The sequence below is a fragment of the Somniosus microcephalus genome, chromosome 8 (genome assembly GCF_052327205.1).
Source record: "Somniosus microcephalus isolate GS21.2 chromosome 8, FLI_Smic_1.0, whole genome shotgun sequence".
NCBI classification, from domain to species: Eukaryota; Metazoa; Chordata; class Chondrichthyes; order Squaliformes; family Somniosidae; genus Somniosus; species Somniosus microcephalus.
Genome location: NC_140994.1, coordinates 120,676,378 through 120,807,678, shown reverse-complemented (window position 1 = coordinate 120,807,678; position 131,301 = coordinate 120,676,378). Strand labels below are relative to the sequence as shown.

Sequence of the window (131,301 nt, the reverse complement as noted above, 5' to 3'; positions counted from 1 at the left end):
TATGTTCATTAATAAATAGACATTCTTATTATGAACACAGCTAGCTTTTGCTAGACACTTTATTGAGCACATGTGGACTAGGTACAGTATCTGTACAGACATCCATCTTGACTGCTACCTTGTGGGTAGCCTAGTGCCTCATGGGTAATGTAGTCTTAATATACATACAGCTGGGTAGTGTAGTCTTATATACATACAGCTATATGCAGCTCTACACAGCTCTACGGCCCCACCTAGTGTCCACTATAGAATGACATGTTATTGATCATTACAATCGCCACATCTGATGCATCGCACTCAACCACAAAAGGAAGATTTTCATCAATGGAGCGAAGCATGGCTTTTTCCAGTTGTCGCTTGAGGAGGTTGAAAGCTGAAACAGCCGTTGCCTCCAACGGAAATTACTTCGCGTGAAGCAGGGGCTGGATCTTGTCGGAGAAGTGGGGTATCCACTTCGCATAATAGGTGAACATGCCGAGTGCCCGATGAAGAGAGCTGAGATTCATAGGGGGAGGGAGCTCCTGAAGCGGACGAAGTCGCTCTGGGTCCAGTTTGATGACACCGTTGCCCACCCAGTAGCCAAGGATGTTGACTGATGGTACTGATTTCACAGATTTGGACTCATTTAAGGTTAAGTTGCGACGACGGAGAACGTCAAAAAATTTCTGGAGGTTGCCATTATGCTCCTTTTGGTCGTGACCAGCAATGGTGATATTATCTAGATATGGAAAAGTGTCCGTTAAGTTCTCCTGTTTGACTAGGCTATCCATTGCCCATTGAAAGATGGCCACCCCATTGGTGACCCCAAATGGAAGGCGACAAAACTGGTAAAGCCGACCATTGGCCTCAAAGGCCGTATACTTTTTGTCAGAGTCCTTTAACGGTACTTGATGGTATGCGCTCTTTAAATCAAAAGTTGAAAATACCTTGTACAGTTGGCATGGTTATTGACCATGTCATCGATGCATGGTAGTGGGTAGGTATCCAGATTGGTATACTGGTTAATAGTTTGCGAGTAATCGATGCAAAGACATTTCTTGTGTTGCTTCAGAGGATTTTTAACGACGACTTGAGCCCGCCAGGGAGATGAACATGACTCAATGATACCGTCAGCTAGAAGGCGAGAGATTTCTGCCTCGATAAAGGATCGATCATCTTGGCTGAAACGTCATGATTTAGTGACTATGGGCTTACATCGGGGGGAAAGATTGGCAAACAAGGAGGGCTCATCAAGCGAAGCCGCCGAAAGTGCACAAAACGGTACTTTGGAAATAGTAAGCTCTGGCTTTGACCCTCCAAACTCGAAAGTGAGTCTTTTGTGTTGTTTCTGGAAATCCTGTCCCAGGAGCACATCACTGCATAGGTTTTTGAGCACCCCGAGCCGGGTGGAGAAATAAGTGCGGCCATTGAGAATAAGGTCGACAAGACAAAAGCCAGAAGAATTGGTGGTCAGTGTCGTCAGAGCCATTGCAATCTCCCTGTCCAAGGGGTAAATACGCAGTTTTAACTTACTGACAGCCCGCTCACTAATGAAGAAGTCACACAACACCAGGTTATAGTCCAACAGCTTTATTTGAAATCACAAGCTTTCGGAGCGCTGCTCCTTCAGCAGGTGAAGTGAAGAAATGCATATAGGCACAGCTTATATAGTCAGAGAATACTGCCAGATGATTACAGGTAATCTTTCTAACTGCCCTTTATCACACCTCGGCAGAGAGATAATCACAGCAATCAAAGGTGTGAATGGTGTCCAAACAGGTCAGTCAGGAAAACATTACATCAAAGAACAATGAGGTGGGGTCACAGGGGATCAAATGTTGCAGATGCTGGGGTCTGTATGAAAAACAAAAAACAAACAAAAAACTATTTTTTTGCTGGAAATCACAGCAGGTCCGGCCGCATCTGTGTAGAGAGAACAAGCCAACGACGACTCGAATCTGGATGACTCTACATCAGGTGGGGTTACATGTAGCGTGACATGAACCCAAGATCCTGGTTGAGGCCATCCTCATGAGTGTGGAACTTGGCTATCAGTTTCTGCTTGACGATTTTGCATTGTCGTGTGTCTCGAAGGCCGCCTTGGAGAATGCTTACCCGAAGATCGGAGGTTGAATGTCCTTGACTGCTGAAGTGTTCCCTGACTGGGAGGGAACACTCCTGCCTGGCAATTGTTGTGCGGTGTCCGTTCATCTGTTGTCGCAGTGTCTGCATGGTTTTGCCAATGTACCATGCTCCGGTGCATCCTTTCCTGCAACATATGAGGTAGACGTTGGCCGAGTCACATGAGTATGTACCATGTACCTGGTGGGTGGTGTCCTCACGTGTGATGATGGTATCTGTGTTGATGATCTGGCATGTCTTGCAGAGGTTGCCGTGGCAGGGTTGTGTGGTGTCGTGGTCGCTGTTCTCCCGAAAGCTGGGTAATTTGCTGCGAACGATGGTCTGTTTGAGGTTAGGCGGCTGTTTGAAGGGGAGTAGTGGAGGCGTGGGGATGGCCTTAGCGAGGTGTTCGTCGTCATCGATGACATGTTGAAGGCTGCGAAGAACATGGCGTAGTTTCTCCGCTCCGGGGAAGTACTGGACGACGAAGGGTACTCTGTTGGTTGTGTCCCATGTTTGTCTTCTGAGAAGGTCTATGCAATTTCACTAATGAAGCTGTCAGAGCTGCATGAGTCGATTAGTGCACTAATTAGTACCAAAACCTTCGTGGCTGCATGGGACAGACTTTGGGGAAAAACAGCTGTGATGGGAGGAGGGGCAGTTTTACCCTTGACAGCTGTAACCTTATTAGTGGTTCTTGGGGGAGGAGCAGTTTCATAGATAGCAGCTATAACCTTAGTAGTGGCTCTTGGGGGAGGAGCAGTTTTATAGATAGTAGCTGCAAAACTAACAGGAGCTCTCGACCGGTATACCTTAGAAAAGGGGCCTTTATTACGAACTGAGGCTCTTGACTGGCATACCTTAGAAAAGTGACCTTTCTTGCTGCAATGATTGCAGGTTGCGTTACGAGCAGGACAAAATTTCCTATAATGGAACGCACCTCCACAGAACAAACACTTCCTTCCAGATTGCCAAGATGCCGCTAGGGCAGGGTCGTCATCCGTGAAGGCTTCTAGGGTAGGGTTGTCATCCGCTAGGTTAGAGTCATCATCAGTAAGGGCTTCCGCCCGAGACCTATCGAAGGAGTCATTAAAAGTGATAGCAGCAGCCCGTGCACGAGGTAAAGGATAGGTATCTGCATTCCTCTTTGCTAAGTCCAGGGAACATGCCTGGTCATAGGCAGCCTGTAACTTGAGGGTTTTATTCTCCAACAGACGCTGGCATATGAAGGGAGACATAATTCCATTAATAAAGGAATCACGAATTAGCACCTTCTGGTACTGCTCAGCTGTGACAGCTTTAAGGTTACAATCCTTGCTGAGCCTGCGAAGCTTTTGAAGGAATTCGTCAAGTGATTCCCTGGGTTGTTGTCGAGTTGTGGCCAATAGATGCCGAGCAAAAATTTCATTTGGGGCCTTAACATATAGTCGCTGTAATATTAGGATAGCAGAGTCATAGTCTACACAGTCTTCGATATAGTCAAACACACGAGGAGATACATAATTGGCAAGTATCTCTAATTTATCAGGAACATTCTCACCAAACACCCTGAGGAAGTTGCTGAAGGTACGATACCAGTGTTTCCATACCTTACCAGTTGTAGGTGAATTTGGGTCCAGGTCAAGGCGGGCGGGTCTGAGTAGTTTGTCCATGATGGATTGATTACTACGCCGGAGTTCCCTTCTGCAGCTGAAGTCGTAGCTGGCTGTTCCCGAAATCACTCAGAGCGTGGAGTCGATATCAAGTTGATTAAATTGACGTAATAAAACTCACTACGCACTTGGTTCGAGTATAAAGCAAGGCTTTAATCAACTTGTCTCAAAACATGGAGGTCTAGTTATCTTTCACTAGTTCCTGTTTACAAAATGTCCTGGGAGGGCTGGGCCCACTCGCGAGTATTTATACTCCTTGGACGGCGCCACCAGCTGGCCATCCAGTGTTATTTCATGAGTCTTTCTTCATGGATCATAAGATTCATAACAAAGAGTGAGAGGGTGAGAGTAATAAAGGAAGAATGAGAGGGTGAGGGTAATAAAGGAAGAGTGAGAGGGTCAGGGTAACAAAGGAAGAGTGAGAGGGTGAGAGTAATAAAGAGAGTAAAAAAAAGCTTCAGAGACCCGTTAAGGCGTACCAGTCTCCGAAGTCAGAGGGAAGGAGAGAGGTAAAAAGTAATCCAAGTGTGACGTCACCAGAAAGCGGGTAAGTGATTGGTTGGTAAGTATTTCTCTCTTTTTAAGCTTAAACTCTGTGGTTTATAGTTTCTAAGGTGCGACATTCATCATCTAGAATTGGGGCAGAGGGTATTTAAAAATAATATTAATAAATTTAATTAATTACATAGAATGGGAGAGCAGGTGATGTGTTGCTGCTGCAATATGTGGGAGCTGGTGGACACCATTGATGCTCACGGTGATCACATTTGCAGTAAGTGTTGGCTGCTCGAGGAATTCCAGCTCCGTGTTGAAGAGCTGGAGTCCGAGTTTCAAACACTGAGACACATCAGGGAGGGGGAGAGTTACCTGGACTCTGTGTATCAGGAGGTAGTCACACCAATTAGATTAATTAATTCAGATGTAGTCCATAGCCAGGGTCAGGATGTGTGACTAGAAGTGAGGCAGGTACGGGGATCCAGGAGGTAGTGTTGGAGGAACCGCAGCCCTTGCTCTTGTCCAACAGGTTTGAGGCTCTTACTCCCTGTGAGGATGGGAACAGGACTGCGGGGAGGATGAGCAACCTGGCCACAGCACCGTGGAGCGGGGGGGCCATTCAAGTGGGGGGGAGTTAAAAGAAATGTTGTAGTGGTAGGGGATAGTATTGTTGGGGATAGATAGAGTTCTTTGCAGCCGAGAGCGAGAGTCCCGAAGGCTGTGTTGCCTGCCCGGTGCCAGGGTTAAGGACATCTCCTCTGGGCTGGAGAGAAACTTGAGTGGGAGGGGGAGGATCCAGTTGTCGTGGTCCATGTTGGTACCAACGACATAGATAGGACAAGGAGGTTCTGCTGAGGGAGTTTGAGCAGCTAGGGGCCAAATTAAAAAGCAGAACCACAAGGGTAATAATCTCTGGATTACTACCTGAGCCACTTGCAAATTTGGCTAGGGTAAATAAAATTAGAGAGTTAAATGCGTGGCTCAAAGACTGGTGTGGGAGAAATGGGTTTTGCTTCCTGGGACACTGGCATCAGTACTGGGACAGGAGAGAGCTGTTCCTTTGGGACGGACTTCACTTGGCCAGTGCTGGGACTAGAATCCTGGCGAATCGAATAACTAGGGCTGTAGAGAGGGCTTTAAACTAATTAGTGGGGGTGAGGTTTTAAGAGAGCGAAAAATAAAAATGACAGCGGAGAACGCAATAGAGCAAGGTAGCAGTGGGGGAATTAAAAACCAGAGCGTGTCAGGAAGGGACAGAATGTATAATGATAAAGGTAAAGTAGTAAAAGGGGTAAAAGCAGGAATAAATTGTCAGAAAACATATTTGAAAGTTCTTTATCTGAATGCACGCAGCATTCGTAACAAAATTGACGAGTTGACGGTGCAAATAACTACACATGGGTATGATCTGGTGGCCATTACGGAAACATGGCTGTAAGATAATCATGAATGGGAACTAAACATACAAGGGTATTTGACAATTAGGAAAGACAGACAGGAAGGAAAGGGAGGTGGGGTTGCTATGTTAATCAAGGATGGAATCACTGCAATAGTCAGAAATGATATTGGGTCAAAGGATCAGGATAGTGAAACAGTTTGGGTGGAGATAAGGAATAATAAGGGGAAAAAGTCACTAGTGGGCGTAGTCTATAGGCCTCCTAACAGTTGCAACTCTGTTGGTCGGAGTATAAATCAGGAAATAGTTGGGGCTTGTAATAAGGGAACAGCTATAATCATGGGGGATTTAAACTTTCATATTGACTGGACTAATCAAATTGGGCATGGCAGCATTGAGGAAGAGTTCATAGAGTGTATTAGGGACGGGTTCCTTGAGCAGTATGTAACTGAACCAACCAGGGGGCAGGCAATCTTAGATCTGGTCCTGTGTAATGAGACAGGATTAATAAAAAATGTCCTAGTAAAGGATCCCCTTGGAATGAGTGACCATAATATGGTTGAATTCCAAATTCAGTTTGAGGGTGAGAGAGTTGGATCTCAAACCAACGTACTAAGCTTAAATAAAGGAGACTATGAAGGTATGAGAGTAGAATTGACTAAAGTGGACTGGGAAAACAGATTAAAGTGTAAGACGGTACAAGAGCAGTGGTCTACATTCAAGGAGATATTTCACATCTTTCAAGATAAATATATTCCACTGAGGAAAAAGGGGAGTAAAAGAAAAGACAGCCATCCGTGGCTTAGTAAAGTAATAAAGGATAGTATTCGACTGAAAACAAGGGCATATAAATTAGCCAAATCTAGTGGTAGGATAGAAGATTGCGAAGCATTTAAAAGCCAGCAAACAATAACTAAAAGATTAATTAAGAAAGGGAAGATAGATTATGAAAGTAAACTAGCAAAAAATATAAAAACAGATAGCAAGAGTTTCTACAGCTATATAAAAAGAAAAAGGGTGGCTAAAGTGAACGTTGGTCCCTTAGAGGATGGGACTGGGAAACTAGTGGTGGGGAACATGGAGATGGCAAAGACGCTGAACAAATATTTTGTATCAGTCTTTACAGTAGAGGACACTAAAAATATCCCAACACTGGACAAACAGGGGGCAATGGGGGGGGGGGGGAGCTAAACACGATTAAAATTACTAAGGAGATGGTACTCAGTAAAATAATGGGACTTAAGGCAGATAAATCCCCCGGACCTGATGGCCTACATCCTAGGGTCTTGAGAGAAGTGGCGGTAGGGATTGTGGATGCATTGGTGATCATTTTCCAGAACTCCCTGGACTCAGGAAAGGTCCCGGCAGATTGGAAAACTGCTAATGTAACACCCTTATTTAAGAAGGGAAGTAGACAAAAAGCTGGAAACTATAGACCAGTTAGCCTAACATCTGTGGTTGGCAAAATGTTGGAGTCCATTATTAAGGAAACAGTAACAGAGCATTTGGATAAGCATAATTTAATAGGACAGAGTCAGCATGGTTTTACGAAGGGGAAGTCATGTTTGACAAATTTGCCCGAATTCTTTGAGGATGTAACATACAGGGTGGATAAAGGGGAACCAGTGGATGTAGTGTATTTGGACTTCCAAAAGGCATTTGACAAGGTTCCACACAAAAGATTACTGATCAAGATAAAAAATCACGGGATTGGGTGTAATATACTGGCATGGGTGGAAGATTGGCTATCTAACAGAAAACAAAGAGTTGGGATAAATGGTTCATTCTCAGGCTGGCAATCAGTAACTAGTGGTGTTCCGTAGGGGTCAGTGCTGGGACCCCAACTCTTTACAATCTATATTAACGATTTGGAGGAAGGGACCGAGTGCAACATATCCAAGTTTGCCGGCGATACAAAGATGGGAGGGAAAGCAGTGAGTGAGGAGGACATAAAAACCTGCAAAAGGACATAGACAGGCTAAGTGAGTGGGCAGAGATTTGGCAGATGCAATATAATGTTGGAAAGTGTGAGGTTATGCACTTTGGCAGAAAAAAATCAAAGAGCAAGTTATTATCTAAATGGAGAGAAACTGCAAAATGCTTCAGTACAAAGGGATCTGGGGGTCCTGGTGCATGAAACACAGAAGGTTAGTATGCAGGTACAGCAGGTGATCAGGAAGGCCAATGGAATCTTGGCTTTTATTGCAAGGGGGATGGAGTATAAAAACAGGGAAGTCTTGCTGCAGTTATACGGGGTATTGGTGAGGCCACACCTGGAATACTGCGTGCAGTTTTGGTTTCCATATTTAAGAAAAGATATACTTGCTCTCGAGGCGGTTCAGAGAAGGTTCACTCGGTTGATTCCAGAGATGAGGGGGTTGACATATGAGGAAAGGTTGAGTAGATTGGGACTCTACTCATTGGAGTTCAGAAGAATGAGAGGCGATCTTATCGAAACATATAAGATTGTGAGGGGGCTTGATCGGGTGGATGCGGTGAGGATGTTTCCACTGATGGGTGAGATTAGAACTAGGGGGCATAATCTTAGAATAAGGGGCTGCCCTTTTAAAACTGAGATGAGGAGAAACTTCTTCACTCAGAGGGTAGTAAATCTATGGAATTTGCTACCCCAGAGAGCTGTGGAAGTTGCAACATTAAATAAATTTAAAATGGAGAGAGACATTTTCCTAGCAGATGAGGGAATTAGGGGTTACGGGGAGGGGGCAGGGAAGTGGACGTGAGTCTAGATTCAGATCAGCCATGATCCTATTGAATGGCGGAGCAGGCCCGAGGGGCCGTATGGCCTACTCCTGCTCCTATTTCTTATGTTCTTATGTGAGAGGGTGAGAGTAATAAAGAGTGAGGGGGTGAAAGTAATAAAGAGTGAGAGGGTGAGAGTTATAAAGAGTGAGAGGGTCAGGGTAACAGAGTGAGAGTAATAAAGAGTGACAGCGTGAGAGTAATCAAGAGTGAGAGGGTTAGGGTAACAAAGAAAGAGTGAGAGGGTGAGAGTAATAAAGAGTGAGAGCATGAGAGTAATAAAGGAAGAGAGTGTGAGAGTAATAAAGGAAGAGAGGGTGAGAGCAATAAAGGAAGAGTGAGAGGGTGAGGGTAAAAAAGTGAGAGGGTGAGAGTAATAAAGGAACAGCGGGTGAGAGAGTAATAAAGAGTGAGAGGGTGAGAGTAATAAAGAGAGGGTGAATGTAATAAAGGAAGAGCGAGAGGGTGTGAGTAATAAAGGAAGAGTGAGAGGGTGAGAGTAATAAAGGAAGAATGAGAGGATGAGGGTAATAAAGGAAGAGTGCAAGGGTGAGAGTAATAAAGGAAGAGTGAGAGGGTCAGGCTAACAAAGGAAAGTGAGAGGATGAGAGTAATAAAGAGTGAAAGGGTCAGAGTAACAAAGCAAGAGAGGGTGAGAGTAATAAAGAGTGAGAGGGTGAAAGTAACAGAGTGACAGGGTGAGGGTAATAAAGGAACAGTAAGAGGGAGAGAGTAATAAAGGAAGAGTGACAGGGTGAGGGTAATAAAAGAGTGAGGGTGAGAGTAATAAAGAGGTGAGAGTAATAAAGGAAGAGTAACAAAGGAAGAGTGAGGGTGAGAGTAATACAAAGTGTAACAAAGTGAGAGTAAGAGTAATAGTAACAAAATGAGAGCAATGAAGAGTGACAAAGTAAGAGTAAGAGAGTAACAAAGAGTGACAGGGTGAGGGTAATAAAGAGTGAGAGGGTGAAAGTAATAAAGAGTGAGAGGGTAAGTGTAATAAAGGAAGAGTGATAGGGTTAGATTAATAAAGAGTGCGAGGGTTAGAGTAACAAAGAGTGACGGGTGCAGGTAACAAAGAGTGAGAGGGTGAGAGTAACAAAGAAATAGTGAACAGCTGATTAATAAATTAATAAAAAGGGTAACAAAGTGAAGGTAAGAGTAACAGTAACAAAATGAGAGTAATGAAGGAAGAGTGACAAGGTAAGAGAGTAACAAAGCAAGAGTAACAGAATCAGAACAGGCAGAAAAAGTGACAGACTAACATTAGCAAAGTGCAAGTAATAATGAGTAACAGTAACAAGGTGAGAGAGTAACTAGAGTGACAAAGTGCGAGTAACAAGGTGAAAATAACAGTATCCAGGAGTATGACTGTACACTTGGCTCCTTGACAGTTCACCGGGTATGGTACACTTCCACTCATCAAGAGCATGAGGGAAGATCTATAAAAACCAAAAGTTGCCTTGGCATTTGCAATCCCTAGGCCATGTTCAGATATTTCCTTGGCTGCTTTGACAAATCAGTGGTCAAAGGGCAAGAGAATGTTCATCACCAATTGTTTCCATATCTCATTTAATCGGTCACCCAGTTAAAGAGATTGTGCCTGTTATTTTTAGAGCTTTCGAACTTAAGTTAATATTGATAGACCCAAGTTTTCCAATTATACTGGGTAAATGCAGGAGTGAATTGCGCTAGGTTACATTGATCCCATCTACAACAGTGCTGTAAATGGGTCGGCCATTTCGGATTGAAATGAGGAGAAATTTCTATCACTCAGAGGCTTGTAAATCTTTGGAATTCTCTGCCCCAGAGGGCTGTGGATGCCCAGTTGATGAGTATATTCAAGACTGAGATCGGTAAGATTTTTGGGCACCAAGGGAACCCAGTGATCTGGGGATAAGACAGGAAAGTGGAGTTGAGGTAGAAGTTCAGCTATGATCTTATTGAATGGTGGAGCAGGCTCGAGCAGTCATATGGCCGACTCCTGCTCCTATTTCTTATGTTCTTAAGTTTTACTTTTTAGTTTACAGTTGTTATGTTGACAATTATATTGCGCAGATGTGAGGAGTTTGTGAGCGGAAAGTGCATCAAATCCTCGCCATCTCAGTTGCAAGTTAATTGCTAAATCTTACCGCTAGCTGTCGCTAGATTCCTGGAATCCGTTATTTTTTAAATTGCGGTGATTTTTAAGGCTGACCTAGATCTCTCGCAGTACAATAGCTTGACATAGTTCATATGCAATTTCTGGTCAAAGCCAGATGGAGCATAGAGCATATTCTTGAGAGAGGCAGGCTGAATGAAATAACTTCCTGGGTACAATCTCACACATTGACAGAACTGATCCATTTTTTAAAAATATTAATTCCCAAGTTCGACTCCAGACACTTGAACAGAAAATACAGGCTGATACTTCAGTGCAGTACTGAGGGAGTGCAGCACTGTCGGAGGTGCCGTCTTTCGGACGAGACGTTAAACCGAGGCTCCATCTGCTCTCTCAGGTGGACGTAAAAGATCCCATTGCACAATTTCGAAGAAGAGCAGGGGACTTCCACCTGGCCAATATTTATCCCTCAACCAACATCATTAAAACAGATAATCTGGTCATTCTCGTATTGATATTTGTGGGACCTTGCTGTGCAGTAATTGGTTGCCGCATTTCCTACATTACAGCAGAGACTCCACTCCAAGAATACTTCATTGGGACGTTCTGAGGACGTGAAAGGCACTGGCCCTGGGCCCAGTAGACCCGTGTGTTAGTCCATCTCTGGCCCTGGGCACAGGCCCTGTAGGCCCGTGTGTTAGTCCATCTCTGGCCCTGGACACAGGCCCTGTAGTGTAGGCCCATGTGTTAGTCCACCTCTGACCCTGGGCCCAAGCCCTGTAGGCCCGTGTGTTAATCCACCTCTGGCCCTGGGCCCAGGCCCTGTAGGCCCGCATGTTAGTCCACCTCTGGCCCTGGGCACAGGCCCGAAAGGCCCGTGTGTTAGTCCACCTCTGACCCTGGGCCCAGGCCCTGTAGTGTAGGCCCATGTGTTAGTCCACCTCTGACCCTGGGTCCAGGCCCTGTAGTGTAGGCCCATGTGTTAGTCCACCTCTAACCCTGGGCCCAGGCCCTGTAGGCCCGTGTGTTAATCCACCTCTGACCCTGGGCACAGGCCCTATAGGCCCGTGTGTTAGTCCACCTCTGACCCTGGGCCCAGGCCCTATAGTGTAGGCCCATGTGTTAGTCCACCTCTGACCCTGGGCCCAGGCCCTGTAGGCCCGTGTGTTAGTCCACCTCTGACCCTGGGCACAGGCCCTATAGGCCCATGGGTTAGTCCACCTCTGACCCTGGGCCCAGGCCCTATAGTGTAGGCCCATGTGTTAGTCCACCTCTGACCCTGGGCACAGGCCCTATAGGCCCGTGTGTTAGTTCACCTCTGACCCTGGGCCCAGGCCCAATAGGCCCGTGTGTTAGTCCACCACTGACCCTGGGCCCAAGCCCTGTAGGCTCGTGTGTTAATCCACCTCTGACCCTGGGCACAGGCCCTGCAGGCCCATGTGTTAGTCCACCTCTGACCCTGGGCCCAGGCCCTATAGGCCCATGTGTTAGTCCACCTCTGACCCTGGGCCCAGGCCCTATAGGCCCGTGTGTTAGTCCACCTCTGACCCTAGGTCCAGGCCCTGTAGCCACGCGTGTTAATCCACCTCTGGCCCTGGGCACAGCCCCTGTCGCCATGCGTGTTAGTCCACCTCTGACCCTGGGCTGTTTTGATTTTTTTTAAACGCAGACTCTAGTAATGAAATATAAAGCTTTATTGTCAAGAGGCCGTAAAGAATATAAACGCCCAAAACTGCAATTACACAGTTGAATTTTCTATACTGCGGTGTGCGACACACCCAGAGCAAAATTCCCCCAAAAGGTTTCTCTTTAAATGACGCTCATTTCTAACAGGAAACATTTCAAAGTTTCACATTCCGCAGACCTCAGCTCTAAACTGAACTCTCGAGCACTGACTCCCCAAGACCTGAGGTAAGATCAAATGGAGCAGGAGACACGCTCCCTTTAGCAGGTGACACGCTCCCTTTAGCAGGTGAGTTCAAAAGCACATTTTTAGCAACAGTTTGCCGTTATTAAAACCATGACAGGAAGGCAGCCCAATTAATTGGAACCGTGACAGGATTCATTCCCCGCCGACTCATCCTTAGCCCCCTCTTTATTCTCTGGAACCCAAATGTGACTCTTGCTGCGCCCGAGATACGGTGAACGCTCCCTTAGCTCAGGCGCATCCGTTCCAACTTTTGGGGCCTCTTACTGGGCTGCCTGCGCGACGCAGTTACTCCCGTCCTCGCTCATGGAGGACCTCGCTTCACTGGGGGAAAGAGAGAGAACGGAATTTATAAAAACAGCAATGCAACACGGAGTGAAGAAAATAAACAACCTCACAGAAAATAATAAGCTGCAACAACAACCACCTGCATTTATATAGCGCCTTTAACGTAGTAGAAATGTCCCAAGGTGCTGCACAGGAGCGTAATGAAACAAAATTTAACACCAAGCCCCATTAGGAGATAGCACCCCCCGCCACCCCCCCCTCAACGGTTCCATTAAAAGTAACGTGGGCACTTTCCCATTAATAATAGTTTAAATCAATAGACACGTTATAGATTAAAATTTAAAAAAAGTTACACTCACTGCGGCAACAGGGGCGAGTGTCAGTTTGCATAGAATTTTACAGCACAGAAACAAGCCATTTGGCCCAACTGGTCTGTGCCGGTGTTAATGCTCCACACCAGCCTCCTCCCACCTTGCTCCATCTCACCCTATCAGTATATTCTTCTATTCCTTTCCCCATCATGCACTCACTTACCTTTCCCTGAAATGCATCTATGCTATTTGCCTCAAACACTCCCGCATGTTCCACATTCTAACCGCTCTCTGGGTAAAGAAGTTTCTCCAGAATTCCCCGTTGGATATGTTAGTGACTATCTTATATTCATGACCCCAGTTTTAAACTCCTCCCTCAACCCTATCGAATCTCATCATAATTTGAAAGACCTCAATTAGGTCACCATTCAGCCTTCTCTTTTTTTTAAAGAGCCCCAGCCTGTTCAGTTTTTCCTGATAGTTATAACCTCTCAGTTCTTGTATCTTCCTTAGAAATCTTTTTTTGCACTCTCTCCAGTTGAATGACAGCTCCTTGGTGTGAGGTACCTGAAGGGTTCCTGCGGAATCCCGCACCACCGCGAAGCAGCACCTCCATGAGTGGTGGCAAACAAATAGGCAAGAAAAAAAATCTCTCGTAGCTTCTGTTGCTCCGCAACTTTGAACGAAGCACAGTTAAATACTTGCCGTGCAATGTCTGGCTGCTGAAACCCTGATCCATGCCTCTGTCAACTCCAGACTCGACTATTCCAAGGCGCTCCTGGTTGGCCTCCCATCGTCCACCCTCCGTAAACTTCAGTTCGACCAAAACTCTGCTGCCCGTCGCCTAACTCACTCCAAGTTCCGTTCACCCATCACCCCTGTGCTCGCTGACCTACATTAGCTCCTGGTCCGGCAACGCCTCCATTTTAAAGTTCTCATCCTTGTGTTCAAATCTCTCCATGCCCTCGCCCCTCCCTATCGCTGTCACCTCTTCCAGCCCTACAACCCTCTGCGATCTCCGCATTCCTTGAATTCTGGCCTCTTTTCCCCCCCCCACCACCCCGCGATTTCCTTCACCCCACCATTTCCTTCACCCCACCATTGTCGCCCGGCCTTCAGGTGCCTAGGCCTTCAATTCTGGAATTCCCTCCCTAAACCTCTCCACCTCTGTACGTTCCTTAAAACCTCCCCTTTTCAGGAAGCTGATAGTCACCTGTCCTGATCTGTCTGAAATGGCTGGGTGTCAATTCTTTGTCTGATGACGCTCCTGTAAAGCACCTTTGGATGTTTTACTACTTTAAAGGCACTATATAAATGCAAGTTAACGGCCCAGAACTTGGTGTCGGGGGCTTGCCGCGCGTGCAAGCCCCCGATCTGCACTCACCCTGCGCGCCGACATCTGAAGCCCGGGCCCGCTTGCATTTCCTGTCACAGGCCCGGTTCAGCTGTCGGCGCACTGTGCTTACCTGATCCAGCGGCGTAGTTAGTGCGATGTGCCGGCTGGGATCAGGTGAGCACTGTACAACCAATCAGGGGAGGGGAAGGTTCATTCATGAGTTTGAGAGTAAGAACTGTCAAACTCATGAAAACTACAGGGGCCCAAAACACTATTTAAACTTTAAATAAAAATTTTAAAAACATCCCAATCATTAAATTAAGTATAAATAAGTTTAAAAAAATAATTTAAACAAATTTTTTTTTTTTGAAAAAAATAAATTTTTAATAAAAAGGGTCTAAAACTAAACTTACCTTATTGTAGATTCTTTAAAATAATAAACCTGTGGGAAAAAAAATTCTAAATTGCACTAAAACACCACTTACCTGTAAAAATAAATACTTACGTGTGCTTTTTACAAGCGTAAAGACCGGAGGCCTTTACACATGCGCAAATCCCCCAAAACAGAGGAAATCCAAGACGCACGCGCTGCCCCCTACAGCGCACGCGCTAGCCTCTTCACCTCTTGGGTTAGAGGAGAGGAAATGCCGGTTTTCAGCACATGCGCTGTGCATGCTGAAAACCGGCATTTCCTCCGGCCAGACGCGCAAGTACCCCTTCCGTACTCACGTGTTTGGGGAGGAATTACTGCCCCATTGTTAACGCAGCTGTTAAAATAAAGGACAATGGAATTTCAATGAGGATTTTAAACTTTCATGCACTAATATCACGCAGGGGAGGATCCTGCAAAGATTCGGTTTGGGGCCCACTACATGTCACTCAACAGTGTCTCCTTCCTGAGGCGCGGTGCCCAGAACTGTTACTCCAGATGGGGTCTAACCAGAGCTCTGCACAGCTGTAACGTAACTTCCACCCCTTTGTGTTCCAGCCCTCGAGATAAAGGCCAACATTCCATTCGCCTTTTTGATTGCTTTTTGTACCAGTCCACGAGCTTTTAGGGTTGTGTACTTGGGCCCTTAAATCTCTTTGTTCCTCTACAGTTCCTAGTGATACCAAATACAGTACCTACTAAAATGTGCTACAATCGCTAAAAGTGAAAATAAATGAACAAATTAAATTGGCTCAGTTCTGGTATCCGTATTACAAAAAGGATATAGAAACACTGGAGAAAGTGCAAAAAAGGTTTATTAGGATGATACCAGATGGGAATCTCAGTTGATTGTTCTCCACTCTAGCCAATACTCAAACCAATAGTGCTTAAGTGCTACCCAGGCTATCAACCAACTCAGGAGACTGAAGACTGAAGTTGGGACCTTCCTGAGCTACATGGCTCAGACATACACTGAAAGATCTACTTAATGGCATAGAATTCCTCAAGTCCCAGCTCCCTTCTTAACAATTACGCATTTTCATATCCTACCGTTTAGGGCACTGATCTTGGAGTGCTTTGGTGATGACCCCTTGCTGCTGACAATGGTCCACAAACCCCTTGAGAGTGCTGTAAGAGTTTGGCATGTCTAGACTGATGTCCAGCATGGCATCAAACACCCGTATGAATCCCTGCAGAAAAAGGGAGGAGGGGGGAAAAGGAAAGGAAGATAGCGTCTTTAGTAAGTCAAGGTTGACAGAAAGACAGAAAGACATTCTTGCAATTCTCCAGCTCCTTTCTTGACCTTAGGATGACCCAAAGCCAATTTGTGCACAGCAAGGTCCCACAAACAATCATGACCAAATCATCTGTTTTAGCGATGTTGGTTGAGGGATAAATATTGGTCAGGACACCAAGGATAACTCCCCTGCTCTTCTTTGAAATAGCGTCATGGAATCTTTTACATCCACCTGCGAGGGCAGATGGGGGCTTGGTCTCATCCGAAAGATGGCACCACCGACAATACAGCACTGCCTCAGTACTGCACTAGTGTCAGCCTGAATTTTGTGTCTCTGGAGTGGAACTCTCTCCCTCACCATTACTGGACTTCTCAGCTATTTTTTCCCCAACAGGTCTGGTCAGATCATGAGAATAATCTTGGCTTCAGTGGAAAGTCAGCCTGCTTGTCCACCAGGGCTTGCAATTTGAAGAGAATTGTGCAACTGAGGGTATCATCAAGGACTCCAGGCATGAGCAAAAAGGAGATCACAAGGTTATGTGGAGAGCTGGGGTTGTTCTCCTTAGAGAAGAGAAGGTTAAGGGGAGATCTGATAGAGGCGTTCAAAATCATGAAGGGTTTTGATAGAGCAAATAAGGAGAAACTGTTTCCACTGGCAGAGGGTGAGTAACCAGAGGACTCCGATGTAAGGTATTTGGCAAAAGAACCAGAGTGGAGATGAGAATTTCTTTTACACAGCGAGTTATGATGATCTGGAATGCAAAGGGTGGTGGAATAATAACCTTCAAAAGGGAATTGTATAAATACTTGGAAAGGAAACATTTGCAGGGCTATGGGAAAAGAGCAGTGGAGTGGGATTAACTGAACAGCTCTTTCAAACAGCCAGCACAGGCACGATGGGCCGAATGGCCTCCTTCTGTGTTGTATGATTCTATGCGAAGGTGATCAAACCAATGAAAATTCAGAAGATGTTTGAACAGCCCTTCGATTTTCAATATATTTTGCTTCCAATGTTTTTCCCTCGCGAGCAGGATTGTAAGGTGCTGAGGTGGATTCAGCAAACTCACCCGGTTCATCTGGTCGAGAGTTAAAAACCCAGACTCCCAGAAACTCTTCAGGAGTTTTACAATCAGGTTAGAGGCGTCGCCACTGGTGGATTCAAGAACCATCACCACGGCCTGCAGGACAGAGTATTAAAGGATATGGTCAATGAGCTGCTGGGAGCGACACGCAGACGCCGGGAGCGACACGCAGACGCCGGGAGCGACACGGAGGGAAAAGCAGCAATGCAGATGGACGGGCAGCAATGCGGAGGGACGGGCAGCCAGTTAGTGACAGAATCGCAGTAGCATCAGCAGTTAGCTCCCACTCATGTATAATGTCACAAAGTGAACCTCATGGTCCAGAGACAGACAATTAACTAAAATATTGAGATTCAACCAATGGCTCCTCTTCCCGAACAAACCCAGGTGACTGGCAGCTTTTAGCTCCTATTATCCCCAGGCTGAGCTGTTCCAAGGTCACACAGACACACACACCAACACTGAAAGACGCTGTAACCCAGTAACAACACACTGGACTACCCGCACCCCTAATGTGGCCGGGGAGGGAGGGGTATGGGTGTTGAACCTTTGATTTATCTGCGTCAGCGGATCAAGAAATGGAGGGGGGGGGGGCGGTGAAGGGAAGACCATCTGGCGAGACAAAGAGTAACGTACCTCATAGACCAGCTCGTGGTGGAAGTGAGGAACCTCAAGGTTCTGCAGGCAGAGCCCGGCTTCAGCTGTATCTGTAGACAGCAGGTATTCCTTCAGCAACAGATTCATCTGGTGAAGAGGTCAAAAGGTTACTGTTGGCCAACTGCTGCTCCACCTCCTTCTGTTAGTCAGTGTGCGTAGCAGAGCTTCCATTAAACAGATTAGTACACGCGCCAGTGAAAGAAATGCTTGCATTTATATAGCGCCTTTCACGATCTGAGGACGTCCCAAAGCGCATCACAGTCAATGAAGTACTTTTTGAAGTGTAGTCACTGCTGTAATGTAGGAAACGCGGCAGCCAATTTGCACATAGCAAGGTCCCACAAACAGCAATGTGACAATGACCAGATCATTTGTTTTAGTGATGTTGTTTGAGGGATAAATATTGCCCAGGACACTGGCGAGAACTCCTCTGCTCTTCTTCGAATAGTGACGTGGGATTTTTTATGTTCCTCTGAGAGGGCAGGCGGGGCCTTGGTTTAACATCTCATCCGAAAGACAGCACCTCCAACAGTGCAGCACTCCCTCAGTACTGCACTGGGAGTGTCAGCCTGGATTTTGTGCTCAAGTCCCTCGAGTGGGTGCTTGAACCCACAACCTTCTCACTCAGAAGGGGGAGTGTTACCAACTGAGCCGTGGCCGACTGCCGTTTACTGTGCACAAAATGGCTGCCATGTTTGCCTATGTTACAACAGTGATGTCCTTCAAGAGTAACTCATTGGCAGTGAAGCGCATTAGGACGTCCTGAGGATGTGAAAGGCCCTATATAAAGGCGAGCCCTTTCTTTCCCACGACATCACATAGGCTGGCTTCAAGGAGTTACTGGATGCAATAGGTCATCGGGTAAACACTACAAATGATTTATTTATCCCTTAAGTTAGCCAATCCTGCCCTAGAAGTGGTCCCATATTGGAGTTACCAGATCAGTGAAGTGACAGGCAATTGCTGCAGTGAGAAAGTCTGAAAGGGGAATAATCTTACTCCCACTCCAAGCATGAAAAATAAAACACCTAGGGGTCGATTTTGAGTGGCCTCAACTGGTGTTAATGAGGCAGTAAAGATCTCGACCTGGAGTTGGTTGCCATACCGCCCCGTTACCACCAGCGATGCGGCCGGCTCCATTTTGAAAAGGGCCTACCGACGAGTATCCAAAGCGCCCGCCTGTTTCAAGTGATACGCCCCTTTTAATATGGAAATCGGGGTCGTGTGATGTAAATTGGACCCCGAGTGCCATTTTAGGTCAGAGCCTGCGCAGTGCACACTCCGACCAGTTCCATGGGCGATGGAAGAGAAGAGGCCCAGCTTAGGTAAGTGTCGAATTATTTTTGTGGGGGCCGGAGGAGCAGGAGTGTATTATATCTGAGCTGCTGCCGACCCAGGGCACACCACCCTCCGCGGTCGCGCCCCTTTCCCCATAACCTACCTTTCTGGCGGCTGCCCCAGCCCACTCATGAGGCCTCAATCAAGTGAGCCGCGTCGGTAACGCCTGTTTGGCACCCCGCAGCTCGCCTGTCGAATTTAAATGAAGTTCAGGGCCTCAAAATTGCAGGGCTCCATGCCCGGCAACCAACCTCCCCAATTTTCCCACTTCCACCGGCAGGACTAGTTTGAACCCCGCACCCACCGCCCCGCCACACCCCACCCCGGCAGATCGCTGGCTTACCTCTTTGACAAGCTGCTTCACGGGTCTCAGGCCGCCTCCGACCCCCCAGACGTTGTCCAGACGCACTCCTCGCTTCATGCTCAGCAGCACTGTGGCCTTGTCCAGTGCCACACTGAGGGGAAACAGGCACAGAGGTCAGAGGTCGGTGAGGGGCACAGTCAATGCTACTAGCTTGCCCGTTGCCAAAATGTTAGTCGTGCAGAGCAGGGGGAATGGGAAACTGCAGCAAGACACTTAGGGGGGAATTTTAACCCCCCAAAACGGGTGGGTTTTGGTTCGGGTGGGAGGTTAAAAAGGTAAAAAATCTGAAACAGGAACCCATCCTGCCTCGAACCTGCCCACTTCCGGTTGTAACGAAGGCGGGACAAGGGGCAGGCGACCAATCCGCTTGCAGAAGGTGGGTTGGTCATTTAAATATGTTAAAGGCTCTGCCTGCCTTCATTTTATCAGTGATTCTGTTTTTAATCACAGGCAGCCGATTTCCCTGGCCTCGGGAAACACGGCAGTTGAAAGCAGACGAGAAGGGCTGAACCCATGAGGTAAGTGCCTTTACAGCAATGCTTGTGGGCCAGGAGGAGCTGGAGTGTTTCCAAAAAGCTTACCAGTAAACCCGCACCACCCCCCACCCCGCAATTTGTCTGCTCAACATCCACCCACCCCCCGACCACCACCTGCTCCTCCCTACCACCACTGGACCCTCCCTCCCGCGATCAGACCCCTCGGATCAACTCCCCCACCACGATCTCTCCCACTCCCCCACTAGACCTACCTGCTCTCAGCCCAGCTGTCAATCAGGCTGGCTGTGGGTGAGAAACCAACAGAAAAATTTCTTTAAGATGTCACGTGCGGGAAACCCATACTTCCGGGTTTCCCGACTTCAAAACAGCACCCCCCCCCCCCACCACACGGAACGCGCCTTCGAGCCAATATCCAGCCCTTAGAATCATAGAATGATACAATTCTCCTCATCTCCCCTTTGGTTCTTTTGCCAATTATCTTAAATCTCTGCCCTCTGGTTACCGACCCTCCTGCCAGTGGAAACAGTTTCTCCCTATCCACTTTATCAAAACCTTTCATAATTTTGAATACCTCTGTTAAATCTCCCCTTAACATTCTCTGCTAGGAGAACAATCCCAGCTTCTCTAGTCTCTCCAGATACTAGTATCCCCAGGATTTTCGGAGCATAGTGAGAGATCAACCGGTCAACCGGGGACTCTCCTGGTGAAGCCTTTTGAGGGGTTCAAGTCCAGACTTCAGGCAGCGCTGATGGCGAGGCCTAGCTTGGGCTGGCTGTCGCTATGGTGATCAGCACCCTGGTCAATCCAAGCTCCTGAGCACAATGTCTACACAGTATTCTCATTGTCGGATCTTGCAAATTCTCCACTTCCCTCCTTACTGGTGCGCCCGAGGGGCCTGCAGAATGAGTGGCGACGGAGCACTTCACAGCTGAGCGTGATCCTTTTTATTCCTGGAGAGGTGTGGTGGGGAGGGAGGAGGCTACTAGAGAGGGGTAATTTTGTGAATTCTTCCCCAGGGGGAGGCGATGTGGCAACTTGTCTCACCCCAACTGCAACAGCGACTGTGATTGGCTAATGCAGCTCGGACCTATGACCTTCTGATGAGCATGGGGGGGGGGGGTGGATTCTGTGTGTTTTTACCGATGATTGCAGGAGAGCACGGGCCTTTTTTAATAGCGAGGTCACACCTTAGCGCTCCACTATGAAGAGAGAAATGGTTTTCTTTTAGTTTCACATGTGCGGCCTCAGTCTACACTCACCAGTTAGACACCTAGTGCCCAAACCCCACGAGCTATGCGGGCTGCAACATTAAAGCTACGACCTGCTACCACATGGGGAGGGAGTTCTGCTGTCTGCCATTTCACTGAAGGCATAAAAGGCCGTTAAATGTTTGTTTCCTTCGCCCCACCATTGGCGGCCGTGCCTTCACTGCCTAGATCCTAAATTCTGGAATTCACACCCTTAACCTCTCTACCTCTCTCTCCTCCTTTAAGACCGTCCTTAAAACCTACCTCTTTGACCAAGCCTGTCCTAATATCCCCTTATGTGGCTTGTTGTCAAATTTTGTCTGATAACGATCCTGTGAAGTGCCTTGGGACATTTTACTACATTAAAGGCGCTCTATAAATACAAGTTGTTGTTAACAGAAAGGGCCATGGAATTTCAAACAAGGACCTTAAATTTTCAGACCCTAATATCACACTGGGGAAGCAGGCATGCAAAGATTCGGTTTGGGGCCCACTACATTTTACTCGACAATATATCCTTCCTGAGGTGCGGTGCCCAGAACTGAACGCAGGAGTCCAGATGGGGTCTGACCGGCTCTGTACAACTGAAGCACAACCTCCACCCCCTTTGTGTTCCAGCCCTCTTCAGATGAAGGCCAACATTTCATTCCCCTTTTTGATTGCTTTTTGTACCCGTCACTAGTTTTTAGTGGTTTGTGTACATGGACTCCTAAATCTTTGTTCCTCCACCGTTTCTAGTCTCTCACCATTAAGAAAATATTCCCATTTGTCTTTCTCAGATCCAAGTGGATGAGCTCACACTTCCCCACATTGAACTCCACCTGCCATAGATTTGCCCACTCAGTTAGTCTGCTACGTCTAGTTGTAACTTCCTGCTCCCAGCTACACAACTTACTGTGCCTCCTAACTTGGTGTCATCTGAAAACTTGATCAATTAGATCACCCCTCAATCTCTCATACTCGAGGGAATACAAGTCATGTTTATGAAGCTGTCCTGATAATTTAACCCTTTAAGCCCAGGTATCATTCTGGTGAATCTGTGCTGCAAGGCCAACATCTCCTTCCGGAGGTGCGGTGCCCAGAACTGAACCCAGTTACTCTAAATGGGGTCTGACCAGAGATTTAAACAACTGTAACATAACTTCCACCCCTTTGAGATAAAGGCCAACATTCTATTAGTCTTTTTGATTGCTTGTTGTGCCTGTCTACTGGCTTTTAATGATTTGTGTAAATGGACCCCTCAATCTCTTTGCTCCTCTACAGTCCTTAGTGATATGAACGTTAACAAATACCCTACTAAAATAAACGAAAGAAACTGGCTCGGTACTGGTCCCCATACTAGAAAAAGGGATATAGAAGCACTGGAGAAAGTGCAAAAAAAGATTTACAAGGATGATGCCAGAACTGAGAAAGTACAACTATCATGAAAGACTGAACAGGCTGAGGCTCCTTCCTCTAGAAAAGAGAGACAGTGGGGTGACAGATAGAGATCTTTAAAATTATGAAAGGGTTTGATAAGGTAGACGTAGAGAAGATGTTTCCACTTGTGGGGAGTCCAAAACTAGAAGTCATAAATATGAGATAGTCACTAATAAATCCAATAGAGAATTCAGGAGAAACTTCTTCACCCAGAGAGTGATGAGAATGTGGAACTCGCCACCACAAGGAGTGGTTGAGGCAAATAGCATAGCTGCATTTAAGGGGAAGTTAGATCAGTACATGAGGGAGAAAGGAATAGAAGGATATGCTGATAGGGTGAGATGAAGTAGGATGGGAGGCTTGTGTGAAGCATAAATACCGGCCTGGACCAGTTGGGCCGAATGGCCTGTTTCTGTGCTGTAAATTCTATGCAATTGTATGGAAATCTATGTAGTTCTTGGTAAATCTCGGTAAATATATGTAATTCAGCGATCCCGGCGTTCTCCCAATGTGCCGGGAAGTAGCGGCCACTGGGGATCCAGCGTGGAATTTGGGGTGAAACCTAGTTCAATCGGGATGTCACTCAGTTTCCTGTGATCCTTTAAATTATGGTGGTGGGGGGCTACGAGTGGATTTTCTGCCAAACACCCCCCGCCCCCATGCGTCCCGCTGAGGCCTATGGGAAGGCCCCAAACCATTTCTGGGGACCGGCAGTCGTACACAAAGCGGTTTGCTGGCTCTACTGGGACCAGAGGATGAGATCAGGCCTTCGGGGAGTCGCACTGTCCCTCCTTCTGCCGTTGGGAGTGGGGGCGAGCCGCCATTCTTACACTCCGGCTAATGGCTAGGAGCAGGCACCGCTGACAAATAACCCAGGCCCTGGGATTTGAAGTGTGGTCTCAGGCTGGAGGCCAGGGCAGGTGCGTGGGGGACTTGCATTGGCAGAACTTTGAGACGCTTGTCCCCACTGACACCGTCACTCTGTCCTCAGAGTGGGAGATACGGAAAGGGCTGCTTGAGGGAGTACTCAAATACACTTTTTCCAACATTACACCAATCCAGCCTTCAGGAATGGCAAGAATGGGCAGGGATCCAACCATCGCTACAAGATTCCGCAACGAGATATTCCACCAGTCTGTCTGTGCTTACCGGACCTGCTCACAATCAACCTTCCCTTTGTAGCTATCCAGAAAATTTTCAGGTAGGACATGGTCAGCCATGGCACGGGCTACAAACTGGCCCAGCATCTGCACACAAACACCGAACATTACATGTCAACCAGCGGTAAGGAAAATGAAGGCAAAACTCACAACCTTGCTTTGCGAAACAGATACCCGGTACCGAGACAGGCCCCACTGCATTGCCACGGCTACATCCCCCACTGAATTCTGGGTAACGTCATGGGCAACTGGGCCACCCCCCCCACCCCCACCCCCACCCCCCCCCCCAACCACCACCCCCCCCCCACCACCCCCCCAACCACCACCCCCCCCCAACCACCCCCCCCCCAACCCACCCCCCCCCCACACACCCCCCCCACCACCACCCCACCCCCCCACCCCACCACCCCACACCCCCCCACCCCACCCCCCCCCCCCACCCCCCACACCCCCCCCCACACCACACCCCCCCCACACCAACCCCCCACCCCACCCCCACCCCCCCCACCCCACCACCCCCCACCCCCCACCCCCCACCCCCACCCCACACCCCCCACCCCACACCCACCCCCACACCCCTCCCCACCCCCCACACCCACCACCCCACCCCCCCCACACCACACCCACACCACCCCCCACCCCACCCCCCCCCCCACACACACCCCACCCCACACCCCCCCCCCACCACCCCCCCCCCCACCACCCCCCACTTCTTTATGGTCAGCTCTTGGCATTTCAGGGCGTCGTAGTGATAGCATTGGGGGTTGCTCATTTGTAGGTGATTCCAAAATTTGGTGGCTCTTTTTTGGATAGTGATTATTAATGGGTATTGGCCTAGTTCCGCCCTGCATGCGTTGTTTACTGTTTTCCTTTGAGTCCGGAGGATACTTTTACAGAATTCCGCATGTAGGATCTCAATTGGGTGTTTGTCCCATTTTGCAAAATCTTGTTGTGTTAGTGGTCCCCAGACCTCACTGCCATAGAATGCAATTGGTTCAATTACTGATTTGAAAATTTTGAGCCAAATGCTAATTGGGATTTCTATTTGGATTGATTTTTTGATGGCATAGAAAGCCCTTCTTGCTTTCTCTTTCAGTTCATTCACAGCCAGTTTGAAGTTTCCCGTAGAACTGATTTTTAAGCCCAAGTATGTGTAGTGAGTGGTTTGTTCAATTTTGGTTGTTCCTACTGTGAAATTTATTGTGGGTCCATGTTGTTTGGATCTTTGCTGGAACACAAGGACTTTGGTTTTTTGGGGATTTATTGTCAGGGCCCAAGTCTGGCAGTATGACTCCAGCAGGTCCAGGTTCTGCTGTAGACCCTCCTTAGTTGGTGACAGCAGAACCAGGTCGTCGGCATAGAGGAGGAATTTAACCTTGGATTCATATAGGGTGAGGCCGGGTGCTGTAGATTGTTCAAGTAGTTTTGCCAATCCATTAATGTAAATATTAAAGAGTGTCGGTGAGATTGGCGAGCCCTGCGTCACCCCCCCGCCCCTGTGGGAAGTATTTTGTTTGTTTGTCTCCAATTTTAACTGCACATTTATTGTTTGTATACATTGATTTAATTACATCATATGTTTTCCCTCCTACCCCGCTTTCGATAAGTTTCAGGAATAAACCGTCATGCCAGATGGAGTCGAAAGCCTTCTGGAAATCTACAAAGCATGTGTAGATTTTGCTTTTGTTATGGTGAACGCGTTTGTCAATTAGGGTCTGTAGGATGAAGATATGATCGGATGTTCTATAGTTTGGCAGGAATCCAATTTGGCTTTTACTCAAGACATTGTGCTCTTCAAGGAAGTTTATAAGTCTTTTGTTTATGATGCTACAGAATACCTTCCCCAGGTTACTGTTTACACAGATGCCTCGATAGTTGTTTGGGTCGATTTTGTCCCCACTTTTGTATATGGGTGTTATGAGTCCTTTGTTCCAGATGTCAGGGAAATAACCGACACTCCGAACCAAGTTGAAGAGTTTTAGGATAGCCAGTTTCAGTTTGTCGTCTGCGTGTTTAATCATCTCGTTTAGTATGCCGTCTGTCCCGCAAGCTTTTCCTGGTCGCAGGTCCTTGAGTTTTTCAAGAAGTTCTTTTTCTGTTATTATGGCGTCTAGCGGGTTTTGGTTATCTTTTATGGCCATTTCAAGCTTTTCCAGTTTTTTGCGTATTTGGTGTTGCTCTGGTCTTAGTGTGTTTTTCTGGTATAATTTTTCAAAGTGGTTTACCCATGTGTCCCCATTTTGAATGGACAAATCGTCGTGTTGTTTTTTGTGTAGTGTTTTCAAGTTGTCCCAGAAACAATTCGACTCAATGGATTCCTCCACCACCCCCCCCCCACCCCCACCGGGATCGCCAAGCTGCCCCGGGGGCTGCGACCGGCGCCAGCAATAAGCAAACAAACCCATTTGCCAAGGTCCCTACCATTGGCCTCATTAGGCGCGTGAAGTGTGCGCTGCACCAAGTGCTGGCTGGACTGAAAGCAGCATGGACCAGGCCTGGTTAAGGCTGGTAGAATTTCAGGCCCACTGAATGGGTCACCTCCATTTTGATTGCAAAGGCTTCTGGAATTTTTAACCAGGGTTTTCAGGAATCAGATTCCGCAATTCCGTGAAAATGGAAGCCTGTTAGCTCTGCTTACAGGAAGGAACTGCCATTCCGTAAAACCAAGGCCAACGTTCCACAGCGACTGAACAAGCTAAATTCAGTTTTAGTCCACGGGATTTCAGGAACTTTTTTTGCCAGCGTTTGTTGGGGATTGAACTGGACTTGCTGATTAAAATTAAACCACTAAAACGACTAATTTCTTCACCGCAATCCAAGTCATGGCTGAGCCAAGTGTCATGACTCCAGTTCAAAATTGACCCATGGGCAGCGAAGCAGCTTGGGACGTCCTGAAGACGCTAATGCCGTTTATATAAATGCAAGTTCTTTGTTTCTGATAAGTACCAGGTCCTTCTGAGGCCAAATGTAGTTGCCAGTATTGAAAGGGCCTAATAGGAACATTAGGAACAGGAGGCGGCCATTCAGCCCTCGGGCCTGTTAAGAACATAAGAAGAGCGAGCCATTTGGCCCCTCCAGCCTGCTCCGCCATTCAATAAGACCATGGCTGATCATCGACATCAACTCCACTTTCCCGCCCGATCTCCATATCCCTCGATTCCCCTAGAGTCCAAAAATCTATCAATCTCAGGCTTGAATATACTCAACGACTCAGCATTCACAGCCCTCTGGGGCAGAGAATTCCAAAGATGGCCAATCTGTATCTTAATTCCATTTACTCGCCTTTGATCGACATCCCTTAATACCCTTACCTAGCAAAAATCTATCAATCTCAGTTTTGACATTTTCTATTGACCCTGAGCCTCAGCAGCTTTTGGAGGAGAGAGTTCCAGATTTCCACCACCCTTTGTGTGAAGTGCTTCCTGACATCACCCCGGAACAGCCTGGCTCTAATTATAAGGTTCTGCCCCCTTGTTCTGGACTCTCCCACCAGAGGAAATAGTTTCTCTCTCTCTACCCCATCAATTCCTTCAATCATCTTAAACACTTTGATTAGATCACCCCTTAATCTTCTATGCTGAAGGGACTACAAACCTAGTTTTTGCAACCTGTCCTTATAATTTAACCCTTTTAGCCCCGGTATCATTCTGGTGAATCTACGCTGCAACCCCTCCAAGGCCAACATCTCCTTCCCGAGGCGCGGTGCCCAGAACCGAACACAGTTACTCCAGATGGGGTCTAACCAGAGCTCTGTACAGCTGTAACATAACTGCCACCCCTTTGTATTCCAGCACTCGCGATAAAAGCCAACATTCCATTCGCCTTTTTAATAAATTTTTTGTACCATTGTACCTCGGCCTAAGTATAGGCCGATCCCACAAGGAAGTAACAGAGGTGTCCAGGCCGCACTATAAGCCAGACCAAAACCAAGAAACAGGTTCAGGAGTGGGTCAAGGAGAAAAGATTAACAGGACTTTCAGTACCACAGTCCACACGGCACCTCTAACAGTGCAGCACTCCCTCAGTACTGCACTAGAGTGTCAGCCTAGATTTAGTGCTCAAGTCTCTGGAGTGGGACTTGAACACACGACCTCCTGACTCAGGCGAGAATGCTACCCACTGAGCCATGGCTGGCACACTTCTTCATTCTTGTTCAATAGTAGAGTACTGTAATAGCGCTACCCCTTTAAACTGTACAATGTGTATCCTGGGCGTTAGCACAAACACGTCCGCCATGTGCAGCGGGGACCACGTCACGCTTCCTCTAACGGCGGATTTGCAGAGGATTGATTCCCGCGTACCTGAGGAGCCTCGGGCGTGTCGAGGATGAGGTCCGGCAGATCGCGCAGCAGCTGGTCAAAGGCTGAGGCCACATCTTCAACCGACAGCCGTTTCCCCGTCAGGTCGGCCAGGAGACGAGACATCAGCTCCCGGTGGCTCGCCTTGCCCTCCAAGGACATGGTCACAGACAGGAACGGGAGCTTGCTCTTCTTGTTGCCGAGGTTCATCTGCTTCAGGAGGGTCTGCGAAGCGGTGAAACAGTGTCAAACAATGTCTCTCATAGGCTCGCCACTGGCCTCGACCAACTGCGGCATCCGTACCCACAGAATGTCAACACGTGACCCACTATCTCCTACACCCTTCACCGCCCCTCCCCACCCACCTCCATTATCTCCCAGAGACGCTGACACCTGCCAGGAGCACCACTCCACGGGAATCAGCACCCGCCTCCCCACCCACTCTGTAATCTGAACTGATTTACTGCAATTTGCCTTAAATTGTGCCTGGCTGAAGCTGTTGAAGAATCGGGGGAAACAAAATGGAAGCATTCCGTATAACAACAACTTATATTTATATAGTGCCTTTAGTGCAGTAAAACAGTGCAAGGCGCTTCACAGGAGCGTTAGCGACAAAATTTGACACCGAGCGCATAAGGAGATATTAGGACAGGTGACCATAAGAAATAGGAGCAGGTGTAGGCCATTCGGCCCTTCGAGCCTGCTCCAACATTCAATGAGATCATGGCTGATCTTCTGCCTCAACTCCATTCACCGGCCCTATCGCCATATCCCTTGATGCCCTTACTAGTCAGAAATCTATCGACTTCTGTTTTGAATATACCCAATGACTGAGCCTCCACAGCCCTCTGGGGTAGAGAATTCCAAAGATTCGCCACCCTCTGTGTAAAGAAATTTCTTCTCATCTCAGTCCTGAATGGCCTACCCTTTATCCTGAGGCTGTGGCCCCTGGTTCTAGACTCCCCAGCCAAGGGAAACAGTCTCCCAGCATCCATCCTATCAAGCCCTGTAATAATTTTGTATGTTTCAATGAGATCCCCTCTCAATCTTCTAAGTTTCTTCTCAAAAGCTGTGTTTTTAAGGAGCGACTTAAAGGAGGAAGAGAGGTTTAGGGAGGGCACGGCCGCCAATGGTGGAGCGACGGAAATGGGGAAAGCGTAAGAGACCAGATTTGGAGGAGCACAGAGATCTCGGAGGGTTGTAGGGCAGGAAGAAGTTACAGAGATAGGGAGGGACAAGGCCATGGAGGGATTTGAACACAAGGATGAAAATTTTAAAAATCGAGGTGTTGTCAGACCAGGAGTCAATCTAGGTCAGCGAGCACAGGGGTGATGGGTGAACGGGACTTGGTGCGAGTTAGGACACAGGCAGCAGTTTTGGATATGGGTAAAATTGACTAAGGGTAGATTATGTCATGGTCATGTGGATACTGCATATAGCTGGGTGTCTATAAAGAACTGCCTTAAAGGGGAAGGCAGAGCAGGAGTCAGAACAAAGGATCAGACAGCTTGAACACATGGTCACCTTCTCTCCAAAGAATTGGGGTAATATCCATCCTTTGTACTCATTGCCTTGTTACTGTGTGTAACTAGTTGTACTTGATCATTAAAACTGCTGATTGCTAGGGTATCAGTTGTCTTGTCGAATTGATTTACACCTCCACTGTCCTGTTCTCCATTGCCATTGAAGAAAGTGAGTGGGCAAGCGGCAGCACAGCCAAGCCTGACCCTGTCCCCGCGCAATGTTTGGACACACATCCCAGCACAAAAAGAATGACATAGTATTTACAGCCCAGAAACAGGCCATTGGGCCCAGCTGGTCTACGCTGCTGTTTGCTCCACACGAGCCTCCTCCCACCCTACTTCATCACACCCTCTCAATATATCCAGCTATTCTTTTCTCCCTCATGTACTTATCTAACTTCCCCTTAAATGCAGCTATGCTATTCACCTCAACCATTCTATGTGGTGGCGAGTTCCATATTTTCACCACTCTCTGGGTAAAGAAGTTTCTCCTGAATTCCCTATTGAATTTATTAGTGACTACCTTATATTTATGGCCCCTAGTTTTGGTCTTCCCCACAAGTGGAAACATCTTTTCTATGTCTACCCTATCATAGGAACATAGGAACAGGAGTAGGCCATTTAGCCCCTCAAGCGTGTTCCGCCATTCAGTGAGATCATGGCTGATCTGCGACCTAACTCCATATACCCGCCTTTGGTCCATATCCCTTAATACCTTTGGTTAACAGAAAGCTATCAATCTCAGATTTAAAATTAATTGATCTAGCATCAATTGTCATTTGCGGAAGAAGAATTCCAAACTTCTACCACCCTTTGTGTGTAGAAGTGTTTCCTAATTTCACTCCTGAAAGGTCTGGCTCTAATTTTTAGACTATACTCCCTCATCTTAGAATCCCCAACCAGCGGAAATAGTTTCTATCTACCCTATCTGTTCCCCTTACTATATTAAACTTCGATCAGATCATCCCTTAACCTTCTAAATCCTAGGGAATACATCCCTAATTTGTGTAATCTCTCCTCGTAACTTAAACCTTGAAGTCCGGGTATCATTCTGGTAAACCTACGTTGCACTCCCTCCAATATATCCTTCCTAAGGTGTGGTGCCCAGAGCTGCTCACAGTACTCCAGGTGTGATCTAACCAGGGTTTTGTATAGCTGCAGCATAACTTCTACCCCCTTGTACTCTAGTCCTCCAGATATAAAGGCCAGCATTCCATTAGCCTTTTTGATTATTTTCTGTTCCTGTTCCTGACTATCGAACCACTTCACAATTGTAAAGATCTCTATAAGATCACCTCTCAGCCTTCTCTTTTCTAGATAAAGATGCCAAGTTTGTTCAGTCTTCCTGGCTGATTCCACCAACCCGCTCTCCTTTAACTTGGAGACACAAAGGAAAGTTGTCGCATTACCACACTATCATTGCTAGAGCAAGGATCAGAAAATGAAGCACAGCTTCAAAGTTCAGATGGAACACTGAACCTGGGAACTTTTAACCTTCAGAGTGATCCATAAATGCTTTCCGAGTCCAGAGGCACTAAAGTGCTCCTCTTCCTCCCACCATCCCACCATCGTAAAACCCAGAACCTGTGGTGAGGGAACTAGCGAGTGGCACAAGAGGTCCCACACAACTCCCAGTCTTACCATTGGCTTGAAGGTTCGAGCAAAGTGCAGAAACAAATACATTGCAGACCGTCAGCTTCAGCTCCTTACACAGAACCCCTCACCCCCACGAAGTGCTTGAAGCTTAGAAGACTAGGACTCCCCTGCTGGTCCGCTCAATGGGGAAATGAGGTGAAAGTTTCTCGCCTTCTCCCCTGAAGACGATGACTCACACTGGAGGCCATTTCTCCAGCCAATGGCAGCTCTCCAGTAGCTTGTCCGTTAGGCTTCATGTATAAGCCCAGACAGTGAATGTCAGCAGGCTACTTGACTGCAAAACTAGCAATATACTGCGGATGCTGGAAATCTGAAATAACAACAGAAAACGCTGGAAAAACTCAGCAGGCCAGGCAGCATCTGTGGAGAAAGAAACAGAGTTGACGTTTCAGGTCTGGGACCCTTCATCAGTTCTGATGAAGGGTCCCAGACCTGAAACGTTAATTCTGTTTCTCTCTCCACAGATGCTGCCTGGCCTGCTGAGTTTTTCCAGTGTTTTCTGTTATTACAGTCAAACTCAACCCTGCTCTCACATGAGGGTCCCACAAACTTCTACTGCCCGGTCGACAGAAGCGGGACCCCTGACTGATGTCACCAGACTGGGAGGGAGGAGGGGAAGCGGAGTCTAATTGCAACACTTCAACAACTCCCTGGCTGAGATTAGCGAATGGGGTTAAGGAATCTTCTTCTTAGGCAGTCCCTCGGAACTGAAGATGACTTGCTTCCACATTAAAAATTAGTTCTCAGGTGACCGATGAGTCCAGGTCCCGAATTTCATTTTAAAAGTGTGGAAGATGCCTGTGCGTGATTTCTTTTAACGTGGGGTGGCCGTTCACACCAGCTACCACACGGCTTGACAGAGCAAGGTCTTGGTCCAATGGCAAGGGGATCCAAGACGATTGGAGACCAGGCTCTGCTACAACAGCCTAATGGTTAAGGAATATGGCAGTGTAGTGAACTAGTTACTGAACTAGTAATCCAGAGGCCTGGACTAGTGATCCAGAGAAGGTGAATTCAAATCCCATCACGGCAGTTTGAGAATTTCAGTTTGAGAATTGGAACTAAAAAGTATTGATACCAGTAAAAGTGACCATGAAGCTGTCAGGTTGTCGTAAAAACCCGACTGATCACTAACGTGCTTCAGGGAAGGAAACTTGCCATCCTTACCTAGTCTGGCCTATGTGCGACTCCAGACCCACACCAATGTGGTTGGCTCTTAAACTGCCCTCTGATCCTAGCAAGCCGCTCAGTTGCCTTCTCAGGGTAGCCGGCATTGCCGGCGACGCCCACATCCCGAGAATCAATAAATTAAATGCATGGACTGTGAATTAAACCTGGGACTGTCTGGCTCAGGAATACACCAGGAGGTGCTAGGTCAGCAAGGGGGCTAGACTTTAAATTTTAACTCTAGCCAAATGTTAAATGAGAATATAAATGTGTGTATATGTTTCTATATTTATAGGTTTCTGTACTATTAAAAATCTTGCATATAGTGTGCATTCCTGTTTGAAAATCCTGTTGTCACGATTTGTGGTCACACTTTTAGGTCAACATTTACCATTCAGTTTGATATGTTGACTGTCACGGTATAGTTGCAGGCTTTGGCCACGAGGTGGCTCTGTGGAGTGAGTTTCTGGATTCTTGCTCAAATCAATATCGAACCCACCAACTGTTCAGGACAGGATTCCATCAGCCCTGACTTGAGACTCCTGATGGAGAGATACGGGACAGCAATGGGGATCTCACTTACAGCAACCTCCTTGGTATCTCCATGCTGAAAGTACTCCTGGATGATTGGCGTCACCGCTTTTTCAAACTCGCAGTCATTCAGTTCAGGAACAACCGTTTGGTAAACAGTCTCACCCTGCAACAAACCAAACATCAGGCAATAGGGATAGGTGACAATATCCTAGGGTACCTCTACATAAGAGCAATAGGGATATACTGTAATGCAATAGCCCTCTACTATCCCCCCAAGGGCAATCGAGATATATGACAATATCCGATATAAACCCAACATTCTGCACTCCTCCACCAGAGGAAATAGTTTCTCCGCATCAACCCTATCATTTTAACATTTTAAAGACCTCGATCAGGTCACCCTTGACCGTCTAAATTTGGGACCGAACCAAGAATACCTGTTTGTCATCGTCATAGTTGGGATCATGGATGTCTGGCTGCTCCACATCGTATATTTGGGCTGCAGCACCCCAGACGCCTTTGCCACCAGCGCCTCCTGCAATATACGGAACACCTTCATCAGATCGAGCCTCGCACTTACTGTGTGAATTACATAGGGTACACGGCACAGAAACAGGCCATTCGGCCCAACCAGTCCATGCCGACGTTCATGCTCCACTCGAGCCTCCTCCCGCCCTTCCCAATCTAACTCTATCAGCATAACCCTCCATTCCCTTCTCCCTCATATGCTTGTCTAGCCTCCCCTTAAATGCATCTATACAGTACTATTCGCTTCAACCACTCCCTGTGGCAGCGAGTTCCACATTCTCACCATCAGTATTGAAGATGCTACAAATCCCACAGGAACAACCCCCTGGCCTGATTCAACAACTGTTTAACCAAATTTCCATTTGCACTGCTCCTCCCTGGCCATTGGACCTTCACAACACAGGCAGCTGTCACACGGCACACAGGAGCGAACCTTTTAAAGGGACCCCTTAAAACACGTCTGTCCCCACCATCTGAATCCACCTCCACGGCTGGGCAGAGTACTTGCTAAAACACGTCAAAGTGTAATAATCAGCCTATATAAAACTTTAATAAGCCTTTAGTTGGAGTACTGTGTGGAGTATTGGGCTCCACATTAGAGGGAGGATATTGAGGGTAGAGAGGGCACAACTAGGATGCTGCCTGATACAGGGTATCAGGAATCAGGAAATAGAAACACGAGGGGAGACTTGAAATTTGCCCTCGAGCTTCCACCCCCCCCCCCCCAAACCCCGCACTATCCCCCCCAACCCCTCATATCCCCCCACCCCCAGTCCCCAATTACCTTTCTTAGGAAGCCCCCGGCCTTTTCCAGATCGGGATTTTTTGTCTCCCATTTTGCCTTTAGTGCCGACACCATCTGCATTTTCGGAGAAGGACTCGCGGCCAGACCCGGAGTCGCGCGACGAATTCTTCCTCAGCTTCCTCTTGGCCTTGGCACTAAGACGCGCTTCGTGCAACTCCTCCTCCCGGGAGGTCAGAGTTCCATCTTGTGCAGCTCCGCTTCCAGCTTTGGTCAGAGCGCAGTCATCGGCCGCTGCAAAACACAACAACAACAACTTGCATTTATAAAGAAAAGACTTGCATTTATATAGCGCCTTTCACGACCACCGGACGTTTCAAAGCGCTTTACAGCCAATGAAGTACTTTTTTGGAGTGGAGTCACTGTTGTATTGTGGGAAACGCAGCAGCCAACTTGCGCACAGCAAGCTCCCACAAACAACAATGTGATAATGACCAGATGATCTGTTTTTGTTATGTTGGTTGAGGGATAAATATTGGCCAGGACACCGGGGAGAACTCCCCTGCTCTTCTTCAAAATAGTCTCTTTAAGTGGGGTAACCTCAAGTCAGTCAGTGTGCCGGGCAGAATGCCACATGTCCACAGTACACAGCCAAAATATCAGCTACTAAGTGTCACAAGGCACTTCACGCAAATGTTAGCAAACAAAACGTGACACCGAGCCAAAGGAAACATTAGGACAGGTGAACAAATGCTTGGTCAAAGAGGTAGGTTTTAAGTAGCATTTTAAGAAGAACTGCCGTTTATATAGCACCTTTCACACTCTCAAGATATCCCAACGTGCTTTATAGCCAATGACGTACTTTTAAAGCGTAATCACTGCTGTAATGTGGGAAATGCGGCAGCAAAAATGTGCACAGCAAGCTCCCACAACCAGTAATGTGATAATGACCAGATAATCTGTTTTAGTGATGTGACTGGAGGGATAAATATTGGCCAGGACACTGGGGAGAACGCTCCTACTCTTCTGCGAACAGTGCCATGGGATCGTTTATGTCAATCTGAGAGGGGAGATTCGGTTTAACGTCTCATCTGAAAGACGGCACCTCTGACAGTACAGCACTCCCTCAGTACTGCACTGGAGTATTAGCCTAGCTTTTTGCGCTCAAGTCTCTGCAGTGGGATTTGAACCCCAGATACCTGAGGCGAGAGTGCTGCCCACTGAGCCGCAGCTCAAGGAACGCTTACGGTTCTGAGACAACAGATTCATATTCCCGACCGACAGGCAACAGTGGAAGCATGTCCCATTCTCACCTCCTTTGACCCCTCCCCTCCCCCTGCAGTGTGTGCTGTGTTAACTGATCTTCCGACGGTGGGTCTAAAATTGACCTCACTCTCAATTACAAATCAGCTGGCATTCCTACTTCTGATCCTTATCCAGTGACTGTTGCAGGGACCTGTGTGTGTGTTGTGGGAAGAATGAATTGGGCCCAGCTGAGATCAAAAAATTATACAGCACAGTGGAAGGCCATTCGGCCCTTCGTGCCTGTGTCAGCACTTTGAAAGGGCTATCCAATTAGTCCCACTCCACTCAGCATCCACTCTACCCCCAACACCACCACTCCCTCCACACCCTTGCTCCAATCGAATGCCCTGCTTACATTCATTGTCCAAGCTCACACTCAAAGAATAGTCAATAGTAAGATACTGATGCCAGTGTAACTGGTGCCTGTGTTACCACATCGCCAACCAGACTCGGAACCTTCAGGAGACGAATGTGACATTGATATTGAAGTATGTCAGAACTGTCTCTAAGTGGGGTAACTTCAAGTCAGTGTGACGGGCAGAATGCCACATGTCCACAGTACACAGCCAAAATATCAGCTACTAAGTGTCACATTAAGTGTCAGCCTTGGCTCAGTTGGTAGCTCTCCCATCGGAGTCAGAAGGTTGTGCATTAAAGTCCTATTCCAGAGACCCAAGCACCTCAGACAGTGCAGTGCTGAGGGAGCGCTGCACAGTTGGAGCAGGTGCCATCTTTCAGGTAAGAAGTTAAACTGCCCGCTCAGGTGGACGTAAAAGATGTCATCACACTATTCAAAGAAACGCAATGAAGTACAGCCAATGAAGTACTTTTATAAGTGGAGTCACGGTTGTAATGTAGGCAAACACAGCAGCCAATTTGCGCATAGCAAGGTCCCACAAACAGCAGTGAGGTAACGACCAGATATTCTGGTTTTTAGTGATGTTGGTTGAGGGATAAATATTGGCCAGGACACCAGGGATAACTCCCCTGCCCTTCTTCAAATAGTGCGGAGAGATCTTTTACGTCCACCCGAGAGGGAAGATGGGGCCTCGGTGTAACGTCACATCCGACAGTGCAGCCGTCCCTCAGTGCTGCATTGGAATGTCAGCCTGGATTATGTGCTCAAGTTTCTGGAGTGGGATTCATTTAAGTTAAAAAAAAAATGTCCAACGTACATTTTGTTACCGCTCCTCACATAAGGCCAAGTGTTTCCATGTACTTTACAGGCAGGGTAAAGAGGGATTAAAACACGGCTTGAGAAGGAGTTTGAGGAGCCCTTTGAAAGCTGAGAGTGAGAAAGGATTAAGGGAGAGAATTCTGGAGGGCAGGGTGTCGTGACTGATAGAATGGCCACTTGAAGATGTAAAATACACATTGCAGCCCATGTGTGAGAATTAGCATTCTAGATTAAATTCCAGGTTGGGCAGCTGCACATTCCCAGCCCCTCCCCTCCCAGCAGCCAACCCTGTCCTTCCACCTCTGCACTAAAGGGATCGGTGCATTTGTCACATTACTTGACCCTGGCTGATTTGCCAAATCATTAGAACAAAACAGTCACTGCATTTCAAAACAAATGTAATTTGTGTGAAGTGTTTGAGAATGTTTAGATATGGTAACGTGCTATCCAAATACAAGGGTAATGCCACAGCCTTTGGGGGGGGGGGGGGGGGGGTGAGTGGGTTCAATTGGACAGAGGCCAAACCACCACAGGCACTTTAACAAGCAACAGGATTCTACACATCTGAGGAGATCACTTTTAGCTGACTGTTCCTTTCATGGAGCATCTATTATCTGCTGTACCGATAACCTATTGCACGAATGGAGCGAGCCTGCGCCTTAGTAGCAGCATTCCCACCTGTGGGTCAGAAGGTGCAGGGTTCGAACCCTGCTCCAGACAGTGTCCCGGAGATCCAGCTCGGAATTTTGGGTTGACATCCGGTGGGATGCTCTTGTCCGGTAGGTGTGGGTAGCCCCTCATCGTGTGGGCGCCCATAAAACCCTCCTGCCATATAGGTCTAACCAGCCTATCAGCCAATATAAAGATGGGTATGGCCATGGAAGGAGCGTTCACGTTGCGGCCTGTCAGACTGTTAATCAACCTGCTAATCATAGAACAGTTCAGCACAGAAGGAGGCCATTCGGCCCATCGAGTCTGTACCAGCTCTTCCAAAGAGCCCTCCACTACTTCACACCATTCCCCAAGGGAAGAGTGCGAAGATACAAAAACAACAACATTGCAAGAATTGGGAGAAGAGGCATGTGTCTTTGGGGAGGAGGAGAATAATGTCCAGCTTATTCCGTCACTGTGATCTCATCCAACTCTCTCTTTCCACAGAAACCATCAGACTGCTCCATGAGCACAGGACAGCTTTCAGTGTAGAGGCAGGACCTTGATGTTCCAAAAGTCCAAAGACTTGTTAGGGGGGCTTCGTGAATAATTGAGACCGACTCTCTCTCTCTCCCCCCCCCACCCACTCCTGAAAAAGAAAAAAGACATATTTATATCACGCCTTTCACTGTGAAGGAATAAGCCATATCACCTATTCAGAAAAATACACCATTCTATGAAAGAACTCTGGCCTTATTGAAACATGACAAACTGGGTCTGGAAATCTACAAACCTCAACAATCTAAAGCTGTAACAGCATTCAGGCTATTGAGATAAGATGGTTGTTGACACTGAATCAATAACCTTATTGAAACAGAAGAAGGTTAAAGGCTCCAGACAGTCTGAATCTTTGGGAACAAAACAAAGGTTCACCCTGTACAAAGTGTTCTAATTTAGACTTCGTAAAGAGGCAGGAACAGAAGGCCTTAGTAAAAATGACGTCAAATAAAATGCACCTGCTGTTACACCGTTTTTTATGGTAAGCTTAGAATACCTAGAGGAGACACAATTCTGTATTGCTACCAGCTGAGGTGACTGTAAGAATTGCAGAAGTCAGCAGAAAAATGACTAGAGATAATTAGCTTACATCAGCAGAAAACTTTAAAGGGAATACCACTGGAAAAGGGTATAAATATTTAACTCTCAAATAGGATAGTAGACTCGCTGTAAAGGGGCGAAGCGATTCTCGGCATCAGAGGCAGGCTTTGTAAGTCTACAACTCTTTGTACCTTGGGGATCTGTAGGGTTCTCAAAATTCCCACAGTCCCCAAAAGTTATGGATAAAGGGGCCCTGTATGGACAAGTTATTAAAAAGGGTACCCAAAAGAAAATGGCTTCTGAAACCTCGTGACAGAAGCCTGCAGGATTTTAAAAAGCAAGGCCCTGCAAAGGCAGGCCCATTCAAATCCTGAAATGAAACCTAACATGCATGGATCTGTGTGAAAGACTTTGTCATTTCTAAAGCCAGACAACTAGATAAACACAGAATATGCATTCTTCATCTTGAAACAGATCAACTCAGGATAGACCTAATCTTGAGGCCATCAACTTTCTGCATAAATAATCGGTAACAGCTCAAAGTAGCTACCAAGCCAGGAAAACCTGATTAAACTTCATAAATGACAAACAGCCAGGATATTGAAGCCATTAAACAAGGAGACAACCACCGCAAAACCAGTTAAAGTGAATGACTGTAATCACTTTAGACGAGCCCGCCAAAATTAAACAAAGAACTGACCTGATTTGGCGCGCAGATAAGGGGTGAAGAACCGGTATAATCGTAGGCCCACCGGTAGCCAAGGTCTATTGCCCCGCTCTCTCTTCCTCTATTCTCTTCCCACTCTGCTCGACACCGAGGACGCCCATTACAACACCGGGGGCCAAACGCGGGAGGAGAACGGGACCCGACTCAACACACACAGGACCGCAAGCGGGCAGGCGAGACGAGACGAACGGCAAGGCCGATAAGCAGAGAAGGGCAGCGTAAAGAAGCGTCGGGGACAAGCGGGCACACACCCCGGTAAGCAGACGTTCGATGCATGGGTAGACGGAGTAGCTGACGACCACAAGCATCGCGATAACAGACTCAAGCCAACACCATAGACCGCCAACCGAACCCCAACCGCAACAAAACCTTCGACGACCACACCACCACCAGAAGAACAACCATTCTGCAAGGTAAAGTACCCAAAGACTTCACTCCCTATCTCTAATGGAGGAAAAGAGGGTACTTTATTCAGACGACTCCACCGCCGCGCCCTGGGACCACGTCAGACCCCAAAGGACACAAAGAGCGAACCCCAAAACCGCAACCGGCTTAATCGACAGGTTTCGAACCGTCAAAAGGAACCCCATTGGTGAGCATAAATCCCTGGCCCCTCGTAGCTCAATCTAGTTAGGTATTGGGGGTGGGACAAGGGTAGGGGGATTATTAATGTGTTTGTTCCCTCAATGTGCCGTGTGTTCCCCATCCCAAATAAGTGTACTTTTATATGCCTGTAATTATTCTAGTAATTTCCAGTGTTGTAATATTGTTGTGCCTTTAATAAAATTATGGTTTTCTTGCACCAAACCAGTTGTCTACTCTAATTCTGTATCGCCGCCTGTACCTAAGTCCGGTGTCTAGAACCCAGGGGTGTGGGAGCGATTCGAACCGCTCAGAGACAGTCAGGGGCAGAGCTGACTGGCACACGCCACCCCCTACAGAAATGGCAACCGCGGCAGGACACCGGCAACAGGGGTGCAATACAGTAGACAATGGCTCAGAAGAGCAAACCATAATGGAAGAGAGGATTTCTGATTATGTGTTCAGCAAGGTGAATATCACGAAGAAGTGGATCACCAATCTGTTAAAGGCTGGGCGTCCGGTAGATGCCGCAGCTAAGTGGACAGAAGGGAAGGATCACAAGAAATCCCTAGAGAAGGCAGTCTGGCTGATGTGCTTCAAGAAGCAGGTCCAGCTTTTGGACAGGCTCGTTGCAGCACAGGCAGCCGAGATAAGGGAGTCAGCCCTGGAGGTCCAGGACAAGGCTCTAGCAGGGGAGAAGTTACTGGTAGCATTGCAGGCCCTAAACAAGGAAAGGGTACAATTAATGGGAGAACATAAGGCCAGGTTGGAATACCTACAGTGTCAGGTCACCGAGGCCAAGAGCAGCGAGTTGAGGTTGTGGGAAAAGAACGCCCACCTAGCGAGACAAGTAAGAGAGCAGGAGGAGAAAGTGAAGAATATAAAGGCAGCTTATAAGTTAGCGAGCGAAAAGGGGTTTGAAGATGCAAATCATGGCCCCTGCAAGGAACAAAGAGAATCTGAGCCTGGCCCTAAGGAAGGCAAAGGGCATGGTGTGCCTCATAAGCCCAAAGGCAGCCCAGGCGTATTTTACAGGGAACGAGGGGAGAACGGTTCAGACACCACGGGTAGTGCCAAGGAACAACCCGGTTGAGGAACAGGAGGTCCCACGACCACTACCCGTAGCGCCAGGTTTTAGCGAGGTCTGGCAGCAAGTGGGGGTGAATTCAGGGGTAGAAGCGGAGGTGGAACAACCCCCGCAAGAGAGGCTGGAACCAGGGCCGATGTGCCCAGCCCGGCATCGGAGGTTCGGCCCGCCCGTTAATGACGAGGACGAAGGACCTCTCCAAAACCAGTTCGTATTACCCTACGGCACCCAACAGCTTAGGGCTATGGTGAGCCATATCCCAAAGCTCACCGAAAAAGGGGACCCCTCAGTCCACTTCAGGGAAGTGGAACAGGCAGTCAGCATCAACGAATGCAATGATGCGGAGCAGACCAAAATGCTGCTGTTCTCTTTGGAGAGTAAGCTCCTCCAGTCCCTCTCTGGCGAGTGTAAGAGGGGGCAGTGCGGGTATGAGGAGCTCAGGGATGAAGTTCTGGAGGTCATGGGGATGAATGAGGGAAGTCCTTTCTCCCGTGTGGAGAAGACAGTGCAGCTCGCAGGGGAAACCCCGCAGGCTTTCGCGGACAGGTTATGGCCGGTGTATAGGAGTGCCTGTCCTGGGGCACCTAACCGGGCACTCCTGGACCGGGATCAGCTGGCCCACTGGCTCCGTTGCCTGGTGGCAAACAGCTTGCCACAGGTCCGGGCCAAGGCGGAAGTCTGGTTCGACCCCAAGAATCCCCTGACCACCGAACTTACGGTGACCAGACAGTTGACCCTAGCCTATAGGAACAGTAGGGGAACCGATGCATACCCACCTAAGGGGAAGGTGCATGAGGTAAAACCCGGACAGGGTAGGAAGGAGTGGCATCAGGAAGGGAATAACCCTTCTAGCACAAAGCTCAATTGTTACGGGTGTGGGAAGGATGGACACTGCGAGAAGGAGTGCAAAAACCCTTGGAAGGATAACAAGGGAAAGAATTCCTCAGCCCCAGCCCAAAAGACAGAGACAGGAATCCCTCCCGCCGCGGTCGAGTCATTTCTGGACACCATGAGGTCCCTATTGACTGGCCAAGGGAGAGTAGCAGCCGCTACCGGTGCTCTGACCCCATCAGCCACATCCAACCCACAGCCCTGACTAGAACCAATGCAGCCTGTCGACCTGTGTCCCCTAGAAAACGCTGAGGGGAGCAGGCCCTTTGTTAAGATGCGGGTGAAGATGGTGCAGGGGAGATATTCAGTAGACACTGGAGCTTCCAGCACGGTGGTCCATCCGGAAGACCCGACCAACTCACCCAGGTCTAACGAGGTCCCATTTAGCCCAATGGGAGCCACAGGGAACGAGCAGGCTGGAGAAATGGGCAAACCTTTGGCCATAGATTTAGGATCCCTCCATACCACGTGGGAGGGTAACCAAAAGACCGGTGGCTAAGCAGGGGGCCAGGGAAGAAGAGTTCTGGGATCCCTGTAGAGCAGGCCCGGTAGCCGCAATCCGGGACAAGGGAGACACACAAGGGGTAGCTTTGGCCTAGGACCTAAAGCAGGTCCAAGCCCAAGATCCCGTCCTTAAGGCCGTCCCGGTAAGGAGAAAGAATGGGGAGTCCATAGAAGGCCCGTTCAGGGCAGCGGACGAGACTTTAAGGCAGGCTGCTAGTTACATTAATCAGTGTAAATTGTTTAAGCCCGAGAAATGAGAACAGCCCGTTGGGATAAGGTCCGAGGATAGAAATCCTCAGCCTGCAGCGGGAGCAAGTTCACAGACTGCACAGACAGGCGCAGTGGCTTGTTTAAGGGGAGGGGCCATCCCGTCCACCGCTTGGGACACTCCCCCACTCTTCTGGGATTTAGATGAGGTGGGATGTGAGGGTGAAGACCCCGCCCCTGACCCAGGTTTAGAGGAGGTGGGACCCGAGGGCGAAGACCCCGCCCCTGACCCAGGTTTAGATGAGGTGGGACCCGAGAACGAGGACCCTCAGCCTGCAGCACCAGGCTGCAAAGAGCTACCTGCCCCTAGCCCAGGTTCAGGAGAGGTAAAGCTTGAAGATGAAGATCCCCAGCCAGCGGTAGTGGTAAGTGCACAGACCGCACAGGAGGAGGCAGTGGCTCGTGTTAAAGGCCCACCAGCCAGAAAAACCCCACCAGCCAAACTCCCTAGAAGATCCCCACGAACGCCACAACCAAAGAAACCGTGGTCACCGGCTGCCCATTTTAAAGGGACAGCCTCAATCTAAGGACAGAGGTCCCCAGCCAGCAGCCACAGGCTGCGAGGGACTGAAAGTACAGGACAGTGCGGCCACACTGAAAGGAGCGGTGTGCCGCAGCCCGAACAGGGATTAGGCTGGCCGCCCGGAGACGGGCGGCGGATGTACATAGTTATGCAATTTAAGTGTGATATTGTTAAGTTTGGATGTTTCTGGTAAACCACTGTTATTGTTGTTCGCCGTTGTTGTTGTTGTTGCACTGTTGTATCTATGCATGCCTCAGCTGGCTCCGCCCCTGGCTCCACCCACATGCCCAGGTATAAAGGTGACTGCTCTGCAGCCCCCTGCCTTCTTGGAAACCAGTCAACCACGAGAGGCATGCTCTGTTCTTTGTTAATAAAAGCCTTTTAGTTACTCTCCTAACTCTCCGTCTTTTAGGAGTAATTAATAGCGCATCAATTTTATTAACAAAAACAAAATGTCGGCACCAAACGCTGAACAGCAGGCGCTGCAGCAAATGACGGCACCAAACGCTGAGCAGCAGGCGCTGCTGCATGCCCTCAGACCAACATGCCTGGACCTAGACCCTCAAGAGGCGGGTTCGTCTACCAAGTTCGCACAATGGCTGCGTTGCTTCGAAGCTTACCTGGAAGCCTCAGCCGTGACACTAGATGGAAACAAACTAAAAATCCTGGCCTCCAAGGTGGGCCACCAAGTCTACACGCTCATCCAGGACGCGACTACCTACGCGGCGGCTATCGATCTGCTAAAAGGACAATACACACGCCTGGTAAATACGGTTTATGCCAGACACCTCCTGAGATCCCGCAAACAGCAGTCCGGGGAATCGGTGGAGGCGTTCCTACGGGCACTACAGATACTCGGCCGAGCCTGCGATTGTAAAGAGGTGTCGGCCGCGACACACATGGAGGGACTTATCCGAGATGCTTTAGTTGCGGGCCTCAAGTCCGACTACTCCCGGCAGAGACTGCTGGAGAAGGGTGAAATCGACCTGAAGAAGGCAGTGTCCCTCGCGCTCTCGCTAGACGCGGCCCACCGGAATATGGACGCATTCTCCCCTAACCGCTCCGCACCGTGGACGCCGCAACCTTGGGTCATGGGACCGCCACCCCCGGCACCAACTGCTGCAGCGATGTCCAAGGGCCCGAAATTTTACTTTTGTGGCCAGGCAAAACACCCCAGAGCACGCTGCCCGGCGAAAAACGCTACCTGCTCTGGCTGCGGGAAGGACACTACGTCAGCGCCTGCAAAGGTAAAACCGCTAACGCCAGCAGCGCCGTGTGTGAACCGTGGGGGCAGCCATCTTGTCCGCCATCTTGGACACCTCCAGCCGCGTGGGGATCGGGATCATGGGCGCAGCCATTTTGTCCGCCATCTTGGACGCCTCCAACTCCAATCGCGGGTGACCCGGACTCAACCACCGCCTCGTCTGACGACCACAGCGACTCGCTCGACCATACGCTGGCCTCCGTGACGCTGGACCAATCTCTCACTCACCAACTGTCCAGGTCCATGATGGACATTACGGTAAACGGCCGCGCCACTACCTGCCTTTTCGACAGCGGGAGCACGGAGAGCTTTATCCACCCCGACACGGTGCGCAGTTACTCTCTCCCGGTCCTGCCAACGCGCCATCGGATCTCTATGGCTTCCAAATCCCATTCAGCAGACGCCGGTGGCTACTGTGTAGTGACCCTTTCAGTAAGGGGCACAGAATACAAAAATTTTAAACTTCTTGTCCTGCCCCATCTCTGCGCTGCCGTTCTACTGGGGTTGGATTTTCAGTGCCACCTTAAAAAAGTGTCACATTAGCGTACGGCGGACCCCTCCCCCCACTCACAGTCTGCAGCCAGCAGCTTTTAAATCGCCTGCCACGCACCATTTGCAGCCTCTCCACGCTTAAAGTCTCCCCCCGCCCTTGTTCGCTAACCTCACCCGCGACTGTAAGCCCATCGCTACCAAAAGCAGGCGGTACAGTGCCGGGGATAGGAGCTTCATTAAATCCGAAGTAGCAAGACTCCTGAAGGAAGGGATTATTGAGGGTAGCACTAGCCCATGGCGAGCACAAGTGGTGGTAGTGAAGACTGGCGAAAAACAGCGCCTAGTTATTGACTACAGCCAGACGATCAATCGCTACACCCAGTTAGATGCATACCCACTCCCCCGCATATCTGACATGGTCAATCAGATAGCACAATACCGGGTGTTCTCGACGATTGATCTGAAGTCGGCATACCACCAGCTCCCCATCAGGGCTGAGGACCGCCATTACACAGCTTTTGAAGCTGACGGTCGTCTCTACCACTTCCTCCGAGTCCCCTTCGGCGTCACCAACGGGGTTTCGGTCTTCCAAAGGGAGATGGACCGAATGGTTGACCAGAACGCGCTGCAGGCCACCTTCCCCTATCTAGACAACGTCACCATCTGCGGCCACGACCAGTAGGACCATGACGTTAACCTAGAGAAATTCCTCCGTACGGCCCAGCGGCTGAATCTAACATACAAGGGCAAATGTATGTTTCGCACCACGCACCTCGCCATTCTTGGCTGCGTAGTGGAGAACGGAGTCATCGGCCCCGACCCCGACAGAATGCGCCCCCTTATGGAGCTCCCCCTCCCCCACTGCCAAAAAGCACTGAAGAGATGCCTAGGGTTTTTCTCTTACTATGCTCAGTGGGTGCCCAACTATGCGGACAAAGCCAGACCCCTCATCAAGTCCACCTCCTTCCCCCTGACAGCAGAGGCATGTGCAGCCTTCACTCTCATAAAAAGAGATATTGCGAAGGCCACAATGCACGCAGTGGATGCGTCCATCCCTTTCCAAGTGGAGAGCGACGCATCTGACTTCGCCCTAGCTGCAACCCTTAACCAGGCGGGGAGACCCGTGGCCTTTTTCTCAAGGACCCTCCAGGGCCCCGAGATTCGACACTCCTCTGTCGAAAAGGAGGCCCAGGCCATTGTGGAAGCGGTGCGACATTGGAGGCATTACCTGGCCGGAAAACGATTTACCCTGCTCACTGACCAACGTTCAGTAGCTTTCATGTTTAACAATAAGCAGAGGGGCAAAATCAAGAACGACAAGATCTTGAGGTGGAGAATTGAACTCTCCACCTACAATTACGATATCTTGTACCGGCCCGGGAAACTCAATGAGCCCCCAGATGCCCTATCACGTGGTACAGGTTGATAGACTGCAGATCCTCCACAATGACCTCTGCCACCCGGGGGTCACCAGGTTCTTCCATTTCATCAAATCCCGTAACCTGCCCTACGCCATCGAGGAGGTCAGGACCATGAACTGCCAAATCTGTGCCGAGTGCAAACCGCATTTTTATAGGCCAGACAGAGCAAGCCTGATCAAGGCCACTCGCCCCTTCGAGCGCCTGAGCGTCGATTTTAAAGGGCCCCTCCCCTCCTCTGACCGCAACGTGTACTTCCTCAACATAATTGATGAGTACTCCCGTTTCCCGTTTGCCATCCCTTGCCCAGACATGACCAGTACCACGGTCATTAAATGTCTGAATGACCTTTTCGCCTTGTTCGGCTTCCCTAGCTATATCCATAGCAACCGGGGCTCATCCTTTATGAGCGACGATCTCCGTCAGTACCTGCTCACGAGAGGTATTGCTACAAGCAGAACCACCAGCTACAACCCCCGGGGGAACGGCCAGGTGGAAAGAGAGAACGCGACGGTTTGGAAGGCCGTCCTCTTAAACTTAAAATCTAAGGGCCTTCCGACCTCTCGCTGGCAGGAGGTCCTCCCTGCGGCGCTCCACTCCATTCGGTCACTGCTTTGTACGGCCACCAATGCCACCCCCCATGAAAAAATGTTCACTTTCCCCAGGAAGTCCACATCGGGGACCTCGCTACCGACATGGCTGACGTCTCCAGGACCCGTCCTACTGCGGAAGCACGCGAGGTCCCATAAAACGGACCCCCTGGTAGAGAGGGTGAGCCTCCTCCACGCCAACCCCCAGTATGCTTACGTGGCGTACCCGGACGGGCGGGAGGACACAGTCTCCATACGAGACCTCACACCTTCGGGTGCCCCTGAAACACTACCATTGCCATCCACCACTACCCACAACCCAACCCCTGTAGACGGCATGCCGCAGCCCCAGGACCCGTCATTGACCAGCCAACCACTCAATGAGACGCCAGATTCAACGTTGGATGCTGCACCATCACCGCCGCCACCACGACGATCAGGACGGCATACAAGGCCACCTGATAGACTCACTTACACGAACCTTTAGTACACTTCATCCCGCCGGACTCAATTTTAAACAAGGGGTGAATGTGGTAAACCACTGTTATTGTTGTTCACCGTTGTTGTTGTTGTTGCACACAGTTGTATCTATGCATGCCTCAGCTGGCTCCGCCCCTGGCTCCACCCACATGCCCAGGTATAAAGGTGACTGCTCTGCAGCCCCCTGCCTTCTTGGAAACCAGTCAACCACGAGAGGCATGCTCTGTTCTTTGTTAATAAAAGCCTTTTAGTTACTCTCCTAACTCTCCGTCTTTTAGGAGTAATTAATAGCGCATCAATGTTAAGTTTGGATGTTTAGTTTAAGTTTAAACGAGGTGATGGGTAGTTTAAATAGTAGTAGTATTGTTAAGAGCGTTTGTATTGAGTCGAGGTCGCGAGATTCGACTATGCTTTACCCAAGCCAGAGAATCTCCTCGGGACCTGGCTATATGCTCGTGTCTCTTTGCAGGAAAGGATTTCAGGTTGAAGGGGGGCGTACTCCTACTCGCCCTGATAGGAATGAGCACTGGGAAGCGAGGTGACGAAGTGGACTCCCACATCTATGGGTGCTCAGGAGAGGGAGCACCAGTTGTGACTGCTGGGAGCAGCGAACAAGGCGCGGAGGAGCCCGCCATCTATTCACACGAGGGAAGATGGCCCGGGTGGCTGGGATCCAACTCCACCCGGTACTCCAGCCACACCGGGTTCACCTACGGGGAGGCCTCCCTCCCCTGCCCCAGCGTACAGGTTGTGGCCTCACGGGTCAGGGTCACTGAGGGGAAACGCGTGTGCCTGACCTGCAGAGGGCAGATTCCCCTGGGAAGGTGGTGGTGGCTCCGAAAGCTGAGCAAGGACATGGGGGACCGTACAGATGACTGGGAACGAATGGGATCGACTCCCACCGGACGGTCACAGGGACCCAAGGGGGGAACGAGAGTGTACTGGGATAAGTGGTGGGAGTCAGAACAGGGAATTTATGTCTGCATGTGGGGGTCACAAAGGGCCTGCCCCACAGGCATATCCATCATCTTCTCCGCATCATGGCAGGATAAGGGGAAGGGGGTGGAATGGGATTCCCACCTACATACTTGCATAGTCCCACGTTACCCAGCCCCAGTCAAAGCCACTGAACTAGTGGCACGCGCCCGAAAGCCCCTGCCCACGACTCAGGCAGCAAGGACACACAGAGAGGGGTGCCCTGCCACCACCAAGGGACCAGCGAATGGGCTGGTACTAGTACCGATGGAACAGGTGCTATACCAGGGGGTACACTACGTGGTTGCTTCCATGATCCTGAACCTCACCGAGGTACACTTACCGAGTGGTGCCCCAAAGAGGCAGAACAGCTATACCAGGCCCTGTTAAAAGAGATGTTTAGGAAATTCTACAAGTTCGATTTTGCCAACGTAGACAAAACAGAACTGTACACCACACACATTGAGTGTTTTGGAAATGCGGGGAGACAAAGAAGGGGAGCCTGGAATGATGTTTTCACAACGTTTAACACAGGGTCTTCTGTCATCAACAGCCTGGATGACATAATTGCAGACACAGATAAACGGTCTAAAAAACACAATTGAGGAAAATCTTGATGGATGAAAACAAGGTAGTAGGCTCAGAGTTACATGAGGACCAGGCCATGACGGTCCATTTAAAAGAGATAATAGCTGAGCTGGAAAGACACGCCAAAACTGTGAATGCCCTTATAAGAGAGAGGACAGAAATGCTTCAGATCAGGCTGCACAGAACGAGGTGTGCGTACTGTATGGGGCATGGTTGCTGGGCGAGGGCTGCAGTAACCTGGAGGATTTAAAACAGGGGTTAGTCCCCTCCTGGGTCAGCAACAAGCACCTCGCAGCCCTCCATCCATTTCAGAATGCATTAAGCCCATGTCAACTCCGGCTAGCTTCTGAGGCCTACCCAGTCCCAGTAGATTGTGGACGCTCTAACCACACTATCATGGGGATAGTAGAGAGGATGCCGGTCATGGGTGGGACAGCCCGACCCGCGCCGGTATACAGGGTAGAGAACATTGGAGTCATTCAAGGGGATGCACACATTCGTTTCACAGCGGTCCCACCTTATGTCATAAAGTGGGAGCACACTATGACAGATACTGACCTCTCGGGGTGCTGGGGCCGGGGAACATAATACTGTGTCCCCAGCACTTGAACGCCTATTCAAAACCAGTGCAGGTTCAGAGCTGCTGGCGCAAAACCTATAAACTGTACCATGGAGGTAATGGCACAAGACCATGTTCCCCCACAGGTAGCATATATAGGAGGTGGGACATATTGCGTCACCACAGGTGCGCCCCACTACCAGCATGGACAGCATAGCTGGTGTCCGGTAAGTGACAGCAGTTGATGCTTTAAACCCGAGGCAGAAGTTCAACTGGCCCAGGAACGAATTGTTCTCATTCCTGAACCCTCTACTGTTCACCTCACTGTAAAAGTATGTAGCACATTTCGGCTACGAAATCCCCCCTCTCCCAGAACACCTTACCAAAATACTAAAAGCAGTAGTAGTCTCAGAGAAACATTCCTACACTCTGGAGCAGAAGACAGTAGAGATAGGGGCCAAAATATTGGATATTGTGGTTCCACCCTGGTGGGACATTTTTGAAAACATAAGAGGTCCCTTCATGGGTTAGACTGGCTTCCCACATCCTCGTGGTTTGCCAACTGGGAATAGTATTGTACCTAGTGTGCACTCAGTGCAAGGGAAAAGGCCAAATACTAGAATTCTGAAACCAAAGGACCTGGAAGGAGCATTATGTTAAGGTGGAGGGAGATACACCTGTTTGAATCTTTTATTTTGTGTTTCTGAATAAAGATTGTTGTTTTTTTGTGTACTTTTTGTTATTTTTAATAAAGATGTATGGGTACCAAGTGGTGCAGGGGTGTTGGGCTCCCTCCATGCTTGCATGTGTGTAAATAACTGTATTCTGTCTATGTATGCTTATGTACACTACATTTTTACAGAATGGGAAATGCATGTGTCATGGGATCATAGACAGGTAATTACAGGGGAAGATTGACTATGGAAGGTCGGGAATTTTGCTCACCTTGAAAGGATGATACTTAAAGCGACTTTAGTATCAACGGGGGGGGGGGGGGGGGGGAAAGAGTGTAGGGTTCTCAAAATTCCCACATTCCCCAAAAGTTAAGGATAAAGGGGCCCTGTATGGACAAGTTATTAAAAAGGGTACCCAAAAGAAAATGGCTTCTGAAACCTCGTGACAGAAGCCTGCAGGATTTTAAAAAGCAAGGCCCTGCAAAGGCAGGCCCATTCAAATCCTGAAACAAAACCTAACATGCATGGATCTGTGTGAAAGACTTGGTTATTTCTAAAGCCAGACAACTAGATAAACACAGAATATGCATTCTTCATCTTGAAACAGATCAACTCAGGATAGACCTAATCTTGAGGCCATCAACTTTCTGCATAAATAATCGGTAACAGCTCAAAGTAGCTACCAAGCCAGGAAAACCTGATTAAACTTCATAAATGACAAACAGCCAGGATATTGAAGCCATTAAACAAGGAGACAACCACCGCAAAACCAGTTAAAGTGAATGACTGTAATCACTTTAGACGAGCCCGCCAAAATTAAACAAAGAACTGACCTGATTTGGCGCGCAGATAAGGGGTGAAGAACCGGTATAATCGTAGGCCCACCAGTAGCCAAGGTCTATTGCCCCGCTCTCTCTTCCTCTATTCTCTTCCCACTCTGCTCGACACCGAGGACGCCCATTACAACACCGGGGGCCAAACGCGGGAGGAGAACGGGACCCGACTCAACACACACAGGACCGCAAGCGGGCAGGCGAGACGAGACGAACGGCAAGGCCGATAAGCAGAGAAGGGCAGCGTAAAGAAGCGTCGGGGACAAGCGGGCACACACCCCGGTAAGCAGACGTTCGATGCATGGGTAGACGGAGTAGCTGACGACCATGAGCACAGCGGTAACAGACTCAAGCCAACACCATAGACCGCCAACCGAACCCCAACCGCAACAAAACCTTCGACGACCACAGCACCACCAGAAGAACAACCATTCTGCAAGGTAAAGTACCCAACAAAGACTTCACTCCCTGTCTCTAATGGAGGAAAAGAGGGTACTTTACTCAGACAACTCCACCACCGCACCCTGGGACCACATTACGACGGCAGGCCCCAAAGGACACAAAGAGCGAACCCCAAAACCGCAACCGGCTTAATCGACAGGTTTCGAACCGTCAAAAGGAACCCCATTGGTGAGCATAAATCCCTGGCCCCTCGTAGCTCAATCTAGTTAGGTATTGGGGGTGGGACAAGGGTAGGGGGATTATTAATGTGTTTGTTCCCTCAATGTGCCGTGTGTTCCCCATCCCAAATAAGTGTACTTTTATATGCCTGTAATTATTCTAGTAATTTCCAGTGTTGTAATATTGTTGTGCCTTTAATAAAATTACGGTTTTCTTGCACCAAACCAGTTGTCTACTCTAATTCTGTATCGCCGCCTGTACCTAAGTCCGGTATCTAGAACCCAGGGGTATGGGAGCGATTCGAGCCGCTCAGAGACAGTCAGGGGCAGAGCTGACTGGGCACATGCCACCCCCTACAGATCATCGGTACTGCATTTGATTTTGGTGGATATCCTGAATAAACTTTAAGAACTGTAAAACTGTAGCGAAGTTAAGATTTGAGAATAAGGATCTCTGATAATAAGATTGTAAAGCTTTCTCTTTTTGAAACGGTTAATGTTGCGATTGACTCACCAACTGTAAATTACATGTCGGTTCTTTAATAAATCTATATATTTTTAGAATTGTCTCACATAATACTTCTGTATCAAACTCACAAACTCAATCTCTGTATACTCTTTGGTGAGGAGTTGCAGAATTCTGGGGGAGTTTTCTGGACCCTCGTAATATCCGGAATGTTACAGTCTAGCTAAACTTATTAAAAAAGTGCTATCTGGAGGACGGTAACATTTTCAGGTTGTTCCTTTCCTTTAGGGAGAGATGGTCCAGACCTTTAGACCCAATTAAGTGTCTTTAGGATCCGGCTACCTCAAACTTTAGTTGAAAGTGAACGTCTGAGGAATACGCCTGATCTGGGGTAGCCCTAAAGGGGCTAGGACTAGTAATAATCCCTTCATCACAATCTCAGGATGTCCCAAAGGGTTTTACAACCAATTACGTACTTTTGAAGTGATTGTTGTAATGTAGAAGAAATGGCAATATTCGAAGAGCTGGGGAGGTGCTGACCAACATTCATCCCTCAACTAACATCACTAAAGCAGATTATCTGGTCATTATCACATTGCTATTTGAGGGATCTTGCGGTGTGCAAATTGGTTGCCATGTTTCCTACATTACAACAGTGACTACACTTCAAAAGTACTTTATCGGCTATGAAGCGATTTGGTCTGGAAAGCCACTATATAAATGCAGCATCTGGAGAGAGGAAAAAAATGTTGGCCCTTTGATGAGGACTGGAACCAGTTGTTTTGGTTCATTAAAGACTTCAGTCTGTGCAGATCACTCTACCAGGCATTCCAGTCTCCATACACATGGGTTGTTACTGTTGCCTGGTGGATCAGACACCAACTCAGTACAGTCTCCACTGCTTATAACAACAACAACTTGCATTTATATAGCACCTTTACAGTAACAAAACATCCCAAAGCACTTCACAGGAGCGTAATGAGACAAAAATTGGCACTGAGCCAAAGAAGGAGATATTAGGACGTGTGACAGGCTTTAAATAAGGAAGGAGAGCTGGAGAGGTTTGGGAAGGAAATTTCAGAGCTTCCGGCCTAGATGGCTAAAGGCACAGCCGCCAATGGTGGGGTGAAGGAAGTTGCACAAGAGGTCAGAATTGGGAGGAGTGCAGAGATCTCTGAGTGTTGTAGGGCTGGAGGAGGTTGGAGGGGACACAATGATGAGAATTTTAAAATTGAGGCGTTGATGGACCTAGAGCCAATGTAGGTCAGCGAGCACAGGGATGATGGGTAAACGAGACTTGGTGCGATTTAAGGTACGGGCAGAGCTTTGGAGGAGCTCAAATTTATGGAGAGCGCGTTGGTGCTAACACGATTTACCCACTATATGGAGAGCGCGTTGGTGCTAACGCGATTTACCCACTATATCGAGAGCGCGTTGGTGCTAACACGATTTACCCACTATATGGAGAGCGCGTTGGTGCTAACACGATTTACCCACTATATCGAGAGCGCGTTGGTGCTAACACGATTTACCCACTATATCGAGAGCGCGTTGGTGCTAACACGATTTACCCACTATATGGAGAGCGCGTTGGTGCTAACACGATTTACCCACTATATGGAGAGCGCGTTGGTGCTAACACGATTTACCCACTATATGGAGAGCGCGTTGGTGCGAACACGATTTACCCACTATATGGAGAGCGCGTTGGTGCTAACACGATTTACCCACTATATGGAGAGCGCGTTGGTGCGAACACGATTTACCCACTATATGGAGAGCGCGTTGGTGCGAACACGATTTACCCACTATATGGAGAGCGCGTTGGTGCTAACACGATTTACCCACTATATCGAGAGCGCGTTGGTGCGAACACGATTTACCCACTATATGGAGAGCGCGTTGGTGCTAACACGATTTACCCACTATATGGAGAGCGCGTTGGTGCTAACACGATTTACCCACTATATGGAGAGCGCGTTGGTGCTAACGCGATTTACCCACTATATGGAGAGCGCGTTGGTGCTAACACGATTTACCCACTATATGGAGAGCGCGTTGGTGCTAACACGATTTACCCACTATATGGAGAGCGCGTTGGTGCTAACGCGATTTACCCACTATATCGAGAGCGCGTTGGTGCTAACACGATTTACCCACTATATGGAGAGCGCGTTGGTGCTAACACGATTTACCCACTATATCGAGAGCGCGTTGGTGCGAACACGATTTACCCACTATATGGAGAGCGCGTTGGTGCTAACACGATTTACCCACTATATGGAGAGCGCGTTGGTGCTAACACGATTTACCCACTATATGGAGAGCGCGTTGGTGCTAACGCGATTTACCCACTATATGGAGAGCGCGTTGGTGCTAACACGATTTACCCACTATATGGAGAGCGCGTTGGTGCTAACACGATTTACCCACTATATGGAGAGCGCGTTGGTGCGAACACGATTTACCCACTATATGGAGAGCGCGTTGGTGCTAACACGATTTACCCACTATATGGAGAGCGCGTTGGTGCTAACACGATTTACCCACTATATGGAGAGCGCGTTGGTGCGAACACGATTTACCCACTATATCGAGAGCGCGTTGGTGCTAACACGATTTACCCACTATATGGAGAGCGCGTTGGTGCGAACACGATTTACCCACTATATGCAATGGACGGTTTATATCAATCTTATTATGTTGTCTGTGAGTTGAACCGAAGGAGGTTTCACTGCAAACTGCTGCCAATAAATAAACTCCCGACATAGAACTATTTAAATCGTGATGTACCGAAAGTGAGTGAGGCTTTCGAATATCACCTCAGCCTGTGAAATGCTCTATTAGCAACTAATTTAAAAAATCGAATTGAGGCTTGAAAGCTGCCCCTGTTCTCGCATTGGCCAATCACTGGTGTTCATAATTTCTTCAAAAACCTTCATTACATAATATTTATACAGCACAGAAACAGGCCATTCGGCCCAACAGGTCTATGCCATCGTTTATGCTCTGTACGCGTCTCCTCCAAGCTTGCATCATCTCACCCTATAAACACCTCAATGTTCAGCATCAGGTGACACCACTTAGAGGTGAGACAGGTAATTGCACAGTTAACAAGGTACGAACAACTCACTGAACAAGTGTTTCTGCCTGAAATAGGCAGCACTCATCCACAACAGACCCAGATATGACACCAGGAAAACCCCCAGTGGTGGAAAGCGTTGAGAACCAGGGTCCAATATCACCTGTTCCTTGCAAGCATACTCACCATATGTCATGTCTCAAATTACTGAAACGCGGTACCTCAAAATATTATCTTCTCATTTAATTTTTGCTTACAAGCTGTTGAACTAAATATTACTTCTTAAAGTGATCACAGCCCACACATTGGCGGAACTGCTGGACACTACAGACTTTTAAACACCAACTTAACATCTGACAAGAGAAACACGGTCATTTCGGAACGTGGAGAAACACACTGTTCTGCCCGACTGTTGAAAGTCTGCTCCTCCCCCCACCCCACAACTTTCAAAGTCACCACAGATTGAGGCACAAGGAAAGTGTGCTGTTTCTTTAAGATAAACAGAAGCCTTCCTGTTACATTAGCTGCAAATAACTGGGTGGGGGCAGAAAGAGAGGGGGGAAACTACATTTTGAAAACCACTTCAAAGCATATGCCCAATGTGCTCACCCAGTTGGCAAACGTTGATTGGCAGCGCCCCTTCCTCTCTGTAAACATTATACGCCCCCTTCCTTCTAATTCTTTAAATGCAGGCCCCCCTCCTCCTCCTCCCTCACTCCCAAGTTTTAAATTCTGCAGGATTCCTTCTTACCCAAACTCTGCTTCCTCTCAGTCGCCATTGATTCCGCCAGTCTTTTTTTTTATTCCTCTCGCCAGGCTTCGGGTTGCAAAAAAAAATCAGCCGACACGAACCACGATCAATCGGGTGTTTTCTTTATTTCAAATGAACAATTCGGCCCGTCCACTTTCCGTTCTCCTCTTCCCCTTTCGTCCCGATCCAACTTTTCCCTCCCCCTCTCGCCAGCTTTCAAAATCAAAATAAACTTTTTTTTTGCCCAGTTGCAAACTTTCTCTTTTCCACGTTTCGAATCACATGACCATCACAGCACCAATCCCGATTGGCTCACTAGGGGGTGCGAAGAAAACGGAGCTGAATATTTTCAAATCATAAATATTTGCTTACAGATAAAAAGCAAGGACTGCGTTTCGAAACCAGGCGAGCAAACTATCCGCGTTCGCAGGAGTTAACAGCGAAATTAACACGAAACTTACAGACAGCCCGGACAAAACGATGGGAGTGCCTGCTGGGTTGGGCAGTGAGTTTTACCAACAATAATATACTACATGAATAAAAACTAGTGCATCGGTATATCTTAAAACTTTTTGGAGAAAGGAAAGTTACATAGAATTTTACAGGCCATTCAGCCCAACCGGTCTTTGCCGGTGTTTATGCTCCACACGAGCCTCCTCCCACCTTACGTCATCTCACCCCATCAACATAGCCTTCTATTCCTTTCTCCCTCATGTACTTATCCAGCTTCCCCTTAAATCCGCCTATGTGATTCGCCTCAACTACTCCTTGTGGTAGCAAGTTCCACATTCTCACCACTCTCTGGGCAAAAAAAAGTTTCTCCTGAATTCTCTGTTGGATTTATTGGTCACTCTTATATTTATGGCCCCTACTTTTGGTCTCCCCAACATCTTTGCATCTACCCTATTGAACGTTGTCATTTTAAAGACCTGGATCAGGTTAACACTCAGTCTCCTTGTTCCTGGAGAAAAGAGCCCCCAGCCTGTTCAGCCTTTCCCAATGCTTGTAGTCCCTCAGTTCTGGTATTGACCTTGTAAAGCTTTGTTGCACTTTCTACAGAGCTTCTATATCCTTTTTGGATAGCTGTGTCTTTAAAGAAACATTAAAAGTGACCATGATGATTCATCTCGAGGGACCACCCAGTGAATTAGTCCACTACTTCTCATTGAAATGAAGATTGGGACACATGGCAAGGTCACCCTGGTGGAATAGTTGTGTTCCCCCCACCCCCTTACAAAGGTGCCTGTGTAGGAATTGACAAATTCCTATAAATAACTAAGATTGACACCAGGGAACAAGCAAACAGGTCTTTACTGATCAGAGACTCCACAAGGACTGCCTGGGCAGCCCCGTGGTTTGCGACGTGACGTCATCGCGTTTTCCCGCGCTCTTAAAGGGGCCACACCCCGTACATGCAAACTCTATATACAAAACACAGTAATGCCTAACACAATGGTACAGGTTTAGGCTGGTGTTAGAACATCGTTAAAGGGAGTTATATACAGTCAGACAGAGTCATTCAGTGGTTCTGCCACATGCGCACCCCCCCCCCAGAATTCACTTTAACGGACAAAGTCAAACGGTGAGGGGGTCTGACGAGCCTGTCAGAACGACTCCTGTACTCTCGAGGCGGTGGCTGCTGGGCGGCTGGCGCATTTGGTCTGCGGTGACGACGATGGGTGGCCGACCTCGTCTCGGCAGCTGTGCTGTCTCGACGGGGCGGTCGAGGTCCAAATGTGGTCCGGTTTACCGCCAACATCGACCGTGAAGGTTTTGTCCCCTGCCTCCAACATGCGGAAGGGACCGGTATATGGGGCCTTGAGCAGATCCCTGCGTGCGTCATGGCGAATAAAAACATTCAGCCTTGTGAAGCTCCGTGGGAACGTGTGACCTCTGCAGCCCGTGGTGCGACGTGGGTACCGGTGCGAAACATCTGGCCGCCTCTTGGTGACTAGCAAGCTGAGCAGACGCGGACCATGGCTCTGTCGATGTTGGTAGGAAGTCCCCTGGGACTCGCAGCGGTTGACCATAGACCAGCTCCGCTGATGAAGAGTGAAGGTCTTCTTTGGGGGCCGTGCGAAGGCCCAACAGGACCCACGGTAGCTTGTCTGCCCATCCAGCGTCCTGGAGGCTGGCCCTCAGGGCGGCTTTCATTGACCGGTGGAAGCGTTCGCAGAGGCCATTTGCCTGTGTGTGGTAGGCTGTGGTGCGGTGTAATTTGACACCGAGTCCTTGGACCACTGCATTCCAGAGTTCGGAAGAAAACTGCAGTCCCGTCTGATGAAATATCTGCAGGAACTCCGAAACAGGCGATCCAGGAGGAAATGAACGCCCTGGCCACATCCGCCGAAGTAGTGGATGACAGGGGGACCGCCTCCGGCCATCTGGTGGTGCAGTCCACCATGGTCAGGATGTGTGAAAAACCATGGGAGGGTGGAAGTGGTCCTACCAGGTCGACGTTGACATGGTCAAACCGTTGCTCCGGAACTGTGAAGGTGGCCAATGGAGCCTTGACGTGGCGCTGTACCTTGGTCTTTTGGCAGACCACGCAGGTGTTGGGCCAGTCGCGGACATCCTTATGCATGCCATGCCATACAAACTTCGCCGACATCAGTTTCTGAGAAGCCTTCATTCCTGGGTGTGACAACCCATGTGTGGCGTCGAACACTTTGTGGCGCCAGACGACCGGCACGACAGGGCGAGGATCCTGTACGGAGACGTCACACAACAGCGTGGTACCTGCCGCATGGAAAATGACGTCGGCCAACTGGAGGCCAGTGATGGCCATTCTGTAAGCTTGGACTTCCGGGTCTGAGGCTTGGTCCGCTGCCATGAGGGCGTAGTCGATGCCCAAATGAACCGTATTGACGATCGCACGGGAGAGGCAGTCTGCCACCAGGTTGTCCTTACCGGACACGTGCTGTATATCTGTGGTGAATTCGGATATGTAGGTCAGTTGACGCTGCTGTCAGGCTGACCACAGTTCGGCGGCCTTGGCCATTGCAAAGGTTAACGGCTGAAGAATGCCAACGGCTGCCACATCCCGTTCACCCACTGCTGTTGCACGGCACCGACTGCGTAGTCCGATGCGTCGGTGGTGAGGACTATAGTGGCTCCTGGCAGTGGGTGCGCCAGCATAGTCGCGTTGGCTAAGGCGCGTTTGGTGTCGGCGAACGCTTGGGCCATGTCATCCGTCCAGTCTACCGGGTTCTTGCCAGTCTTGCCCTTGAGGGCCTCGTACAGGGGCTGCATGAGCAGTGCCGCCTTAGGCACGAAGCGGTGGTAAAAGTTTACCATGCCTCGGAATTCTTGCAGGGCCTTTATGTTCTGCGGGCGTGGAAAAGATGTCACCGCCTCCACTTTTGAAGGTAAAGGAACCGCTCCCTCTGAGGTGATGCGATGCCCCAGGAAATCGATTTGGTGCAGGCCAAACTGACACTTGGCCGGGTTGATAATCAGGCCGTGTTGGCTGAGGCGTCGAAAAAGGGTGCGTAGGTGACAGGTATGTTCTTCCTTAGTAGGACTGGCAATTAGAATATCGTCCAGGTAGACGAAGAGGAATTTGAGGTCCCACAGCACGGAGTCCATCAGGCGCTGGAAAGCCTGGGCGGCATTCTTTAACCCAAACGGCATTCGTAGAAACTCGAAGAGGCTGAATGGGGTGATGACTGCAGTCTTCTGGACGTCTTGTGGATGCACTGGAACGTGGTGGTAGCCCCGGACGAGGTCGACTTTTGAAAACACGGTGTTCCCTGCGAAATGGGCAGAGAAATCCTGACTGTGGGGGGTCGGGTACCGATCAGGAGTGGCGTCGTTTAGGCGTCGATAGTCGCCGCATGGCCGCCATCCGCCGCCAGGCTTCGGGACAATATGGAGGGGTGAAGACCAGGGACTATTCGACCGGCGAATAATCCCTAACTGTTCCATGGTTGCGAACTCCGCCTTTGCGACCGCCAGCTTGCCAGGTTCCAGGCGCCGGGCCCGCGCGTAGACCGGGGGGCCGTTGGTGGTGATGTGGTGTTCCACACCATGTTTCGTGGCCGAGGAGGAGAACGTGGGTCTTGTCAGGTCAGGGAATTCGCCGAGCAGGCGGGCGAACTCATCAGGAGTTGGGAACGCACAGGAGATGGTGCGCGACGTAGTGTTACTGCGGTAACACGGAAGAGAATTCAAAGTTGCTACGTTGATCAGCCGCCGGTTCCTGACGTCGACCAGGAGGCTGTTGGCGCACAGGAAATCCGCGCCAAGGAGGGGCTGGGAAACTTTGGCCGTAACAAACTCCCAGTGAAAGCGTTGCCCCCCGAAGCACACCTCAACTCGCCATCTGCCGAAGGTCCGAATTGCCCCGCCCTCGGCCGCTTCAAGAGTGGGGCCATGATTCCCCGTCTGCACATCGAGGGCGGACGTGGGTAAAATGCTGCACTGCGCTCCGGTGTCGCACAGAAAACGGCGACCGGAGAGAGTGTCGGTGATGAAGAGCAACTTTCCAGCATTGCCGATCGCCATCGCGGCCGCGTGGTGCCCGTTAGACCCGTTCCTCAGCGGTCGCAGTTGTTGGTTGTTTTTTGTGGGGGGGGGAAACTGCAGGGAGGGCGGCAACGCTTCGCTTTCACGCCGAACTGCGCGTGGTAGAAACACAGCCCAGCAGGCTGACGAGCTGGGGTGGCATCTGCGGGGGATGGGTGCCTCGTGGCGGCGCAGTACTGCCGAGTTACAGCGAAAATTTTGTCAGCCTCCGCAGCGAGTGTTGCACAGTCCACGATTTCAGATCTGGCCAGGGCAGCTTGCACCTGTTCAGGCAGTTGGCTGAGGAAAATTTCTCGGAACAGGAAGCATTCCGGTTCTGAGCCCAGGAGTGTGAGCATTTGGCTCATCAACTCTGAAGGCTTAGAGTCCCCGAGGCCGGGCATCGCGAGTAATCGACGGGCGCGCTCCGATTTTGTGAGCCCGAAAACCTGCAGTAACCACGCTTTGAGGGTTTCATACTTGCGCTCCGTTGGGGGGTTTTCGAGGAGGCTGACGATCCGAGAGGCGGTAGAGCTGTCGAGTGTGGAGACCACGTACAGATATTTGGTCTGATCCGCATCGATGTTCCACAGGGCGAACTGGGCCTCGACCTGAATGAACCACGAGGTCGCTTGCTGCTCCCAGAACTGTGGCAGCTTTAGTGAAACAGCGTTTGCTTCCATGCTCTTCTTTTGTGAAAACGTTCACAAAAACGGGGTCACCAATGTAGGAATTGACGAATTCCTATAAATAACTAAGATTGACACCAGGGAACAAGCAAACAGGTCTTTACTGATCAGAGACTCCACGAGGACTGCCTGGGCAGCCCCGTGGCTTGCGACGTGACATCATCACGTTTGCCCGCGTTTTCCCGCACTCTTAAAGGGGCCACGCCCCGTACATGCAAACTCTATATACAAAACTCAGTAATGCCTAACACAATGGTACAGGTTTAGGCTGGTGTTAGAACCTCGTTAAAGGGAATTATATACAGTCAGACAGAGTCATTCAGTGGTTCTGCCACACCTGCAGATCTCTTTAGTTCTCAAGGGTACATGGTCTTGTTTCATCATTTTTGTAGTTTTTTAAAAATAGTAATTTGAGACACTGAACTAGGCTAATGGTTCTGGCATATACAGGTAGGTTTAGCAATTTCCCATGTGTAAACAGGCTGTTAGGGATTCGCTAAATACGAGGGAGGGGAAGATCTAGATTGCATCATTAAAAATGTACCCTCCCCCCAAAAAAATGTTTAAAGGGGAGTTGTCTTCTAAATGTTTTGCAACTTTATTTTTTTGAATGGGACGAGAAGCTCAGATTTGCATTTATATAGCACCAACAAGAGCTTGCATTCATATAGCGCCTTTAACGTAGTAAAATGTCCCAAGGCGCTTCACAGGAGCATTATCAAACAAGCCACATAAGGCAATTTTATGGCAGGTGACCAAAAGCTTAGTCAAAGAGGTAGAATTTAAAGAGCGTCTTAAACGAGGAGAGGTGGAGAGGTCCAGAAAGGGAATTCCAGAGCTTAGGCCCTCGGTAGCTGAAAGCACGGCCACCAATGGTGGAATGATTAAAATCAGTGATGCTCAAGAGGCCAGAATTAGAGGAGCGCAGATATCTCAAAGGGTTGTAGGACTGGAGGAGATTACAGAGATAGGGAGGGACGAGGCCATGGAGGGGCCTCAGCACATCTCAAACTGCTTCACATATGATGAATTACTTGGAAGTTCAATGACTTATCTGGCAGCCATTTTTGCATCGGAAGACCCAACAGACAGCGATGAGATGAATGACAAGTTGCTCTGTTTGGGTGGTGTCGGTTGAGGGAAGAATGTTGGTCAGGACACTGGGAGAACTCCCCTGTTATTCTTCAAAATAGTGCCATGGGATTGTTTACATCCACCGGAGAGGGCTGACAGGGCCTCGATTTAAAGTGCTTCCTGAAAGACACTGCAGCTGCGACAGTGCAGCTCTCCCTCTGTACTGCACTAGGGTGTTATCCCAGCTTATGTGCTCAGGTCCTAGAAGGTGAAGAGTTAAGACAGATGGCGGATTATTTTTGTCATGACAATGTCACTTTCCAGTGGCAGTTTGTGTGAAGTCCCTGGGGTTGAAATTGAACATGGACGGAGAAGCAAAACAGGTGTAATCACATCGGTTGCCCGTTATTCGCCCGCCCAATATTCAGTTCCGTTGACTTCAGACGTGTCATATAACAGGCAGCAAATGCGTTTCTACCTGTTTTGCGTCCCTGTCCAAGTCCAATTTCACCCCACCCCCAAAACTGTATCTTTGCAAACAAAACGGGAAAAAGTTTTCCCAAACACATTTTCTTTAAGAAATTAAACAGCAAGGAAACAGTCAGTAGATTTGAAATCAGCAGTGATCAGTATAAAGCCCTTCCCACATAAAAGTTTTTTTTTTAGTTGTTCCTTGCCATTCTTCCTCCATTGGAACATAGGCACAGGAGGAGGCCATTCAGCCCAAGCCTGTTCAGCCATTCAGTTAGATCATGGCTGATCTGTACCTCGACTCCATTTACCCACCTTAGCTCCATATCTCTTAATACCCTTCACCTAACAAAAAACAATCTCACTTTTGAATTTTTCTATTGACCCCGAGCCTCAACAGCTTTTTGAGTAAGAGTTCCAGATTTCCACTACCCTTTGTGTGAAGAAGTGCTTCCTGACATCACCCTGAACGGCCCAGCTCTAATGCGTCCTTGTTGTGGGCTCCCCCACCCAGAGGAAAGAGTTTCACTCTACCCTATCAATTATTTTAATCATCTTAAACACCTCAATTAGATCACCCCTTAGTCTTTTATACTCAAGGAAATAAAAGCTTAGTCATTGCCTACACTTCATAATGTAAATGGCCTAGTGTAGGAAGCTGCTCTGTAGACTCGTGAAAATGTGGGTGTATGAACCACTCCCCTGGTCCTCTTGTGTTTCCTTGTACTCGATAGCAAACGGTCTTCCGCCTTACATAGTGGAGCCCAGCAGCATTACAGAGCAGCACCTAAGAGGGCTGGGCACGGTGGAGATGGAGATAAATTTTAATAATGAGTGTAGACGTGCCAAAAGTGATGCCCTTCGTGACCACCGTTTTGAACAAAAAAAAACAGCAAATTCATATGCATCGCACTGTTCTCTTAAACCACTATCTTAACTTCCCACTTTCCACCCTCCATAAACTTCAGCTCATCCAAAACTCTGTCGCCCGTATCCTAACTCACACTGTCCCGTTCACCCATCGCCCCTGTGTTCGCTGACCTACATTGTCTCCTGGTCCAACAATGCCTCGATTTTAAAATTCTCACCCCCCCTCCCGTGTCTACGCCCTTCCCTATCTCTGTAACCTCCTCCAACCCTACAATCCTGCAAGATCTCTGTGCCTGTCCAATTCTAACTCCTTGCCCAACCCCGATTTTCTTCGCTATGCCTTCAGCTTCCGAAGGCCAAATTTTAGGTCACAGCTGACCATTTACTGTCTCTGCACATGCATCTTAAATTTTATTCCCTCTCTCCCTAAACCTCTTCTATACCCCCTCTCCTCCTTTAAGACACTCCTTAAAACCTACTGTGAGGGAATAGCTATGATTCAGAGAAATACACGATACCATGAACAGATTTCTAATTTATTAATAAAAGACATACTGGGTTTAAAAGACACACGTCTCAGCAGTATACAGGCTTCTGAGAAAAGATCAGTTGATAACAAAGCTGTAAACAAGCTTTGAAATGGGAATTAGTTAAATATTCTAAAACAATGAAAGATTGAAGCAAACCATTGGTGGTTCCGAAAGGTCTACGGTTTGCAACGAACACAATGAGAAGGCCCAGTTAAAGTGTTAAGAGCTGACACGATAAAACAGAAATACAAACATTAAAAGAGGCATATCCCTTTGAAAACATGACATCAAGAAAAGAAACATCTGCTGGTCAAATAGATTTATGTTAAACTTGGAAAACAGGAACCATAAGATTAAATATGCAACCAATTGAGATAGCTAGAAATGCATGAAACATTCAGTCAAAGTGTCTTTAATTTAGATATAGTAAAAACCATACCAACAAGAAGGCTTTGAAGATATAACTTCAATAGAATACACCAAGCAATTGCATTGTGTTTGTATTGAACATGGAGAATAAGGAAAGACACAATGTCTGCAGAAAAGCAGTTAAACCAAAATTAAGAATTGAATGAAGAATTTTCGGTAAGAATGACATCAAACAGAAATCATAGCTATCATTGTTTTTATGATGGTTTTTGGAACACCGGAAAGTAGAGAAATAATTATGCATGCAATAGTTGAATTGATAGTAACATAGAAAGCATTCAAACAGAGGTATCAATAAAGACAATTAGCTGACATCAGCAGAGAACATCAAAGAAGAAACCAAAGCCAAAAGGGTACAAAAATAAGACCTTTTTTAACAGAACGTCAGAACACGCTGAACGGGCAGGGCGATTCTCAACTTTCCAGAGGCATCTCTGTAAGTTTTTAACTATGAGTCTCGGGAAGTTAAAGTATTGATTTTTGGTGGATGTTCTGGATTTAGAAATAAGAAATGTAAGGATTTAGAAATAAGAAACAAGAAATGTAACGATGTTCTGGATTTAGAAATAAGAAATAAGAAATATAACGAAGTAAAGATTTGAGAATAAGGATCTCTGAGAAATAAGAAATGTAAGCTAATTGTACTTTGGATTATTAATGTTGCGACTGATTCAACATATGTTAACTGAATGCCGGCTCTTAAATAAAACTATATATTTCTAGAATTGTCTCAAAGAGTGAATCTGTATAGACTCGCGAACCCACAAATTCTGTACACTCTTTTGTAAGGAGTTGCAGAATTCTGGGGGGTATTCCGGATCCTTATAATATCCGGAAGGTTACAGTCTAGTTCAACTTATTAAAAGTACTATCCGGAGGACGGTAACATCTTCAGTCGTTCTGTTCCTTTAGGGAGAGATAGCCTGAACCTTTAGACCTATTTAAGCGTCTTATGGAATTCGGCTATCTCTAACTTAAGTTGAAGGCAAACGTCTGGGGAATACGCCTGATCTGGAATAGCCCAAAAGGGCTAGGACTGTAATTAACCCTTCACCACCACTTTGACCAAGTGTCCTAATATCTCCTTACTTGGCTCGGAGTCAATGTGATAACACTCCTGTGAAGCCCCTTGGGACGTTTTACTATGTTAAAGGCGCTATATAAATGCAAGCTGTTCTTGTACTGCAGACTTGCTTGGCCACTGCGTTTGGTACACTGAATGACCCCATGTTTACCAGCAGAACAAAATTGAACAGATAAAAGGCCTTTCGACTGGCATTCCATTCCGAAACAATCAGCTTTTCAGAAACTGCAGTGGATGCCCATTGAAAAATCAGTTAGCAAAGTGTGAGAATATACTTATTACCCCTCCTGCACCAGTTACACTCAACACCTACTAGAGCAGTCATCTTGATTTAGGGATGTGCTAAAGCATTAGATCATTGATCAGGAAAACATTCTTTGAGTGACTGCTCTACTTTTCTGTTCTGAAACATGGCCATTGGATCAGTTGCCTATTTCCCAGTAAGTACTTTCTGGCCTTGTTCTCAACTCACCTGGTACCAAACTGACCCCAATAGGGCTAATCGAGCCACCCACAGCTCTAAACAGATTTACTGGTCATTCATCTCAAAAGGTGCTTGTTGGCTAACATAAGTCATTACATGTCAAAGTAATTCATTTTTTTTTAATGTCTGGAAGATTTGAGAGATGGGATAAGGCATTTGCTGTAAGGAACCAATCAAATCTACAAGAACACCTTTTAAAGTGTAATTTCTAATCCTATGTTACAAGTTGAACTTTTATTCAGTATATTGGTAAACTCATTTTACAAAGGTTTGAACAAGTTCCTTGCGAGCAGTTTTGGCTCCAGGCTTTAGCATCCCTTGCCGAATGACTTTCCCGCTAAATTGCAAAAGCATTCAATGAATATGCAAAATCTTACAAAAACTACCAAGATAAAAAGGAGCGATGAAGGTTGCTCCAATCGTGCTAGTTCATCCATGTAATGTAAAAACAACCAGATTCAGTCCTCGACTGACCCCATCGCAACATCAAAACCGTTCCTTAAAATTATTCCAGTCTTTGCCTCCACTACTCCACCCAGGAGAACATATGTTGATCATTCTGTGAAGATCATCCTGCTATCAGTCCTAAACTTAGCTTTCATCAATTTCAACTTTCAAAGTAAATAAGCCCAAGTCTCTCGGTTTTTTGCTGTTGACTCAGTTCTCCGACATGGGCGCCACTCTTAAGGCTTCGTCTCCGTACCTCCTACCAGGGCTTGAAAGTCTTCCTTGTAACTCCGTGACCAATCCTGGTCATGGTGCAGTCTGACCAGAGCATTAATCATTTCTGAAAGGCATCCTCCAACTTATAATTGTTGATTTAGTGGCGAGAATGTGGCACACGCGTGGAGTAGCTGAGGCGAATAGCATCGATGCATTTATAGGGAGGCTGGATAAGTACACGAGAGGGAAAGGAATAGAAGGATCTGTTGATGGGGTGGGATGAAGTAAGATGGGAGGACTCTCGTGTGGCACAAACACCAGCATAGATCGGTTGGGAGTTTTAGTGCTGTGCATTATTCGAACTCGGGAGCGTTAGCGCCGTGCGTTATCCGAACTCGGGAGCGCTAGCGCCGTGCGTTATCTGAACTCGGGAGGTTAACGCCGTGCGTTATCCGAACTCGGGAGCACTAGTGCCGTGCGTTCTCGAACTCGGGAGCACTAGTGCCGTGCGTTCTCGAACTCGGGAGTGTTAGCGCCGTGCGATATCCGAACTCGGGAGCATTAGCACCGTGCGTTATCCGAATTCGGGAGCGTTAGTGCTGTGCATTCTCATACTTGGGAGCGTTAGCGCTGTGCGTTATCCGAACTCGGGAGTGTTAGTACTGTGCTCTGTCTGACTTGGGAGTGTTGGCTCAATGGCCTACTCCTGTTCTTATGTACCCTTTTTGCTGTTTCTGAGGCTGGAGTAGCAATACATTTGGGGAGGGTTTAAACTAAAATGGCAGGGGGTTAGGAACCTATGCAGGGAGACAGAGGAAAGGGAAGCAAGGATAGAAACAAAAGACAGGAAGGAGAAAAGCAAAAGTGGAAGGCAGAGAAATCAAGGGTGTAAATCAAACAGGGCCACAGTATATAATGCTAAAAGGACTAAGTGTTAAAAAAAAATCAAGCCTGAAGGCTTTGTGTCTTAATGCGAGGAGCATTCATAATAAGGTGGATGAATTAGCTGCGCAAAAGATGTAAGCGGATATGATATAATTGGGATTACGGAGACATGGCTCCAGGATGACCAAGTCTGAGAATTCAACATCCAGGGGTATTCAATATTCAGGAAGGACAGGAAAAAAGGAAAAGGAGGTGGGGAAGCATTGCTGGTTAAAGAGATTAACACAATAGTAAGGAAGGATATTAGCTCTGATGTGGAATCTGTATGGGTAGAGCTGAGAAATACCAAGGGACAGAAAACGTTAGTGGGAGTTGTATACAGAGCCTCAAACAGTAATGCTGAGGTTGGGGATGGCATTAAACAGGAAATTAGAGACACATGCAATAAGGACACAGCAGTCATCATGGGTGACTTTAATCTACATATAGATTGGGCTAACAAAATTAGTAACCATACTGTGGAGGAATTCCTAGAGTGTATACGGGATGGTTTCCTGGACCAATATGTCGAGGAACCAACTAGAGATCAGGCCCTATTAGACTGGGTATTATGTAATGAGAAAGGATTAATTAGCAATCTAGTTGTGCGAGGCCCCTTGGGGAGGAGCAATCATAATATGATAGAATTCTTCATTAAGATGGAGAGTGAAGTAGTTAACTCAGAGACTAGGGTCCTGAATTGAAATAAAGGAAACTACGATGGTATGAGGCACGAGTTGGCTAGGATGGATTGGGGAACGTTACTTAAAGGGTTGACGGTGGATAGGCAATGGCAAACATTTAAAGATGGCATGGATGAACTACAGAATTTGTTCATTCCTGTTTGGCATAAAAATAAAACAAAAAAGGTGACTCAACCGTGGTTAACAAAGGAAATTAGGGATAGCATAAGATCCAAGGAGAGGACATATAATTTGGCCAGAAAAAGCAGCAAACCTGAGGATTGGGAGCAGTTTAGGATTCAGCAAAGGAGGACAAAGGGATTAATTAAGAGGGGGAAAATAGATTGAGAGAGTAAGCTTGCAGGGAACATAAGAACTGACTGTAAAAGCTTCTATAGATATGTGAAGAGAAAAAGATTGGTGAAGTCAAGCATAGGTCCCTTGCAGTCAGAATCAGGGGAATTTATAATGGGGAACAAAGACATGGCAGACCAATTAAATACATACTTCGGTTCTATCTTCACAAAGGAGGACATAAATAACCTCCCAGAGATGTAGGGTCTAATGAGAGGGAGGAATTGAATGAAATCAGTATTTGTAGGGAAATGGTGTTAGGGAAATTGACGAGATTGAAGGCCGATAAATCCCCAGGGCCTGATAATCTACATCCTAGGCTACTTAAGGAAGTGGCCCTAGAAATAGTAGATGCATTGCTGGTCATCTTCCAAAATTCTATAGACTCTGGAACAGTTCCCATGGATTGGAGGATAGCTAATGTTATCCCACTATTTAAAAAAGGTGGTAGAGAGAAAATGGGGAATTACAGACCGGTAAGCCTGACATCGGTAGTGGGGGAAATGCTAGAGTCCATTATAAAAGATGTAATAGCAGTGCACTTGGAAAACAGTGACAGGATCAGACAAAGTCAACATGGATTTACAAAAGTGAATCATGCTTGACTAATCTACTGGAATTTTTTGAGGATGTAACTGGTAGAATAGATAAGGGAGAACCAGTGGATGTGGTGTATTTGGACTTTCAGAAGGCTTTCGATAAGGTCCCGCATAAGAGATTAGCGTGCAAAGTTAAAGCACACGGGATTGGGGGTAAGGTACTGTCTTGGATAGAGAACTGGTTGGCAGACAGGAAGCAAAGAGTTGGAATAAACGGGTCTTTTTCCGAGTGGCAGGTAGTGACTAGTGGGGTACCGCAGGGATCGGTCCTAGGACCTCAGCTATTCACAATATATATTAATGATCTAGACGAGGGAGCTAGATGTAATAGCTCCAAGTTTGCAGACGACACAAAGCTGGGTGGGCGTGTGTGCTGTGAGGAGGATGCAGAGAAACTCCAGTATGATTTGGACAGGTTGGGTGATTATACTGCATTTGCCATGCATCTGCCCAATGTGGATAAATGCGAGGTTATCCACTTCGGTGGCAAAAACAGGAATACAGATTATTATCTGAACGGCAATAGATTGGGAAAAGGGGAAGTGGAACGAGACCTGGATGTCCTTGTGCACCAGTCGCTGAAGGTAAGCATGCAGGTGCAGCAGGTGGTTAAGGAGGCAAATGGTGTGTTGGCCTTCATAGCGAGAGGATTCGAGTACAGGAGCAAGGATGTCTTGCTGCAGTTGTACAGGGCCTTGGTGAGACCATACCTTGAGTATTGTGTGCAGTTTTGGTCACCTTATCTGAGGAAGGATGTTCTTGCCATGGAGGGAGTGCAGCAAAGATTCATCAGACTGATACCTGGGATGGCAGGAATCATGTATGAGGAGAGATTGGGTCGATTAGGCTTATATTCACAAGAGTTTAGAAGAATGAGAGGGGATCTCATTGAAACTTATAAAATTCTAACAGGCCTAGACAGACTAGATGCAGGGAGGATGTTTCCGATGGCGGGGGAGTCCAGAACCAGGGGCCACAGTCTAAGGATAAAGGGTAAGCCATTTAGGACTGAGATGAAACATAGAAACATAGAAGGAGCAGGAGTAGGCCATTTGGCCCCTCGAGCCTGCTCCGCCATTTAATGAGATCATGGCTGATCATCCAAACTCAGTACCCTGTCCCTGCCTTCTCCCCATATCCCTTGATCCCTTTAGCCTTAAGAAATATATCTAACTCCTTCTTGAAGATATTTAATGAATTGGCCTCAACTGCCTTCTGTGGTAGAGAATTCCACAGGTTCACTACTCTCGGTGAAGAAATTCCTCCTCATCTCTGTCCTAAATAGCTTACCCCTTATCTTTAGACTGTGACCCCTGGTTCTGGACTCCTCCGCCATCGGGAACATCCTTCCTGCATCTAGTCTGTCTAGTCCTGTTAGAATTTTATAAGTTTCAATGAGATCCCCTCTCATTCTTCTAAACTCCAGCGAGTATAAGCCCAATCGACCCAATCTCTCCTCATAAGTCATTCCTGCCATCCCAGGTATCAGCCTGGTGAATCTTCGCTGCACTCCTTCCATGGCAAGAACATCCTTCCTCGGATAAGGCGACCAAAACTGCACACAATACTCAAGGTGTGGTCTCACCAAGGCCCTGTACAACTGCAGCAAGACATCCTTGTTCCTATACTCAAACCCTCTCGCTACGAAGGCCAACATACCATTTGCCTTCTTAACCACCTGCTGCACCTGCATGCTTACCTTCAGCGACTGGTGCACAAGGACACCCAGGTCTCGTTCCACTTCCCCTTCTCCCAATCTATTGCCGTTCAGATAATAATGTCTTCCTGTTTTTGCCACCAAAGTGGATACCCTCGCATTTATCCACATTATACTGCATCTGCCCAATCACCCAACCTGTCCAAATCATACTGGAGTTTCTCGGCATCCGCCTCACAGCACACACGCCCATCCAGCTTTGTGTCATCTGCAAACTTGGAGATATTACATCTAGTTCCCTCGTCTAGATCATTTGTATATATTGTGAATAGCTGGGGTCCTAGGACTGATCCCTGCAGTACCCCACTAGTCACTGCCTGCCACATGGAAAAAGACCCCTTTATTCCAACTCTTTTCTTCCTGTCTGCCAACCAGTTCTCTATCCAAGTCAGTACCTTGCCCCCAATCCCATGTGCCTTAACTTTACACGCTAATCTCTTATGCGGGACCTTATCGAAAGCCTTCTGAAAGTCCAAATACACCACATCCACTGGTTCTCCCTCATCTATTCTACCAGTTACATCCTCAAAAAATTCCAATAGATTAGTCAAGCACGATTTACCTTTTGTAAATCCGTGTTGACTTTGTCCGATCCTGTCACTGTTTTCCAAGTGCTCTGCTATTACATCTTTCATAATGGACTCTAGCATTTTCCCCACTACCGATGTCAGGCTTACCGGTCTGTAATTCCCCGTTTTCACTCTACCACCTTTTTTGAATAGTGGGGTAACATTAGCTACCCTCCAATCCATGGGAACTGTTCCAGAGTCTATAGAATTTTGGAAGATGACAAGCAATGCATCTACTATTTCTAGGGCCACTTCCTTAAGTAGCCTAGGATGTAGATTATCAGGCCCTGGGGATTTATCGGCCTTCAATGAGGAGGAATTTCTTCACCCAGAGAGTGGTGAACCTGTGGAATTCTCTACCACACAAGGCAGTTGAGGCCAATTCATTGAATATATTCAAGGAGTTAGATATATTTCTTAAGGTAAAGGGATCAAGGGATATGGGGAGAAAGCAGGGACAGGGTACTGAATTTGGATGATCAGGCTCGAGGGGCCGAATGGCCTACTCCTGCTCCTATCTTTCTATGTCCATTAAATTCTACACTTAGTCTCTGGGTCCCAGCAACCCACCCTCCATCATCAGCGAAGTATTTTTCTTGCAGGGGGCAAGGTGGTCTCAGATGGTCAGCAAGGCAAGGTAAGGTTTAATTTGATACAAAAAACAATTCTCAAAGATACGGAGGATCAGGTTGTCATGGGGTATTCTTTTAAACTGAACGACTGGAGGGTGGAGTGAACAGGCAGGCAGGTTAAGAGGAGGATAACTGTTAGCAATTGGGTGCCTTGTGCTTGCAGACTGTCAGCAGACTGAAAAGCAGCAGGGCTCAAAATACATTATTGCCGTATGAGCACTCCTATTTCAGTACACCAAGGCTGTAACTATGGTCTCAGCCTCAAAGGGGGCATTTAAAAGGTAATGGGGAGATTTAAGAGAGGCATTCAAAATTATGAGGCGTTTTGATAGAGAGAAACCGTTTCCAGTGGCAGGAGGGTCGGTAACCAGAGGACACTGAGGCACTGTGGGGTTTCTGTGATTCTGTGACACAGATTTAAGATAAAAGAGACAGAGGAGGGGAGAATTTTTTTATGCACCAAATTATGAACCAATTTAATAGTAACATCAAAAAGGGAATTGGATAAATACTTGAAAAGGAAACATTTACAGGACTATAGGGAAAGAGGTGTGGGACTAATTGGGTAGCTTTCAAAAAGCCGATACAGGTATGATGGGCTGAATGGCCTCCTTCTGTGTACTCGATGATAAAAAGGATGCATGGCGTATATCATCAGCACCTTGCCCCTTTGGGACCTCCCTTCTGCAGATGTATAATTTTTCTTTTGGGCTTAGAAGTTAGAAAGTGTTCTGTCATTTGTCGATCGATGGCAAGCTTCAGCGGAGGTGCTTGAATAGAATTTCCAATTCCCAAACAGAACGTCAGCAACCCCACCCGTCCCCAGTTATAAAGTATCAGTTTTAACCCAGCACAATTCAGAATTCCGTATCAATGCTGTACAAATCTTCCATCTGTTCTGCTTCATGATCTTCCAGGCCACTCCCCCACCCCCGCCAGTACTCCTGTCCCTTTTATTACAGATTGCAGGGAGATCTGGAATCCTTCCTGCCTCTCAGCCAGCTGTCTCCCGGGAGGGCGAGCCCCAGCAGACTATTTGACAGTGGAGGAATCGTAGCCTCCACGGACATCAACATGCTCCGACCGACTTTCCCGCAGGAGCCGGTGGACAGCAATCGGGAGCGGTAATCCTGGCTGTGGATCCAACAGCCAACTAAATAACATTTGTGGGGAAGAGAAGGGTTTGAGGGACTCGGAAGAAAAAGGACAAGTGCATTGGGCCTCCTGTCCTTTTCCAGGCTTGATATTCTCAAGGAAACAAGTTTATAAAACTGAAATGTAGTTTTTGGGGCGGTGTGGGGGGGCGCGGGTGAAAAGAGAGGAAAGGCTCCAGACAAAAGGCAGTTATAAATTAACTCTCTTTATTTCTCAGTACCCACCACACAAAGTTGCTCCTTACATTCCAGTTTACATTATTGTAACTATGTCACATGTAAATACAACTTGTGTTCTCCCCCCATGATGGTAAACATCTTCAGATCCCATTAGTTAGAACCTTCTATCCACAGCCCAATTAGAAGCAGCATTGTGAACCACTGAAGGAGCAATCAGGTTAAATGCAGAGTGCCCCACCCCACCCCACACAGAATAGTGCAAATTAAGAAGATACATTAATTCATTAAAAGCTGACCAGTCATCGACGACTGAACTCCTGACAGACAAATACAGCGGCTTGTGTAGATCCATGGAGAGAGAGTCAGGACCATTTTATATGCTTCCGACATGGTTGTGTCCAGTTAGGTTCGGCACTGTTTTTTCTAAACTGAGGTGGCAGGCTGAGGCCCACGGTGCATGACCCCACACTGAGGCTAAAGAGAGGGGAGGTAAATCAGGAGGCGGTGGTTCGGTGATGCCAAGCTTGGGTTTTAAAGGCCTGGCAATCGTTGGAGGGAAGACTGCAGGAGGTGAGGAGTTCCACAGTTTTGAGGTCCTAGGGAAAGAAAGAGTTTAGAGTAGATGATGATGTGATGTCTTGATTTGAAGACAGTGACGATGCAGTGAAAACAAAGGGCGGGTACAAGAGCATACGGAGCTTTAAACAAATAGATGATCGTTTCAAGGACCACTGACTAGAGAGAGAGAAAGAGAAGACATGTTCAGGAGCTACACTACAGCCTGACGCACATCTCTCAACTGTCCCGTTTCAAACCCACCAAAGCCACACACGAAACCCTCAGATCAAAGAATCTGTAGCGGTCCCCAAAACCCCAACCCTGGCTCCACCCTTTTAGCATCCTGCAGACTGGCAGATGTGGTTCACAAGTGACATGATTCCCCTCGCACGAGAGGCAGCCTGCTTTCAATGGGCAAATCACAGCTCAGCTTAGGTCAGACTGAACGGATCTGAGCGATGAAGAGTGGAGTGCAGCTTGTGAGACAGAGACAGAAAGTCAGAGACTAATCTGGTGTCATTGACATATACAGCCACACAGTATCAAAGAATACAGCAACTACTTATAGTACCACTCAATCGTACACTGAAGCCCGCACATTTGAAAACAGGAAGGGTACCGTAGATAGAGGATCCAGTTCAAACAAGCTCAACATCTTTAGTAAAAGAACAATTTCAAAAAACAAAATCATATGCATTTTCAACAAACGTATCAGTAAAAAAAAAAAAGCCAGGCCCCGTCTGATACAGTGACTGGGGCGGGTAGCTGTGTGATATCCGTTAATCTCCCCATCCCACTCATCATCACCAGCCCCACATCATCTCTCATAGAAATATACGAAAATATTTTTGATCTCTATTCCCCGCTCCAGATATAAACACCTCATGTCGTACAAACCACCGTGTAGAAAAAAAACGCTTCACATTTTAAAGGCCCGTTGCGGCGGTTTCCATTCAGTAGAACCGCTTGTTGCGCTCTTGACGTTTCTGGAAGACCACGGCGCCCACCACGGCACACACGACGATCCCGAGCAACGCGCAGAGGAGGAGCAGGAAGACTTTCCAACCGGTCAGCGGCCCGCTCCGGAAATTTCCTGTCGGATCGTCGATGTTATCTGGAAGGCAAAAGGAAAGCAAAAATGTCACAACCCTTAGATTTACGCGGCGTCTTTTAATGCAGGAAGATGCCCCAAGAGGCGTGATCGGACGATAATTGACACCTAGCCGAGGGAGGAGATATCAGGAGGGGGTGCGTGACTCGAATGTTGGGTTCAAAGGGGTGGGTTTTAAGGAAGACAGACAGATGGTGGAGGAGGAGGCAATGGTGAAGGAGAAAGGTGAAAGAAACCATAAATGCATTCAACAGATAAATAATGGTTATCCCTCTGGGTGAGGCCCTTCATCAGAGCTCCTGCTGAAGGACCTCAACCCAAAACACAAATTTATCATAGAACGGTACAGCACAGGAGGCCATTCGGCCCATCAAGTCTGCACTGGTTCTTTCGAAGAGCATCCAGTTAGGCGGTTTGAGTGATGGAGAGGATATTGGGACAGAAACTCATCTCGGGTCAGTTCAGATGCTGAGGTTGCATATAGCTGATTCAGCCTTAGACAGTGACTAGGGAGGGGGATTGAGTCAGTGGCAGGGACCGAAGACAATGATTTTGATCTTCCCAATATCTAATTGGAGGAAATTTCTGCGCATCCAATACTGGATGTCAGACAAGCAGCGTAACAAATCAGACAGTGGAGGGGTTGAGAAAGCTGGTGGTGAGGTAGAGCTGGGTGTTGTCAGTGTACATGTGGAATCTGACATGGTGTTTTCAGATGATGTTGCCAAGGGGCAGCACGTAGATGAGAAATAGGAGGGGGCCAAGGATAGATTCTTGGGGGACTCTAGAGGTAACGGTGCAGGAGCAGAAAGAGAAGCTAATGCAGGAGATTCTCTGGCTATGACTGGACAGATAGGAATGGAACCAGGCGAGGGTAGTCCTACCCAGTGGACAATGGAGGAGAGGTGTTGAAGGAGGATGGTGTGGTCAACTGTGTTCAAGATGAGGAGGGATAGTGCACATGGATGCCATTTGTGACTTTGATAATGGCCATTTCAGTGGTGTGACCGGGACGGATTTACAAACCATCATAAGGTGACTTTTAATATCTTAAAAAAAAAGGGTGAAATTAGCTTCTTTGCATTGCAAGAATTTAAACTTAGTTTGGCTATTAATGAAACAATCACAGCTCAGGTAAGAAGGGGAGATATGGCGTAACACTGACATATGATCACAAATAGTATCGGAGTCAGTGCTCAGACTGGGGAGGGGGAGCTGGGCTGTCGTACGCACTTCAACATCACGGTGAGTCACTTTAGTGCCCGGGAGATTGATAATGGCTGTGGGCATTCTGAGGGAATCACTAAAACTTTACATGACAATGTCTGATGGGGTCGGTTTTAAATTTTACACTTCTGTCAGTTCATAATGCGTCAGGTCAGGTGTTAAACCTGTTACCATAGTGACAGTAGACAATGCTACCCATGAATGGGCAACGCCAAGTGCCGGGCAGCGGTTAAGTGACCTAACCACGTCCCGAAAGAGCCACCGGCATTGCGTGGATGAGCACCTGGGGGAGCAGAGATGTGGAGATAGTGGGAGCCTCAACGGAGGAACCACCACCAAAAGATGGACGAGCTAATACTCAAATTAGCCAACAGCGTCCAAAACCTGCAAACCGTGACTCAGTCAATGAAAGGCGACCGAGGCCAGTCCCAAACACCAGGGTTAAAGCCCCTGCCTCCAAACTAGGACAGTGACAGGAGCTCTGGAGATAGTCAATCAATTTATTCACAATACTTTGTCCATTCATGTACATACAACTCAAATCTTCATCTTTTTGTTTGGTGACCGTACTCATTTTATTCTGTCCTCCATCTGATCTGTTGTTCTCCTTCATCTTTCCTACAGGCCTTGTCCCTTTTTCTCTCCTTTCTGTTTGTTTCTCAATTTTTTCATTCCCTTATTAGTTTAAAACCTAGGGATTGCACAGCTGAAGTTGTGTTCAAGGCATATTGTTAGAAACTTCGAGTCTTCCTCAGGTATTCTCTTGGATTCGGCTGTGCTAATCACTTCTGTAAGTGGACCCTGTATCTCTTGTGATCAGGAGCTCACCCCTTCATCTCAATATCTAATGGTTTGTAAGCATAACCCACAGCTGTAACAATAGGACCTCCGGGCCATCTAAACTAGATATCATTCTTTCACTTGTGCCCTCATGTGCTTCGCCAATCTCTCGCTAAGTGGACTGATTAATACTTTTGCAAGGCAAGGCCAGATACAAGTCATGAAGCTGGTTTATTAGACAGACAAAGAATTACTAGCATAACAGTTCTAACAAAATCTCACTCACTACAAGTAACTACAGTTCCTTCTATATTCACCAGACTGATTCTATATTCACCAGACTGACACCTCGGATGGCAGGAATGACGTATGAGGAGAGATTGGGTCGATTGGGCTTATATTCGCCGGTGTTTTGAAGAATGAGAGGGGATCTCATTGAAACTTATAAAATTCTAACAGGACTAGACAGACCAAATGCAGGAAGGATGTTCCTGATGGCGGGGGAGTCCAGAACCAGGGGTCACAGTCTAAGGATAAGGGTTAAGCCATTTAGGACAGAGATGAGGAGGAATTTCTTCACCCAGAGAGTGGTGAACCTGCGGAATTGTCTACCACAGAAGGCAGTGGAGGCCAATTCAGTAAATATATTCAAGGAGGAGTTAGATATATTTCTTAAAGCTAAAGGGATCAAGGGATATGGGGAGAAAGCAGGGACAGGGTACTGAATTTGGATGATCAGCCATGATCTCATTAAATGGCGGAGCAGGCTCGAGGGGCCGAATGGCCTACTCCTGCTATCTTTTATGTTTCTTCCTCTTGAACAAGAATAATATACCACACAGCCCTGTCCTGGTTAGTGGGCTAAATACATTTGTCATTCTTAACATTGAATCAGACCAGGATATGCTGCTGGGAGCAGCCAGCTCTCTTCTTACGGTAAGATGCCTGGGCCTCCCTCTCAAGACCGCTGCCACAGCCAACATGTGGATCTTGGTTCTCTTGTTTCCTGTCCAACAGGATGTTGAGGGCTTGGCTCCTGATCCCTTCTCCTCTGCAGGTGGTTGGACTGAAGAGCTGTCAATCAAGCCTGCTACTGTACCCTCCCCCTTGGAAACTAGCTTCACACAAAGAGTCAGCAGGAAGGAAATTCCAACCCACTAAGGTGAATGTTTGAGTGCGTATCGGAGATAATATGGGGAATTTTAACCCCCAAACAACAGGTGGGTTTGTGTCGGGTGGGATGTTAAAATGTTAAAAATCCAAACCCGCCCACTTCCAGTTTTATCAGAGGCGGGACGGGGGCAGGCGACCAATCCGCTCCCAGGAGGCAGGTCAGTCATTTAAATATTATAATGAGGCTATGTGCCTCAACAACAACTTGTATTTATGTAGCACCTTTAATGTAGTATGTAGTAAAACATCCCAAGGCGCTTCACAGGAACATTATAAAACAAATTTTGACACCAAGCCATATAAGGAGATATTAGGGTAAATGACTTTTAAAGGTTTTAAAGAGCATCTTAAAGAAGGAAAGAGAGGTAGAGAGGCCTCAGATTTAATCTCCATTTTAAATTTAACCCTGGCTGGCCGGGTTTTCTGGGTCTCGGGGACCCCGGCAGCTATTGGGGGGGGGGGGGGGGGGGGGGGGCGAGGAATGCTGGATCCAGCAAGTGTCTTTCCACTTATTTGCTGGATGCAGCTTACCTGCACCCCCACCAACAACCCCAGTCTTTCCGATCCCTCCCTCCCTCTTCTGCACTCCATGGCTGCAGCCTCCAATCCCCCCCACCCCCCCTCCCATGGCGCTTCAAAGGAGCGTTATCAGGTTAAATTTAACACAACCACATAAGGAGATATTAGGACAGGTGACCAAAAGCTTGGCCAAAGAGGTAAGTTTAAGGAGTGTCTTAAAGGAGGAGAGGTGGAGAGGTTCAGGGAGGGAATTCGGGAGCTTAGGGCCAAGGCAACAGAAGGCACGGCTGCGGATGGTGGGGTGAAGGGAGTGGGGAAAGCACAAGATGCCAGAATTGGAGGAGCGCAGAGATCTGAGGGGGTTGTAGGGCGATATAGATATAAGGAAAGGCGAGGCCATGGAGGGATTTAAACACAGTGATGATCATTTTAAATTGGGGCATTGCCAGACCATGAGCCTGTGAGATAACTGAACTCCCACTGTATGAACCCTTTAACGGGGGAACCGAACTGCCCACCATCTGGTCAGAGTACTACACCAGGCCCGTTTTACCCATTGAAAGTCCAAGGATCAGAGGACACTTTCCTTTTCTCTCCATTATCTTTGGTGCTCGCTACCCAGTCCCCTTGAAATTAATTATCAGGGCAGTTTAACGAACCTTTAGGAGATTTCAGGAGACTGACGCTGGGCTCGATTTTGGTCCAATCTATGTTTTCGTCCTCTAGTGCGTGTTCCACGGTCAGCTGGTAAAGTTTCATGGAAATAACATCATGGTTGTCTGAAAGAGAAAGAGAAAGAACAGTTCAATCTCAAACTGTTTCAAAGCACCTTCCCAACTAGTGTGTGTGTAATTAGGTCTGGAATCATTGTGAAGGAAGGGAACGACGCAAGGAAGGGAACGACGCAAGGAAGGGAACGACGCAAGGAAGGGAACAAAAAAGGAAACAAAGTTAGAAAGAATTAATAATAAATAACAACAGAAAATGCTGGAAAAACTCAGCAGGCCAGGCAACATCCGTGGAGAGAAATTAGAGTCGACGTTTCGGGTGAACCCTTTTTCAAAACTGGAAAAGAAATGAAATAGATCGAAAGGCAGGGCTGGGAGAGAACAAAAGAAGTGAAGAGACATTAAGAGGTATTCAAAACCAGACGAGATGGTGATAGGACTAGTGGAGGCAAAAGACGGCTCAGATTAGGTGTGAAATGTTCTGCAGAATGAGAGACAGCTGCCATGTGGGAGAGAAAAAAAGGGGGGGGGGCGAAAGAGGGAAAAACCAAAACAAAGGTGTGGATAAAAAATATAAGTAAAAATGTAATAGGGGCCGAGGTTATGATCTGAAATTGTTGAACTCTATATTGAGTCCGGAAGGCTGTAAAGTGCCTAATCGGAAGATGAGGTGCTGTTCCTCGAGTTTACGTTGAGCTTCCGTGGAACAATGCAAGAGGCCAAGGACGGTGAGGTCAGAGTGGGAATGGAGCGGTGAATTAAAATGACAGGCGACCGGAAGCTCGGGGTCACCCTTACGGACTGAACGGAGGTGTTCCGCAAAGCGGTCGCCCAATCTGCGTTTGGTCTCCCCAATGTAGAGGAGACCACATCGTGAGCAGCGAATACAGTATACTAGATTGCAAGAAGTACAAGTAAATCGCTGTTTCACCTGGAAGGGGTGTTTGCGGCCCTGGACAGTGGGAAGGTATAGGGGCAGGTGTTACATCTCCTGCGCTTGCACGGAAAGGTGCCAGGCGAAGGGGAAGGGGTGCTGGGGGTGATAGAGGAGTGGACTAGGGTGTCCTGGAGGGAGTGGTCCCTACGGAATGCTGAAAGGGGAGGGGAGGGGAAGATGCGTTTGGTGGTGGGATCACTTTGGAGGTAGCAGAAATGGCGGAGATTGATCCGTTGAATGTGGAGGCTGGTGGGGTGAAAGGTGAGGACAAGGGGAACCCTATCGTGGTTCCGGGAGGGAGGGGCAGGGGTGAGGGCAGAAGTGCGGGAGATAGAACGGACACGGTCGAGGGCCGTGTCAACCACGGTAGGGGGGAATCCTCGGTTGAGGAAAAAGGAAGACATGTCGGAAGCAATGATGTGGAAGGTGGCATCGTCGGAGCAGATGCAGCAGAGACCGAGAAACTGGGAGAATGGAATAGAGTCCTTACAGGAGGCGAGGTGGGAGGAAGTGTAGTCCAGGTAGCTGTGGGAGTCAGTGGGCTTGTAGTGAATATTGGTCAATAACATATCCCCAGAGATGGAGACAGCGAAGTCGAGGAAGGGAAGGGAAGAGTCAGAGATGGACCATGTGATGGTGAGGGAAGGGTGGAAATTGGAGGCAAAGTGAATGAAATTGTCTATTGCAGGGCGAGAGCAGGAAACGGCACCGATACAGTCATCAATGTATTGGAAAAAGAGGTGAGGGAGGGGACCTGAGTAGGACTGGAACAAAGTGTTCCACATATCCCACGAAAAGGCAGGCATAGCTAGGACCCATGCGGGTACCCATAGCAACACCTTTGATTTGGCGGAAATTAGTGGAGTTAAAGGAGAAGTTGTTCAATGTGAGAACAAGTTCAGCCAGGCAGAGGAGGGTAGTGGTGGATGGGGACTGGTCGGGCCTCTGTTCAAGGAAGAAGCGGAGCACCCCCAGGCCATCCTGGTGGGGGATGGAGGTGTAGAGGGATTGTACGTCCATGGTGAAAAGGAAGCGGTTGGGGCCAGGAAACTGGAAACTGTTAGTGGCGGAGGGCGTCCGAAGAGTTGCAGATGTAGGTGGGAAGAGACTGGACAAGGGGAGAAAAAAGAGTCGAGATAGGAAGAGATAAGTTCCGTGGGGCAAGAACAGGCTGAATTGATGGGTCTACCAGGGCAGTCCTGTTTGCGGATCTTGAGAAGGAGGTAGAAGCGGGCTGTGCGGGGTTGGGGAACTATGAGGTTGGTGGCAGCGGGGGGGAAGATCTCCAGAGGAGATGAGGTCAGTGACAGTCTTGGAAACGGTGGTTTGATGTTCGGTAGTGGGGTCATGGTCCAGGTGGAGGTAGGAGGAGGTGTCGGAGAGTTGGCGTTCAGCTTCCGCTAGGTAGAGGTCAGTTCACCAAACAACAACAGCACCACCCTTGTCAGCAGGTTTAATGACAATGTCAGGGTTGGATCTAAGAGAATGGAGTGCTGCAAGTTCAGAGGGAGGTAGGTTGGAGTCAGTGAGGGGAGCAGAGAAATGGAGATGGCCGATGTCACGGTGGCAGTTAGCGATGAAAAGATCTAGAGAGGGTAAGAGGCCAGGGGGAGGGGTCCAGGTAGAATGGGAATTCTGCAAGCGGGAGAAAGGGTCAGTCGTGCGGGGGGAAGACTCCTGGCCAGAGAAGTGGGCACGGAGACGAAGGCGGCGGAAAAAGAGCTCAACATCGTGCCGAGCTCGAAATTCATTGAGGTGGGGGTGTAAGGGGATGAAGCTCAGGCCTTTGCTGAGGACTGATCGTTCGGGGTCAGAGAGGGGAAGGTCAGAGGGGATAGTGAAAACACAGCAGGGGGTGAGATTGGGAGAAGGGGGGTGTGGTAAACCACTGTAGTTCACTGTTGTTGTCATTCACTCTTGTTTCACTGTTGTGCCTGACTATGCCTCAGCTGACTCCGCCCCTGAGCTACCGAGTATAAGAGCGGCCGCATGGCAGCTCCTGGCATTCGGTCGTCCACTAGAGGCATAGTCCTGATCTGTCTGAAGTGCAATTCAGTAGTTAATAAAAGCCTGTCGTTCTGAACTCTGCCCAGCCTTTTATTAGAATTGATAGCGCATCAATTTTATTAACTACTGAAAAAAAAAAAAAACGATGCTGCACATTCTTAAGATCAAGTGCCTGGAACTCGACCCGCAAGAACCGGACTCGACTGCTAAGTTCTCGCACTGGCTGCACTGTTTTGAGTCCTTTCTGACTGCATCCGGCGAGACCGTCGCCGCCGATGCCGACAAGCTCAGGGTGCTGAACTCTAAAGTAAATCACCGAGCTTTTGCCCTTATCCGGGACGCTACGAGCTACCAGGGGGCTATCGACATCTTGAAGGAGCAATACGCACGCCCGGTCAACTATGTTTACGCAAGACATCTCCTGGGGTCTCGCAAACAACAGCCCGGGGAACCCACAGAAGCATACATACGGGCGCTGAAGGAACTCGGCCGAGCCTGCGAATGCAAGCAAGAAACAGCCACAGAACATACGGAGGAGCTCATCCGGGACGCCCTCGTGACGGGCCTCAGGTCCACTCACACACGGCAGCGACTGCTGGAAAGTAGCGAGCTCGACCTGAAGGCGGCGATTTCACTCACCCTCTCGTTGGACGTAGCCCACCGGAACATGGAGGCCTACTCCCCGGACCGCGCGGCCGCCTCATGGATGCCGCAGCTGCCGCCACCTTGGGACGCGGCGCCGTCACGGGCCCTGGCCTCAACTGCTGCAGCGATGTCCCGCCCGAGCCAGAAATGTTATTTCTGTGGCCAAACCAAACACCCCAGGGCGCGCTGCCCGGCGAAAAACGCGGTCTGCTCTGCCTGCAGTAGGAAGGGACACTACGCTGGCGTCTGCAGAAGTCAGAAGACCCCTACCTCCAGCAGCGCCGCGTGCGATTCGTGGGAGCGGCCATCTTGCCTCCCTCCAGCCTCGTGGGGATCGTCATGGGCGCCGCCATTTTGTCCTTCCTCTCCGACGCCGCCATCTTGTCCGCCATTCTGCCAACGGGCCCCCGACTCACCCACCGCCGCCTCACCGGGGTTCTACAGCGACGCTACCGACTCCACAGCGGCCTCCATCACGCTGGATCAATCCAGACCCCATCAGCTAGCCAGGTCCACGATGGACATCCAGGTAAATGGCCGCGCCACAACTTGCCTTTTTGATTCCGGGAGCACGGAGAGCTTCATACACCCTGATACAGTACGGCGCTATTCCCTCTCGGTCCGGCCAACGCGCCATCGGATCTCCATGGCCTCGAAATCCCACTCAGCAGACGTCGGCGGCTACTGCGTAGTGACCCTCTCGGTGAAGGGCTCCGTATATAAAAATGTAAAGCTATTCGTCCTGCCACATCTCTGCGCTGCCGTTCTACTGGGGTTGGACTTTCATTGTCACTTTAAGAGTGTCACCTTGACATACGGTGGACCTCTTCCCCCGCTCACTGTCTGCAACCAGCAGTTTTTAAATTGCCCGCCACGCCCCACCTGTAGTCTCTCCACCCTCAAAATCACACCCCCCCCCCCCCGTTCGCCAACCTCACCCGCGACTGCAAGCCTATCGCCACAAAGAGCAGGCGATACAGCACCGGGGACAGATCCTTCATAAGATCTGAGGTGACGCGGCTCCTGAAAGAGGGGATTATTGAGGATAGTACCAGCCCCTGGCGAGCCCAGGTGGTAGTCGTTAAGACTGGCAACAAGCAGCGCCTAGTCATCGACTACAGCCAGACTATCAACAAGTACACCCAGTTGGACGCATACCCCCTCCCCCGCATAGCCGACATGGTTAATAAGATAGCGCAATACCGCGTTTTCTCGACCATTGACCTCAAGGCAGCACACCACCAAATCCCTATCCGCCCTGAGGACCGCCAGTACACAGCTTTCGAGGCAAACGGCCGCCTTTTTCACTTCCTCAGGGTTCCTTTCGGCGTCACCAACGGTGTCTCCGTCTTCCAGAGGGAGATGGACCGGATGGTCGACGAGAATGCGTTACAGGCCACATTTCCCTACCTGGACAACGTGACCATCTGCGGCCATGACCTGCAGGACCATGACGCCAATCTTGATAAGTTCCTCCGCACGGCCCAACTCCTAAACCTCACGTACAACAAGGAAAAGTGCATATTCCGCACAGCCCGCCTCGCTATCCTTGGTTGCGTGGTGAAACACGGAGTCATCAGTCCTGACCCTGACCGGATGCGCCCGTTGATGGAACTTCCCCTGCCCCACTGTCTCAAGGCCCTCAAAAGGTGCCTGGGCTTCTTTTCTTATTACGCCCAGTGGGTCCCTCATTATGCGGACAAAGCCCGTCCACTTATCAAGTCCACTTCCTTCCCCCTGACGGCGGAGGCCCGCTTAGCCTTTCACCGTATAAAAGATGACATTGCCAAGGCCACCATGCACTCGGTAGACGAGTCCATCCCCTTCCAGGTGGAGAGCGATGCATCCGACTTTGCCCTGGCCGCTACCCTTAACCAGGCGGGAAGACCCGTGGCCTTCTTTTCACGAACCCTCCAGGGCTCCGAACTCAGACACTCCTCTGTGGAAAAAGAGGCCCAGGCCATTGTGGAGGCGGTGCGCCACTGGCGGCACTACCTGACTGGAAAACGATTTACCCTGCTTACTGACCAGCGTTCAGTTGCTTTCATGTTCAACAACAAGCAGAGGGGTAAAATCAAAAATGACAAGATTTTGAGGTGGAGAATCGAACTTTCCACCTACAATTACGACATCTTGTACCGGCCAGGGAAACTCAACGAACCCTCAGACGCTCTATCGCGAGGCACATGCGCCACCGCGCAGATCGATCGACTACGGGGCCTCCACAACGACCTCTGCCACCCGGGGGGTCACCAGGTTCTTCCATTTCATTAAGGGCCGCAACCTGCCTTACTCCATCGAGGAGGTCAGGACCATGACCAGGAGCTGCCCAGTCTGTGCAGAGTGCAAGCCGCGCTTCTATAGGCCTGACAGAGCAAACCTGATCAAGGCCACCCGCCCTTTTGAGCGCCTGAGTATCGACTTTAAAGGGCCCCTCCCCTCCTCTGACCGCAATGTGTACTTCCTCAACATAGTTGATGAGTACTCCCGTTTCCCTTTTGCCATCCCCTGCCCGGACATGACCACCGCTACGGTCATTAAATGCCTGCACAACCTCTTTGCTCTGTTCGGTTTTCCCAGCTATATTCATAGCGACCGGGGCTTGTCCTTCATGAGCGACGAACTCCGTCAGTACCTGCTCATGAGAGGTATTGCCTCAAGCCGGACCACCAGCTACAACCCCCGGGGGAACGGACAGGTTGAAAGAGAGAACGCGACGGTCTGGAAGGCGGCCCTCCTAGCCTTAAAATCTAGGGGCCTTCCGACCTCCCGTTGGCAGGATGTCCTACCCGATGCGCTCCACTCCATCCGGTCACTGCTGTGTACAGCCACCAACGCAACCCCCCATGAGCGAATGTTTGTTTTTCCCCCGGAGGTCCACATCCGGTAACTCACTACCACACTGGCTGACGTCCCCAGGGCCCGTCCTGCTGAGGAAGCATGCAAGGTCCCACAAAACGGCTCCCCTGGTAGAGAAGGTTCACCTCCTCCATGCCAACCCCCAGTACGCCTACGTGGCATACCCGGATGGGCGGGAGGATACAGTCTCCATTAGAGATCTGGCACCCTCGGGGTCCACTGACCCGCCACCATTGCCCCCCCACCACGACCCCCTCCGACACGGCCCAAAATTCAGTAGACCCAATTCTCACCCCTGTCCATTCCACCCCAGTAGACGGCATGCCGCGCCCCCAGGACCAGCCGGAGCCCACTCGCCCACCCAACACCAAAGGGGACGATACGCCGGTGCTGGACCCCGCTCAAGACGCGTCGTGGGAAGCTGTACCATCGCAACCGTCGCCACAAAGATCTCGACGGCAAACGAGGCCGCCCGACAGACTCGCCTACTCGAACTTTTGATACACTTCACCCTGCCGGACTTAATTTTAAACGAGGGGTGAATGTGGTAAACCACTGTAGTTCACTGTGTTCACTGTTGTTGTTGTTGTTGTCGTCGTTCACTCTTGTTTCACTGTTGTGCCTGACTATGCCTCAGCTGACTCCGCCCCTGGGCTACCGAGTATAAGAGCGGCCGCATGGCAGCTCCTGGCATTCGGTCGTCCACTAGAGGCATAGTCCTGATCTGTCTGAAGTGCAATTCAGTAGTTAATAAAAGCCTGTCGTTCTGAACTCTGCCCAGCCTTTTATTAGAATTGATAGCGCATCAGGGGGTCAGAGCAAAGTGAAGGGGAAGAAGGTTCCGGAGGGGCATTGGTATCCAAGAGTTGATGAAGCTTGCGATCCTTGACATCGGAAAGGAAGAAAAAAAGTTTTTTGTTGAAGCGTTGGATGAGTCGAAGGATGAAATGGAACTGTGGACCCGGACAGCTTTGAGATAGAGTGCTGCTGAAGAGAGAGGTCGAGAGTGTTCATGTGGCACCGCATGGCGTTGAACGTGCATCTCAAGATGCGGCGAGAGCAGTAGTTCGAGGAACGATGAATATCTTGGAGATATTTGTAATCCTGGGTGGATCCGAAACACGAAGGGTGGAAGTTTAGTTGGAATCCACGTGGAATAAGTCGGAAACGGAGACAGTTGCTGAGGAAAATGATGTGGCTGTGAAGCCGAGTCTTGGCAGATACCTGATTAAACACGAGAAGGGAAACTGAAAGTAATGAAGATGAACAAGGTTGAAGAGCCAAACGGAGATCCCGTCGAAGAGAAGAGCAGAACTTCTTCAAGGTAGGCATTCCTAGAAGAGGTGTGGCAGTGAACCAAACACTAGTACGATAGCAAAATATTGCAGAAAGAATTAAGTTACATAACACCTTTCACGCCAATGAAGTACTGTTGAAGTGTATTCACTATTGTAAAGTAGGAAATGCGACATCCAATTTGCACACAGCAAGGTCCCACAAACAGCAATGTGATAATGACTGGTTTTATTGATGTCGGTTGACGGATAAATATTGGCCAGGACAGCGGGGAGAACTTCTCTACTCTTTTTCGAATAGTGCCGTAAGATCTTTTATGTCCACCTGAGAGGGCAGATGGGGACTCGGTTTAACGTCTCATCCAAAAAACAGCACCTCCGACAGTTCAGCACTCAGTCAGTACCAGCCTGGATTTTGTGCTTAGGGCTCTGGAGTGGAACTTGAACCCAGAGCCTGCTGACTCAGGTGAGAAGTAAAGCACAGGGCAATGAGGTTATAAAACAGACACGTTCATTCCTACCTGACAGGTCTCCGGTGGCTGCAGACGCACCGAAGAAATACCCAGTGGGCAGCCGGACCCCACTGATATCGATGCACTCTTTCCACTCATTCTTGTCTTCGACATCTGTCATCACCTGAGAGAACAGGCAACAAAATAGAAACTGAGGAAATGGGCAATTTCAACTGAAACCCCCTCCTCCCAAGTCATGCCAGAAGAAAATGTCATTTACTGTTGGTCTTTAACTCGCACGGGGCGAGGAAAAATAATGGGGAGGGACATACGATGATCATCCACAATGCCCCAGGGTTAGGGAGGAAGAGAAAGATTGGTGAGGTTTTACCACCCCGAATGCTAGCCAGCGATCCCTGCTGGAATGTGTGTGCATATCGAAGTTCAGGACCAGGCTTGGTGGCGATGCTCACGCACAGTTTACAGGTACTGTTGGTGTCTGTATAGCCGCTTCCCAGCAGGAGCCAACACCTTCAGGAGAGATGGGGAGAAGAACAAATCAAGACGATTACCCTACCTGCTACAAAACTGATTACCGGCACTGATAAAGGCATCAGAATTAAACCACGGAATAGGGTGAACATATGAGATTACACAGCAGCTGGTCACCAAGAAACTACTCAGCAACGGCAGAGTTTATTCAACCCAACACCAGTGCACAGGTACCACAGCGCAATCCCAGCTGCAATTTCTCACAAGGCAAATTGCCAATCTCAAAACCTTATGAGGGAAGCACCAAAGAGCAGCCCAATCCTCCACAGGGAGGGGAGGAAGAAGAGTCACACCTCCCAGAAAGCCAGCGCACCACTGCCTGCCCACCACTCCCTCTCAACCCCGAGTGAGCACCTTGAAAAATCGAGTTCATTCCCATCGTTTTGAACAGAGTATTTTGATGCTGCAACAGCTGTACCTTTTGAACGTCTGAATCTGCAGGTACGGTGCATGGCTGGGGAGGAGCCACGCTGGGGCAAAGCTTGCCTCCAGTTTCAAAGCAGCACATTCATCAAAAAGAATTCACCCACTCGCTACTTGATGAGAGCTCCTTGTGATCTGGTCAGTTAACCAACTTGGGAATAGGCAGTGGAGGAGGGAAAGAAAGTTCAGGATTCCCTCTCTTCACTATCCAGTGATCCTCGCTTGGAAAAAAAATTGTGGCTGTTGGATGCAGGCGCAGCAGGTGGTTAAGGTGGCAAATGGTATGTTGGCCTTCATAGCGAGAGGATTTGAGTACAGGAGCAAGGATGTCTTGCTGCAGTTGTACAGGGCCTTGGTGAGATCACACCTTGAGTATTGTGTGCAGTTTTGGTCACCTTATCTGAGGGAGGATGTTCTTGCCATGGAGGGAGTGCAGCAAAGATTCACCAGACTGATACCTGGGATGGCAGGAATGACGTATGAGGAGAGATTGGGTCGATTGGGCTTATATTCGCTGGAGTTTAGAAGAATGAGAGGGGATCTCATCGAAACTTATAAAATTCTAACAGGACTAGACAGACTAGATGCAGGACGGATGTTCCCGATGGCAGGGGAGTCCAGAACCAGGGGTCAGTCTAAAGATAAGGGGTAAGCCATTTTTCAATTCAATTCAATTTTATTTGTCATATATGCAGGAGACGTGTGTACTGCACAATGAAATATTGATTTTTACAAGTCCTCCCAACATTGGAATAAATATGGCATTTATTTAGGACAGAGATGGCGGCGCGCACGGACGCAGCGGCTTTGTCTCTCCCGAGACTGAGCGTTTTCACCCTCCTTCTGAGTCTCTTCTGGACTCTGCTGATTCGGGAATTAAAGGCTGACCTACTGTACAGCCGGCAGACGCTCCTAGACATCGGGGCCGACTGTGTGCAGCTTACGCTCGGCGACATCTATCTGCCTCCCGACATCGCCCGACCCCCGGGACCAGCGTGGCGTCCTTCCCCAGCCGGAAGTCAGCGCAGACCGCGCAGAGAACGCAAGCAGAAGCGGGGTAAGAGGGCAGGTATCCAAAACAGGCTGAAGAGGGCCCCACACAAACCCTCCCTCCCAAGTATTTTCCTGGCCAACGTCAGGTCACTGGAGAACAAAATGGATGAGATCAAACTGGATCTCTCCACACAGAAAAGGACAAAGGAATGCTGCGCCATGATCTTCAGAGAGACCTGGCTGAGCAACGGCATCCCTGACACCACCATCCAACTAGAAGGACGCACGGTCTTCCGCGCCGACAGAACTGCAGACTCCGGTGAGAGCAAGGGAGGCGGTTTGTGCATTTACACTAACAATGCCTGGTGCACTAACACTGATATAATTGATAGATCCTGCTCAGCTGATTTGGAATTCCTCATGGTAAGGTGCAGACCCTTCTACCTGCCTCGGGAATTCACGGCTGTTATCATCACTGCGGTCTACATCCCACCACACGCTAATGCCAAACTAGCACTGAAGGACCTCTACAGGGCCATCAGCGAACAACAAACTGCGCACCCAGACGGAGCTTTTATCGTCGCGGGGGACTTCAATCACATAAACCTAAAAACTGTACTACTGAAATTCCACCAGAATGTCTCCTGCCCCACAAGAGGGGAGAACACACTGGATCAAGTCTACACGAGCATTGTAGACGCTTATAAGGCCATTTCCTGCCCCCACCTTGGGAAGTCTGACCACCTCTCCCCGTTTCTAGCCCCGGCATACAAACCGCTCATCAAAAGAGGGAGAACATCAGTGAGAGCAGTGAAAGTATGGCCAGAGGGGGCAGTATCGGAGCTTCAGGACTGCTTCGAACGCACTGATTGGGGCATGTTTGCCCATAATGACATCGAGGAATACGCATCCACAGTGCTATTCTACATCAACAGCTGCGTCGAGGTTGTCACGACCCATAAAAATATCAGGACATACCCCAACCAGAAACCCTGGATGAACGGAGAGGTCCGCTCACTGTTGAAAGCACGCGACGCAGCATTTAAATCTGGCGACGCGGCGGCTTACAGTGCAGCTAGGACCAACCTAAAAAAGGGTATCAGGACTGCCAAAAGGAAACAGACACTGCGGATAGAGGATCACTTCCGCAACAACTCGGACCCCCGGCGCATGTGGCAAGGCATCCAGTCCATCACTGACTACAAGGGCAAAAACACCAGTCCCCCGGTTAGCGATGCCTCCCTTCCGGAGGAGCTTAACAACTTCTACGCCCGCTTCGACAGGGACAACAGGGAGCCGGCTACCAAAGCCTTGCCACCCCCGGAAGACCAGGTGCTCACTCTGTCGACCTCCGACGTAAGGGGTGTTCTACGCGGAGTGAACACACGAAAAGCTGCTGGACCGGATAGCATCCCTGGACGGGTACTCAAGGAATGTGCTGATCAGCTGGCTGATGTCTTCACCACCATCTTCAATCTGTCACTGGCCCAGGCAGTAGTCCCTACATGCTTCAAGACCACTACCATTATTCCTGTGCCAAAACAAACGGCTGTGACGTGCCTGAACGACTATCGACCGGTCGCACTCACACCCATCATAATGAAGTGTTGAGAGAGACTGGTCTTAGCCCACATCAAAGCCAGTGTTCCTGCCTCCCTTGACCAACACCAGTTTGCCTATCGTGCAAACAGATCAACGGAGGATGCAATCACAACTGCTCTACACTCGGCACTGAATCACCTAGATGGTAAGGAGACCTACATCAGAATGCTGTTCATAGACTACAGCTCAGCATTCAACACTATCGTCCCCAACAAGCTGGCCACCAAACTCTTGGCCTGAACACTTCCCTCTGCAACTGGACCCTGGACTGCCTAACAAACAGACCCCAGTCTGTCAAATTAGGTAACCACACCTCCCCCCCCACCCGCCGACCCTGAACACAGGGGCCCCACAAGGATGTGTGCGGAGCCCCCTCCTCTACTCCCCCTTCACCCACGACTGTGTGGCTGTTAATGGTTCCAACACCATCAAGTTTGCGGATGACACCACGGTAGTAGGCCAGGTCACCAACAACGATGAGTCAGCCTACAGGGAGGAGGTCCAGCATCTCGTGAAGTGGTGCGCCGATAACAACCTGGCCCTTAACACCAAGAAAAAAAAGAAATCATTGTGGACTTCAGGAAGTCCAAAGGCGGAAGTCACACCCCCATCCACATCAATGGGGCTGTGGTGGAAAGGGTGGACAGCTTTAAGTTCCTCGGAGTCCACATCACAGAAGACCTCTCCTGGTCCCTCAACACCTCCTCTCTGGTGAAGAAGGCCCAGCAGCACCTATATTTCCTAAGGAGGCTGAAGGGATGTAATCTGTCACCCCTGATCCTCTCTAACTTTTACCGCTGCACTATAGAGAGCATCCTGACAAACTGTATCACAGTATGGTATGGCAGCTGTAGCTACTATGACCGGAAAGCCCTGCAGTGGGTAGTCAAAACTGCCCAACGCATTACCGGCACCCGGCTACCGACCATAGAGCACATATACCAGAAATGCTGTTTACGGAGGTCACGGTCCATCATCAAAGACCCTACCCACCCCAGCCACAGTCTGTTCGCCCTCCTGCCATCTGGGAGACGCTACAGATGCATTCGCACCCGAACGACCAGATTTAGGAACAGCTTCTTTCCCAGGGCTGTCATCCTACTGAACTCCACAAATAAACTCTAAAGCCTGCACATCTGCCAATGCACTTTATTATGGTTATGTTTATGTTAATATACTACAAGCCAAATGTATGTTGAATGTTTAAATGTCTTAATCCAAATGTACACTCTCGGGAGCCGCAAGCCTACATTTCGTTGTACTGCACTTGTGCACTAACAATGACAATAAAAGTTGATTTGATTTGATTTGATTTGAGATGAGGAGAAATTTCTTCACCCAGAGAGTGGTGAACCTGTGGAATTCTCTACCACAGAAGGCAGTTGAGGCAAAGTCATTAAATATATTCAAGAAGGAGTTTGATATATTTCTTAAGGCTAAAGGGATATGGGGAGAAAGCAGGGACAGGGTTCTGAATTTGGATGATCAGCCATGATCTCATTAAATGGTGGAGCAGGCTCGAGGGGCCGAATGGCCTACTCTTGCTCCTATCTTCTATGTTTCTATGTAGACACAATCTAGCTCCGACGACATTTCTTCCTTCACCCTCCTTGCCCCAACTATCAAATACCCTGCGGAGACTGACCTACCAGGCTCACGGGTAATGGTCATTTAGAGGTGCTCCCACAGAACCTCATGTGAAGATGAGCCAGTTCCTTTAGGAACAGAGACTAGGGGTGGTGGGTTAACCCTTGGCATGTATACAGGCCTGGGATGTACGTACACCAAACACTGAAATATCACACTAGAGAGAGAGCGCGCAGAGCAGGCTTACCAGAATGATACCAGGGATGAAGGACTTCAGTTACGTGGAGAGACTAGAGAAACTGGGGTTGTTCTCCTTAGAGCAGTTAAAGGGAAATTTAATAGTGGTGTTAAAAATTATGAAGGGTTTTCTGATGTGAGTGCCAGGTGATACCCTGACCTCTGTCTTATTCTGTGCCCTGCTCTTTATTCCTGCTCTCTTCGACTCATGGAAGTTATGATAAACCTTTACAAATCACTGGTTAGGCCTCAGCTGGAGTATTGTGTCCAATTCTGGGAAACGCATGGGCACCAAAATTTAAGAAGGATGTCTAGGCCTTGGAGAGAGATTTACTAGAATGGTACCAAGGATGAGACACTTCAGTTTTGATAAGAGTACATAGGGAGAAACTGTTTCCATTGACCGGAGGGGGGAAATTGGTTACCAGAGGATACAGATTTAAGGTAATTGGCAAAAGAACCAGGGGGAATTTTTTTTTTTTTTTTTTTTTATATAAACACAGCGAGTTATGATGATCTGGAATGCACTGCCTGAAAGGGTGGCAGAAAGAAAAATTTGCAGGGCTATGGGGAAAGAGCAGGGGAGTGGGACTAATTGGTAGCTCTTTCAGAAAGCGATCACAGGCACGATGGGCCGAATAGCCTCCTTCTATAGCATGGAAGGCAGCCAACTAGTTAGTCAAGCAATACGGAAGTTCCCAGTACCATAATCTCTCACTTACCGTTAATCTGCCCCTGGAGTAACGAATTGCCAAATATGTGTCGTGGTCTACGTTTCGGAGTTCTGCGGGACATCCAGATAGCTCGGAGGTGCGTCCATCTTTGCCGTGGTCGTACGGCAGAGACCCATTGTTGACCATCGCCGAGATGTATGGAAACACCCGCTGCAACAAGAGACAGTTGGGAGATTTAAAACAAACAACTTGCATTTATATAGTGCCTTTAACTTAGTAAAAATGTTCCAAGGCGCTTCACAAGAGCGTTATCAGGGCACCATGCCACATTAGAAGATATTAGGACAGGTGACCAAAAGTTTGGTCAAAGAGGTAAGTTTTAAGGAGCGCGAGTTAGAGGCGCGGAGAGGTTTAGGGAGGGAATGCCAGAGCTTAGGGCCTAGGCAGCTGATAGCACGGCCGCTAATGGTAATGGTGAAGCGATGAAAATCGGGGATGTGCAAGAGGCCAGAATTAAAGGAGCGCTGAGATCTTGGGTGGACTGCAGGGCAAGAAGAGGTTACAGAGATGGGGACAGGCGAAGTCATGGAGGGATTTGAAAATAAGGATAAGAATTTTTAAATTGAGGTGTTGCCGGACCAGGTGCCAATGTAGGTCAGCAAGCAGGGTTGATGGGTGAAAAGGGCTTGGTGCAAGTTAGGATATGGGCAGCAGAGTGTTGGATGAGCTCACATTTATGGAGGGTGTAAGGTGGGAGGCTGGCCAGGAGTGCGTTGGAATGGTCAGTTTGGGTTTGCACCAAAACTCAGTTAGCAAAACAAACAGATCGCCACTTCAATTACCAAAACATTACCAAATCCTTAAAGACTGAACAGGCTGGGGCTCTTTTCTCTAGAAAAGAGAAGACTGAGAGGTGACCTGATAGAGGTCTTTAAAATTGTGAAAGGGTTTGATAGGGTAGACAGAGAAAATATTTTCACTTGTGGGGGAAACCAAAACTAGGGGCCATAAATAGAAGATAGTCACCAATAAATCCAAAAAGGAATTCAGGAGAAACTTCCTTAACCACAGAGTGGTGAGATTGTGGAATTCACTACAACAGGGAGTAGTTAAGGCGAACAACACAGATGCATTTGAGGGGAAGCGAGATAAGTACACGAGGAAGAAAGGAATAGGAGGATATATTGATACAGTGAGTAAGGGGAGAGGAAGCTCGTGTGGAGCATAATCATCGGCAAAGACCGAATGGCCTGTTTCTGTGCTGTATAATTCTATGCATCATATTGGAGAGCAAGCGTAATTGGATGAGGGTGTCTTAAGATTTATCCCCATACTAAACCAGTGAATCATGATTTAAATACAATGACAGTAAAGGAGGCTAAAATTAGAAACAACATGCATTGATATGTTGCCTTATCACATCTCAGAAATGTCCCCAAAAGCACTTCACATAAAACAGTTTGATTTATTGGGTAAGCAGTTTGCGCAATGCAAATCCCACAAACAGCAATGATAAAAATAGCTAGTTAATCTGTCTTTGGTAGTGTTGGTTGAAGCAGTAATGTTGGTCGAAGGAGTAATGTTGGTCAGGACACTGGGAGAACTCCCTACTTCTCTTTGAATAGTGCCAATGGAAACCCTGATGTCCACCCGAGAGGGCCTCGGTTTAACATCTCATCCAAAAGACGGCATCTCCGACAAAGCAGCACTCCCTCAGTACTGCACTGAAACGTCACACTGTGTTCTCCAGAAGGGTTTGAGTCCACATCCGAGAGTGCTACCAACTGAGCCAAGCTGACACGATGGTACTTTCAGATGTCTGTCTGTACAAGACAAGTACTGTAGAAATGTAAAGAGCTTATTAGCCTTCCAGTCAAGCCCTTCCTGGTCACTCTCGCATGCCTTCAAGCACGGAGAGAAAAATGGAACCCTTAATTAAACTGGTGCAGTGCGGAAAATTCTTCACATATTAAAATCTCATGAAATTATGATTATCCACTAACGTAGTGACTCAAAAACCCAGCTGATGCACTGATGTCCTAATATGTGCGACTCCAGTCCCGCACTGTGATTGACACTTAATTCCATCTGAAAGTGGCCTAGGAAACCACCCAGTTGGGAAACAGCCGCTACGAAGTTCAACAATAAGGAGCACCATCACCACAAGGACTGTGGCAGTTTAAGGAGAAGGCCCACCAACACTTTCTCTGGGCAACTAGCGCTAGGCAATAAATGCTGGCCTTGCCAGCGACACCCACATCCAGAGAGTAAATAAAACAAAAATTCAGCAAAATGGCTCAGTGAAATCGTCAGACTGTATCCACCTGAATCCAGCAGTCCAACTCTGGTTTTGACAGACACTTCTGCAGGCCATTTGAAATCTAACACTAGGGTGAGGTACTGGTGAGTGCGGTCACTATGGCTTGTACTGGTGGCAGCAATTGGAGGCGAGAATTGAGGCTGTTGCAAAGAAGCAGGACTTACAGGTGATTATTTTTACATATGGTACCAATACACTGCACAAGACCATTGATGCTACATAAAATTATAGAATCTCACAGCACAGAAGGAGGCTATTCGGCCCATCGCGCCTGTCCCAGCTCTTTGAACGAGCTATCCAATTAGTCCCAATCCCCCTGCTCTTTCCCCATAGCCCTGCAAATTTCTCCTTTTCAATTAAGTATCCAATTCCCTTTTAAAAATTACTATTGAATCTGCTTTTACTGCCTTTTCAGGCAGTGCATTCCAGATCATAACTCACTGAGTAAAAAAATTCTCCTCGTCTCCCCTCTGGTTGTTTTGCCAACTGCCGTAAATGTGTCCCCTCTGGTTACCGACTTTTGCCACTGGAAATAGTTTCTCCTCATTTACTTTTTCAAAACCCTTCACAGTTTTGAACACCTCTATTAAATCTCCCCTTTACTTTCCCTGCTCTAATGAAAACAATCCCAGCTTCTCTAGTCTCTCCACAAAACTGAAGTCCCTCATCCCTGGTACAATTCTAGTAAATCTCTCTCCAAGTCCTTGACATCCTTCCTAAAGTGTGGAGCCCGTGTGTTTCCCAGAATTGGACACAATACTCCAGCGGAGGGCTAACCAGTGATTTGTAACAGTTTAGCATAAACTCTACGAGTCAGAGAGTATAAATAAAGAGCAGGGCATAGAATAAGACGAAAAGGTCAGGGTATCACCTGGCACTCACATCAGCGCTCTCATCATTTGGGTACGTGTCTATGAACAGTCCTAAACCATGGAACTTATCTTTGCTTCCAAACACGGTGCCTGCAAAAGAACAGGAAAAAGGCATGAACAGTTATGGGCTTACATCCTCATCATGGGTGCCATTACGATAGGTGTCAATAAAGACACCAGTCCTGTGAATGGAATCTTGTTCCCAAAAACTGGCCGTGCAAAGAGAAGCAAACATGGAGGGGGGGGGGGGGGGGGGGGGGGAGTAAATTTGTGTACATCACCAAGAATTCAGTGAAGTATTTTCCCCCCACTCGATTTTTGCTCCCCTCCTGCCCTGAATGTGCCAACACACAGTTCCACAGGTGCCAGCCGCCAGAGCTACGTCACAGGAGAGTTTCCAAGTACCGATACTAGCACACTCTTGCGAGCAAGCAATCTATGCGATGATTCTACCCTGCACCGATTAGTTTCCTGCCTTGTTCTTGGTTATCTTTTTATATGGACTGGACTCCCAGCAGGGGATCAGCTCACAGATTAAAAAATTAATGTTTGACAGGCATAAGTTGATACACAGGGCAGCAAACAATAGAACGAGTTCTGGTGCGAAATGCAACACCTGGACCATCAGCTTCATTCTTTCATGTGGGGGTGGCAGGAGGCTTTACACAAGAACGGCTTCACACAACGATGTCATAACAACCCAGGTAGTCAAGTAAAACTGCAGGGCACACTGACCAGATCCAGAAAAAACAAACAAACAGCAGCTGAGGAACCAATAAAAACAGATTAACTGGCTTTCTCCTCGCTTAGTGCAGTCATAGCAACAGCTGGGACCCAGAATTTGCCTCCGGGAAAAAAAATCAGCCAGGGCTCCTGCTCCTGATTGCTATCCAGTGACTGTGCCCCTCCCCCCACCTTTGCTCAAAACTGCTGCGTGGGAATGTCCAAGGATCAGGTTAAGCTGGCAAGGTTCAAAAAAACTAAGATTGGTGGAAAAAAAGGTGAAACAAGTTAACTGCAAGTCCTAAACCACCCAATGTGTACTGTCTATATTATTTATGCATAGAAAATGGTTTTTTTGAGAAGGTGGAAGAGAGAGGGTGAGCAAAGTAATTGAATTAATAAAGATAACTAGCATGAAATTACTTTATCAATTACTTTATTAAATCTAAAAATAATGTGGTGATTCAATGGAGAGTGATTGTAAATAAATAAATGGAAAGCTGACTTATTACCAGTTTTAATAAACCCTGCCAGGTCAGCCATTTCACTCTGGCACCACATTAAACATCAATACTGTAGTGACTGTTGGACTTCCTCCAGCTGACAGACTTGGAAATTATCATCCCATTTTCTCACCTCCATTCATGGGTCAGCTGTAGCCCGGCCAAAGGGCCTCGCCCCCAATAGGCTGACCGGCCAAAGGGCCCCGCCCCCAATAGGCTGACCGGCCAAAGGGCCCCGCCCCCAATAGGCTGACCGGCGGGGTCACTCCCAATAGGCTGACCGGCGGGGTCACTCCCAATAGGCTGACCGGCCAAAGGGCCCCACTCCCAATAGGCTGACCGGCGGGGTTAATTCCCAATAGCCCGACCAAAGCGGTTAATTCCCAGTAGTGCTATACACTATGCACAGCAAGTCAGTGTAAATAAAAACAAACTGAGACTGAAAAGTGTTATTGGCACTGAGAAAAGCACTGCATAAAAATCGAGAAAACATGACAGTACACATCAATTTAATTACTCTAAGATGACAACTACGTAACTGTACAGACGAGCTGCAGAACTGAACGGAGAGCATCACCGAGAAGGACAGCACTCTCCAACCCCACGGTCGGCCTGCTATTCAAAGAGAGGCTGCACGGATTTAATACTCTTATCACCAAAGGACAGCCTTAATACCAGAGGTCTCACAATGATATACTGAATATAGATAGATCTGGGATTTTAACTCATCAAGAATCTACTGTAATTTTGGTCTTGCGACTCTACTGTAATACTACTAAATAAACAATACACAGCTACAGCAATATAATAATCATATAGTACAGAAGGAACCCATTCGGCCCAGTGTGCCTGTGCCGGCTCTTTGAAAGTGCTAGCCAATTGGTCCCACTACCTATTCTTTCCCCATAGCCCTGCAAATTTCTGCATTTTAAGTGTATATCCAATTTCCTTTTGAAAGTTGCTGTTGAACCTGCTCCCACCACCTATTCAGGCAGAGCACTCTAGATCGTAATAAATTTCTCATCTTCCCACTGGTTCTTTTGCCATTATCTTAAATCTCTGTCCTCTGGTTACCGACCACCTGCCACTGGAGACAGTTTCTCCTTATTTAGTTTATCAAAACCCTTCAAGATTTTGAACACCTCCCCTTAACCTTCTCTGCTCCAAGGAGAAGAACCTCAGTTTCTCTAGTCTGTTCATGTAATTGAATTCTTTCATCCCTGGTACTATTCTAGTAAATCTCCTCTGCACCTTCTCTAAGGCGTGGACATCCTTCCTAATGCTGTGCCCAAAACTGGCCACCGTACTGCAGCTGGCGCCTAATCAGTGTGTTATAATGTTTAGCATAACTTCCTTGCTTTTGTACTGCAACACTTCCAATACATTGGGGGTACGGCATGGAAATTAGCGTCTGTTTAATCTACAAAGCCTAGAGTTTGGACACGAGTGTCAGCCGGCTATTCACAGGTATCACAGCAAGGTCACTCCTGTCCTCACCCGACACCCACACAACGTGCATTTTCCATCAAGAATCACTAGCTATCAAGAGTGTGGATCCCAGCTGACATTTCCCTCTCCCGAGCACAGAAACACTGATGTTAAAAAAAATAACTTGAATTTCTATAGCACCTTGCACGACCTCAGGACGTCCCAAAGTGCTTTACAGCTAATTAAGGACTTTTGAAGTGTAGTCACAGTTGCAACGTTGTAAATGCGGCAGCCAAATTGCGCACAGCAATGTCTCACAACAGCAATGTGATAATAGCCAGATAATCCGTTTTAGCGATGTCGGTTCAGGGATAAAAAATTAGCTAGGACGCTGGGGAGAACTTCCCAGCTCCTCTTCGAATAGTGCCAGGGGATCTTTTACATCCACCCGAGGGCAGACGGGGTCTTGGCTTAACATCTCATCAGAAAGATGACACCGCTGACGTGGCTTAGATCCACAGCTGGACACCTGACAAAGCTGGCTGGTGTCCTGGTGCAGTCACTTCACATCGCTTTCTGTCATTCAGACTTGAAAAAGGGAGAATTCATTATTTTATTTTTTTTAAATAAAAAAGAGCAGACAGGGTTGCCACTTCTGATCACCATTCAGTGACCTCTGCTGGAAGTGCCACCTGTAAACGTCAGGAGAGGACACCATCAGGGTGGGCTATGAGGCACCCTGCAGTCAAACAGCCTACCAAATCTCACCATCCAGGCTTGCAGAGATATTATGGCCACTGGAGCAAAATACCAGGGTGAAGTGTATACCAACAAGGAACGGAGCTCAGGAGGGGCCTCAGGACGTAGCAAAGCACTTCACAGCCAATTAAGTACTTTTGAGGTATACTGAAGTAAAACACAACAGTCAATTTGCACACACCTAAGTTTCCAAAAACAGTAATGAAATAAATAACCAGTTAATCTGTTTCATAATGACATTGGCTAGAATAGGCTAGCTTTGACTGTTACGTAACCCAGTCCGAAGATATCAATTATAGAATAACCAGATAATCATAGTGGCATCCCATCAAAATTTTATACACCTTTATCAAGTAACAAAAGGATGGGACCAATGTTCCCTCTAAGCTGTGCGCGTACGTGGCAATCGGCAAGGTACCGCGCAGGCGGCTCACCAACTGTTCCCTCCAACATACCGCGCGCACGCCCTTGCGTAGCACATTTAAAGGTACCGTGCACCAAAATTATTATTTTTTTTATTTTTTTTTAGGGGGATCATTGGATGGGACAGAATAGATAGAAACAGACAACTTCCAGTATTTGTGGGGTTTGGAATGAGAGGATGTAGAATATAAGATTAATTGCAAGAGATCTAGGACAGAGAGCAGGAGAGACTATATTTCACAAGTCTTTCTTCGTACTTGTATTTCCTCACAGCAGGCAGCAACAGTGAATCTGTGCTGTACCCTCTCCATTGCTTCAACATCCTTACTATAGTCTGGAGCCCAAAACTGCTGTTGTCACCTCGTTTTCCCACGAGCAGCTAGCCTCAACCAGCAAAGGAAACCATCAATACCCATCTCTCCTCTCCTTCCATGGGCATGGCTACATTTTGAAGTCCTAATGACAGGCGGACAATTTACATTACACAGGCGCATTTTTTTCCAGGTTAACAGAATGCCCAAGGTGCTTTACAGGATAGGACCTTTAATGTAGTAAAAAGTCACAAAGCACATGACAGGAGCATTATCATGAAATTTGACAGAGTCAAAGGAGACCTAAAGCTGGGTCAAAGAGGTATGTTTTAAGGAGTGTCTTAAAGGAGAGAGAAGCACAGAGGTGGAAAGGTTTCAAGAGGGAATTCCAGAGCCGAGGCCCAGGCAACTGGAGGCATGGCTGTCAATGGTGGGGCAATGGAAATTAAGGATGCGCAAGAGGCCAGAATTGGAGGAAAGCAGATGTCTCAGAGGTTGTAGGAGGCTAGAGAGATGGGGAGGGACGAGGCCATGGAAGGATTTGAACACAAGGATGAGAATTTTAAATTCAAGGTGCTGCCGGACCAGGAGCCAATGTAGGTCAGCGAGCACAGGGGTGACGGGTGAACGGGACTTGGTGTAGATTAGAATATGGCAGAGTTTTGGATGAGCTCAGGTTTACGGAGTGTGGAAGGTGCGAGTCCTGGAGGTAACAAAGTACGTATGATGATTTCAGCGGCAGATGGGCCGAGACAAGGGCAGAGACAGGGAAGGTTACGGAGGTGATATGATAGTGGAGGAAGTAAGGCAGAAATTAATAGAGGTGACAAAGGGATCAAAGAGAAAAAGGTTTTAAAGGAGCATGTTGGAGGAAGAGATAAGGATTAGGAGACAGGGTGTTTCAGGTCAAGAGCTGCAGAGCAGGGTGGTGGGTGAAGACTATGCAACCAAGAGGAGGAAGAGGGTGGAGTGAGAGACATAATGCACCAACGTGGGGAGAACAGAAAGTGGAGGGCTGGAAAACATTTTTCGATGTAGGTTAGAGCAAGGCCATGAAGGGATGTGAAGAGGACTTACTTGGAAAATCAATACGCTACGGACAGGGGAGGTCAGCGAGGACTCCAGTGATGGGAGTGCAGAACGTGGAGCAGGATAGGACGAGCTGGAGTTGGCGGGCTCGGAACTGGGTAAGCTAAGGAGCAGATGGGAGAATGAGTCTCGAGGTGGTTTCAGTAGGGGTGAGGCAGAGGCACAAGCAGATAAAGTGCAAGGTGGTTTTTGAAACTTAACTCAAGTCAAGCAGGTCACTGAGATTGCAGATAAAGGAGCAAAATAAAGAAGGGAGGGTGCAAAAGGAAAACGAGGCAGAAAGAAAAAAAGTACAATTGTACTGGACAGCAGATTTTTGGCACTATTTTCACCCCAATGCAAGCGGAGGCGGACGTCCACACCCAGTGTTGTAAAACTGGGGAAAGGCTTTACCTGGTGTGGCGTTGCTGCTGGGATCTTTTGGAACTGATAAAAGGTGCAGGAGATAGTCCTCTTCAATCAGTCCAGTAGGAATGCTCGGCTCGCTGGTGGCTCGCCAGTGACAGCATGCACACACGTAGGCAAATCCGAGATTCGCCCTTTTCTCTGTGCTGAGACTGAGCTCAGGCAGAGCCACGTTTCCGACCCACTGACCAGTCACCGCCTGTCGAAAAGGGCACGAACCGACGCCCAGGTGGGTACATGATCGAGCGCGGGTATAGTGGCCCCGCTCTGAATAGTCTGCTGACACCTCACACTTGAATAATGGCCCATTGACCACAGTTTTGGAAGGTGACCATGGGACCATACTCCTTCTGGAGAAGAGCCGAGGGCAGATAATTGACAACTTAATACAATGCGAATAGGATGGATTGCAGCAACTCGGCATGGCTTCTTCGACAGCATCTCCCAAGCCCACAACCTCCACCACCTAGGACAAGGTCAGCAGCCGCAAGGGAACACCACCACCTCCTCCCAGTTCCCCATAAGTCGTACATCAGCCTGACTTGGAAGTATATCACCGTTCCTTCATCGCCGCAGAGTCAAAATTCTGGAACTCCCTCCCTACCTTCACCGCACAGACTGCAGCGGTTCAAGGCGGCTCACCACCATCTTCTCACAGGCAACTAGGGATGGGTCATAAATTCTGGCCTTGCCAGCGACGCTCACATCACGAGAATGAAAATAAATGTTTCACTGCTACAGGACTGGGTACATAATCATGGGAATTTGCTTTTTTTTTGGTAGTGCTTAGCATCAGCTGCTTTTGGACTGCAGTTTGTGCCCATCGATACAAAATCAACTGTTCCAGGTGGCTCCACAACAGCACACTATTTTACAATGCATGTGTACAATTGCATCCACACCCAAGGTGACTGGGCACCAGCGCTCAAGGGTGCAGCACAAAAGTCAGTGTAGCAAGATTGCTATCTCGGGAAAGAGACACAGCAGTTAACAGGCAAGTTGCCATTCTGCATGAAGATGTAGCAATCAAGAAGGTTGTGGGGTCAAGTTCCACTCCAAAGACTTGAGCTGATATCTAGGCTGACACTCCAGTGCAGTACTGAGGGAGTGTTGCACTATCGGATGTGCCATCTTTCGTTAAACCAAGGCCCCGTCTACCCCCTCTGGTGGACGTAAAAGATTCCACGGCACTCTTTGACAAGAGCAGGGAAGCTTACCCCAGTGTCCTGGCCAACATTTATCTTTCAACCCATATCACAAACAGATTTTCTGGCCATTATCCAATTGCTGTTTGTGAGACCTTGCTGTGTGCAAATTGGCTGCTGTGTTTTATATATTACAACAGTGACTACACTTCAAAAGTCCTTAAATTGGCTGTAAAGCACTTTGGGACGTCCCGAGGTTGTGAAAGGTGCTATAGAAATGCAAGTTCTTTCTTTAAAAGGAGGCTCAGGATTGTACCTGCAGTAAAGGCAAATTTCTGATGCAAGTTAATTTATCCCTCGATTTTCATGGGGCATGTCCCCGATGAACAGGTTCCAAAGCTAAAGGGGTATCACCTCCATTACTGGCACAGCACCCACTTTCTATCCACTGGTCTTACATAGGATGTGCTTTTTATGCGTCTTAACTCTCTCATTCCCAATATACAAACAGAGACAAATTGTGGATTTGGACTAGTGGAAATTTCAGCTTCTGCTAATATTCAATCACAAGATAACAAAGGGTGCAATACTGTACCAGGGATTAATCGGTCCTTCGTGTACCAGACAGCTAACCCATCACCGTGAAGATTCTTTTTTCCAGTTCCATGAACTTTGAACTGGACATGGAGCTCCCAGTCCTTCAGGTGACATGGCTGTAAAGACAGAGACAACACTAAGGTTGAGCCCTTAAAGAAATAGCAATTATATAGAGAGCAAAGGTTGGTCAGAGTTAAAGAGATATGCAAGCTCTCTAACAGCACCTGTGGAGAGGACAGATGAATTCTAAAGAATCTATATCTAAAATCTTACATCAACTGTTCTCCCACAGATGCTGCCTGACCAGCATTGTTTGTTTTTGTTTCAGATTTCCAGCATCTGTAAATTTATTTTTTGCTTTTTAGAAGCTCTCTAACATTAGTCTGCACCTAGGTTGCTGCCATCCACGTGTACAAGGACTGCTACGACTGTGCATCTATTGCCAGTTTCCTCCCACCTTCCTTCTCAATCGCAAGGCTTCAATTCCTGCTGAGGTATGGATTTTTTTTTTTATGTATAGATTAAAGTCACCAGCAGCCCTCCAGTACCTGGCCAAAGTGACTATTTTTTAATCTGTGAGCCTAGACAGTGAATGTGCCAGAATATTCGCCCGCTGGGGAGCATCACAGGCGAGACTCGTTTTGTCCACACGCACACTTTCAAGCAGCTATCAGCAGATAGCGATCAGGAGCAGGAATTCCCAACCACTGCCCAAGTTGAGAAGAGCTACAGCATGGACAACAGAAAGGAAGTCCTTTAATATCCTTTTGTACTGGATTCAGTTGGCGTTCGGTATAGTGGAAGCTACTTGCTTTCCTGATCAATTTCCACGTCAACTTTTGCATGGTATCAGTTTGGCTCAGTCGGTAGCACTCTCTCCTCAAGTCCCCTCCTAGCTGGGAGCACGTGATCTAGGCTGATTTCTGTGCCATGCTGAGGGAGTGCTGCATTGTCGGAGGGTTAGTCTTTTGGATGAGAGGATAAACCAAGGCCCCCACTGCCTGCCCTGATAGATTTTTTTTTTTTTTTTAAATAAAGGCCATAGCACTATTCACAGGAGGAAGCAGGGCTCTCTTGGGATCATGGTCAACCAGCACCACCAACAATAAATTCATCGCCCTGCCGTTTGTGGGAGCCAATGAGAACTGCACTCCAAAGTAATTCAATTCAAGTTCGGTGCTTTGAAATGTTCTGAAAAATATGATAAGGCACTATATGTGTCAGCTGCGTCACAGTTGGTAGCACACTCGCCTTTGAGTCAGAAGGTTGTGGGTTCAAGTCCCACTCCAGTGACTTGAGCACAAAGTTAGGCTGACACTCCAATGCAGTGCTGAGGGAGTGCTGCACTGTCGGAGGTGCCGTCTTTCGGATGAGACGTTAAACCAAGGCCCCGCCTGCTCTCTCAGGTGGACGTAAAAGATCCTTTGGCACTATTTCGAAGAGTAGGGGAGTTATCCCCGGTGTCCGGGCCAAATTTATCCCTCAACCAACATAACAAAAACAGATTATCTGGTCATTATCTTGCTGTTTGTGGGACCTTGCTGTGCGCAAATTGACTGCCGCATTTCCCACATTACAACAGTGACTATACTTCAAAAGTACTTCATTGACTGTAAAGCGCTGAGACGGCTGGTGGTCGTAAAAGGCGCTATATAAATGCAAGCATTTCTTTCTTTCTATATAAAGGCAACGTTTCTCTTTCTTTGAGGATTGTAAAGCGCAACACAATTTTTTTTTCATATAATGAAAATTAGGAAGAAACAAGGAAAGATCCTGTAAAAAAAATCCTCTCTGAAACCCCATTAGCTCTCAAAATATTCCTGATGAATTTGGGAATAAAGAATCAATTACTTAGGGCAAAATGGCCAAAACTGGCACATGTAGCTTAACCAGGACACACAGCAAGTCAACACCTGGCCATCTGATCCGTACCCATATTGTCACTGGTACCAATAATCTATGAGGAACAAAAAAACACCACTTTACTGTTATGGGAATTCGGTATACCAACTACATGCAAATGCAATAAATGATCCCTTTGTTCAACTGCTTTCTTTCCCCTTTCCCCAAATGTCATGGACTTCTGCTGGGGTAGACTTCCACAGACGCTGTGACTTGGCCAAGTGTCAGCGCCACAGGAGAGCCCTACCCTGTCTTCATCTGATGAAACGTGCATCTTCAAGCAGGGGTCAATGGCAAGAGGTCAGACACAGGAAACCTTCTGGGTTTTCTTTCTCCATCCCCAATGCTGAGGCACTGAGGTCAAGTGTGAAGCCCAACTACTGCCTCACTTCAGGTCAGTTTGCTCAGAGATCAATCCTGGGACCTTCTGGTCTTCGTACGCTGTACAGTGCCTTTACACAATAGACCAGTGCGAGTGCTCCTCATTAATGCAAGTTGCTCCCACCACCAGTGAAAGACTTTTGTAACCTGTTGTGCATCTATCTTGGCACAACCCAAGTTCAGAAGGAGCCACTATTATTCATCATAATGAAGATGACCCTGCTTTCCTCACCCCTGGTGGATAAGCTATATCCAAGGCAGGGGAATAAAGACAAACATAACACAAATTAGAGTTTGAATTATGTCGGATAGCATCAGTAATGAGAGGGTACAACTATCAGGAAAGATTGAACAGGCTGGGGCTCTTTTCACTAGGTGACCCGAGAGGTCTTCAAAATTATGAAAGGGTTTGATAAGGTAGACGTAGAGAAGATGTTTCCACTTGTCGGGAGCCCAAAAATTAGGGGCCATAAATATAACAATCACCAATAAATCCAAGATGAAATTCTAGAATGTGGAACTTGCTACCACAGGGAGTAGTTGAGGCATATAGCAGAGATGCATTTAAGGGAAAGCTAGATAAGTACATGAGGGAGAAAAGAATAGGATATGTTAAAAGTGCGAGATGACGTGGAAGGAGGCTCATGTGGAGCATAAACACCAGCATAGACCTGTTTCTTTGCTGTAAAATTCGATGTAACGCTATGGATGGGAGTAAGTGGCCCTCCGCCACTTTAACAGTTTCCGGTTTCCTGGCCCCAACCGCTTCCTTTTCACCATGGACGTACAATCCCTCTACACCTCCATCCCCCACCCGGATGGCCCGAGGGCGCTCCGCTTCTTCCTTGAACAGAGGCCCGACCAGTCACCATCCACCACCACCCTCCTCCGCCTGGCTGAACTTGTTCTCACATTGAACAACTTCTCCTTTAACTCCACTCATTTCCTCCAAATCAAAGGTGTTGCCATGGGTACCCGCATGGGTCCTAGCTATGCCTGCCTTTTCGTGGGCTATGTGGAACAATCTTTATTCCAGTCCTACTCGGGTCCCCTCCCTCACCTCTTTTTCCGATACATTGATGACTGTATCGGTGCCGTTTCCTGCTCTCGCCCCGAACTTGACAATTTCATTCACTTTGCCTCCAATTTCCACCCTTCCCTCACCTTCACATGGTCCATCTCTGACTCTTCCCTTCCTCGACTTCTCCGTCTCCATCTCTGGGGATAGGTTATCGACCAATATTCACTACAAGCCCACTGACTCCCACAGCTACCTGGACTACACTTCCTCCCACCCCGCTTCCTGTAAGGACTCTATTCCATTCTCCCAGTTTCTCCGTCTCCGCCATATCTGCTCCGACGATGCCACCTTCCACACCAGTGCTTCAGACATGTCTTCCTTTTTCCGCAACCGAGGATTCCCCTCTACCGTGGTGGACACTGCCCTCGACCGCGTCAGTTCTATCTCCCGCACTTCTGCCCTCACCCCTGCCCCTCCCTCCCAGGACCACGATAGGGTTCCCCTTGTCCTCACCTTTCACCCCACCAGCCTCCACATTCAACGTATCATCCACCGGCATTTCCGCTACCTCCAAAGTGATCCCACCACCAAACGTATCTTCCCCTCCCCTCCCCTTTCAGCATTCCGCAGGGACCGCTCCCTCCGAGACACCCTAGTCCACTCCTCTATCACCCCAAACAGCCCTTCCCCTTCGCCTGGCACCTTCCCGTGCAAGCGGAGATGTAACACCTGCCCCTATACCTCCCCCCTTCCCACTGTCCAGGGCCCCAAACACCCCTTCCAGGTGAAACAGCGACTTACTTGTACTTCTCGCAATCTAGTATACTGTATTCGCTGCTCACGATGCGGTCTCCTCTACATTGGGGAGGCCAAACGCAGATTGGGTGACCGCTTTGCGGAACACCTCCGTTCAGTCCGTAAGGGTGACCCCGAGCTTCCGGTCGCCTGTCATTTTAATTCACCGCTCCATTCCCACTCGGACCTCACCGTCCTTGGCCTCTTGTATTGTTCCACGGAAGCTCAACGTAAACTCGAGGAACAGCACCTCATCTTCCGATTAGGCACTCTGCAGCCTTCCGGACTCAATATCGAGTTCAACAATTTCAGATCATAAGCTCGGCCCCCATTTCATTTTCTCTTGTAATTGTTCCACTCCTTTCCCCCCCAACCCCCCCTTTCCTTTTGTTTCTCTCACACACCTGGCAGCTATCTTTTGCCCTGCCAGTACACTTTACACCTAATCTCAGCCTATTACCATCTCGTCTAGCTTCTAATCTCTTTTACTTCTTTTGTTTCTTTTATTCTTTTGTCCGATCGCAGCCCTGCCTTCGATCTAGTTTCTTTTCTTTCCAGTTTTGAAGAAGGGTTCGACCCGAAACGTCAACTCAAATTTCTCTCCACGGATGTTGCCTGACCTGCTGAGTTTTTCCAGCATTTTCTGTTGTTATTTCGGATTTCCAACATCTGCAGTATTTTGCTATCGTAAATTGGCGTTAGTGAGCAAATCCAATTAAGCAACATCTTGTGCAAGATTCTGTCTGGTGAAAATTCTGCTGGATCATCAGGAAGGCAGATAGTTGGAGGGATAATGGAACTAAGCGCTTAGCTCAGATAAAGTGAACATGGTACAAGGATTTCACACCCATTAGACTTCATCAGCAACCCAGTGACAGCAGTGTACTATCTACTGGTACCGCCCACACACACATACATACCACTCGGTTCCAGATTGATCCGCTTTTACTGCGATCATCGGGTGTTAGACGAATGTACTGGCCCGTCAACATGGTGCTCCCACCAAAATCCCATAGGGGCATCGAACTCGACCCCACTCCTGCAGGAAGAACCAAAGAGCGTTAGACAAAGGAAACAATACAAAGTCCCTCACAAAGAATAACATGCCCACTACAGATACCATTGACTGACCTTGGCTGGGGTGGCTGTAAAGGTACTAAAATTGACCTTCAGCACCCCTGAACTCGATAGAGAAAACAAAGGTGGTTGAAATCACAATCAAGGAGGCAATTGTAAGGAGGCAAAAGAGGTAGCCAGGGTTAAAAAGTGCAGGTGTAGGAGGTGGTTGAAAGCTGTGCGACTGACGCTAGAGTCTGGGTGGAAAGAACAGAGAGAAAAAAAGAGAAAGGAGAGCAAGAGAGCGAGCAAGAGAGTGAACCCCCCATGCCGTGTTTGTCCATCCTTTGATGTCAAGACCACAATGCCTGGCCTCATTTTAACAAATTTCAAAACTCTGCTGGATTCCACTAGTCCATGTTGAGAAGTTGAATGGAATTCAACAGCAAAGCTCTTGTAGAATGAAGTGTTGTCACTGGGTTTAATGCACTGGTACCAATTCTCCAGGGGGGAAATGACACTCAAGCCGCCAATATTGTACAACGCACTTCTTGTGTGACACTGCCCTGGCATCCAATTGCTCCCATCATCTGTAAACGGACCTCTAATCACAAGTACTTCACCCTACTAGAGTTGTATTCTCTGGAATTTAGAAGATTAAGGGATGATTTGATCAAAGTTTTCAAGATATTAAGGGAAACTGATAGGGGAGAGAGAGAGAGAGAAACTATTTCTGCTGCTTGGGGAGTCTAGGACTAGGGAGCGTAGTCTAAAAATTAGAGCCAGGCCTTTCAGGAGAGAAGTTAGGAAACACTTCTACACACAAAGGGTGGTAGAAGTTTGGAACTCTCTTCCGCAAATGGCAGTCGATGTTAAATCAATTATTAAATCCATCAATCTCAGATTTAAAATTAATTAACCAAAGGTATTAAGGGATATGGGGCAATGGCGGGTATATGTAGTTAGGTCACAGACCAGCCATGATCTCATTGAATGGGGGAACAGGCTCGAGGGGCTAAATGGCCTCCTCCTGTTCCTATGTCCCTATTGCTATACAACTCCAAATACTCTCTCCTGACACAACCCAGGCAGGAGAGGTCTGATACATATTTATTACGATGCAAGGTGTTTCCCCACAGTTCAGAAAACAATGCCACATGCTAGAATTCACTGAAATCCCACTTACAACACTGAAATATTTAATGTGACAGGCTGTGCAATACCTACACATTTAAAACCTCACTAACTTTTATAAAGTTTCGCACTGTTGATTTGATGTGACATTTGAATCTTAATTGAAAATATATATAAAATTGGTAGTCATAGTGGATAAATGCAACACAACAGACTTGGAGGTCCTAGATTCAATCCCTGCTCTGTACTGACGTTACCACCCGCAGCAATGCTAAAAGAGGGCTCAGAGCCCTCGGTTAGGAGTGGGAGAGATCAGCTTGGGCCTACCCCCCACGCCTGACTGACGTCCAGTGCCTCCTACTGGAAAGTGGTAGTCTGTGAACATTAGAGGAGGAGGAGAGGGTTGGACTCGGCTGTAATGCTGCCGTGCATATAACTAGTCAATCAACACTCTCTGTCTGGGAACACATGAGCAATGGCCACTTGTGGAGTTGCTGGAGTGCAATGGGCTCTTGTGGAACTGCACCCCAGGAACAGCCTGCACAGAAACACTATAGAAAGAACTTGCATTTACGTAGCACCTTTCATATCCTCAGGATGTCCAAAAGCACTTCACAATTTTGAATTACTTCCTTGCATAGGTTAAGCAGGCAGCCAGTCTGTACATAGCAAGATCCCAGTTCATCTATTTTTGATGGGGCTGGTTGAGGGTTGAGGACCACCAACCCACCACCGCTGCAGTCTGTGTGGTGAAGGTGCTCCCACTGTGCTGTTAGAGAGTAAGTGCCAGGATTTTGACCCAGCGATGAAGGAATGGCAATATATTTCCAAGTCAGAATCGTGTGTGGCTTGGAGGGGAACTTGGAACTTGTGGTGTTCCCATGCGCCTGCTGCCCTTGTCCTTCTAGGTGGTAAAGGTCGCGGGTTTGGGAGGTGCTGTCGAAGAAGCCTTGGCAAGTTGCTGCAGTGGTGTGCCAGTGGTGCAGGGAGTGAATGTTTAAGGTGGTGGATGGGGTGCCAATCAAGCAGGCTGCTTTGTCTTGGTTGGTGTCGAGCTTCTTGAGTGTTGTTGGAGCTGCACCCATCTGGGCAAGTGGAGAGTATTCCATCACACTCCTGACTTGTGCCTTGTAGATGGTGGAAAGGCTTTGGGGAGTCAGGAGGTGATTCACTCGCCACAGAATACCCAGGTTCTGGCCTGCTCTTGTAGCCACAGTATGTGTGTATCTGCTCCAGATAAGTTTCTGCTCAATGGTGATCCCCAGAATGTTGATGGAAATGGAACTGAACACTGTCCAATCATCAGCAAACATCCCCACTTCTGACCTTATGATGGAGAGAAGGTCCTTGATGAAGCAGCTAAAGTGTCAGCTGTGGCTCAGTGGGTAGCACACTTGCCTCTGGATCAGAAGGTTGTGGGTTCAAGTCCCACTCCAGAGACTTGAGCACAAAAATCTAAGCTGACACTGCAGTGCTGAGGGAGTTCTGCACTGTCCAATTAGAGGTGCCGTCTTTCAGATGAGATGGTACACCGTGGCCCCATCTGCTCTCAGGTGGACATAAAAGATCCCATGGCACTATTGTGAAGAGCAGGGGAGTTCTCCCTGATGTCCTGGCCAATATTTATCCCTCAATCAACGTCACCAAAACAGATTATCTGGTCATCATCACATTGCTGCAACAGCAGCGGCACGAACCTGCGAGGGACGAGGCTGAGCGGCGGTTTAAAAAAGGGCGCTAGACCAGGTGAGGCCCCACAGCAGCAGCGGAGGCGGTGGCAGTGCGAACCTGCGAGGAACAAGGCTGAGCGGCGGTTTAAAAAAGGGCGCCAGACCAGGTGAGGCCCCACAGCAGCAGCGGAGGCGGCGGTGCGGACCTGCAAGGGACGAGGCTGAGCGGCAGTTTAAAAAAGGGCGCCAGGCCAGGTGAGGCCCCACAGCAGCAGCAGAGGCGGTGGGAACCTGCGAGGGACGAGGCTGAGCGGCGGTTTAAAAAAGGGCGCCAGGCCAGGTGAGGCCCCACAGCAGCAGCGGAGGCGGCGGTGCGGACCTGCGAGGGACGAGGCCGAGCGGCGGTTTAAAAAAGGGCGCCAGAGACTAATCTGAAGTCTCCGAGCTCAGAGGGAGGGAGAGAAGTAAAAAGTAATTGAAGTGTGACGTCACCAGGAAGCAGGTAAGTGATTGGTTGGTGAGTATTTCTCTCTTTATAAACTTAAACTCTGTGGTTTATAGTTACTAATGTCTCTCTGGTGTAGCGGGGACTGTTGGTAAACCATTTAACTGTAGTGTAATTAGTGGGATTGATTGATTTAATTTAAATTCAATTGATTTAATTTAAATTCAATTAATTAAAAGGGTAAGTCATGGCAGGTCAGCCCGGCCACGTGGTATGCTCCTCCTGCGATATGTGGGAACTCAGGGACACTTCCTGTGTCCCTGACAACTACATGCGCAGGAGGTGCATCCAGCTGCAGCTACTGACAGACCGCATTGCGGCACTGGAGGTGCGATTGGATGCATACTGGAGCGTTCGCGATGCTCGGGACATCGTGAATAGCACGTTTACGGAGTTGGACAGACCGCAGGTAGAGGTTGGACAGGCAGAAAGGGAACGGGTGACCAACAGGCAGAGTACTAGGCGCAGGCAGGTAGTGCAGGGGTCTCCTGTGGCCATCCCCCTCTCCAACAGATATACCACTTTGAGTGCTGTTGGGGGGGATGGCTTATCAGAGGAAAGCAGCAGCAGCCAACTTCCTGGCACCAGGGGTGGCTCTGCTGCACAGGACGGGAGGAAAAAGAGGGGTAGAGCTATAGTAATAGGGGATTCTATTGTAAGGGGAATAGATAGGCATTTCTGCGGCCGCAAACGAGACTCCAGGATGGTGTGTTGCCTCCCTGGTGCAAAGGTCAAGGATGTCTCAGAGCGGCTGCAGAATATCTTGGGAAGGGGAGGGTGAACAGCCAGTTGTCGTGGTGCATATAGGCACCAAAGATATAGGTAAAAAGCAGGATGAGGTCCTAAAAGCGGAATATAGGGAGTTAGGAGGTAAATTTAAAAATAGGACCTCAAAAAGGTAGTAATCTCAGGATTGCTACCAGTGCCACGTGCTAGTCAGAGTAGAAATAGAAGGATATTTCAGATGAATACGTGGCTAGAGGAATGGTGCAACGGGGAGGGATTCAAGTTCCTGGGACATTGGAACCGGTTCTGGGCACCTGGGCAGGGCTGGAACCGATGTCCTAGGGGGAGTGTTTGCAAGTGCTCTGGGGGAGGGTTTAAACGAAAATGGCAGGGGGTTGGGAACCTGAGCAGGGAGACAGAGGAAAGGGAAACAAGGATAAAAGCAAAAGATAGGAAGGAGGAAAAACAAAAGTGGCAGTCAGAAAAATCAACGGTTTAAATCAAACGTGGCCACAGTAAATAATAATTCTAATAGGTCTAAGAGCGTTAAAAAAACAAGCCTGAAGGCTTTGTGTCTTAATGCGAGGAGCATTCATAATAAGGTGGATGAATTGGCTGCGCAAATAGAAGTAAACGAATATGATTTGGTTGGGATTACGGAAACGTGGCTCAGGGATGGCCAAGGCTGGGAATTCAACATCCAGGGGTATTCGATATTCAGGAAAATAGGCAAAAAGGAAAGGGAGGTGGGGTAGCATTACTGGTTAAAGAAGGGATTAACACAATTGTAAAGAAGGATATTAGCTCTGATGATGTGGAATCTGTATGGGTAGAATTGAGAAATACTAAGGGGCAGAAATCGTTACTGGGAGTGGTATACAGACCTCCAAACAGTAAGGCGGAGGTTGGGGATGGCATTAAAAGGGAAATTAAAGAAGCGTGCAATAAGGGCACAGCAGTCATCATGAGTGACTTTAATCTACATATTGATACGCTTATCAATTACTCCATAAAAGGCGATGAATTAGGAAAGTAATGAAGAGGTTTTTATTAACTAAAGAACAGAGCATGCCTCTCGTGGCCAACTGGTTCCAAGAAGGAAGTGGGTTGCTGAAACACCCACCTTTATACCTGGTCATGTGGGCGGAGCCAGCTGAGGCATGCATTGGTACACAGCGCCAACCAGAGGTAACAATATGCAATAACGATAACAGTAGGATACAATAACAGTGGTTTACCACATTCACCCCTTGTTTAAAATTTAGTCCGGCGGGGTGAAGTGTACAAGTTTGTGTAGGTAAGTCTATCAGGAGGCCTTGTATGGCGTCCTGATCGTCGTGGTGGCGGTGGCGGTGCAGTATCCAACGTCGAATCTGGTGTCTGGGTGGTCAACGAAGGGTCCTGGGGCTCCGGCATGCCGTCTACAGGGGTTGGGTTGGGAGAAGTGGTGGGGGATAACGGTGGTAATTCAGGGGCACCCGAGGGTGCGAGGTCTCGTATGGAGACCGTGTCCTCCCGCCCGTCTGGGTACGCCACGTAGGCATACTGGGGGTTGGCATGTAGGAGGTTCACCCTCTCGACCAGGGGGTCCGTTTTATGGGTCCTCACGTGCCTCCGCAGTAGGACGGGCCCAGGAGAAGTCAGCCATGTCGGTAGGGAGGTTCCCGATGTGGACTTCCTGGGGAAAACTAACATTTGCTCATGAGGGGTGGCATTAGTGGCAGTACAAAGCAGTGACCGGATGGAGTGGAGCGCCGCAGGGACCTCCTGCCAGCGAGAGGTCGGAAGGCCCTTAGATTTTAAGGCTAAGAGGACGGCCTTCCAAACCGTCGCGTTCTCTTTCCACCTGGCCGTTCCCCCAGGGGATGTAGCTGGTGGTCCTGCTCGTAGCAATACCTCTCGCGAGCAGGTACTGACGAAGTTCGTCGCTCATGAAAGATGAGCCCCCGTCGCTATGTATATAGCTAGGAAACCCGAACAGGGCGAAGAGGTCATTCAGACATTTGATGACCGTGGTACTGGTCATGTCTGGGCAAGGGATGGCGAACGGGAAACGGGAGTACTCATCAATTATGTTGAGGAAGTACACGTTGCGGTCAGAGGAGGGGAGGGGCCCTTTAAAATCGACGCTCAGGCGCTCGAAGGGGCGAGTGGCCTTGATCAGGCTTGCTCTGTCTGGCCTATAAAAATGCGTTTTGCACTCGGCACAGATTTGGCAGTTCCTGGTCATGGTCCTGACCTCCTCGATGGAGTAGGGCAGGTTACGGGATTTGATGAAATGGAAGAACCTGGTGACCCCCGGGTGGCAGAGGTCATTGTGGAGGGACTGCAGTCTATTAACCTGCGCGTTGGCGCATGTACCACGTGATAGGGCATCTGGGGGCTCATCGAGTTTCCCGGGCCGGTACAAGATATCGTAATTGTAGGTGGAGAGTTCAATTCTCCACCTCAAGATCTTGTCGTTCTTGATTTTGCCCCTCTGCTTATTATTGAACATAAAAGCAACTGAACGCTGGTCAGTGAGAAGGGTAAACCGTTTTCCGGCCAGGTAATGCCTCCAGTGACGCACCGCTTCCACAATAGCCTGGGCCTCCTTTTCGACAGAGGAGTGTCGAATCTCGGGGCCCTGGAGGGTCCTTGAGAAAAAGGCCACAGGTCTGCCCGCCTGGTTAAGGGTCGCAGCTAGGGCGAAGTCGGATGCATCGCTCTCCACTTGGAAGGGGATGGACTCATCCACTGCGTGCATTGTGGCCTTCGCAATATCGCTCTTGATAAGAGTGAAGGCTGCACACGCCTCTGGTGTCAGGGGGGGAAGGAGGTGGATTTGATGAGGGGTCTGGCTTTGTCCGCATAGTGGGGCACCCACTGAGCATAGTAAGAGGAAAAACCCCAGGCATCTCTTCAGTGCTTTTTGGCAGTGGGGGAGGGGGAGCTCCATAAGGGGGCGCATTCTGTCGGGGTCGGGCCCGATGACTCCGTTCTCCACTACGCAGCCGAGAATGGCAAGGCGTTTGGTGCGAAACATACATTTCTCCTTATTGTACGTTAGGTTCAGCCGCTGGGCCGTACGGAGGAACTTTTCTAGATTAGCGTCATGGTCCTGCTGGTCGTGGCCGCAGATGGTGACGTTATCCAGGTAGGGAAAGGTGGCCTGCAGCGCGTTCTGGTCAACCATCCGGTCCATCTCCCTTTGGAAGACCGAAACCCCGTTGGTGACGCTGAAGGGAACCCTAAGGAAGTGGTAGAGGCGGCCGTTCGCCTCGAAGGCAGTATACTGGCGGATGGGGAGTTGGTGGTATGCTGACTTAAGGTCAATGGTGGAGAATACTCTGTATTGTGCAATCTGATTGGCCATATCAGATATGCGAGGAAGTGGGTATGCGTCCAGCTGAGTGTACCGGTTTATGGTTTGGCTGTAGTCAATGACCAGGCGGCGTTTATCGGTGGTTTTAACGACTACAACCTGGGCTCGCCAGGGGCTGGTGCTCCCTTCGATAATGCCCTCCTTCAGGAGCCGCTCCACCTCAGCTAATAAAAGCTCTGTCCCCGGCGCTGTACCGCCTGCTCTTGGTAGCGATGGGTTTACAGTTGTGGGTGAGGTTAGCGAACAAGGGGGGGAAGACGACTTTGAGTGTGGAAAGGCTGCAAGTGGTGTGCGGCGGGCTATTTAAAAGGTGTTGGTTGCAGACTGAGTGGGGGGAGGGGTCCACCGTATGCTAATGTGACACTTTTAAGGTGGCACTGAAAATCCAACCCTAGCAGCATGGCAGCGCAAAGACAGGGCAGGACAAGAAGTTTAAAATTTTTATATTCTGTGCCCCTAACCGAAAGGGTCACCACACAGTAGCCGCCGACGTCCATTGAATGGGACTTAGACGCCATAGAAATCCGATGGCGCGTTGGCAGGACCGTGAGGGAGTGGCTACGTACCGTGTCGGGGTGAATAAAACTCTGTGCTCCCGCTGTCAAATAGGCAAGTGGTGGCGCGGCCGTTTACCGTGATGTCCATCATGGACCTGGACAGATGATGAGGCAGGGCTTGATCCAGCGTAGCGGAGGCCGGTGTATGGCTTAGTGAGTCGATATGGTCGTCCGACGAGACGGTGGTCGAGTGCGGCGGACAAAATGGCGGCGGCCATGATTCAGGTCCCCACGCGGCTGGAGGTGCACAAAATGGCGGATAAGATGGCTGCCCCCACGGTTCGCACGCGGCGCTGCTGGCGTTCGCGGGTTTCCCCCTGCAGGCATTGGCGTAATGGCCTTTCTTCCCGCAGCCCGAGCAGGTAGCGGTCTTAGCCGGGCAGCGCACTCTAGGGTGTTTTAACTGGCCACAGAAATAGCATTTTTGGGCCTGGTTACGGGGCATCGCTGCAGTTGGTACCGGGGGCGGCGGTCCCGGTTGATTTCGGGACATCGCTGCAGCAGTTGGTACCGGGGGCGGCGGTCCCATGTCCCAAGGTCGCGATGGCCATGGCGCGGCGCCGTTACGCGAGTATGCTTCGAGGTTTCGGTGGGCCGCATCTAACGAGAGCGCAAGGGCTACGGCCGTCTTCAGGTCGAGCTCCTTGCTTTCGAGCAGTCTCTGCCGGGAGTAGTCGGACTGGAGGCCCCTAACGAAGGCATCACAGGTAAGTCCCTCCGCGTGCCCCGCAGCCGTTACCTCCTTACAGTCGCAGTCCCTGCAGAGTGTCTGTAACGCCCGTAAAAATGCCTCTACCGATTCCCCCGGTTGCTGCCTGCGGGATCCCAAGAGGTGTCTGGCGTAAATCGTGTTCACTGGGCGCGTGTATTGCCCTTTTAGTAGTTCGAGGGCCGCCGTGTACGTAGTAGCGTCCCGGATGAGTGTATATACTTGAGGGCTCACCTGGGCGGTCAAAACTTTTAGTTTGTTCTCCTCTGATGTCACGGCGGAGGCTTCTAGGAAGGATGCAAAGCAGCTCAGCCAGTGTTCGAAATTGGTCGATGAACCCGCTGCTTGAGGGTCAAGGTCCAGGCATGCTGGTCTGAGGGCTCGCAGCAACGCCTGCTGTTGTTGCTGCTCAGTTCCGGACATTTTACTTTTAGTTAATAAAATTGATACGCTTATCAATTACTCCATAAAAGGCAATGAATTGGGAAAGTAATGAAGAGGTTTTTATTAACTAAAGAACAGAGCATGCCTCTCGTGGCCAACTGGTTCCAAGAAGGAAGTGGGTTGCCGAAACACCCACCTTTATACCTGGTCATGTGGGCGGAGCCAGCTGAGGCATGCATTGGTACACAGCGCCAACCAGAGGTAACAATATGCAATAACGATAACAGTAGGATACAATAACAGTGGTTTACCACACATATAGATTGGGCTAACCAAATTAGTAACAATATACTGTGGAGGAGGAATTCCTGGAGTGTTTACGGGATGGTTTCCTGGACCAATATGGCGAGGAACCAACCAGAGATCAGGCCATCTTAGACTGGGTATTATGTAACGAGAAAGGATTAATTAGCAATCTTGTTGTACGAGGCCCCTTGGGTCGGAGCGATCATAATATGATCGAATTCTTCATTAAGATGGCTAATGAAGTAGTTGACTCAGAGACTAGGGTCCTAAATTTAAATAAAGGAAACTACAATGGTCTGAGGAGTGAGTTGGGTAGGATTGATTGGGGAATGTCACTCAAAGGGTTGACAGTGGATAGGCAATGGCAAACATTCAAAGACCGAATGGATGAACTACAGAATTTGTTCATCCCAGTTTGGCATAAAAAAACAAAAAAGGTGACTCAACCATGGCCAACAGGGGAAATTAGGGATAGCATAAGATCCAAGGAGAGGACACAAATTGGCCAGAAAAAGCAATAATCCTGAGGATTGGGAGCAGTTTAGGATTCAACAAAGGAGGAAAAAGGGATTAATTAAGAAGGGGAAAATAGAATATGAGAGTAAGCTTTCAGGGAACATAAAAACTGACTGTAAAAGCTTTTATAGATATGTGAAGAGAAAAAGATTGGTGAAGTCAAGCGTAGGTCCCTTGCAGTCAGAAACAGGGGAATTTATAATGGGGAACAAAGAAATGGCTGACCAACTAAATACATATTTTGGTTCTGTCTTCACAAAGGAGGACACAAACAACCTCCCAGAGATGCCGGGGAACATAGGGTCTGATGAAAGGGTGGAACTGAAAGAAATCAGTATTTGTAGGGAAATGGTGTTAGGGAAATTGATGGGATTGAAGGCCAATAAATCCCCAGGGCCTGATAATCTACATCCGAGGGTACTTAAGGAAGTGGCCCTAGAAATAGTAGATGCATTGCTGGTCATCTTCCAGAACTCGATAGACTCTGGAACAGTACCCATGGATTGGAGGGTAGCTAATGTTATCCCACTATTGAAAAAAGGTGGTAGAGAAAAAGCAGGGAATTATAAACCGGTAAGCCTGACATCAGTAGTGGGGAAAATGCTCGAGTCCATTATTATAAAAGATGTAATAGCAGAGCACTTGGAAAGCAGTGACAGGATCGGACAAAGTCAACATGGATTTACAAAAGGTAAATCATGCTTGACTAATCTACTGGAATTTTTTGAGGATGTAACTGGTAAAATAGATAAGGGAGAACCAGTGGATATGGTGTATTTGGACTTTCAGAAGGCTTTCAATAAGGTCCCGCATAAGAGATTAGCGTGCAAAATTAAAGCACATGGGATTGGGGGCAAGGTATTGACTTGGATAGAGAACTGGTTGGCGGACAGAAAGCAAAGAGTTGGAATAAACGGGTCGTTTTCCGAGTGGCAGGCAGTGACTAGTGGGGTACCGCAAGGATCGGTCCTAGGACCTCAGCTGGTCACAATATATGTTAATGATCTGGACGAGGGGATTGGATGTAATATCTCCAAATTTGCGGACGACACAAAGCTGGGTGGGAGGGTATGCTGTGAGGAGGATGTCGTGAAACTCCAGTACGATTTGGACAGGTTGGGTGATTGGGCAGAAACATGGCAAATGCACCATAATGTGGATAATTGTGAGGTTATCCACTTTGGTGGCAAAAACAGGAAGGCAGATTATTATTTGAATGGCAATAGATTGGGAGAAGGGAAAGTGCGAAGAGACCTGGGTGTTCTTGTGCACCAGTCGCTGAAGGTAAGCATGCAGGTGCAGCAGGCGGTTAAGAAGGCAAATGGTATGTTGGCCTTCATAGCAAGAGGGTTCGAGTACGGGAACAAGGATGTCTTGCTGCAATTGTACAGGGCCTTGGTGAGACTACATCTTGAGTATTGTGTGCAGTTTTGGTCGCCTTATCCGAGGAAGGATGTTCTTGCCATGGAAGGAGCGCAGCGAAGATTCACCAGGCTGATACCTGGGATGGCAGGAATGACGTATGAGGAGAGATTGTGTCGATTGGGCTTATACTCACTGGAGTTTAGAAGATTGAGAGGGGATCTCATCGAAACCTATAAAATTCTGTCAGGCCTGGACAGACTAGATGCAGGAAGGCCGGGGAGTCCAGAACCAGGGGTCATAGTCTAAGGATAAGGAGTAAGCCATTTAGGACTGAAATGAGGAGGAATTTCTTCACCCAGAGAGTGGTGAACCTGTGGAATTCTCTGCCACAGAGGGCGGTGGAGGCCAGTTCATTAAATATATTCAAGAAGCAGTTGGATATATTTCTTAAGGCTAAAGGGATCAAGGGATATGGGGAGAAGGCAGGGACAGGGTACTGAATTTGGATGATCAACCATGATCTCATTGAATGGCGGAGCAGGCTCGAGGGGCCGAATGGCCTACTCCTGCTCCTATCTTCTATGTTTCCATGTTTCTATGCTGTTTGTGGGAGCTTGCTGTGCACATATTGGTTGCCACGTTTCCAACATTATAAAAAAGTGACTACACTTCAAAAAAGAAGTACTTCATTGGCTGTAAAGCACTTTGGGACGTCTGGTGGTCGTGAAAGTCACTAGATAAATGCAAGTCTTTCTTTCTGAAAATGGTTAGGCCTAGGACACGGTTCTGAGGAACTTCTGCAACGATGTCATGGGGCTGAGATGATTGTCCTCCAACAACCACAACCAGCTTCCTTTGTACTTTTCCCCCTGATTCCCATTAACTTCAATTTTACTGGGGCTCCTTGATGCCACACTCGGTCAAATGCTTCCTTGATGTCAAGGGCAGGCACTCTCACCCCTATGATCTGGAAAGCACTGCCTGAAAGGGTGGTGGAAGCAGATTCAACAGCAACTTTCAAAAGGGGATTGGATAAATACTTGAAAAGGAGAAATTTGCAGGGCTATGGGGAAAGAGGCGAGTGGGACTAATTGAACAGCTCTTTCAAAGCGCCGCACAGGTAAGACGGACTAAATAGCCTCCTTCTGTGCTGCACGATTGTATGATAATCTGATGGCCCGCTGCATCTCCGATGAATTTCCAATGAGCTAAAGAACTATCATGAGCCGCATTCATTGTGGAATTTCACCACCAGTTGGAGGCTGGAAATCAGCACGGATGAGCATGCGTACATGAAGACTTGCCCTCCCCCTCCACGTCCCTAGGCTGTGGCTCCCTGCTCGTATCTAGCAACAAAAAACAATCCAGCAGACGCCAGATGGAAGAAGGGCTCAGAGTTAATCTGCGTGCTGGACCGTGGCCAGTGAAGTTAACAGACTAGTGGGAACAGAACACTCCACCTTTAATGTGCTCAGTCGAGCAAACAAAAAGGTCAACCACATTCCCATCCATCTCAAAGGAAAGCAGCGAGACAATAAGCATTTTTTGTAGAATTATTATGAAGGGTCTGCTGTGGAGAACGGGACCTTAAAATATAAAGCTAACTGACCAGTGTCTAATATTGGCTTTTTTGTGGGAATCAAAATAGCGAGAGCTGGACCTGTTTCTGGCTGGGCCAGAGATCATCTCGTACAAGATGTAGGCATGGTATGACAGTAATCAGGGCCAGAGTGGTCTCCTGGACTAGTTTCCAATGCATAAGGGGGTCAGAGAGGAATTTCCCAGATTACTTTTCCCTAATTGACCTGGGTTTTCAAATCTGCTTTTACGCCTCCCCCAGGAGATCACATGGCTTTCGGGTGGCGTTGGGGAGGGTATACATGGTGACGCACAAGGCATCATAGTTGTGTGGGACAGGCTGTCATTATTTGTTTACTGTGACTTTTTTTCATCAAAAGCTGCAGCAACCTTGATGCATTTTTCAACATGCTCTTAATGGTATTTTAATTTTAGGGTACTTTCAATTCATTTAAAATGAATGACTGAAGATCTTCCTAATTTAATAAATAATTAATTGATTGACCACCTAGCATCTTCAAATGTAGGCAAAAAGTACAATATATTGGAATTGGAACTCATCCAGCATTAGCAACATTGTAAACTGATACATGCCCAAAAATCTGAAGATCTCTCCAGTTCATTTATGTTGGTATGTGGAGATCTTAAGATAAAATTATTCAAATGTTATTATTTAGCTGATACACTGGGAAAGGAGGGAGTGGTCTACAAGATCTCATTGTTCTGTTCTACTTCCATATTACTTCCCTTTTGATTTTGTTCCCATCAGTCCTTTCTTTCTCCGTAACTTTCTGTAAATATACATTGTTTCATTTTGTTTAACTTCTTCTGTTGCAACTGCCCTTCAAAATGAACAAACATTTTGTACAATTGTGCACTGCCACATTTTCCACAGTATCGCTGTTCCGTTTCTGTTCTTAGCTTAAATCATGAACAGGCAGAACACACTAAGAAAAAAGTGACAATGCTAGATACATTACTCAAACTTTTGCACACATAGGGCCTATGAAAAAACTGTCCAAAAATTGACAACCTACAAACATCAATTGATAACTATCTTAGGATACAATTTTTAAGATGATATGACATTGGAAGAGATCAAAAAGGCCATCAAGACATTTAAGATAGAAAGGAGGGAAGATAATTGATAAACTAGCCAAACTTAGAGAGGATAAACCCTGGGTCCCGATGGATTGCATCCACACATACTCAAAGAAGTTGGGGAAGAGATAGCAGAGGCATATATAAAAACAATAGAAAAGTGTAGAGTGCCAGAGGACTGGCAGACAACTAATGTTATTCCTACATTCAAAAAGACAGAACAAAGCCAGGGAACTATACATCAATGACCACATCAGTGGTAGGGAAGTTATTGGAATCTTTACTCAAAGATCTTCTTGAAAAAACATGTAGAAATCAAAACTATGATTAAATTCATGCTGACTATACTTTAAGAGGGAAAGTCATGCTTGACCAACCTCATTGAATTCTTTGAAGTAACAGAAAGAGTAGATAAAGGTAATGCAATGAATGTAGTGTACTTGGATTTTTAAAAAGCCTTTGATAAGGTACTCATGACTGAGGTCAGAGCATGTGTGTCAAGCAGTGGAATGGATAGCAAACTGGCTACAAAATAGGAAAGAGAATAGGGGTTAAAGGTAGTTACTCAGACGAGCAGAGAGTGGGAAGTGGTGCTCCACAAGGATCAGTGCTGGGACCACTGTGGTTCACTATATTTACATAAATGATTTGGACTCGAATCAGAAGTAGGTCATCAAAATTTGCAAATGACATCAAATTGTGGGGTAGTTAATACTGAGGACTGCGACAAATACAATAAGGCATTTATGGCAAATGAGTTTCAATATAGGTAAGTGTGAGGCGGTGCTTTATGATAGGAAGAATGTGGACGTCACATACTCCTGGACAGCAAGAGTCTAAATAGGGTAGAGGTGGCAAGTGATCTAGGGATACAGATTCACAAATCATTAAAAGTAGCAACACAGATTAATAAAGCCATAAATGGCGCAAAGTAATGGAATAGAATTCAAAAGCAGAGAAGGTATGTTAAACTTCTCGGGTGTCGGGGGCTCTTGGGGCGAGGTCCTCGCGGGTCCCCACCTCTGGAGATTTTAATCACGTGACATTCTGGCCATGTGCCGCCTGATCAGGTAGGTCTCATCACATGACGGCTGATCCTCTGACTCCGGCCCCAGAGTGGAGGCGAGGCCCGGCGCCCCTCGCCTCCTTCACTCACTCACCCTGGTACGGTTTCATCAGGCTGTGCTCCCGCTTCAGGTGCTCGCTGTTGCCGTCCGTCATGTCAGCGCCGACCGGTGCGACACCCGGGCCCAGGCAGTGAATGAGAAGCAGCGCCCAGCCGAGTGCAGGTCGCGGCCGGGTCAGATCCCGCTCTCCCCGCCGGCTCCCGCTGCCCGAGCCGCACCATCCCGTCGCCATCTTCTACTTCAGTCACTTCCGATCGGTCCGCCGTTTCCAGGCACCGCCCGGAAACAGGGGCGGTGAGGGAAGGAGATTAGAGAGACACGCTTCCTCTTCCCTCCAGCCGGGGCCCCCTCGCACTGGGACCGGCTGGGCGGAGGCTATTGACGAGACTGACAGATACGGCAGTGGTAGCCCGGACAGTCAATGTTGCTGCACCAGTGCCAGCCAATCAGCGAAGAGCAAATCATGGGTTATCGCGCAGGCGATTGGCTAATGACATCACAGCGTTGCCTGGAGCTGAGGTCAAACGATATCAACATTTGCGAATGGGACAAAATTGTGGGTTACAGTTAATACTGAGTACAGAATTACGGCACAATGACATGAACAGTGTGTACAGAACAATGTACATGGTACAATGTGTACAGAGCAATGTACCTGGTACAATGTGTACAGCGCAATGTACGTGGTACAATGTGTACAGCGCAATGTACGTGGTACAATGTGTACAGCGCAATGTACGTGGTACAATGTGTACAGCGCAATGTACGTGGTACAATGTGTACAGGGCAATGTACCTGGTACAATGTGTACAGAGCAATGTACCTGGTACAATGTGTACAGAGCAATGTACGTGGTACAATGTGTACAGAGCAATGTACCTGGTACAATGTGTACAGCGCAATGTACGTGGCACAATGTACAGAGCAATGTACGTGGTACAATGTGTACAGCGCAATGTACCTGGTACAATGTGTACAGGGCAATGTACCTGGTACAATGTGTACAGAGCAATGTACCTGGTACAATGTGTACAGAGCAATGTACGTGGTACAATGCGTACAGCGCAATGTACCTGGTACAATGCGTACAGAGCAATGTACGTGGCACAATGTACAGAGCAATGTACGTGGTACAATGTGTACAGAGCAATGTACGTGGTACAATGTGTACAGCGCAATGTACGTGGTACAATGTGTACAGCGCAATGTACGTGGTACAATGTGTACAGCGCAATGTACGTGGTACAATGTGTACAGCGCAATGTACGTGGTACAATGTGTACAGAGCAATGTACATAAAATGAACTGAACCTGGGCTATTCTCTGTATAAATGAACATTACATCATACAGCGTTCATCTCCACAAAGTCATTATATGTGCTTTATAAAATTATTCAATATGAAACAGAAGAGAGTGGTGACACCATATTGGGGAGAAGTTTAGGAAGGATTACGTGCTTTAAAAACTGCATTGAAGGAATGCTGTTAATTTTAGGTTTATACCATTGACCATTGTTATGTTTTGGGGTTTTAACGGACACTGTCCTTGGATTATGTGTCACTGGTCACTCTTGTAAGCAGACTTCACGTCCCCAATGAACCTGTGTGTGCTTTTACCAGCTCAAGATCTGGGTAAATGTAGCGAGCCCACTGGTCGAACAGAGGACCCTTGCCACTATAGTTTGGTTTACTAGAATATATCACATGCCACCAGGTGATCTCTTTGACTTCAGTATGTAGATTGTACATACTCTACCAGACCAAGGCTCAGGCTGTAAACCAATTGGATCAATTAATTTTACATTAAACAGGTAAATGAACTCTACTTGGTACAAACAGTATACTAACAGTAAGTACAAAGAATAGTATTCTTGAAATGTCAAAACAGCAAAGAGACTTTTGCACTACTGAACATAAAATTGAAACACAGTCACTGGCTTCTTGTATGACTAAATACTATTAAGGAGCCTCTGACTAGCTTTGTACCACTGGTAGACTGACCAATTGCAAGAATATCAGCTGAATGCGTCCCATTCAAAGTCCTTTGAAATGTTTTGTAACAAAGGACATTAAAACTGTAACTCTCAGAACTACACTTGTTGGTCAGCCATTTGTAGGTTGTCAGTTACATAGAATGTTTCCCCAGCCCCTTTGAATGAAGTATGATCGGTTGGTATTAACCCTTTATCCAGCTAGTTATCAGACTGAACAGATTGGCATTAATGGTTCTGCACTCAACAGGCATTAGCATATTAAATCCCTTTTGTTCAACCAGAAAAAAAGCCACAGGTACACAATGATGCATATGACATAGGACAGCATCATCATAATGTATATTCTCTGCAGCTTTTATTTTAGGTCTAAAATTTCCAGTGCGCCGAAAACCTGCTGGTGCCACCACGGGCCGCAGTTAATGGCCGCCCGATTTAAGAGCGCAGGCAGCACCAGTATTTTGGTGCCTCGTTGTGAGCTAGGTGGCCTCGGGTGAGATTGGAGGCCTCAGGGTGAGATTGAAGGCCTCGGTGAAATCGGAGGCCTCGGGAGTGAGATTGGAGTTCTCTTTATGTTTAACATTAGTGCAGCTCGAAACTTACTATGTAAGACTGGTTTTCAGGCACCACTCTCAGCAGGAGGCCCAATGTAGCATAGCCATAGCATCCCTGGAGCAAGAACAGTATTCTCTTAAAGCTAGCATGTCATTTCAGAAAACAGTGTCGGTCCCTTAAAGAGGAACTGCCTTCTAAAATTAAAATAGTAACAATCAATTAAAAATAGGCAGCTTTTAGCCCTTAGAGCTCAATTGCCTTCTGAAAAAAATAAACATTAAAATAATTCCCAAATGGCGGTCTTCAGCTCTTAAAGCTGAATTGCCTTCCGCACCTAAAAAAAATGGAAGAAGTGCTTCAGCACCAACACAAATGGCTCAGTAAGCCAGGAAAGGGGCACCCAGCGTCTCGCAGGCAGCACTCCAGCTTTGTGCAGGGGGGTCAACACTGCAAGAGAGGTCCTTTACCCACAGGGGCCAGAATGCCCTCCAGAAAGATCGATGTGGGACCAGATCACCAAGGCCGTCACTGCCAGCATGTCACCGCTCCAGTGCCCAAAGAAGCTCATGATCTCACATTCACTGACCTTGACCAGTGGTCTATCTTCAAAAGCCATCTCCTACCAACTGCACCAGTAGCCTTACACACTGCTCATTGCACGACCCCCCACCGCCCACCATCACTACCAAACACAAGGCACACCTCCCATTCCTAGCTTCACCTCACCCCCTTGGAGGAGACGGTGCTGGGCATTCTTACCAGGGGCATGGCTGAGCCCTTGGCCAGCAGCGGGACTGAAAATATACAAGATTCTGGTAACCTCATACATTAACCTCCTTCTCGCATGTACCTCTTGCTTTCCCACCCTCCCCTCACCACAACTCCACCCTTGTGCTTTCCTCATTTCACACACCCAAGAAATGCAGCCTACCCAGCCAGTGGTTGACCAAGAAGAGGGAGAGGAGAGTGAAGAAGAAGAAGAAACACCGTCACTCGATTTGACACTTCCAGCCACCAGCTCCTCGAGGTTGTCCTGCAAGGCCATTTGCAGTGTCCCCCACTGAAAGTCAGCAGCCATGCTGCAGCCACTGGGGTAGCACTGCGTGACATCAGTAGGATAGGCAAAGGCACACACAAGACAGTCACTAAGAGAATGTACAAGGGTGATTAGTTGATTTCTTGATGTAATATTGGATGGATAGATGTATAAAGTTGGATTGGAAAGTTTGCTTTGTGGTGGCTTTTATTTCAGCATTGTGGCCAAGAGGACGCTGTGATGGCCAATAACAGAGGGAAGGGAAGGTGTGGGGCTAATGTTGAATTCCCTTAGTTCCCAAAAAAGTATCAACCTCTGTCTTGAATATATTCAACGACTGAGCATCCACAGCTCTCTGGGGTCGAGAATTCCAATGATTCACAACCCTTTGAGTGAAGAAATTTCTCCTCATCTCAGTTCTAAATGGCCGACCCTTATTCTGAGACTGTGACCCCATGTTCTAGATTCCCCAGCCAGGGGAAACATTTTCCCAGTATTAACCCTCTCAAGCCCCTTAAGAATTTTATATGTGTCAATTAGATCACCTCTCATTTCTAAACTCTAGGGAAGATAGGCCTAGTCTACTCAATCTCATAGGGCAATCCCCTCATTCCAGGAACCAGTCTAGTAAACCTTTGTTGCACTCTCTCTAAGGCAAGTATGTCTTTCCTTAGGTAAGGAGACCAGAACTGTACACAGTTCTCCAGGTGTGGCCTCACCAATGCCCTGTATAATTATAATAAAACTTCTTTACTCTTATACTCTAATACTCTAAATTGTAAATAGCTGAGGCCCAAGCACTGATCCTAGTTACAGTCTGCAAACCTGAAAAAGTCCCATTTATTCCTACTCTCTGTTTTCTGTCCATTAACCAATCCTCAACCCATGCTAATATATTACCCCCAATCCGATGAGTCCTAATTTTGTGTAATAACCTCTTGTGTGGCACCTTATCGAATGCTTTTTGAAAATCCAAATGCACTACATCCACTGGTTCCCCCTTATCCATCCTACTAGTTACATCTTCAAAAAACTCTAATAGGTTTGTCACACGCGATTTCCCTTTCATAAAACCATGCTGACTCTACCTAATCATATTACAATTTTCTAAGTTCCCTGTTACCACATCCCTAATAATAGATTCTAGCATTTTGCCAATTACTGATGTCAGGCTAACTGGCCTATAGTTCCCTGTTTTTTCTCTTCCTCCTTTCTTAAATAGCGGGGTTATGTTTGCTACCTTTCAATCCTTGGGGACTGTTCTAGAATCTAGGGAATTCTGGAAGATTAATACCAGTGCATCCACTATCTCTGCAGCTACCTCTTTTAAAACCCTAGGATGCAGGTCGTCAGGTCCAGGGGATTTGTTGCCACTTAGTCCCATTAATTTCTCCAGTACTATGTCTTTGCTTATACTGATTTCTTTAAGTTCCTCATTTTCTCTAGACTCTTGGTTCCCCATTATTTCCGGAATGTTTTTTGTGTCTTCTACCATGAAGACAGATACAAAGTATTTGTTTAATTACTCTGCCATTTCCTTATTGCCCATTATAATTTCTCCTGTCTCTGCCTCTAATGGGCCCATGTTTACTTTCACTAATCTCTTATTTACATACCTATAGAAACGTTTACAATCTGTTTTTATGTCTCTTGCTAATTTACTCTCATATTCTTTTTTCTCTTTCAACTTATCAATTTCTTGGTCCTCCTTTGCTGAATTCTAAAATCCTCCCAGTGCTCAGGCTTACTACTCTTTTGCACAACATTATAAGCCTCTTCCTTTGATCTAATACTATCTTTAACTTCTCTTGTTAGCCACGGTTGGATCACTTTTCCTGTATTTATTCTTTAAATGCTAGCCATTGCTTGTCTACCATCATATCTTTTAATGTAGTTTCCCAATCTACCTTAGCCAAGTCGCCCCTCATACCTACACAGTTTGCTTTGTTTAGATTTAAAACCCTAGTTTCGGACTTAACTAAAACACTTTCAAATAAAATTAGATATTTACAGGAAAATAGCAATACAAAGATGTTAACACATTACTTCACAAGGTATGAGAGCTTACTTCAAAGGCTCAATTATAACATAAAATGACTACCATACATAAATCACAGATCTTTTGAAGTTGTACAAATGACTGTTTCATCCAAGGCCCCAGTTATTCATCAAACTGTGTGCGAAATACATTCGAAGAGGTATGTTTTAACCTCTAGTGGATGGATTCTATTTTTGTTAAGTATTGTACTTTCAGGAACTTGCTGCTTCCATGTATTACTCAATCTGTAGATAAATCTATTAGTTTTAACCTGAATGCATTGGCCTGATGCCATGATGTTTATTTACTGCCTTTTGGAGAAGACAGGAGAACACGGTGGGCACTGGGCATCCCACGAGATCTCCAGCACTAATTATAGCAAAGCATTAAGTTGCTTTACTCCACAGTGAGATGAACATACAGAACAGTTATAATCAGCTTCAACAACTTGCATTTATATAGCGCCTTTTAATGTAGTAAAACATCCCAAGGCGCTTCAAATGAGCACTATGTGACAAAAATTGACACCGAGCCACATAAGCTGTTAGTAGGACAGCTGACCAAAAGCTTGGTCAAAGAGGTAGGTTTTAAGGAGCGTCTCAAAGGAAGAGAGACAGGTGGAGAGGTGGTGAAGTTTACGGAGGGTATTCCAGAGCTTAGGGCCTAGGCAGCTGAAGGCACGGCCACAATGGTAGAGCGATGAAAATCGGGGATGTGCAACAGGCCAGAATTGCAGGAGCGCAGAGAGCGCGGAGGGTTATAGTGCTGGAGGAGGTTACAGAGATAGGGGTTCAGTTAATTCAATCGCTAAATCTTATCTTTGCCTAATGATATACAAATAACGAACACTCTACTGTAGCCCACTTCTTACTTGACTTAAAGATAACTGTAACTCCTCTCTCTGGTATTTTATCCTCCTCACTGCACCTCTTCTGCTCATTGCCTCCAGCTTTTGTAGCTATCTCTTTAATCAAATCTGACAGCTCACATTTGAAGCTTTGTTCATGTCTTTCCTGTTCCCACAGGAAGCTAGGACTAGGTTCCTGACCAAAGATTGGCCAGAAGAGCTGCTGATCAAGAATTCTACTG

General features: G+C 48.0%; 2 protein-coding genes across 5 annotated transcripts; both read right to left on the bottom strand.

Annotated features, from left to right (window-relative positions):
• Nucleotides 1-12,183: 12,183 nt before the first annotated feature.
• On the bottom strand, nt 12,184-56,063 carry LOC147113765 (programmed cell death protein 4-like). Of its 4 annotated transcripts, none has more exons than XM_085995077.1 (11): nt 55,850-56,062; nt 34,288-34,539; nt 33,413-33,510; nt 33,025-33,138; nt 28,099-28,320; nt 23,787-23,884; nt 19,454-19,565; nt 17,752-17,859; nt 17,101-17,211; nt 15,847-15,986; nt 12,184-12,755 (listed from the first exon to the last, which is right to left on the bottom strand). In XM_085995077.1, the coding sequence occupies exons 1-11, from the start codon at nt 55,875-55,877 to the stop codon at nt 12,695-12,697; spliced, it is 1,344 nt and encodes a 447-aa protein (XP_085851203.1). In that variant the 5' UTR covers nt 55,878-56,062; the 3' UTR covers nt 12,184-12,694. The 4 variants fall into 4 exon arrangements, with proteins under 4 accessions (XP_085851203.1, XP_085851204.1, XP_085851205.1 ...); XM_085995078.1 differs by lacking the exon at nt 55,850-56,062 and adding an exon at nt 55,285-55,361; XM_085995079.1 differs by lacking the exon at nt 17,101-17,211 and having other exon boundaries at nt 55,850-56,063.
• A 17,404-nt stretch (nt 56,064-73,467) lies between these two features.
• On the bottom strand, nt 73,468-124,982 carry lman2 (lectin, mannose-binding 2). Its single transcript, XM_085995076.1, has 9 exons — nt 124,626-124,982; nt 109,415-109,533; nt 104,394-104,511; nt 97,023-97,102; nt 93,869-94,030; nt 87,822-87,936; nt 79,489-79,608; nt 74,943-75,133; nt 73,468-74,057 (listed from the first exon to the last, which is right to left on the bottom strand). Exons 1-8 carry the CDS (start codon nt 124,822-124,824, stop codon nt 74,973-74,975), a joined length of 1,074 nt encoding a protein of 357 aa, XP_085851202.1. The 5' UTR covers nt 124,825-124,982; the 3' UTR covers nt 73,468-74,057; nt 74,943-74,972.
• Nucleotides 124,983-131,301: the final 6,319 nt, after the last annotated feature.

Coding starts and splice junctions, on each gene's coding strand:
- LOC147113765 (XM_085995077.1), bottom strand. CDS start 55,877: ATGGCGACTGAGAGGAAGCAGAGTTTGG. Junction 33,511..34,287: donor CCGGGGGCTTCCTAAGAAAG/GTAATTGGGGAC, acceptor CGTATATTGCAG/GAGGCGCTGGTGGCAAAGGC. Junction 12,756..15,846: donor CAAGATCAGTGCCCTAAACG/GTAGGATATGAA, acceptor TCTTTCCCCCAG/TGAAGCGAGGTCCTCCATGA.
- lman2 (XM_085995076.1), bottom strand. CDS start 124,824: ATGGCGACGGGATGGTGCGGCTCGGGCAGCGGGAGCCGGCGGGGAGAG. Junction 109,534..124,625: donor CCTGATGAAACCGTACCAGG/GTGAGTGAGTGA, acceptor TTCTTCCTGCAG/GAGTGGGGTCGAGTTCGATG. Junction 79,609..87,821: donor AGCCACCGGAGACCTGTCAG/GTAGGAATGAAC, acceptor TTTCTCTTTCAG/ACAACCATGATGTTATTTCC.